The 137,008-nt window shown below is 40.8% G+C and overlaps 3 protein-coding genes across 4 annotated transcripts; all 3 read right to left on the minus strand.

Annotated features, from left to right (window-relative positions):
- Window positions 1-826: 826 nt before the first annotated feature.
- Window positions 827-10,765, minus strand: ccnl1a (cyclin L1a). 2 transcript variants are annotated; one of them, XM_075473708.1, is made up of 10 exons: window positions 10,441-10,765; window positions 10,108-10,182; window positions 9,162-9,271; window positions 7,358-7,478; window positions 7,113-7,177; window positions 4,628-4,727; window positions 4,387-4,491; window positions 2,856-3,109; window positions 2,648-2,746; window positions 827-2,503 (listed from the first exon to the last, which is right to left on the minus strand). In XM_075473708.1, exons 1-10 carry the CDS (start codon window positions 10,678-10,680, stop codon window positions 2,026-2,028), a joined length of 1,647 nt encoding a protein of 548 aa, XP_075329823.1. In that variant the 5' UTR covers window positions 10,681-10,765; the 3' UTR covers window positions 827-2,025. The 2 variants fall into 2 exon arrangements, with proteins under 2 accessions (XP_075329823.1, XP_075329824.1); XM_075473709.1 differs by lacking the exons at window positions 10,108-10,182; window positions 10,441-10,765 and adding an exon at window positions 8,603-8,781 and having other exon boundaries at window positions 9,162-9,252.
- Window positions 10,766-17,469: 6,704 nt separating this feature from the next.
- LOC142388701 (uncharacterized) lies at window positions 17,470-61,582 on the minus strand. Its single transcript, XM_075474247.1, has 9 exons — window positions 61,548-61,582; window positions 61,180-61,343; window positions 49,807-49,888; window positions 40,415-40,492; window positions 37,380-37,583; window positions 30,434-30,509; window positions 27,976-28,140; window positions 25,465-25,665; window positions 17,470-18,926 (listed from the first exon to the last, which is right to left on the minus strand). Exons 1-9 carry the CDS (start codon window positions 61,580-61,582, stop codon window positions 18,501-18,503), a joined length of 1,431 nt encoding a protein of 476 aa, XP_075330362.1. The 3' UTR covers window positions 17,470-18,500.
- Window positions 61,583-63,129: 1,547 nt separating this feature from the next.
- LOC142388702 (uncharacterized) lies at window positions 63,130-77,268 on the minus strand. The gene is made up of 3 exons (XM_075474248.1): window positions 76,703-77,268; window positions 64,411-64,488; window positions 63,130-63,133 (listed from the first exon to the last, which is right to left on the minus strand). Exons 1-3 carry the CDS (start codon window positions 77,266-77,268, stop codon window positions 63,130-63,132), a joined length of 648 nt encoding a protein of 215 aa, XP_075330363.1.
- Between the last annotated feature and the right edge of the window lie 59,740 nt (window positions 77,269-137,008).

The raw sequence follows: 137,008 nt of genomic DNA on the forward strand, positions 1-137,008 counted from the left end.
GGTGACGCTGCACTACTGAGGAAGTCGCATCCTTCCACCGGAACACAACAGCAGTTATACCCAGCAAATGTAAATTGGTGTCTGATTTAAGCAGATCTTGTTCTTCTGTGAGGTGTAACTGGTGTAACTGAAGTTCATTATACTCTGCTCTGCTCTTTTGTTCTCTTTCTGACAGATTGCTGTGATGGGATCACCGCATCACCCGTCTGCAGGACCAAACAGCTGACCGAAAGCGATGAAAGACCAAACCGCTTCAGAGGGAAACTTATATCTGACATCATTAAACAGTTGGATGCTGTCCTCAGTTGACATCAGAAACTGTCAGGATTTTACCATTTCTTTTGATTTGCTTTGACGTCATTTGTGCCAAACGCACAGTAAATGAGCCATCTTTAAACATCTGCAAACTACAAATGTCTTTAAATAGGCCTACTGGAATAGTGATGATTTGGTTGTTTTTTTCCCCCACTGAACTTTAGTTTTCCTACGCTGTGGTTTTTATTACAGTACAGAACGGTTTTCATGTGAGAGGTCTACTGCAAATGCAGTCACTTCTAATGACAATAGCGCCCCCTGGCTGAAAAAAAGATGTGTATCATTGAAACACTCCCAAAAACTTCATAGAAGGCGGTTCAAGCCTTGGAGTGAAAAAGGGTGAACATTTTTAAATTGGACAGTGAACAACAGTAAATTTGCCGTTTTACCTGCAGGAAACAAGGTTGACTCAAATTCCGTACAAACTCCTCCTTGCTGTTCTTCAGCTGATGCCGAGTACAACTTTAAATCATTTCCTTCAATGTCAGCAATTTAATGAAGAGCACACAGGTCAGTGGCATAACTCATTTATTAATGAATAAAAATTGGACAAGAAGACGTGCAGACTAAAAACCAGTGTAACAAACCGACAACCCTAAAACATCGTTTGAAACGAGTCTGCTTATCCTGCTGAGCAGGGATGAAAAATAATAAAATGAAGAAATGAAAAAGTAATACCAGTTTACCTATATAAGCAACAAATCTGTCCAATAAACGAAAGGAAACAAAACCCATTCGACCGGTCAGCCCCTAATGTGCAAACATTGATCTTTCCTGAATGATGTCTTATTTTACATTTATTCATTCAAACCTTCCACTGAACTGTTCGCTTTTATAAATCAAAGCGTTCACATTTCGTCAGCGGATATTAATCCTTTACACTGTAAATAAGTTTGATTTTCCAAAAGTTCGTAACTTTACATGTTAAACCAAGAACACACGTGTAGGCTAGATGATTCTCAGGTGTGTTGGAGGTGGAGGGGATTCACGGGAAAACAAATACAGGCCTGGGGCTGATGTTACACTGCCATCTCAATCTCTCTCTGTCTGTCTGATGTGGAGCCACCTTTCTGATCAACCAACAAATGGGTCGATTCACTGCTGAAATCGTGGTTTCTCAGATGCAAGGCCTCCTCTGCCAAACATCGGCACTGTTGTGCTGCTGGGCAGAGGAGACTCCAAACAATGAGTCAAAATATTCATGCAAGGAGAACTGAAGCAATTTGAATTTTTTTTTTGTTTTATTATTCGGGAGGGGAGATAAGAGTAAAAAAAAAAATAAAAGGAATATTCAAGCCAACTAGATTTTAAAGTTTCAATAGTCAGATTCAGGACGCATGAGAAACCCAGAAACCTAAATATCTAAGACCGATGCCTGAAATATACCAAAACAAGCCCGTCATGTTCTCTGTCACGGCAGACATGACATGCAGCATTTGGCTGCAGTCGAGTGTAATTACAACACGACTTTCCTTTTTAGGAAAGTGTTGCCTGCTAAATATATGTCACCTTTTTTTTCCTGACAAATGTTACTGACGATTTATTTTTGCAAGTTTCCATCCAGCTGACTTTAAAATCAACAGACCAGCCGTCTCATACTGCTGTAGAACACAGGTCCATGATTCAGAGAACATGTCCAACTTAAACCTGATTTACACTAACTGAAAATCCTTTAGTGGCCATCAGCCCCAGAGCCTGTCTGTTGAAGTCTCAGCGCCGGTGACGGCTATGTCCTGAGTGCCCACTACTGCTGTGGTGTTTGCTCTTGTGGCTACGCTCCCTCTCTCTCTCCCTGTCGTAGGACCGAGACCTCTCCCTCTCCCTCCGGTCTCCTCGATGTCCGACTCCTCGTTCGTGTTTGTGTTTCTTTGAGGAGAGATCAAAGGAGCTGCGGTCTCTGTCTCTCTCCCGTTCCCTCTCTCTGTCCCTGTCTCTGTCCACTTTGACAGGGGTGCGGGACCGGGACCGAGAGCGTGAGCGCTTCCTCTTGTGACCAGACCCCCCGCCTCCGCTGTTGCTGTGACGTCCACTAAGCTTGGAGTCGCTATTGCCATGATGGCTAGACTTGGATTTGAGGTGGGGGAGGAGGGGAGATGGCGGATGTCGGCGAGGCGATGGGCTGCGGCTGTGAGAACGAGAACGTGAACGAGAGCTGTAGGTCCCTGAGCGACTGCGTCTGCTGTTATAACTGTGGAAGCACGGCAGAAAAGAGGAAGGTAAGGAGAGGCTACAACAGTTACATACAACAAATAGTAAATACATCCAACACCATCACACAGTTTTACAGAACAAGTGCTTCCACAATGTTGGAAAACATTCAAAGTGAGCTTACTGTCTGCGAGGGGAGCGGGATCTAGACCGCGATCGTGTTCTCGAACGAGAACGACTTCCACTCCGACTGTTCCTTCCAATCTTTACGTCCTTCTTTAACCTAAGTTAAAGACGGTTAGACCAGTTAATGATACACATAAGACCATTTCTTACTGAAACAATGATTAGATTTAAACGTCTCAACTGTAAACATGTGTGTAGTTGCTCACCCATTATATGGACTCTTGTTGGCCTGAGTCCGGCTGTCCAGCTCTTTCTTAATTGTTTTGATGGTCTGGGGATTCGGGGACTTCTCCTCCACCTTGACCACATTTGGGGAGGAGGGTTTGGAGGCTGGAGAGAAGCCGCCAAGTGTCGACAGTGCAGGAGTGCCATCAGGGTTGAGGCCCTTGGCCTTCAGCTTTGCCTCGGCCAAGAACACCTTCCGTCGCTCCACCTCTTTCTCCAGTTGATCATAGTTAGGCTGGGGAGAGAAGTCAAGTTTACACAACTACTAAAACAAAAAGTAATGAGATCACCCTCTTTGTAAAAGGCAGTTCTCCCTTCCAGCAGTCAACTAGAGACGGACTAATACAGGTTTTTGGAGTGATCGTGTTAACAAGGTTTCCTAAAATGCAGATGTTTCAGGACTAAGTTTTGTGAACCATTTTGTGCTGCGATGAGCAGTGAATGCAGATTTCCCAATGACGGTTCACAATTAATTTTCGTCAGTATACAACTATAGCAGTGGCGGCTGCTGACTTTTAAAACGGGGGAAGCCCATATTACGCGTTCAGGGTTGTAGTGGCTCGTGCCATCCCAAAGCAGAAGATAGCAAAGTTAAAAAGAATTAGTTATAACATAGCTGTGTCTAGTATGACAAGTATGCCCAGCAAATACACAGAAAGAAGGTATAGACTTTGAAAATTCACACAGTAAGGCCAAAATCAAGTATGATGGAATCTAAGGCCTGTAAATGGCTGGATCAGAATCTGTGGAGCATTTTCCCCTGTCATAATGAATACTTAGAGTTTGATGGTGGTGGTAAGTATTCTTAAAAAAGGTAACATTTGTGAATGGGCAGCATGAATTCTGGAAAGAAACAACTAAAAGTATTACAGCACTTTCACAGACAACCAGTCTCTTTCGCATCCGCTTTGGGACTGAAGTTCCAGCGTGCTTCTCCCCGCTTAAAAGTTTGGCTGCCACAACATCTCTCATGATGGACAAACACTAACTCCAATCATCACGACACAGCCCCTCATATTGACACGCCCACGTCTAATCTACCCCCAGAGACGCTGAGCAGCCTCGGAAGTGATGAGTTTTTGTCGATTTAGCCAATGATGACCTAGAATTGTAAAAAAAAAAAAAAAAAAAAAACTTGACTCTCCCGCCCCCTCCTGAAGCCGGGCAGCCCTCGGCTCGGAAGCCTGGCTGTTAGTGGCGGCTTCATAACATGATTTCCTCAGTGAACGGCGGCGATTTCAGAACAAATCACTTCATTAAGCTAAAGAACAACATGTTGTAGTTATGAAAGTAAATGCAGTATTGGGCATATCTTGTGTTTTATCGTCAATTTAACATTGAAGATGTAGCAATTTTGCCAGAGAATGGGAGAGGCTGTCCGGCTTCCCGTGTTGTCTCTGAATAGCCGCGGCTGAACTATAGTCAACCTCAGTTTAGTTTTTAATTTGGTAAACTCGGATTTAATGAAACACAGTTCTAATTCAATAAATACCTGTTAGTTAAACGAATTACCTTCTTCCTGGTGTAGAGTTTAAGAGTGGTGATGCAGATGTCTTTAATCTCATCTTCACTAACTCCAAACAGCAGGTACCAATGAGGTCTCGATGGCAGAGGTATCTGGGAAAAACATGCAGGTTTTAACCTTTGAAGGTATGACATTTGATTTGAAAACATGACTAAAGTACAGACAGGTTCAAAAAGAGCTTTTATGACAAAGTAAAGAAAAGAAAAAAAGTCTTTATTATCCTGATACCTGGAGAGCTCGGGCAGCAAGGAATATGCAGGCACAGGCGATTGTCTCAGCTTGGAACCTCACAAACACATTTGTCCTCAAGCTATCATTCATGTAGTTCCTACAGGGGCAGACAGAGCACAAACAAAAACATAGCATCTTCTCCAGACAAGTCCAACTCTCATTCATAGTTATAAATCATGTTGCATAATGCCACAACATCACAATGGAGATCCAAAAAATTGGCAACATTTATCCTTTTAGTGTGAACTCTTAATCAGGACTTTTTCTTTTTATAAAACATAACCATCTTTAACCTCCACTCAGGAATTAGCAATTGGTCACTTTCCTTGGTTAATGATTATCCGGAGTGTATCAGTAAAATACTTGACCATTATCAACACAGAGTATTTCAGTGTAATCATAGGCCCTGATACATATGTACAAAAGCCATATAGTTGTAAGATGTTTAACTTTGTCCATTTCTCTCTGGGCATCCATTAACGGCTTTAAGTCACAAAAGAAAGGCAGGAAGACACAAATAATACGTTTAGAAAAATAAAAGAATCTCCCCCAATGAACCGCCACAACTATGTCGACATACCACAACTTGATAGCACCTAGATTATGCCTAATGACAGACAATGACGCATGCCTTGTAAGTTTTTGAACATGCAGGCACACAGATGTGAAACATTCTTCTAGAAAGCAGCTGACACTTTGAGAGGAATCAGGAAGCACGGCATGTATGGGGGCATGCAAGGACCTTTTTTTTTTTTTTTTTTAGGAATCAGGAGCATCATGATGTACCAAACCGACTCAAAAACAGTCCAATACATTGCGGATTAGGCACTGCGACCACCATGTAGGTTCAAACTGCACAACATCTACCATACTCCCCCTCAGGTAAAAGCTTTCATGCCCTGTGCTGAAACCAAACCCTTAAGACTACTGACAGCATCTGTCTGCATGGCACTGACTCTTCAAAAGGACTTTAGGTGGCAACCGACACCTCCTTATTTTGGCTGAGCGAAATCCCTGCACTACATGACGGATTATGTGTCTGGGAAAATCAATGCATGAGATTAACACCTAAGAGAGTATGAGGAGACAAAACTGCCAAGATGAGATCAGGCAAATATAGGGTGGTGTGACCATCTATGTTCTGGAGAAACATAGAAGTCAATGATGAAAGGGTGGAAAAAAAAACAAAAAAACAAGATGGTTAAAATTCCTTAATAAAATAATTCAACTGTGATCCCCACTGAATCGAAAAAACACTGCAGCTTATCTACAGCCAGTCAAAATTTCCTTTGTACAAGTTGTGACACTCTGCCGTGCGTGTCCATTCACGTATCTGTACTGCTCCAGTGTGAGTTGTACACAAAGGTTAAAATCTTGCCATACAAACTTTCAGTCTAACCTGCCTCCCAAAAACAAACAAACAAAACAAAAAAAAAAAAGACCAACGAGCAAGTTAGTGTGAAATTGCTACACCAACAATACTAGAGAAACATGGCCGTTGGATTCTGACTGCAGCATTGGTGAGACAGGTCCTTGGAGCCAAAATCTGAGAACTGGATCAGCCTGCAAGACAGACACATGTCTGGACACCATGTCAATTGGCGATGATACAGCACTCTACTGTAAATGTATAATGAATAGGCAGGTAAACTGGGCAAAAAAATTAAAAAAATTAAAAAAGGAAAAAAATCTGATCTGGCTAAGTTTACTTCATTGATTAATGCAAGTAAACTACAACAAGATAGAATATGAATCTATCTGGAGCTACTAGGCAAAAAATAAATTACATTTGAGAACCTTTGTAGCAAGACCAAAAAATACAAATCCTTTTTGACACCCAAGAGAAAACAAGACGATGCTGGCTGTTGGGCAAGGCCCGCCCGCCCCCTTCAGTGAATGTCCGCTTTGGGATTGGCTGTCAGGAGAGGGGCAGCCAGCCAAAGGGGGGAGCTTCCTGAGGTCATGTGGTTGGAGGAGGCAGAGTTCAGAGGTTCTTTATGTGACTTACCAGCATGGACTACCCTTTAATCAAAGAGTAGAGAGAAAGGACAAAGTTAAACCAAGTTCTCTGGGCACCGCACATTAAACAGACTTTATAGCAAGCCATGTAAGGGCAAACAAGAGAGTGAGACAAGTAGCAGGTTTGCAAAAGAACAAATTGCTCCATCCAAAAATAAAATAAAAGTAAAAAAGGTGGAAGGGCTCAAATGGAGTGAGGGAATGTCGCTGTCAGACCTGGGCGAAATGGTTGTTGAATATGTTTCAAATTAGTATTTTCCAACGTGAGCACTTGAAAAATCACCAGGCTGACAGATCCTACTTCCACAAGCGGGGCTATCCCAAGTTTCTAGCAGACATATCAAGTGCTCTGGAGAAATTCAGCCATTTGAAACTTTTACAACTTCATCTTAAGCCCAGGTCTGGTGGCACTTGCAGACATGACACAGGTTGCTGCTGTGGGGATGGTCATTAAAGAACTCACCAGGCCGTCTGGACCAGTGTCTGGTTCTTCTCACATTCCAGGACTTGAAGGTACAAGACGATAATCTGGAATCATAGATTTAACTTAATGTTAACAGAAAAACAACGTCAGTGCCCAATCTCAAAACTGAGAGGTTGGAGCAGTCCGCTAAACTTGTTTCATATGAAGGTGTTCGGGAATAACTTTAAGGATTACTGTTCTAACTACACAGCACAATATAAAAAGGAATAGTGGGTTAAACTCACCTTGTGTGGATGCTTGACATGCACGCAGAAGCCCAGCTCCTTCAAGATCCGCCGTTCCGCTTTGATGACTTGGTTTTTGGTATTTATGTAGTTCTGATCAAGTATCAATGGACTTGGAGTCCTATTTTATAAAAGGAATCAAAATAAAACATTGTTTCCCCTTTCCGTAATAAACGTAAAGAGAAGACAGTGCCCTTTTGTTTTCTTGCACTCTTTTCATTTTTCCCGTTTCAACCAACTAAAAGCAACAAGTTACACTTTGCATGCCTGACAGTATGCTGGGGTTTGTGGACTCCTGTGGTTACAGTTAAAAGTTTTGGTGATCTGCCCCCTCAAACACCCCTTCCCACAGCTTCAACAGAAATATCAACGTGGAATATCACCTACAACTTAAAAGCACAGAAACACTTCTGTTCTCAAACTTGCACCTCAACCTCAAAAAAATGAATGTACCAAAGATTCCTCACTAATGCGTGTGTGTGGAACTTGATGAAATGAAGTCATCAAACCCACGTCTAAATGGAGAAAATATCTGAAAAGTTCACAATACTGCACTAAACCTGTGATTCATAAGCCGACTAAAGACGTTTGTTTAAAGACCATCAAAAACCGGGAGAGATTTACTTTGAACCATCGACTTACTCAATTACGCACACAAGACTAGATGACTTAAATCTGAAACAGAGATTTTCATCACTTCTATGTAGTAAGACAGATTTTACCCATCGAGTAGCCAAGCTAATTTAATTTCAAAATCAAATGTCTTGTGGTCTCAAAGACAATAAGATGTGAAAAAGTCATGCTACAAAGCTCATGCATTGAAATTAACTACTTAAACGAACAAAATAACATCTACAATTTAACCTAAAACCGCAGAATAAACACACACATGTAAAAATATACCTCAAGTATTTTACAATTAATGCAATACTGATTCAAATTTGCTGTATGTAGTAAAAAACCCGAACCTACACGGTGCATGCACTAACCCTAAACAAAACATAACTCACGTCAACTTCAAACGACCAATTCATTTCTCCCACTTTAACAAACAAGGTGATATTTCTGTAAAAGCCATGGGTTACGGCAGGTGAATGGACTTTTGCGTATGCAAAATGCATGGTGAGGAGCAGTCAGAAGGAAATTACATTACCCAACGGTCCGCAGATTGACGGATACCCAAAGCTTAAGACTGAACCACAGGAGTCCTCAAGGTGCCCCGTGGGCCAAGGACCTTCGGCCAACCTGTCATCCCCGATCCCAGTGCCCCGCGGTGGCTCAGACCACGGGCGTCTCCCACAGGAGGGGGTGGGGTGGGCCTGGGGGAAGGACAGAGACCCCCCTCGCATCATGGTTGTCATGCCGACTGCTTCATCTTACGTACCATTCCACATCACCCAGGCTTTGGTAAATGTAGCTGGTCGCTGTTAGTTGGTTGCAAGGGAAAAAAGAATCCAAGTTAATGCCAAGGACTACAATGCTGACATAAAGACATGAGGCACACAAAAAGTAGAAATGCCTCATCTTTTACTAAAACATGAGTTGTGTTTTTAAAAATGAGCTCATTGACATCACTTTCAGTGATGTCAAAATGATGTTAAATGTAGACAATTATGCTTCTGAAACTACCAGTGAAGCTGGAACTGAAAAGTTTTCAAATGGTTTAGAGTGCATGAATAAACAGAAGAGCACTTTTACAGATCAGCAGAGAACAACATTTCACAACAAACAAATACAAAACATGTTCCATATAACATGTACATACAAATCCAAAACAACACTGGATTCAGCCTTTTTTACTTACTTTTTGCCTCTGATCTGTCTCAGATGATGGAAAACGTTGATGACGTCTCGTATTCGCCGTGGTGCTTCTTCAATCTTAGAGGCTAAGTTGATGCAAGCCATGGCCACAATCTGAAAAAGACAACATGGACCAAGTTTGAAGGAAAACTACAAGAAGTCTATGAATGCAACCTGAGGAAGAGTTCCCACATGCGACCAATGTTGCTGCTTATCAAGAAGTAAACCTTGACAGTTTAAGTTAAACCATGTGTTACTACTGACTGGAAATTAATCTGACATCTGGTGCTAACATTTCATCTGACCAGCTCAACCATAAAAAGCAGCACTATCCTCAAGTGTTTTGAATTAAGTTCGATGTTGATTCAGTTTAGTCACATGAAATCAGATATGCTATAACTGCGTCTCTTTTTAAAAGCAGACACAAGATATGTCTTTTTCTCTAAATATTTCAGGTGTTGGTAATATTTCAATGTCTTTATAACAATTTAAAATTTAATGTGTGGTTTTATAAGTTTGAGACACCACTTTTAATTCTTTATCAATGCATTTACAAGCAGTAGAATATTGTTTTGAGTTTGAATTTGGCAAATGAAACAGGTTACAAATAAACTTTACACGACTACCTCTCCCTTCCGACAGTTGGTGTACTAAAGTCCCACAATGCCTTGCGGTGTTAACGTCACAATCCCTTTTTCCTTTATCTGTTAGAAAATCTAACTGACCTACAACAACTAACGTTTCTGGTTAGAGGTGTGATAAAGTATTAAAGAGTGTTATCCTAAAAGACACGTTTATGCACCATATTGTGTTGTCAATTTCTCTTCAGTCATATCTTTAAAAACTATATCAAACCTCTAAGACAATATGGCTGCCAACGAACGTAATTACAACGTTGTGCCGTCGGTTGAGAACCAGAAACTGAACCATCCAGGAACTTGAAAGCTTACCTCGAAGCTGTGCTTGACGAAGGACTTGGAGTAGAAAAACCGATGAAAAAGAACCTGTCCTGTTGCCATAGCCACCTGTAGAGGAAAATAAATAACATGTTTTTTTTCGTATCGGCCCTTATGTAACATGGCCTAACCTTGCACAATGGACCGCCGCCATTTTAACTCCACCACGCCAACGTCAAGAAGCTAACAATAGCAACATGCTAATATCGAGGCCGTAATATGTTAAAGACAACACACACTCATAAAAAACAACGTTCGACTTATTATGGATAATTTAATCACCAACCAAGAAACGTTTATGTTTAAAAGCTATTCAAGAGACTGTACCTGGGGCAAGCGGAGAAGAATACCCGCCGACTGTATCAGTTCACATCCAAGGATGCGGAGGTCGGTCTCGGTGTTCAGGTCGAGGCCGTCAAGCATCGACGGTGTAGGAGAGAGCCTTTCCTCCGGGATAAGCGAGTTATCTATCGTGAGGTACACTTCCGAGTAAACTTTGTCACCGATGAGTATGCCATCGTTGTTGTTGGATGCAGTGGAAGATACAGAGAGAGGACCTGCGGCCATCTTCACCAGATACAGAACTGTTAGCAGCTATAGCTCAGCCAGCCTCGACAAACCGATGGCGGAGCAGAGAGACCGTGACAAAGCACCTGACGTCACCGCCCTGTTGAGACACAAAGCTGTGCACATCCGCGGTGTTAAGTAGCTTCGCAATATTGAATCATTCAGGTGTCTTTCTTGTAGAATTTTACAAACAAACCTATGTATATGTATATATGTATATATATATATATATATATATATATATATATATATATATATATATATATATATATGTATATATGTATGTGTTTGGTTGTAAATATATGTTTGTTTGTAAAATACAAGAAAGACATATATATATATATGTGTGTTTATTCTACAAATTTACCTAACTTGGCTTTCTTCCCTTTAGTTTGCAAACTGCATATTTAGCACAGCGTAAAGTCCATTACCCGGTTTTAAACGTAATTGATAAATATCCGTTAAATAACTTTAAACCAGATATGAACATTTCAGTACTTCTTTTTTCTATAAATAAGCACAAAAGTCTCTCTTATAAGTAAAATCTCCCACCTACAAATACATTTAAGATGACAGAACATTCATAATTTTCTCTAAAACAAAAAAAAGTTATTAATTACAACAGTGTTATGTCAAATAGTGTGCGATTTATCCATCGATAAGAAGACATCAGGAAATTATTTCAAGTAGGCACAACTAACATCTTTGATTAATTAATTATAGCAACGTTTGTATTGTTTTTTTTCTCAAATGTCATAAATTGGCAAATACGATATTTCAAAATAAATGTTACTTTACATTTGAATATCAGTTTAACATTTTCGACGTTACCCAAAAGGCAGCAAGAGGAAACGACTTCACATGGTTTATGTGACGTATTTTACGGGAAAGTCCTGACTTTTCACTCCTACGTTTGGAACATATCCATCCGCCAATGCAAAAAAAAAAAAATTCAAAAAAGAAGGATTCAAAAACACAGAGATCATACTAGAGCAGCAATTTAGGAGAGCTTATTAAAAAAAATCAACTTATGTACGCACCACTCACTTTTTAATATACAAGGTGTACAATGAATTTGTCAAATCTACTTTCTATTAGCTGTTTAAATATTCACGTAGGGAGAGCGGATCAAATTGGTGTGAGATATAGGCTACATTGTGATCTTAATTATAAGGATCTTGACTGTAACAAAGAAGGTAAGACTTTACGAGAACAGTTTGTACCGGGGACACGGTGTTCACTCACAACTAAACTCTCACGGCTTTACAGCCCAAAGCCCTGCAGTTACTTAAAATGGACAGCAGATGAGAGTAGAGGCACACCAGTCTGAAAAGTGGCGATCCAAGTGAAGCAACGGGAACTGTGAAGTAATGACTTCGTTCTGTCAGGACTCATAAGGTGACCTTTAATCGAATCAACCTTCTGCTGCAGGGTCATTAACTTCACTGATTTACTCAATTTTTTGTCATTAACAAGAGAAAGATGCGTCCTCTGTCACAAACAATGTCTTTGCTGGTTTACCTGTGGGTAACTATCTTGTTCAGGGGCACCAAAACCCAAGTCAAACCACCAGTTGTCTGGCATTGGTTGATTTCATTACATTTATTTTCAGGGCATTATTAATGATACATTAGTATCATAGTGGTGGACAGGAGAAGGAGTACAGGGACCTTGTGGAGTCCTTGGCTGTCTGGACCAAAAATAACTGTTTGCTCCTGAACTCTACCAAGACCGAAGAGCTGGGGGTGGACTTCAGGAGATCTAAAACTGTATACCAGTCAGTCTGCATTGATGGATTGGAGATAGAGACTGTTCAGACCTGCAAATACCTGGGGTTGGTGCTGGATAATAAACTGCAGTGGTCTGCCAACATAGACGCAGTGTACAGGAGGGGCCGGAGCCGTCTCTTCTTCCTGAGAGGGCTCAGGTCCTTCAATGTCTGCAGTGATATGATATCTATGTTTTATCACATTATCATTGAGTGTGCACTGTTCAATGCTGCTCTCTACTGGGGGAGTTGCACTACAGACAAAAACTGTAGGCGCCTGGACAAACTGGTAAAAATGACTGGTTCTGTTATAGGCAGAAGGCTACAGTGCTGTCAGTGGAGCAACGGATGAGGAGGAAATTATATTCTGTTTTGGAGAACAGTAAACATCCTCTCCACAGCATCCTGGCAGGACTCATCTCGCTGCGCTGCAGGACTGAGAGGTTCAGGAGGTCCTTTGTCCCCACAGCCAAGGCAAGGCAAGGCCATTTTATTTGTAGAAATTTGTTAATTTGTTAAAATTTACATGATGAATAATTTTATGGTCGTCTTTCTTATTTTCAGTTGTATTGGGGGGGAAAGTGTTTGATCCCCTCAAATGTGAAAAAATCTGGGTGTTATATGTATTCACAGCAATATGAGATGTGACACCGCCGCACAAATATAATGAAGTCACAAATGTAGAGGTCAGTCAGAGCCCAAGAGCATATTATTTCCTCTGGACCCACCAATACTAACACTTTGATCTCTCCATGCTTGGTTGATTGCTTCTGTAGCTATTGTAAGTAATAGTTGTACAGTCTACTCTCATAACGTGTCGGAGGTCCCATATGACAAAGAGGTCCCCCCCACACAGACAGACAGACATTTACCTGCCCCGCTTTCACTGAGAGACCACATGAAGTGGCAAACTGAAGTCTCATTGTCCTTGTCATTAACCAACACCTCCAACCAGCACCTCCGGTCCTGCACTTACGCGGTTACCAAGACAACAAGAATACTGAGCATTCTTTCTCCGGTTGCCCGGGTGACACTAATTATAGGGTGTGGGAGGGCTCGTGGGACGGCAGAATTCCAAAATGACCATAACGACACATGAGAGAGGCGTTCAGGGACGCCCAGTGACGAACAAGGGCTTAGTTACACACACACGCCACTCCCCAGAGCGTGTGTGTTTACAAGCAACGAGCACAGATTCCCGCGGGACACGTGTGCATGCCTGCCCTACTATGATAATTAGTGTGGGGATATCACAATCCCTTTGTGTGTGCGAAGCATGCGTGTTTGTACATATGAATGTTGGCGTGCGTTGGTGCGTTGGCATTTGTTGAGGGTGATTATATTTGAATGTTTCAGAGCGATCAAATCATTTTTCGTGTCAAATTAATGGGGTTGTTATATGCCCTGTGCCTATTATGCGTGTATCAAGATGCAGAAGGAGTTTCAAGGAGTTGTATCTATTTAAAGCAGATCTAACACACACATGCTCCCTCACTGTTCTTCTCACACACACACACAGACACACACACACACACACACAGAAGTACACGGAGTTAAGGGCTACGAGGCAAGGGCACGAGCAAAGGAAAAAGTCCCAGTAAAAGAGCAGAGAGGGGCATGTAAAGGAGGGAGCTGGCAGGATGAAAAATAAAGTGAAAGCACACACGAGGAGGAGAGGCTAAAAAGGGAATTGCTTTTTAGCAACAGGGTCAAAGAGGTTGAATACCAAAAGAAGGGCGAATTGATTAAAAGAATATTGACGCAGAGGCAGATTAATGTGTGTGCCGGAGGTGCAGAGGGAGAGACAGCGAACAGTCGGCGTTTGTGGTTTGAGGAAGAGCGGAGCGAGTGTTGTGGCACAAGGACACCTGACTGGCATAAAACAAAACTGTCTCTTCTTTCTGTCGGCCTCCACATAAGATTAGGAGGCCTGGGTTTGAGGAAGAAGAACGAGGATGAAAGGTCAAAGGTCAGAGTGTGAGCAGCTGCCAAAGGTCAGCCTCTGTTTAAAGAAGACTCCGTATCATGCCAGGTGTTTTTGACTTCTTGAAACACAGATGTGAATAACAATCCTAATGATAACTCCGTTGAGTGTTGAGAAAACTACCGTCAGCGAGCCAGCTTGTATTTGGACTGTGTTAGGAGAAGAGGGCAGAGCTGCCAAAAATACACGTTTTAAAAATTTTTTTTAAAAAACATCCATTTGATCATCGGAGTATTTCAAAAAGGAGAAGCAGCAGACTGGTCAGACAGAGTGGATCCAGTTAATGACATCAAAATGGTTTGTGGGAAAATCTATTGTTCTAGTAATTCAAGATAATAAGTGGCCAGAGGTGTACTGAAGCCAGGGTCTGGCTGACATTGGTGGTAAAGCTCTTCAGAGGAATTCCATTTGGTTTCACTTTCGACAGCAAGCAGCAGCATCCATCCTTTATAGCCAGTTTGTGCTCTGCCAACGAGATTATCCCAATACTTTGAAAACAAGTGGAGGTGTTGAGCATGCAAAAGGAAGAACCCATTTCATTTTGGGGTGAATCCAGATCCCCTTTTTATAGTAGATAGCAAATTGGCTTCGCTGGTCTGACTTTACTTTAGTCAAACTGACCACAATCAGAGCACTTTATCTCTCCAGAAAACCGCACAAGCTCCTCTAAGAGCTTCTAATAGTCCAATAGCATCATGACAACATTTTGTTTTAAATTAGGAACTTTCTGATTGGAAATCACTTTTATCTGCTAGCAAAAAAAAAAAGCCTAAAGCCTGCTGTGTGGTGGGATAGACTACCAACAGGGTACAGAGCCCAGCATTATTCTTCTTTAAACTACTTCCCAAACTTAGCTTTTAAGGGTGAAGTGGGTAAACACAGAAAACCACTGGGAGTCACACACACAACAGCAGCTGAATTCAAAGCCAGAACAAGCTGAGTCAAGACTGAAAAAGAAACCTGACTTGGAACCATTAAAAACTTTATCTGGGGTAAACAAACTTTAATGGAGTGAGACAGCAGACAAAATTAAGGTACAACTCTTTCTACAACAAAATGATTGCTTATATGAGGGGTTTCTAAACATGTGTACGGCCACCAAATCCAGTCTTTATCAGCCTGCCATAAGCAGTGTGGTTATCTTGAGTGCACTGGTACTCTAAACTGAGCCGTGCAGACTTCTACAATAGGAGGGACAGCATACAACTAACCTACAGGTTGTGGTAGTTTCTGGTAAGAGACTAATCTCCAAGAGAGTCTGGATTCTTCTTTCTTTTGTTTTTTTTCGTCTGGACAGCAGAAGTGATCTTTAAACAACGTGAGTGCAAGTGAGCCACAAGAAGCTGTGAAGATTTGTAAAATGGATCACTCGCATCTCTCTTTATCCGAGGACGGGCGCCGCTGGAACTGCTGCTCAGAGCTGAGATTATCATGGTCGCTCGTACAGCTCCGAGCTCAGCCTGTTCACCCAAGTGCCTTGTTTCCATCTCTGCTGGGCTCAAGAACTGATAAATAACAGCAGATTTTACCTGGGACTGAGAGATGATTCTACCATTTCCACTTAAAGACAAAAGCCAGATGCACGTGGGTGGCAGAAAGGTTTATTTAATCAAAATCTTTTAGACATTGTGCAATTTATGTGGATAAATCAGACTTTTATTTTTAGCAATGGCATTAATATGTTTGCAAGTTACAAAAAGAAAATAGCTTTCCTGCACTTAGCTAACACTAGCTTTATAGCAGCTAACTGTCCACTGTACAGGTTATGCATTGATCCACTGTAGATAAAGACGAGGTTGCAGCTCTGATTCTCTCTTTTGTTGTAACTGATGAACCTTTTGGTGTCCAGTTTGAAGTCAAGCCGTTTAAATATAATTATTTATCTTTTTTATATATATATATATACATCTGCAGCGTTCTTTGTACTGAACTCACAAAGATGATCTCCTCTGCCACTTTTTTTTTTCCATTTGGCAGTTTTTGTTCCATTCCGGGTCCGTGAACTAGGACCGCCAAGTAAAACAGAGTTGATTTTCATTAATAAATACCTCAGTTTTACATCAAATAAGATTGCTCTGTTCTAATTAGATATGATGATGAAACAGTACTTTTATCATCATATCTATTTAATTGTGGTGACATCAATGTTTTTGAATGTAAATGATTAATTAGAGAAATGTTTGCACCTGTTCATGGCTGGAATTCGGAGTGAAACTCAGGTCTGAGCATGTGTGAAAACAACTAAAGGAATGCACATTTTGGCCTTTGTGAAGACACAGTATTTCTAATGAAATGACATAGTTTTATGCATCTGACCCCAACTTCTCTGAGGGAGTTACAGCCGTTTTGTTAGCATTTTGGCCCTTTGTTGCATATTGTTGAGTCTTAACAGTTTTAAGGAACTGCCCACCTCCCACCAGTAAAAAAAACAGCAACACATCAGACGGAGACCTGCGCTGAGTGTGAGGATGAGGCTTTGCAACACTGAACCAGTGCAGTATTCTGAGATTTGGCCCTTGACAAAAAAAACGGCGCAGGGCTGCAAGTTATTTTCAAACTGAGCGAGAATGTGAGTCCAAACCATAAGTGCTCACTAGAAACGTATGGGGAGATGCAATTTAATACTCGATGTGAAGTGACGCATTTACCCAAGAGCTGATCACCTGAGATTCGATCATCCAGACACACGTCAGTGCCAGGTATGTGCAGGACTATGTCAAGAATACTCAACTGTCAAGCTAAACCTTGAATCCAACTTGGATTAAAAGTTCTCAGGATAATGGAAACTAAAACACCCACAGTTCCATGACATCTGAGCAAACATTCATCTGCTGATGAAGACCATGTGACATAATCAAAAACAAGTGAGTAAGCAGACCTAGAAGATTGCTTTATCAGCTGTTGACTGTTGATTTCAAGGGCAGGAATGAGCAGTCAAGCTTCTATTACTCATTTTTCTTCATTTATCACATTAAAAAACACATTAAAAAAGCGAGTTATTGTGGTGTTAGGATAGAAATAACCCCTCCCTGTAAACACACAGTACTTTTGCCAACAAGTCATGAATATGAATCTGTGTTATTTTTCATTAAAACAAAGTCTATATACTCAAAATTCATTGGAACATCTACAGACCGTTGCACGTGGAATACTTCATTTGACATTTGCCTCAATTTCAGAGGAAATTAAATCATTCACTGTTTTTTTCACGTTTCATAGGAAATATTTTTATCTAATCCAATAGGAAAACATAAAGGTAAAAAATAAACCAAAGTAGGCTACCTTTAATGGCGCATACAGTAATGTCTGTTGCTCTCTACGTGAGAACATCCTCTGCCCACAGACCAAAGGCTTCAGCAGATAAACCATGTGCGTGTGTGTTTTGGCAAACAGGAAATGTTGCCAGGATAAAATAATGTTTTCTCACCTTTCATGTGTGAGTGCAGTGCATGTGTGTATTGTCTCACAGCTGGACTGGAAGAGAGGGAAGCGGGGAAGTCGAATCATGTGTGCCTGTATGCGTGTGTGCCAGTAAGCAGGGAAATGAGTTCCATGCCTCACACACTTTAGGCTTTACTCCTATCGTGCCAATTCATCCCAAATGTGGACGGAGAGGAAGAGAGGAGGAGGAGGAGGGGGATGGAAAGACCTTCCACACAGTGGATGATGTCAGTAACACACAAAGCCTGTGGGGAGATGGCTGGGTAACGGTACCTGCTGTCATGCTCCTTCAGTCCTGACAGGCTGCGTGTCTGCATGTTTCTTTGTGTAGCAGTGAGTGTCTGTTAGTGCCGCAGAGACTGAGTTTGAAAGTCGACCGTGCATGTCTGAGTTTGCCGCAGTTCAAAAAGGACTCAGAAGTTGTGTCTTGTGTTGTGTTTAATTGTGCACGTAAGTGTAGGTAACCTTATGATGAGGGGATTAAAGGGCCATTCGACTTTAAGGGAGCAAAAAATACAATCAGAGTAACTTTTTTTTGTGAACAGGTGCAGTAAATGTTTAATCCACAAGAAGTACTTCATTCGGATTGCTTTTTATAGTGTCTCTTTTCACCCCATCACTTCACTCTTATTTCAAAATCTTGGGTTTGACTTCACTCACTGTGCTGCTTGCTTTAAGTCTGGGCAGTGTCCCCTCCCTTCTTTTCCCTCCATCTATAGCTCCAACACTACTCCAGGACTCCAAACTCCCCCCTGCTCCTCCTCCTTCTGTGTCCTGGCTTCTGACTTTGTCTGTGGAGGCATGAGAGGGGCGGAGTGTGTTTGGGGAGGTTGAAGAGCGACTCAGAGGTACTCTAACCTGACTATGGAGATGAAAAGTCTTGTTCCCTGGGGGTATTTGTCTCTCCATGGGGTCTGGAGGAGGTCTGGAGGAGCCCCAGTGAGATGCTACAGATAATCGTCCAAAGAGCTCCTGTTGAGCTCGAGACAAAGCAGCAGTCAGCTCCTCCCTCTCCTCACACTCCCTCCTCACCGTCTCCTGGAGTGATGTCACCTGGAAAGTCGCGAGGCAGAGAGAGCTTAAACAAAAGTATAATCTAAACTGTTTGAACGGGCAACAATGAACATAATTCAGTCCCGATTCAGAGTGCACAAGAGTAAGGATGTAATACAAAAAGTATGCTGCAGAAATCATATTTAGTTTACACCACACACGTCTTTTTGTTGTTACCTTGTGCAATCTAATCTTTATCAGTGATTAAAAAAATAACAACAAAAAGATAACTATTTCAGATGTACCAGTTTAACGAAAATTGTTAATCATTCTCAAAATCTGCTTATTTGCTTTTGTTTCCTTCTCAACCCAAATCCGTTTGTTAATTACAGAGCTAATTCTAACTGCCAACACCACTACAGATGATTTATTTATTCAGCATATCTGACTTATTTATCTATCCATCCATTTTCTGGAGCTTCTCCCACCTGCCATCGGGTGAGAGGCAGGGTACACCCTGGAAGGGTCGTCAGTCCATCACAGGGACACACAGAGACAAATGAGACAAACAACCACACACATTTTTAGATTATTTATCATATCCCCACAGGAAGAAGAATGCAAAACTACTATTTTTAATGATTTTAGGGGAAGTTGTGACTGTATCTGGCAAATGTGGGAAAAAACAAGTTACATGAAGCCGGTGCAGTTTTCATGGAAACAAAGTTTCTGGCAAACACGGCCCTCATAAACATCCCAAAGCCAGTTTTCTGGACAACTGGATCATGCATTGTTTACATCTGTGTTTATTACGTTCAGCCAGCTTCCTTTTTGAAACCTTACTGCCATCTGAAAGTTTGTGATGTTTGTATGAAACGCTGAAACGCAACAATCCTGTTTTAAAGCTGAATAAATTAATAAAAAAACACATAGTACTCATAGACTCATAAACTCATAGTCACAATTCAACATATTGTAGTGCCAAAAATGATTTAAAAAAAATGCATGATCACAGTCGCAGGTTGTTATGCTGCTGCAATCTGTTTTGCAGGTGGACAGAGGATCCTGACTCGTGGTAGTGACATGTGGCTGACCTGGCTGAGAGCCATTCTGCAATGGTCCCATTTGAGAGAGGCCCTGTCATGGAATCCACTTTTTTCTTTTTAACTCTGTGAGTATACACAGATGAGGTGAGTAAACAGGAGACAGATTAAATGGGAGCTAACTCATGAAAATGTTGCTTTAAAGACTCGGCCAAAAAAACCTCCCGTAGCTCGTCTTTCAAGTCTTGCAGTAGAGGTCAAAGTGAGGGGGAAGTTGCTGTGCTTAGAGAGATAATGGAGACTTAAGAAGTAAAAGAGGAGTGGAGTGAAAGAAACTGCAGTAACTTGCCACTTCAATCTGAAAATCAATTTTGCTGCAGTGTAAAAAAAAAAAGAAAAAAGGTGACCTTTCTGAACAACTCGATGACACAAAGAGAGTGGCACAGAGACTCGGTCAACTAGACCCGACGGGCAAGCTACCCTAACATAGTCACAGAGATGCAGTATTATTAGTACATAGCACACACTGTTCTGTATCATGTAAGGATTAAAAGAGAAAAACTGCACTAATCCACTCTGATACACACACAAACATAAACATTTTCAATTAATTGTGTGCTGGTAGAATCTATCATACGCCTGAAAGCAACATGGGATAAAACACACTGTTTACATCCTCAAGCCTACTGACAAATAAAGCTGGTTTGATTAAGTCAGGTCTGATTAGAACAAACTGTGGTCAGCCACACACACAAAAAAAAGGATGCAACAGGAAAGCTGCTCACTTTACAACCCTGGACAGAATTAAAAACAACAAAAAAAGCTCGCCTTTCACGGCCCTTCATGGTTTCATCATGATTTCATCGTTATTTCCCATCAATATGGCACATGGTTATAAATACTGTTCACTGGCTCATTTAATTACAAACATGTGCCAATTGTAGGTTTACATCATCATAACCATCTGCCATTTGATAACAGACACGTGTTGTTTGCATGCCACAATACTAGTGAAAAACCTAAATACTGAAGTTTAACAGATATGGAAGATTCAAGCAGATGTCTGTTGGCAGTCTGTGTGGGCTCTTAATGCAATTCACACCACACTAATTGTAAATCTCGACTCTCACATATGGTACGAGCGCTTTTAAAACAACAAAGAGTGTGGCAATGGGAGGGATTAGCAGGCGGTATGGCTTCCATTTTAGGCCACAAGTGATAATTACAGAATTTTGCTGAATATAATTACAGTAGCTTAAGAGAAAGGTTCCTAAAATCAGTGAATGTTATACAGTGATATAAGTCTAATCTTTACTAAGTTTAGCCACCAGAAGCTGATGGTCCTAAATTATATTTGAATGTCAGAGTGACACACAGCTAACGGCACGACCGTCTACGGTAACAGACATCAAAGCTTCCTAGTCGCTGCCTCGTTGCCAGAAATACACCTCCCCAGAAGTGTAACTACGAGTTGCAATCAAGGAACATGAATGAGTTCCCTAAGCAACAGTTTTTAAGGGGGAAAACATGAACAATATCATTTAACATCCATGAATAGAAAGACTGAAAAACTCCGTCTGCCCTGTGGACTACAAATGTGTGCATACTCTTTTCTCAATCATGTTTTTTATACTACTTTTCTCTGGACGCGTCCATAACTTTCTGCATATATGGAAATGTTAGTGGGTGCGTTTGTGCTGCAATATCCATGTTCCATATGCAGTGTATCCACACCTCGTGCCCTCGTGGTTTGTGACAGTTTGCATACATTTTAGGCCGCCTCCTTTAATTGTGTGTATGAAAGGCTTGGCATTTTCCTTCCTGCGAGTTAATATGCAGGCATGTGTTAGATCGCGTAAGTGTGCATGTATGTCAGCGTGTGTGTGTGATGTCGTGCATGTCAGCCATCATAAGGGGCCCATAGAGCGAGCAGGATTAGAAGGCAAGTCACACGCAACCTCACAGAGCCACTGCTTTTAATCTAACACTATAAACTCCATTCCACTGGCAGCACACACACACACACACACACACACACACCCACACACACACACATAAAATACAGTCTAAAAGTTTGCAATGACAGGGCCATGCACACACCCACATATAGATCTTTACCCTTGAGTGTGTTGAGTAATTTCAGTTTTTCTGTGGGAAGGAAAAAAAAAAAAGCCACACAAAGAGGGAGTAACGGGGAATGAAAGCACTGGGAGGGGGCAGAGATTGACGGAGACAGACAACATTAAGACAAACAGATAGCGTTTGGGTGGGGGCAGAGAGGACACAAAAAAAGAACAAAGCCAAGAAATGAGAAAGGACAGACATTTAGACTGAGTGTGGCACCATTTGGACGTACGGCCCTTTGCAACACACTTATTCCCAATAATAAAGTCCAGGATATTATTCCAGGATATGTGAACACAGTCACATACATAATGAAACGTTTTACCAACATTAAAAATGATTCACCAAACAGGGATTTGTTTCTTCTTCTTGACACAAATCATGGCTACTCTGGTGAATGAAGAAGAGTGTATTTGACCTAATTTTTATTGATTAGTCTTCAAAAGAATATTACATTGCAAAAGGCTGATCATCCCTTTGTTGTCTGGAGAAACTGGTGGGTGAAAGGTCACTGATATGCGCTCTAAAACTACTCAGACGTCCGAGTGATATCACAAGGTCATGATCAAAGCCCAGTTATCTCAAACCAGCACACACAAACATGAATCGATCAATAGAACTTTTCGAAAAGAAAAATGACGATAAAAGCCTGGGTTTAAATTCGATATAAATCAGGGAGAGGTCATTGGAGACACAGCTGAAGAACAGAAAAGTAGGAAAGAAAGAAAGAAAGACAGAAAGATGGATTGTCCTAAGTGATATATTTAAACTACTGCCACAGCATGGGGAAAAAAGGCCTGTTCAAAAGAGCTGAGAAAGAACAGAAAGGTGGGGGGAAGGAGATGCTGTGCTTTAGGTCCACGGCTGACATAAAAGAGCATGTCAGCTGTGAAATTGGCATCAGGGCACCTTGAACTGGTTGAACCTATCTGGACAGGCACTGAAAGGGAAGTAGTTAAAGAGGCGGATGGAGGACAGAGAGAGAGAGGGCTGTCAGAGGGCTGTCAGAACACAGCGCTCCAGAGCTCAGCTGGATGAATGAGAGAGATGAGAGAGGAGGGGGTGGGGGGGTGAAGTGGTGGGGATGACAAGAGCTGATGAACAAACGATGACAAGAAGATAGGATGCAATAATTTGGCTTCACGACCTTTGCCGACAAGGATCGGATGATGACGCTTCTGTGATTCTGACTTAAAATGAAACTAAAAATGTAAAGGAGCAGTGAAAAGAAATCAATGAGAGTAATAGTGTAATTACACTGGTGCTTTTGGGAACCATCCACAAAACAAATAAGAAGTGCAAGATAAATTATTCTGAGGCATCCTTTATCCCTCATGTATAATTCCACTTAGTTTTGGGTTTTGAATTTCTGGGAGCAGTTTTGCAAATGAACATGGTGTTGGGCTGACAGATTTACATAACTTACATGTCATGCACCGTCCTGCTCAGCCAGACTTTGTTTCTAATAAAGACTTTCTTTTTTTTTCTTTTTGTAGCATAACGAAAAAATGAATAAGATAGAATTTTCCACAGATGTAGAGTCAAAAATAGCAAATAGGCTCAATTAACCAGTGGTGCTTTAAAAACGAACAAACAAAAACAAAAAAGCGAGGAAAACAACCAAATACATGCCATTGTTGCTTCAGATCTGCTATATATTAACACATTATCTGTTCAGTAAACTGGATTAATAATAGGTGCATTTGTTTTCAACTTCAGCCGTCTGTTTCTGACTTTTTTGTGAACCTGGACGGCCGATTATTACTTCGAGCTTTGGGTATAAAACCAATGCAATCAAGTGAAAAGACAGACAAGGTAGACCTCCCAGAAAAGCTGAATAAGCAACACTCTCAGAGAGATAGCTTTTTTTTAGATTATTACTGGAAGATGATCAGACAAAAAAAGGGTGAAAATATGACCTACGAGGGTGTTACTTCTCACAGTTATAAATTCTTGACCTAAACACTGTTTACCCCTTTCCTGCTGGGTGTGAAAAGTTTAGTGTCTGGTTCCCGTATGGATAAGAAATGAGCTGCCAAAGGGGAGAATCGAATGGATTATATCCCCTTTGACAGAGATAAACAAAGGATATGGCAGATTGAAAGTTCTAAAAAACAAAAGCGTTTCGTGTGTCATGCGAGCCAGTGAAGCTTAAAGCTATTACGGCAAATTGTGTCATCACAGAGGTGGTTCCCAGCTGGTGGAGCTGGAGGCGAGTGACAGCAGCGACAGGCCTGGTCTAATTGAATTGAGAAATACTTTATTAATCCCATCCATCCATCCATCCATCCATCCATTTTCTATACCCGCTGAATCCGTCGGTAAGGTCGCGGGGGGCCTGGAGCCTATCCCAGTGGTCTTTATTAATCCAAAGGGGAAATTAAATTGTGTATAATTTAGCAAAAGATGTGAGTTGTATTGCTCTTTTAACTCATTAAAAAGTGAGTCACCCCAGACATGGGCATTTCTTGTCTATCTTTGTAATTTATGTATTTTTGAAAAGTGCAATAAAAATGATTTATTACATATCTGTGCTGTGTTCACGGTATGTTAACTAATTCTGAAAAAAAAGCGGACTCTTTCGTTCAATTTTAATTTCATTTTTAAATTTATTATTATTATTTATTATTTATTATGCAATAGATGAAAGCAAAGGAAGGTCACAAACCTAAAGAGAACCGAGAGCTTTGCTGAAAAAGAAATATGCGCTTTGTTTGTTTGTGTGGGATTGTGTGTGTGTGTGTGCATGAGTGGTCGGACAGCTGAGGTGTGCCGTGACTGCTGCCTCGGACAGAAGTCCGTGTGTCAACACACATAAGGGATAAAAACGCAGTAAACACATCCAGAGTAAATGTCTAGCAAAGTTGCTGTGGCTCACCCGTTTAGGAAGCTGTCCTTCCTGTCCTGTCTTTGTTATCCCTCATTAAATTTGATCCCTCTCTCTTTCTCACTCACTCCATCACACTCAACCATGCATGCATGGAGGCTCTCCCTCATTCCTCCCTCCCCTCAAACTCTTCATACGTACGCTCCATTTTGCTTCCTCTGCGCACTGCTTCCACCGTTTTTTTTCGCGTTTTACTTGACAATTTATTGCAGCTGCATTCGGATGGTGCTGGCCCAGAGATCCATCACCGCACACTCTGCTGCCAAAGCAAATACAAACCCTGTCTATCTCTAGCTCTCGCTTTCTGTCTATTTCAAACTGTTACAATTTGTTCGCCCGCGATCCCACTCACAAAAATACACACACACTAAATATAATCCAGCCTTTTGTGAACGGTGCTGGCACAGAAACACACCAGTGGAATATAATAAGCAGATGCAAATCCCTTTGTTCTCACATGCACTCTCTCTGTCTCTTGGAACTGAACGCCCCACTTTAGAGAAACATCAGCAACATACATGTACAGACGACGACAGACACACACCTCTTCTATTAGTTCAGCATTCTTCTCAGTCACGAGCTCAAGCTCAGCTTTAGCTTGGCTCAGTTCTTGTGCCTTCGATTGGCTTATCTCCTCCTCTCTCCTCCTCTCCTCGTCTCGTGTCCTCCTCTCTTCCTCCCTCTTCCTCATCTCCTGTCGCAGCTCCCCTCGCAGGCCTTGTGCCTCCATCTCTCTCTGCTCCAACTGCAGAGGGAGATATCAGTTTGTAGGTAGGACCAGTTATTTATTGGAAACACAGATCAGGAGAGCCGTACGGCGCTCATCTTTTATTCATGACAGTTTTTCAATGCTTTGTTTTTTTTACACTAACGAATTCAAACTTCTTAGATGGTTTACAGCGAAATTAAGATGGGATTAAGTTTTTGAAAAGTTTTTAAGAGTTTCAGTGTTTTCTGTGACACTGACTAGACTGCACAGGAAGTGGGTAAGAGGGGAATTTTCCAGAGACGTACACAGTAGAAGCTGAATGTGTTAAGGGGAATTTTGCATTTAACGACACTGGAAACTCATTGTCTGTCAAATTAAAGAACTTAAGCTTACTGAAACTTCCTTTTTCTTTACTGTTGGTCATACAGTGAGCAAAATACTGTGGGTGGACATTTATGTCAACAAGTGGGAACACTGTTTGCATGCGTGTGTTGCATGCTGCTCACCTCCACCGTCTGGATTTAAAATTCGACAACGTGATCTGTCACAGCTATCTCGCAAACCACAATATTAATCATTCTGTCTGCATGCGAGTGTGTGCTCCAAGAAGGCTAAAGGCGTGCAAGGTAAATAACCGCACGTACACAAGCGGAACAGAAGACAGCAATGTAGACTGATGAGGCAAGCTCTTGGAGGCAGTTGCAGCAGCTGTTTCTAACTTCAGACTTACTGTAAACAGAAGTTTTTCAGATCTGATGCCTTACACCAAACTGACGTAAAGTAAGCTGTACCACAAAAACAGGCTTTCAGGCTTTTCTAGCATTCAAACCAGGTGACTTCTAGATGAAACAGCTGCTGAATAATTTTTGCTGCTACGTAAAAGAAAAAGAAATTAAAACATCACAGAGAACTGAGGAAGGGTTAGTCGGCTAATGCAGACTCACTCTGGTCATAAGTTTCTGTCCAGCGTAAAGTCGTATGGAGAAGTAATCTCAAAGATGGATGTTTGGGGAAGTGAGAAGGCCAGGAGGAAAAAAATCAGACAGATGGCAAATTACAAGAACCCCAGAATAATAGATACACATGCATACTGTGTCCTATTATCTTAAACTGCAAATGAATATCCCTCCAGTTGTTCTTCCCTACAAAATACAACCTCATTTTCCAAAAGGTTGAGATAGTGTTCAAGTTTGACAAATTTATGAAAAATATTGGCTCAACTTGAATTTGATTAACGGCAACAAAAGGACAGAAAAATAGGTGGCACCAGAAAGACAACTAGAGAAACATGTTGCGACTACTTAGGTTAATTGGCAACAGGTTCGTAACATGATTGATATAAAAAGGAGCCCCCTTGAAGCAAACTCAAGAGAAGTTTGTGAACCTTAAAATGATGTGCTTCTGAGTCGCTATGAAGTACACCAACCTTTGTTCAGCACATTCCCAGGCCTGAAACCACCCTCAAAGAGGACAGAGACTTGTTATCGGGGCTCAGTTAAAAAGCTTGCATGTCTGATGGTATGGGGGCACATTAGCGCCTGTGGAACTGGAAACCTGTACACCTGGAAAGGTACCATCAGTGCTAATAGGGATTTACTGATAGAGCAACATATACAAGACATTTATTGAGTGGAACACATGCACACATCCAGGTGACACCTTTTTCAAGGAACACCATGCATATTTCAGCAAGACAATGGTCAACCACATACTGCATCTGTTCCAAAAGCATGGCTGCCTAGTAGAAGAGTCCGGGTGCTGGATTGGTCTGCTTACATTCCAGACCTTTCTCCAACTGAAAACATCTGCTGCATCATGAAATGAAAAATACAACTAAGAAGGCCGAGGAGTGTTGAGCAGCTGGATTCCAATATCAGAGAAGAATGGGACAATATTCCTTTCTCAAAGCTCCAGCAGCTGGTCTCCTGAGTTCCCAGATGTTTCTGGACTGTTGTTAAAAGAAGACGGGATGCTACACATGGCCCTGCCCCTACTTTTTTGAGACATGTCGAAGGTAATCACATGAGATGAGCTCAAATTTGACGTGAAATGGTAACATGTTTCACTCTCAGCAGATTTTATTTGCTCCATTGTAAATTAAATGTAGGTTCATCAGATTTGAAAATGATTTCATTCTGTTTTCACTCCTGTTTTACACACCATTAAAAAAAAATGATAGGTGACGATGAATGAAAGATGAAAGGAGGATGAGCTACGAAAGCAGGAAAGCACATAAAAGAACATTCAAAGAAGCTTGATATGGTAAATAAAAAGTAGACATAAACTGAATGAAGCGGTCTGAGCTGCGATATGAAGAAATGCGGCACGATAAATTCAAATATGTACCTTTTGCTGAAGCTCTGAGCTTTGTTTTTGGCACTGCAGAAGCAGCATCTGGTTCTTCTCCCTCTCTATCTGTAGGTCCCGGCCTGCCTCCCTGAGAACCTCTTCCCTCTGCTGCCTCAGGTGCCTTACACTTTGGGTTGTGTGTTCTTCAAGGACAGCAGCCAGCTACAAAAGTCAACATTGAAGAGAGCAGTGCAACATAAATCTAACCAGTTTACGTGAGCATGTTTATTTGCGCCCGTAATAATGGCAACGATACTGCAGATGTACAATAGTGCTGCTGCTTAAACAGACAAAGAGGCCCGTCTCCACTCGAGGGTTTAAAAAGGCCGTGAAGTGTTATTTTTTTCATTATGTGAACAGTAAAGACACACAAAACTTTGACTGTGTCACAAAACGCACAAAGGCAACGAAAACTTTTGAAAACTTTAAAACTTTAGCTTTCAGAAATATTAGTTTCTTGCTCTCACAACATATTCTGCCAGCATTACGTGTCACTGATGTTGTTAGGTTAGAAATACTCAGAGCACGCCTTTGTTAGAGAATGTGACCATCCTTGTAAACACACTCTCGTAGTGAAGAAAAAAAGAAAAGAATTGTGGGGTACTTGAATCACCAGTTTTGATCTTCTTTAGGTAGAAAGCTACATGCAATAGTCTTTTGTCAGGCCCCGCCAAGGCCACCGTGTTTTCTTTCTACCAGCACGACAGATCAGATGAATTGGGTGCAAACCATTCAGACTGTGTGTTTATCTGCGTGCGTGCCTGTGCGCACTGGAGCCTCCAAGTGTGAAAAAAAAAAAGAAAAAAGTAGTGGATGTGGGTGTCAAGGGAAGAAAAATTTTGAAAACTGGCGTGTGAAAAAGAGTGTTTATCTGTCCCTGTGCGTGCGTGTGTGTTATGGTTTTGGTCTGAGTGGCTGTATGAGAGACTAAGATTGCGTGTGTTGGATGAAATGAGAAAACACCACTTCCTCTTTGCCGGGTGAATGTACGTGTGAGGAGCATGAATGGCTTTGTGTGTGTGCATCCTTTTGTGCATGAGCGTGTGTATGTACACAGCTGCAGTTTGGATTTGAAAAGTGGAAGAGAGTGACCACTTCCTTTATGTGGGCATAAACTCATGTGAGTTCAGGCAGCTACGATGAGCAATAACCCGCACATCGTGAAGGAGCCATTTGAAAGTAGATCTGTGTCAGTGTCTCCATGAGCTGGTGTTTGTGTGGCATTTTCATATCCAGTTTGGGTCATTTTTAGTGAGCAGAGTAGGCCTTGATGTATTAAATTTTCGACAGAACAGAAAGACGTGCATTAGTCCTGTCTTTTCCCCACTGTCCCCACGTCTTCTTATGCTTTCAGTCTATTTTCCCCTCCGACCTGCTCAGTAAAGTCTTTTACACCCGCAGCTGCTTTAATCTCACAAATCTCCAGTTGTCACTGTGTTGTGACCTTATTAATGGTGTCTGTAATGACTGACTATAGTTGCACAGGTCAGTCTCCATGTCTCCGAGTCTAAATCAGTGTATTTTCAAGTATTTTGTCCAACTACAATCAGCTCTGTTGCCAAACGTTTTGCTGAGTGGATCCTGTTTGATGCCAGCAGAGACACGCTCATTTGGAAGCAAAAGCACAGACCTCCATCGCAAAATGTGTTTTCTATATAAGGGTTGATGTGTGGAAAAAAAAAAAAGTTTCACAACAGAAAGAAACTTACTTCATTCTGTTTTTCTTCTCTGGTGAAACGTCCCCTTTGTTGTGATGTACAGCTAAACCTCAGCATCTCTTCCCACCAGACAGACAGACAGCCAGACAGCCAGACAGTGAAAGACACACTGCAACACTGTTTGCTTAATAAAACACAGACTCTGTGAGTATGTGAGTGCGTAATTGTGTCTGTTCAGTTTATCCAACGTTAAACAGACTGGTGATCTTGGAGCCTCATAATCTCATCCACATTGTGCGTCAGGATTCTCCTCATTAAACTCCTCTGAACTGTGACAATGGCTTGGAAGCCGTCCTAAAGGCCTGTTTACTTCAATGTCTGCCAGTCGTAAACTGATACACCCGCAGTCACAAAGCTAAGCTTCGAATTGCTCATTGTTGAGGATTTAAAAAATTGCATCGTAAACATTACATCTACACCATAAGATTACAGTAGGAGACCCTTTTCTTTTTTCTTTTTTGTCAGTTACAAAGTTGGCAAGAAATTTTTATGACAATTTGCTGACACCGCATCTGACCCAGTTTTCATAAGCGGGCCGTCGAAATGTGCTGGTTGAAAACTTGCTCATTGTGCTGTGCTGCTTTCAAACAAGCACAATGGGTTTGCAATTGAGCAATCGCCCATATTCCGGTCCCGCAAACGGGCTCTTCACATGCCTACCGAGTTCATTATTTTTCTTTTGTTGTCACTCATAACTGGGTTAATGTTATCACCAGTAATGTTTAGGTTAAAATCACCTCTGTGGCCTGCTGTTGTCTGAAGTCCTTCTTCATTTTGGCGACGACTTTGCTGTGAGACTCAGCTGAGGCATCCCTGTCAACACACATAGAACATACACACACCAAAGTGTTAGATCACTACAAACATATATATCCCTGTTGGTATCGTATACTGCACATAGAGCCTAAATATCCTCCATTTATTTAGATAACATGTCCACATTGTGGGAATGTAAATGCAGCCTTGGGTCAACATCTGAATGTATGTTCAAATAGTAGCCGCCCCAGGGCGAAATAACTCGCAGCTGTACTTGATACAGCAGAAGCAAACAGCCATCTGCCTCGAAAACTCTGGAGTTTCACAGACAGTGGAAATGACCAGAACCTGTGCAGATAGAAATGCAAAAAAACAACAAGTCAGCGAATTAATGAATGTGTATAATGCTCACACTCACACATGCACACCCGAATTCAAGCATGAGACTACATTAGCCGTTTTAACTGCGCAGCACATTCTGCATCTGAACAGTTAAGCACAGTAAGCACCCCGAAATCCCATCTGTTTGTGTCACAATCCAAAAAGCTCTGAAAATATTTATTCATGCTTCGTTTTTTTTTCACGGGACTTTCAGAACGCCAAGAAGGAAAGGAAGACAGAAAAAAGAAAGAGAGAGAGAGATTAAAGTGTGACTGTGGGAGATGAGCTTCAGATAGCTAGAAAGGGCGAACGTCATTGATTTGTTGATCTTCTGGACAAATATGTCATTTCAGCAGCTGGTTTGGCTGATAAGATGTGAGGGAGCACAAATCTCGGACCAACCAAAGACAAGAAGAGGAACTGGGGCTTTCAGCGAATGTTTACACAATTTGACTTAGTGGGAAAGATTGTTCAAACAAACTTTCAGAGAATATCGGAGCATTATTAAGCATTCTGCTGAGAGAACTATTCATCCCAAGGCAGTGATGCCTTCGTATATACAAATTTTGGATCTTAGCAAAGCTGATATGTGCAAAAGTGTTACCGTTGGTGTATATCACTGGCATGAGAACATTAGAGAAAAAAATGTTCTAAGTGGAGCCATCTGTACGAGAACAGCGTCCGTGGGAGGTGATATCTTGTGTGTACAGGTGTGCACACTTGATTCAGTGTATATTTGATAAAGAAGCAGACAATCTATGGTATAATACAGTGCAGCAGCCACATTCCATCGTTTCCTATTCCGGGCAGACACAATATTATTCACTCCACTGGTTCTGGCTAATCACATCAGCCTACGCACCACACATGCACACATAGAGAGAAGCACGAAAATAGATGCAGCCAGACACCCATGCGTGAGCGCTCCCAGAGTTGCAAGTTCGATGACAAGTTCTGAATCCCATTTAAATGTGTTCCGGCCTCATTGAAGGGTGAGACTGTGAGAAAGAGATGTGAGCAAAAGAGGAGCCGTGGAAGCGTCCTCCAGAGTGACAACTGTTCTTTTAGGCATGCTTGGCATTGTTGCCATGCAGCATGCACAGATCTACATGACTGAGATAATGCATTGTCTGTGTGTGAGTGTGTGTCCAAAGCACGGAGCCATCTGGGATATTTTTCAGTTAAGTCTTTGCTAGTGAGAAAACCCTGGAAGTGAGGATTTGACAGATTTATGAAGCTCAAGGCTTTTTAATATGTAACAAACCGCTGATGCATACAATATCTGGATGTGGGTGTGTTTGAGTGCTTGTGAGTGTGTGTGTGTGTCCTGTCAGATATAATTCCCCTCTGATTATCAAATAAAAACCCAAATCTCTGGAAAGATAGTGTACCAGCAGTTTTAAAATCAACGTTGAGGCTGCGTGTGTGTTTGTGTGCGTGCGTGTTTGGGTTGCGTGTCTGAGTGTGTGTGACCCCCCACACCCACCTCAGGGAGTGTGAGCGTGCAAATTCAGCCCTCAGAAGGAGGTCTGGGGGGATTACAGGGAGGAATGATGGGAAAATCTGGGAACACTCTTTCATTTGCTCACACGCCAGGCTGCTTTTAAGGACAGGGGAGAGAGAGTGTGTGTGTGTGTGTGTGTGTGTGTGTGTGTGTGTGTGTGTGTGTGTGTGTGCGTATGTGTGTGTGTGTGTGCGTATGTGTGTGTGTGCAGTGAGCGTGTATGTGTAGTATTAGCGACTGCTACCTCATGAAAAGGCACCCCTTCATTCCCTTCTTCTATTCTGTGCTGCTGCCCTCTTTGTGTGCAAATGCACAAAAATGATGGCCCAGCTCAAGGACAATTTTAAATAGTTTTTATTGTGTGTGACTCAACAATGTAGATAAAGAGATAGCAGGAATCTCTGCTGACTTCACACATCCTCTAGGCCATTTTTAGGAGCAGAATTCTCCACCTGGAAAGATTATTATTATTTGAAAGTCAAAAATCTTCTCACACTCTCCCAGAATTACAAAGCAGCAATGGACTGCCTTGTAAAAAGAAAATTGACCCAGATTTACAGCAATGGCAATTTATGAACTGTGAAAATAAAAGGACTGAGAGCCATAATAAAAGTTTATACCCAGACAAAGATGATATAATACTTGCCACTCAACAAAATAGGGAGACATATTGGGAAAACACAAAAACAGCAGAAAAACGAGGCAAGTAAACACAGATGAAGGAGTTAGCTTATGCCCATATCACTGAACCACTTCTCTGTGCAGGGGCAGATTGGCTGGGGAACATTTTAGAGCATTATTTTTGTCACGAAAACCCAGCAGCTTGAAACCACTTGAAACAAGTCCTCTCACATTTAACAGTTGGATGAAGGAGGAAAGATACTCCTGACCTCACTTGACTTTTAAATCTTTTACTCTCTCTCTACTTTGTGCCAGTTTCCCTCTTTTTTTCTTGTATCCTCATTTTTCCTGCCCACTCTGTCTCTCTGTTTTTAACTCGGTGCCATTTTGGTGAAAAAAAAAGAGCTGACTGTCCTGTCTGGCCTTGCTGTGTGTGTATGTGAGATCGTGTGCGGCCTTTCTGACCCCTGGGTGCATGCGAGAGCCAGACAGTGTGTGAAGTGACCACTAAAGCCACAGAAATCGCCTCTTCTCCTCCTTTTTTTCCTTCCCTTCCCCTGTCCACCATCTCCGACTGATTTTACTCAATCCTTCAACCCCTCAGTCTCACTCTGGCCTGGAGGAACTATGGCCTGCTGGTGTTTCAGATTGTCTCTTCACAGTCACTTGATATTCATCAACAACTGAAATCTTCCTCATAAAGATTAATAACTATTTAGATTAGGTTGTTAAGATTAAGGGGGGAAGGAGCTGTTTATGTCAGCAACAATTCATTCTAGTTATTTTATGTGATATCAAGTTTTTATATGCAATTTTACATTAGCAATGTTACTTGAGTGATCGGAGCGCCAGCTAGCAATGTGTCAAGCAGAGACTCAACATATATGTAGAAGTTACCGTGCAGTGACATCAGACATCGCACTAACGTGTGCTCCTCCGAGGCATATATTACCAGCTCTGTAATACAACTCACAACTTCCCTAACAGGACAACATCACATGTGTTACAACAGCAACTGTGACAAGGAGCATGGCAGCATAGGTTTAAGGAACATAACACTAACAACTGTGCACCACATCACATCTGTGGTGATTTAAAACACAATTCACCGAAGACACAGTGTCCCAGAAGAGCAGAAAGAAAAACATGCTGGGAGATCGTCAGTCGGTAATTGAGTACAGAAAAAAAGCATCGTCATCAAAAACGTCCCCATCTGTGAAAAAAAGCAGTACGTAGTGTTTTCAACGATTAAAACCTGGAGTGTTTGACATTAACCTAAAAAGTAGAAAAGCACTATTCTGCACTATTCTGTGCTGTTTTTGTCAATAACTGTATCGAATTTGAAAAACAGTTGTAGTCCTAAACTAGAACTTCTTACTTTCTTCTAGTTTCTGAATGATGAGAAGTAAACTGTTTAACTAGGCTGTGAAGGGGCCTTGCATTCGTGGGCTGAAGATTCGGATACATTTAGTAAAAACATTTCAGAAACAATTTTGCTTTTGGAAAACACGCAATTGCACTATTTAAGTCCCGTTGTCTCTTTAAGTCATATTACTGGTAATGCTGGTGACAGTGCGGAAGAAAGACTGGAGTGTGTGTTTGGGGGGGTGCGTCAGCACGGGCTCAGAAGGGGACAACGATGTACCAGATAACTCTGAAAGAGGAAGCACAGGAGGAGGGCCGATGGGGCAGATACTGGAAAAGTGCAGTTGAAAGCTGTGACGATAACTGAAATATGTGAGGATGAAAAACCAGCGTATACAGATGGGAACAATGTGTTCTTTGATGGATCACTAGATATCGGTGTAAGTGGGAACATCTCTTGACTTTATAATGACAAAATAAATAAATAAATAACATCTTGGAATGTTTGTGTTGAACACTTGTGGTCGGGACATTAAGTGAGTACAGTCCGGGCGCTGATTCAGCCTTTTTCTCTCATCCGCCTATGAGAGCATCTGGAGAAATCACCTTCAGACACGTGCTGAGTGACCATTAGGCCTCCAGCAAGAAAACCAAGTTCAGCTGACGACACTACAGAGCAACACGCATGGGTGTGTCTGGGAGTCCAACCAAGACATTTATTTAAGTAATAGATTATTGTTGTAAGATTGGAAACAGGCAGTGAAAATGGCACCGAATGTGCATTAGTTTATACAAGACAATAATACACAGCAGAAGAAAATATGCTGTATTATAAACTTGATCCTGGAGAATGAAAACAAAACCCTCTCATGCGACAAGTCCTATTTTTCCCGCTATATATACAAGGTCAATGCCGACTTCTGTGTATACTTAAATGTAATGGATATGAATGAATATTTGAAAGTGTGCCACAGTGCAACATGGTAAATTTTACATCGACAGCTGCTGAGTAAACACAGGCTCAAGGAAATGAGATTTTGCCTTCAAAGTGTTTGTGCTATCGATGATTAATCTTTCATTTTCATATCCCAGTGTTACAGTCAAGCACCATCCCTGCTGAGAGAAGTGGAGGAGTTAATTATAGACACAAGGCCCACAATCTATGTATGTATAAAACATGACCATCCTCATGCCGCATGTTATTAAGAATGTTCCTAGTAGCCATATGTTCCTTTGCAGATTCACAGCTCTTCTCCGTGTTTGGGGCACAATAAATATAAGTATTTTCTGGAGGGACAACACTGATTCTATCATTACTTCATCTCCACAGTCAAACATACTGATGCCCTGGAAGGAAGGTGGCAAAAAAGTAATTTTACCGGTTCACTCACAGCTTCTGTCACCAGCGGGGAGCCTTATCCGAGAGTCCGAAGCCGACATGCAACTCTGTAGAGAAGAGCTGTGCTGTGGGCGGCCGAACGATCAGTGATCTTCTTACTTTTTTTTTTTTTTCGTTTTTGCACAATTGTCTGTTAAAAATGGCTTAACCAATTGTTTTAGAGGTTGAAAGAAAGCATGCTTTTCTGCAATTTAGTCCCCGGTAGTAGTTTTGTATGTTGCTTATACTGTGGCAAATAATTATAACAAGGCCGGAATACTCCATCCAATGCAACAGAAGCGCAGGAGTTCTGTATTTATTCACCCTACGGTGATTATTCTGAAGGTATTAACATATTCCTATTCAAAGGATAAAAGAAAAGTCAATCTTTTAAAGTTAGTCAACACTCGTACAATTGAGTTGGACAAATTTGTGTTGTCTTTTACTTGGTGGACATTAGTCTCAGTGTAGCAGCGCAGTGATGTCAGCGCTGTCCAGCTTTGAACCTACTGGTCAGCTTGGGCTATTCTGTGAAGTTTCCATGTTCTGCCTGTGCTTGAATGGTTTGCTCGTCTGAAGACATGTGCATTAGATTAACTGGTGGCTTTAAATTGCCAATAAATGTGAGCCGGCACGATCTCTCTGTTAGCCCTGAGATGGATGGACAAGCTGTCTGGGGTGTAGCTGGCCTCTCCCCCAGTGGCAGATGGAGAGGCTTCTTCTGTGACCGTGGGCAAGATAAAGTGGTTATGGATGGAAGAAGAGTCCCTGTGCCTGTGGTAAGTCTCAGAAACATCTATTAGCTGCTTTCATCAGGTCTTAAAAATGTGTAAGACGATAAGACTTTCTGTCACCAACATGATGCAATCTTAATAAAAAACTATTTAATCTGAAACAGGTCATTTCTAACAGAATTTATGTCTATAAAACTAGGGTCTGAGTTTAATTTGACGTTATCTACAAACAATGATATCAGGAACAGTTGGTCAATGTGATGACATAAAACCACATAAAGAACTGACACAAACACCCCTGCATGCAAGGTAATTGAGCAGCATGCGCCGCTCTGTGTGAGTCGGCCACACAGCGAGCGGTAACACCTCACATCGGAATCTGAGCACAGCTCTGAACACCAAGATTTACACAAACTCTGCACCCAGAGAAAGGATGTAGGCCTTTCGTTAGCACTGATTTCTGCTACTCCCCACCCTGTGTCCTCTCAGGCACAAAAGATTTGTAAATATTTAACATTATAACATTACAGCCTATTTCCCAACTCGCAGTTTAACTGCTGAGAGAAGCCCAGCCGAGAAGCTGGTTCTCTGTAAGGTTTAAATGGTAAGCGATTGTCCCGTTCGTGGATAGGAAAGGGTCTTGTGTGTGGGAAAACAAAATCAGCTGCGGTGATGTTTGTGGCTGACTCATCTTTTGTTGTGCTTTTCCACTGGGAACAGTTTCACAAGTCTTTGTTAGCATAAGGAGGTCACGTTCGTTCCAACAGGGTGAACTACTCTTTAAGAAAGACCATTTAGTGTAGCAGCCTAACGATTTCAAATCAAAACTTAAGCTCACACAAAGTTTGAGGTTCAAGATGAAGAACAGAGTACAAGAGAATATAGTGGTTTGGAGCATCAATGAGAGGAAAGCGTAGAGCAGAGGAGTAATTAACTATCAGGACCTTTCTCTTGCCAATTCTCTCTTTTCCTGCTGGAGCTTCTCCAGAGCTTTCCTCATTTGTGTCACTTCCTCCACAGCTGCACAGTACTTCTGGTTCAGTTGTTCCTCTTTGTGTTCCCATGACGACAGCTGCCCCTGTATGGCATCACACCTTTGTTGACATAACAACCACCTCTCGTTTTTCTCCTCCAATTCCACTTGTAACCTGTTGAAAGACACAGAAGTTGAGTGGGTGCACAGACAAGTCTATAATTTGATATTCTGGCAGGACATGTGCTTTTCATCTGCTTTTAAAAAAGGGCATGTTTATACATGTTTGGAACAACCACCCAAGCACACACACCTGCAGGTGCACAGTAATTCTATACTGACAGGTCAACAGGTGAGTGATCAAAGCAAGTTACATAAGGAAGAAGCTGTAGAAACTGACACTGATGGTTTTTTCACCTATTTTCCTCAGTGTTTGAAATACATAAAGTCATTACATCATTCAATGTTCCAGCTGCTGGTATGGTTTCTGTCTTAGGTCAACACTAAGCGGTGCAACAACGCATCGATGGCATTGAATAGGTCAATAACGTAATTTCCGTCCATTTGCATAGCTTCCCCAACAAACTATCCTCTGTGTGGGAATTGTTTTAAACAGGTTCCTAATATGATTGTGCAGAGCACAATGGAATTGACCGACCCCACTGCACGAACATTTAAAAGGCAAAACATCCTGGGGTGGGGGGTGTGTCTTTGATCTCAAAACAACAAGAAAACAAGTTATCCATTAAAGTGAGTCGTGTCTTATTATTGGTTGGTTTGTATCAGTGCCTGTTAAAAATAATTCTATATATGTAATGTTGTGACTATCTACTGTGTAGTATATGAGGCTTCTTAGGCTAGCAAATGGCTAGAATAGCAAAGCTACCACTTTTGCAAGTTGTTTACACATAAAGTTCAGTGATTAGTTGACGTCACGTGTCAGTTTGCTTGGACAGCATATCATATTATGCTTGTTCTCAGACTTTCTAACTTGAGGATATTGTTTCTACACTCAAGCTGGAGGATCAGCCTCTGAAATCATATTTCCATCAAATTCTTACTCTCATAACTAAATGTAAACATATGTGTGTAAAAAAAAAAGAAACAACAAAAAAACTTTATTATCAATGTAGTGACTCACAAAATACAATAAACGTGACTCCTTAAAGATAGCAGAATGTATTTGGAAGTATTACTTTTATCACTATTACTCAGTGACTTCCTGTGAGGTCCATATCATTATTCTATTATTAGAATATTCTATTATTTTCTATTCTATCTCGCTCTCTTTCCCTTTTCACAGTTAATAGCTAAACAAAACAAGATCGAACCAGGGAAAATGGGAGAGCATTCCTCACAAGATGCGCTCCGGAATATAACACGACATGAAGTCATTTCACGCTCTCTTTTGTGTATTAAGTTGAAATGATAGTCTTCAACGATACTGAAACGTAAATAATGGGCATAAAATTATCCATCGCCACAATGCTCCCATTTTATCTCACATGATAAACACAGCGCACCCCTTTTACAGTCGCCCGCTGAACACTTTGCATACCTTGAGGCCCAAATCAACTCTGCGCGATTGTGTAGATGTTTAGCTCAGCTTCAGCCAGCATGACAGAGTTTGTCAACAAGCTGTTTAGAAGAAATAATGGTCAGAACAGAAACTTTCACATAAGTCTACCTTTGGTCCCCAGATTGCTTACAGCTGACTTCAGTGCAAGTCACAAACAATTCGTAGCGCTGTCTATGTAACTTCTGACCAACAACTGTCTGTTTTCCACCACCTTCACGGACCCACCTTTACTATGACTCTCTTTTTGTTGGTGTTTTACTCTATTCCATTTAAAGTTGCAGAAGACCTAATGTTGAAAAGACAAATTTAATTTAACAAAAAAAAAAGCTCCATAGATTACTGTTGTTTTGAAAATCAACAAGTTCGTCGTGTGAAATATCACATAATATTGACCAAAATAATAATCATGACCAAGATTTTAGCTACAATCGAACAGATCCCATACAAGTTGAAAAAATAAACGGAACTTATGGTTATCATTTATCAGTCAATCAACCAAAATCTTACACAACTATGGAGGAAATAATTGTTGGAACAAACTAAGAAATGAACCGTTAGATTAACCGATTAATTAGAAGAAAAAAAAAAGAAGATCGATCGATGAAAATATAATTGTTAGAAGGACAAGAAGGACGTAAACATTCGGTTTTGACCAGATAAGCACTGTCTTTTGGCACCTACTGTATGGTCTCCATTCTTCTACAATTTGGTGAACTGTTGTCTTTCCTATGCCCGACCTATTATCCCTTCTGAAATAGCATCCACCCGCACTGCTATTATAAGTTGAGCTGTATCGGAGCCGGAGGGTTAGATCAGAGACTGCTGTGTGGGAAGGGAAATAAATTAACAGTGTAATTGAACACACCAGGCAGCCAGTGGCTTAGAAAGGGAATACCAGCAGATAACATGTGAAAAAATACACACCCTCTATACGTCTGACGCCTGCATGGAAAGATGAGAGGCCCTGCACGTACGCGTCTGTCTGTGGGTGTACACATGTGGACTGGGTGTGCGTGACACACATGTGTCTCCCTGCATATCAGTGTGATGCACTCAAATCAAAGTGCCACTCTATATCTTCAGTATGTGCGTGCCTCTGAGCTCTAATGATTGTGTGTGTGTGAGAAAAATGACTCCATGCCAACTAAGAAGTGCTTCCATCTGTTGCGCCCGCCTCACATAAGACTCTGCAGTGTCAGTGGCACTTTACAGAGCCTAAGATCTCCTCAACTGATCCAAGAGCCGCTAACATACCCACCTCTCTGTGGGAGAAAGAGATCTGGGGGAGCAACAGTGCAGAGGAGGAGGAGGATTATGAGAGGATGAGTCAAGGGACCGTGCTGGAAAGGTTGTGGGGATCTTTTTTTTTTTGTCACACGAGACGAAACTTATATGCTGCGAAAAATAAAAAGGAGAGGTCAACAAACCTGAACAGTTTTCCATTGTGATCCTTCTCGGAGTCTTCCTGTTGAGACAGCTGCTCGTCCCTCTCTCTCTTCCGCTCCCTGGAGGCACACAGTGCAGGGCATGGTTGCTCAACTTTCACCTTTTGTTGACTCAATGAATTCATCACCAAGATCGTCAAACATGGCTCAAAATAGAGACGTGTTTTTCACCCTCCACAAATTGTAATTTATATCTGCTTGAGACTACCTATATTTCACATTCAGGCAGATGGTAATATATATATGTATTCTCAGTATGTTTTTACAATCTCAACTGTCAAAGAGAAGGACACCAAATCCATACAACTGCTATCCGGCGTACTCCTACGCTTGAATCTCCATTGTCCTCCCACTGGGATCGGCAGAAGTTCAAGAAAGCTTCCATATATCGCAAATCCTTTCACTAAGTTTTTGTCAAACAGTCTGACGCTTTCTATAAATCGCCTAATTTGTCATTTTTGGGTAAAATGGGAGGAAATAAGCTGTAAACTTTTAGAGATCACCTCTTTTTCCATAAACTGGAAGTTTTAAATCTAATTCTGCATGCTTAAGCAGTATGTGGTCACACATCCAACCCCACATACTTTACCCTAACCCTACTAACCCGGTCGGCTTCTCAACATAATCCCCTCTCTGGCAGAATGATCAGTTAATGTGTTTGTGTGTGAGTATGCTGCTGGCTGTCTAGCCCGATGACCTTGCAACTGCACGCAATGAGGATACATAGTGAGGGGGTCTGCATGTCTGAGCTCACACGCAGACAGCCTGCTTTCACTTCCAATCTCACAGATTTTTCTGACAAGTGCGTTGAATTATTTGTTCATTCTACCAAATGTGGATTATGGCAAGTGCAGCTCATCACAATAAATAATCTAATTCAACTTCTTATCTCAGGAGTTTGTATTGATTTTCATTTCATGTCCACCTTATTTCTCCTCTCTGTCTCCCGCTCTTTGTCTCTCACCTACTAATGATTTGGAGCAGGCTACCTATTGAGCGCCGTCATGTTGTTTGCACTTTACAGTCAGCTGTCCCTGTTCCTTCTCTCTTGTGCTCTTCCCACAGAACCCTTATGGTCCAGGAATAAAGGATCAAACATCAAGCTGTTTGCACTGTTTTTTTTTTTTTTTTTTAAATCTTCCATTCGTCTCAGAGCAAGAGTGTGAGACAGAAGTTGGTGGTATTTTTATGAAATGCTCTGAGTTCAAAGCGGACTCAAGTGCACAGGGCGCTGAAAGGAGTGGCAAAACACTTGGGTATTTTTGTGGCTGCAGGCATGCGATGCGCCTGGCGTGCACATGGAACCAACGCTAGACTGGGAAGAATCTATTATCATACATTATCAGCAGGGGTGTAAGGAGCAGGCTCCAGTCACAACAAGGTGGTTTCTGACAGGTTTCAGTGAGAAAATTTGAAATGTATTATAATCACAATGACGTTTAGGGATGGTGCGAGATTTAATCAAGGTAACCACAGTAGATTTGGCACGCTAATCACAGCGTGACAACAAGTGTCACTCAAATTACATACTGCTGATAAGACACATACCTGAGGCCTTCAGCTGGCTGTAAAGACACTCCATCAACTGTTATGGATGACAAATATTGATAAAAAGCAAACATCAACTATCACTCATCACTTTGTCATCTTGGCAACAAATTTGTTTTCAGTCTAATTAGATGTGTCAGCCAGTCAAAGAACACATAATTAAGGTGAAACAGACATGTGGGATTGCCTCCACAAATAATAGTTGAGAAAATTCTGCATAGTTCACCGCTGATCCAGTCTGAGCAGACAGGTGGCAGATCAAGGTGCAAATCATAGTGAATCTCAACACCAAAACTGCAACGTGTGGGTGAAGCCCAGCTGAGCCTCTCCTCCCACTTCAGTGTATGTTCACGAAAATTACATACAGCCAGATGGTTGGGAAAAACCTCTCTGCATTTCAGGACGATGTCATTTGTTGAGAGACATGCGCTCCAATGATAACAGACAGAGAAACAAGAATAAATCGACTTCCTTTTAAATCGGAGAAAGAAAGAGTACTAAAAAGAGATTTGCTCTTTCACAAAGGGGTGTAAGAGATTTTCTTTACCAAGAGTTAAAGAGCAGACCGGGGTAAGGAAGGAAAAAGGCCTTTTTCTGTGCGCGTGGGTCAAGCAAGATACGATGGAGAGCGGGTCCACGTTTACACCTTGAGATCAGTAGGTATATTACTGCCAATAGTCACACCCACTCACACTTTAAGACCGACATGAACACAGACACACACAGCAGTCAGCGTGCATCAGCCTTACGAAAACAAGCTGTATCACATCAATCCTTTGCTCTCTCTCTCCCTCTAGATCTTCACTCATTCCACCATCCAATCTTTCATCCGTCCTCCCTTGCTCAGCGTATCCATTCTCCCTTTCATCTATTGCTCCCTCCCCTCTTTTACCAACTTTCAAGCAGACCTGCGTCCGCCAGGTGTTCATCCTCTGATGAAAGAATGAGCTCAGTGTCGGCTGCCAATCAAAAGGCAGCAGGAAGCTTCCCAACAACATTTACATGCATGTCATCCAGACGTTTCAGGGGGAGGTGTGAAGAACCCTGTGATTGACAGAGTTAAGATGCTGTTAAGATGCCCTCGGGGAAGGTTTCGTAGCTGTCCATGTCCTCTGCAAACATGTGAAATGTACTTCAGGTCTCAAAAGATGATCGTCACAACAGCACGTTTCACATCTCACAAAATCTATAAAGAATATTACACATACAGCAGATGTGTTCAAAGGGACAATGAAGACTAATGAAAACCTACAAAAAAATAAAACCATAGCTAAACATGCTGCCCTTGAACGTCCCTCAGACAGCTTGCTAGGATCAGAAAAATTCCAGAGCTGTGTCCACAGAGCGCCTTTTAAATATGTGTGCGTGTGTGTGTGTGTGTGTGTGTGTGTGTGTTTCCAAAGCAACGAGCCGGCGCCACAGAAAGACAACAGGTGCGGATCACTGACGCTTGATGGAGGTGGGGGGGTCAAAGGTTCGGAAGTTGTCATGGCTACGCTTTTTGCATTCAAACAAACTTTTTGTTCTTGAATCTCCAGAGAAAATCAAAGGTTTAGGAAGCGGAGCAGCTGATATGACAGACGATGAGACAGGAAAGATACAGAGCACACAGCCTCAAACAGACACACACTCACAATCAGCTAAACAGTGAAAAATAAGTTAGCCAATCAAGTCAGACTTCCCATCTGGAACTCAGTCTAGACGTTGTCTGACTGTTTGCAACATGGGACAGAAGGAAAATCACCAGCTTGTTTTTATTGTTTTTTGTAACTTGGCACATTTACTGTGTTCTTATGTACAACTCTGCACATGTGTTTTACACTTGAACATTAAACAGTATCATGTTATATATATTTTTACTACGAGTCAAAGTTGGAAATTAGCATCAGCATTTAACTAGCTTCCTGTGGAATCTAGCTATGTAGCTATCCAGAGACTGTACGTAGAAAGCTGTCATTTCCTGTATCTGTCTCTGGGGTATGACATGATTCAAGGACAATGCATTTTTTTTTTGCAGGAAAATTTGGTGCAATTCTTAGCAAAATAGAGTTATTTTATGTTCTAATTTTAAATAAACTATTTCTGTATATGTGGCATTGGTTAGCGACCTTAAAATGGACATATTTAACAGAAAAGTGGGCTGATCAGTGATAATAACATTGGAGTATGCTGCAAATGACGCTAAGGCATCGGTTACTGTTGTCTCTTGCTCTGCATTTGATAGTTCTTGTTTGACTTTGTACTTTACTTTGATTTTAAATTCTAGCGAAAATCTCTTGGAAAGATACTGTGCACTTGGTATCTATGTGTAACATCATCAAAGCCAACGCTCTCAATCTCTCTGCAGTCGTGAATCAAAAACTTTTGACCTCATAATTTGTGGCTGTGGTTTGCAAGAACCTTTAGTAACTGTGTCTGTATCTTGTGTGTTGTCCTTGCTTGTACTCGCTGTATTAGCAGCACGGCTCTGCACAGGTTTCCTCAATGCTGTGTCCTCCCCTGCCTTCACGCAGCATCATGATTAAAACAAACTCTGCTTTGTTTGCTCACTTACTATTATTATTATTATCATTATTAAGCTGAGACAAATAATTTAAGATGCTAAAAAAAACTGGCATGACTTAAAACTGAATATCTACAGAATGGCCTCACAAAACAAGAGGAGGCAGAGACTGTGTACCTCCACCAGAGTTGAATCAAATCATCCTGGAAAAAGATCTGAACCAACATGAGAAGCCAATTACTTCTAAGTTTGGCTGTGTTCCACCTCTTTTAATGCTAATCTGTCCTTTTCCTTCTTTGAGCAATCCTGCTAACTGACTGTCAAAGGAACAGGCGGCTAAGCAAAAATGTTGTATCTTGGCAAAATTGTGGATTGAAAATAAAATCGTTTGTGTTGTGATGGAGCAAAACAACTTTCTATATGGCACAGCAAAACAATAAAAATATAGGGCAAGAAAAAGTTAAAACCACTCTGACACATGGGAGCCCTCTCTCTACAATCATCAGCATAAAGGCACTCATGCTTGTTAACATGCAATACAGTTTCAAACTCTCTTGCCTGCCTCTCGACACACAACTTATCATGCAAAATGGCCTTAAGGCTGACTCTCCCCACAGCACACATGTGTCCATATGTCTGTGGGTTGCGTGAGAGTACAAACATCCCCTCCATCCTCCCTGTCTCAGCACTGAACCCTGAGTTAGATGGATGTTCCCGTTCCACACAAAGTCACATTTGGGTATGGGATATACAGTACAGTTTGTATGTGAAGGAAAAAAGGCGAGAGGTCAATTTGTGTTCATAATAATAATCTACTTTGCACCAAAACCAGATGATCAATTAGTTTAAAAGTAAACCCAATCAAGAAAGCAAGTAAAAAGGGAGGAAAGGGAGAGAGAATGAAAAAAACTGTCAACATGTGGTTAAAAAGGTAAACGAATTAGAACAGAAAAGAAGGAGACACAGTAAACACATGAAGGAAGCGGAAATTTGGGGGGTTGAATATTCGTGCATTTTTTTCTTTCATACACCCAACTTTTTGAGTCTGTCCGCATAGCTCTCAGCTGAGGCAGAGTGAAGGATTGGGGGAATTCAACCGAACAGAGAGGCTGCACAGACAGGCTTTCATACTGTTCTCCACTAAACAAATAGCAAATCCCACCTGGATGGTGATGCTATGCATACAGGCAAAGCTGGCTCTGACTGCATAATGAACCACGACAGCAGAAATCTCCACCATCATGACGCCTACCCTCGATGGGTATTTTCTATAGCAAAGATAAAGGACCAACAACAGCACAAGCGTGAACAAAAGTAGCCTAAATCTAGTTGTACCACAATTCGGTGGCTGCACAGCCCCAACAGGTATATCTTCTGCAAAACTCTGCATACCACCACTGCGTGTAAACCTGTATGTGCACGCAGAAGTTCAGCTCCACCACACATCCAGCATGAAATAATCTTTCCTAAAACTGAAGAATGCAGCACTAGTGATAGAGAAAACTGGAGTGAAACCAGTTATTTCTGAACGAAAGAAATAAATAAATTGGAAGGGAGAATGACAGTGATTGGTTGTTGACAGAGAAGGAGGAAACATTTTGGGGGAAAAAACGAAGGCTTCATCTGTAGTCTGTCAGGTCAAGTAGATCTTTAATGTCTTGATTATCAGATAGAGGCAACATTTAACGTCTACTCCCTTCGTGAGTAGGGGAATGTTTGTGTATCTTTGAATGCTTGCATGCACACTTTTGAAGTGGTTGACTTCAAATGTGAGGAATGATGTCACCGAGATTAAGAAGGCTATCTGTTGCTTTAAAAAAAACACTGTAACTCAGAAGAGGAAAACACATGAAAACACTTGAAAGTGTTACCAGTGTTCAGCACAAGCCAGTGCCAGGGCAGAACCAAAAATGGAGTCATTTATCTCTATGGAATTCTTAGAGAGTTAAAAGAAAATCTGGCCTACAGTCATTATCTTAAGCTTTCTTGTGCTTGTGAAAATGGTTGACAATACAATGGATTGCATTAACTGCATACGTCTGTAAAAAAAAAACATAGACTGACTTTGATTCTGTGTTTCTAAAGTGAAATATTTTGATTTTCCTGTGCTGTGGGATCATATCATTTAAACCTTCACAACAAAACTGCCTGTACATTGAAATGTATTTTACTTGATGTATTCAGTCTTTCTTTTTCACAATGACCAGAGGTTCCTAAAACGCTTCAAATGTAAGACATAGGGGACAAGATCTACGGCCCCTGTTGATGTTGATTGATATGAAGCTTCTGCGATTTGATCAAACTAAATCAAAATTTGCCTCTAACAAATTCAGAGTCAATTGCACAGTAAAAGGAACGTTTTTCTGTGGAGGATGTTCGCTTCATTAGTTTCATTAGAATATTGAAGCCTTACACAAATCTCAGATAAACTTAATGAAAGCAAGTCAAAAATGTGTCAATCCAAATCAAAAGGCTACCTGTGAGTCCTGAAAGGAATTGTGAGAGCACCAAAAACTGCAGTCGCTCAAATGGCCACTTGTAGCTGTCTCCAATAATTAGTCAATCCTCAACGGCCCCCATACTAAAACCATCTTATTTATAGCTGAAAATCAAACAATCCAGTCTCTCAATCCAGTTTTCCCATCATTGTTAGATATACCTGAGAGGAATTGTTCTGTAGCACTCCTGTTTGAATTCCATCAATTTGGACAACTGATGAGTGCCATGGCTGCAACCAAACAGATGTGTGTTCTTATTGTTATTTTAGACAGAATGCTGAGAAATATACATGCACAGTGTAAGGCAAGCAAGCTTGTGATGCATCTTGATGAAAAGTTGATATTGTGTGTGTGTGTGTGTGTGTGTGTGTGTGTGAATTCATGAAAATGCATGACATAACTTCCCACTCTCTGAGAGTGAAACACACAGTGCTGTGCTTTGCGATGCACATAAGCACAAAGAATATAAAGAATACCATCTTCCTCCTTTCTCTGCCACTACTTTCTCTGGTAGTGCTAGAGCTACAGACCAGATGCATTTTCCATGCAGGAAATATGCACACTACAAACAAACCTGCTTACCATTGAGCAAATGACACTCAAAGTATTGAAAATAACAATATTGTGTTCTGTATTCAGCTATTTCAACCACCAGTGTGTTGGACTCAGTAGCAAACCACAGGACATGCTGTGTTCTGTCCAAAGGGCTGTTAGTTATATCTGTCTTTTGCATCACCTTTCGCTCCAGAAACCCAACACGGTGATGGCTTACCATTTGAAAAAAAGAATACACAAGATTTACAGGGATGTCATATTTGTGTGTCTCCAAGTATGCTAGGCTCGAAGGGAGAGTCTGATTCAAATTTCTCCAAGGTGTGCATGAGGCTCTGTAGTCAATAATTTAATGTGATCCCGCATAAATATGTATGTACACACATATGTATAGTATGTACATCTTTAAGTGCGATTTTTTGAAGGACTTATAAGTAGTCAGTATGTCACCTGCATTGGAGTGCTCTCAGATTGGAGAATAAGAGACCTTTCCGACAGGCAAACTAAGCTAAAATCTACTCAGAACAGATTCAGTAGAAAAGCTCATTTTTGGCGATTTCACAAAAACTAAAACGCTAAAAAAAGGTCCAAGTAACATTTCCATATTACCACACAGTGTTGCAACCCAGACAGTGTAGCCACACAGATGTTTTATGCTGGAGAAAGTGTAAACAACTGATTGATGAAGAAGTGGCACTGTATAAATATCCATAATATAACTCTTCCTCTTTAAGTTTGAGTTATTTTAGTGAAAAACATTCTCCTCTGATCGCCATGTTCTGAGCAACCTTTAGCTTTAGCTCGGTCATCAGAGTGCTGCAACTGCAGTCTACTGTATGTAAGAAACTGACAAATCAGAAGTACCTCTCACATCTCCACTTAAAAGAAAATATCTCATTAAGCTCATAGGGAAAAAAATGGTTATTCAGCTGCAACGATTTGATGTAACAGTTGAATAATCCCTGGGGCCAGTGTCAAAAAAATATGTGACGTAATTACGCAAGTGTACTACTTCTGGTTGTGTTAGTGCTGTTGTTGGTCCTTTAGCTTTGCTTTACTGTGGAAAAGACAGAAGTCGTCATCGACAAAATTTTAATTTTTTAATCCTTCTGGCATTTCCTCTTCTTTGTGATGACATCAGTGGTTGTAAACAAGCCATGAGTGCTGACATGAACATGCTAACATGCTCACAGTTTTAGTAGCTACATTAAAAACTTACCATGTCGGCAAATATTTGTGCTCCTCAGCGAGCCAACAGTCATCATAAAGTACACTGTTGCTGACAGTGAAGTTTAAATGCAACTGATATTTGGCTATATATCAAAATAAAGAGGCAGTGGAGATGCTAAAATTTGACCTCACTGGGACCTTGGTCGCTGAATGTTTTGGTTTTACGTTTTGTGTGGCATGGACCCTGTGGATCAGTCATATTCTGCTGCTTTTGGATTATCCTTGATTAAAATTGGGTTTGTGGGAATTGGGTGGCTGGGTCTTGATCATGTTCCTCAAGCAGTTTTGAAGTGTACAAAGGAAAAATGTTTTTAGCAATGGCCACTGCCACCAGGGAGTGCCATTGCCTCAGAGGGGTCAATGTTAGGCAGCAGTCGGTAAAGTAACATCAGCGTGAATGCATGGCTTATTTCTAGCCAAATATTACATGACAAGAAAACTATCAATGTTGCTCACTTCAACTATCAGTGATTTGAATGTTGTGGCTGTTGGGTAAAGAGATTTACAACAGCTTAGACGCATAAGAATTTAGGCGGTTGAAAAACTGCTGATTTATGTGATTTAAGTCATTTTATGCCGCATGTTTATTAATATGTTTCATGGATGTTGATCTTTACTTTTCAATATATGTGTATTTTTGTCTACAGATCTAGGTATTTAGCAAAAAAAAAACTCAAAGCAGTTCATTCGCAGCTTATTTTCAAAAGCCACAGGGGCATATTTATTCTGAATTCTTAAACCCCTGACTAGACCTTTGTGTGAGAGTATACAATGTGTGAGAGTCAAATCCTCTGTTGTTGCAGCTTAGCAGGGCCCGGTTTGTGGACCCTGAGCATTTCCTGGTTTGGGTGTTGTCAGCAAGGCTGCACAGATGGCTTTGATTGGTTGAGGTGAATTACTATGAGGCCAAGCCTTGCAGTGACCTGTTCTTCACCCAACATATTCCAAATACCACCATCCACCTGTGTCTCCCTCTGTGCTTCTGTTTTTACAAGGGTGTGTGTATGCACATGCATGTTTTACCACACAATATAGACACTTACATCAGCTGCTGAGTTAGCCATTCTTTCTCTCCTCTCATTTTCTGAAGCTCAACAGTGGAATGCTGCAGTTCCTCACTTAGTGCTGTGAACACACACAGATACACACAGATCTGAGTTTAGTTGACACAACAAAGATGTAGTAAAAGCTTACTAAAGCTTGCCTGCGCTCGGGAGCAAATTAATGCTGACTCGAAGCCTGGGTTTTCACCAGGTGCTGAAAGAGAGACAGGTGAGAGAGGACAGTTTTTTTGTTGTTGTATCACACTGGTTTCCTCACACTTGAGCAAAGGAGGACACTATACATTGAATGAAAAAAAACTGGTTAAACATAAACAAAACAAGGGTCAGAAGACAGAAGTTAGCGGTGAACCATATGCAAAAAGAAGAAAAAGCAACAATAACACAATATGGAAAATTGGTACTAATGAAACCAAAAAAGACGGAGGAAGTAGAAGAATGACACTGGAATGAGTGAACTCTGGAGGAAATCTACTGTAGGAAACAGCAGTGGCGTGTATACATTGACATCAGGTGGTGCTGAAGCACCACTACCTCTGCCCTTTATCAACGAAAGTGCCCTTTTGAAACTTCGTTTTTTTTGTTTTGTTTTGTTTTTTTTAAATTATTATCATTATTAACATTTTACTGAGGCTGGTTTTGAAATGATCTTTTGAAAACCTGAGCGATTAATAACGACTGTAAACAATGCCCCGAAATGAGCCACCTCCTCGCGCACACCCGAACTCTATCTCTCTACCTTTGTCACGTGAACTCGCGCGGTCACGCAGGGCACACCAGATGCGCTGCAGCAGCATAGCAGCTTAGCAGGCAGGTCGCAGGCAGGCATCTTCTCCCGTGCCCCACCAGCCAGGTAACATACAGATCAAGTAAAGTCGTACCGTTTGCCCTCTAAGCCCAACGTGTAATCACTTTGTTGTGCAGTAAAATGTCTCATGCAGCACCAAACAACTAAGCATTTTTAGCCGACTGGTCACCTGATATAAACTAGTTTAACGCTCTAGCCCAAATAAAAAAATGCCCATCTGCCTTCATGTAATGACAACAGTCAGTAGCCTATAACTCCTTCTCGTACTTTTTGGTCTCTTTATTGTCTTTGTCTTTGTCTGTATATTGATTTACTAATTGCAGCACAATGCCAAGAAAGGAGAGGCTGAAGAGAGAAAAGGTAAAGGAGCTACAGCAGGCAGCCCAGGGAAGCAGCTCTCTGCTTTCCTGGATGAAAGCAAAGCCAAATGATGAAAGGTCAGAGTCATGGTCAGAATCACGTTAACTGTTTAGCGCCTTATATGCTATTGATCTGCTCCTTTGGGTTAATGTTATTGAAAAATCTTAAAAACTGTTCACATTTTATTTTTAAGTGGTTTGTACTAAATCAGCAGGTATTAAGATAGCTATTATTTTATACCATAAGTCTTTTCCATGTTACAAGACTTTCAGTCATGTTGCCCTAATAGCCCATTATTTAAACTAATGTGGCACATTTGTTAAAGCTACTACTACTATTATTATTATTGTTATTATTATTATTATCATTATGATGATGGGTATTATTATTATTATATTGTAGCCAGTCACAGCAGAGAAGAAGCTCTATACCATCAACAAGAGCAGTACACTTTAATTTCATTCAACATGTGCGTGTAATTTTTTTTATAATATAGTGTTCCACGTGCGCTAAAAAGTGCCCTTTTTCCCCCCCTGAGCACTTGCCCCCCAAAATGTCTGTGCACGCCACTGGGAAACAGTATAGTACAGTCTGGCAAACTGCTGTGAGGTACAATAACGTATGCCTGATCAAATAGGAGCTGCTGCATTGCTCTTCTTCTCTTCCTTCACTGTCACCATACCTGTGACAAATTAATGCGTAGACAGAAATCAAATCATAAGAAGGAAACACACAACAATGATTAAACAAAACTCCTCTGAAGACCACTAAATAAACATAATAGTTAGCTATAAAAAGAGCAGAGCAACATGATTCCCAGCAACATGCAGAATGAGCATGCTGTCTGTTGTAAATGGCTTATATCCCCTCTGCGCTTAAACTGCAATCTGCTGTGTTGTTAGAAATGGTAGGATCATGTTTTTCCATAGTTTTATCAACGCAGCAGCTTTTCGGGCCAGTAAATGCATTTATGAAAATAGAGTCCTGTTAGAAAATGCTCAGCTGCAATATTTAGACCTTAAGTAAGCCCAACAGCTTGTCATATAGCAGCACTGTATTATCTATAACTCCAGGCAGGAATGGATATCCCCCCAGAGGAATGTACTTAAGTTCCAAGTCTGAAGAGAGAATAATTTGAGAATCACCAACGTCCTAAGAAAAAAACACACTTTTTTGTAACTGTACTAACGGCATTGTCCAGGTGTTGTACTCCAGCTTTGAGAGCCTAACTTTTGAGCAATTTTGGTCGGGCACGTTTACATGTATTTGAGTGACACAATAATTGCCTTTTTTTCTAGTGTCATATAAATGTGCCGAGTGGTCCTAGAGTTGCTTTCACAAAATCACTGGAGCCCACCTGTGCCTACTTGAATTCACTGGAAGTGTCACGCCCATGTGATTTCTCCCCATGTTTTTAGTTTGGTGTTTTATTATGTGTTAATCATGTCTTAGTTTTTAAGTCCATGTTTAGTTTTAAGTTTTGCCATGTTTTAGTTTTCCCTCATGCCTTAGTTTTCTAGTCCAGTTCCGGTATTTAGTTTAGCCATGTTTTCCCCATAGTTTCTGTTGCTTTGCCATCACCTTCATTCACTTCACCTGTTTTTCCCCTCAGCTGCCCTCACTCACTCAGTATTTAGTTTCCAGGTTTCCTCATTGTTTTTGCGAGATCCTACCCGTCAATATCCCTCATGCCATGCCACGACCCCACGTCAAAGTTCAGTGTTTTTTTCCATGTTACATCAAGTCTTTTTTGTTTTGTCTAAAGTATTCATTCCACAGTTTAGGTTTTTTGTCATCCGGCTCAGCCGCGCCTTTTGTTTAACTTTTGTTTTTGTGAATAAATCGAGTTTACTTTTGACATCCTCTGAGTCCGCATCCGTGTCCTACCCACCACCCCGACCTGACAGGAAGCATTAGAAGCAAAAATTTGATCTGGTCAAACATATACTGAACCTACTTTTTCCAGTGGTGTGTGTATGGAGAAACTTTACAGTCTCAATGTGTAATTAATGATTTAACAAAACCTTTTCGCTTTCCCTGTCAAAAATACAGTGTAGATTGCTAAGAAAAAACTTGAAAAAGTGAACCAATTATTAAGATGGGAATAAAACATAACAAAAAGTGGAAAATCGCGAGTCTTTTCTTTTGGCCACACAGAGAGATTTGTCTGACATACAAGCCAATACGCTCAAAACTGCTTTATCGCTTCTTCTCAATGATTGGCAGAACTATTTGGTTTATTTCTGTGGTATTATTGATTAATTTTAATCAAAATTGGAGTTAGAAGCAATGATAAAATTAAAAATGTTGACATTAGTGGGAGGGTTGCGTGTTTTTTTTTTTTTTTTTTTTTTTTTTAGAAATAATAGCCAAAAAGCAGCCAAAGAAATGTTACATGTTTGTATTTCTGCATCTGAGTGCATGTATGTTGAGTGAGCTATCTGCTAGGGTTCTTGTAAGGGGTGCAGCAGGGCACAGAAGCTGTGGCCCTGGAGAGCTTGCAAATGATTCAGCAATGTCAGCCTGACATTCTCTTCCTCCAAGTCATTGTATTCCTCGCTCTCCCTCATTGGCTTTCCCTCTTTCATTCCTCTCTCGGTTTTTCTGTCTTCATCTCTCTCTCTTTCCGCAGCTCTGTTTTTCCTCTCTTACCCTCTCACTCGACTCTCTCATCTTGCCTTTCTCTCACTCTCTGTCTCTCGGCAGGAAGAGGGGAGTTTAGGAGGTCTTTCTAAAACTGACAATACACAGATAATTGCTTTCTGGTCACTGTGACATGACGAGGTCCGTCGGGGTAAAGCAGCGCTCTCAGTCACTCACTCACTCACTCACTCAAACTCAGACACACATACAGAAAACACAAGAATGCACAAACAAAGAAACAGTTCCACAATGACTCACAAGTACCCCAAAACCACCATTCACCGATACACTCAGAAATACACACAGTACACACAGTACACTCGTGTCCAAACGACAACTGTTGTATAAATACTGGATGACGCAGAAAGGATTTGCAATTAAAGCAAATGAAAGGTCCTGTGTGACCTTCTCTTACCACACTTCTAATGTGCTTTTAAAAGCTAACAAGCACAAACACACAGGGTAACAGGGTGGCTGTAAATATTATTATTTTAGGCTACAGTTTTACAATATTGTTAGTGGGTTACCTTTATGAAAGTACTGTAGTCACTTTATGTTTTTACATACAAGCTCAAACTACCTTACTGTGCTAAATAAAAACAATTTTTTATTCTTCTTTCTGGCACATTGACCAAATATGTCACGCAAAAAAAAGCCACAACTACTACTCCTTTGGACTTTGGAGTTTCTCTTTAAACAATTAATCCTTATATTTCTCCAGACGTTCACTTCTAATGTTTCTTGTTTGTTTGAGGAGTTACACCAGGAAGACTTTCAAATGAAGTTTAGCAATTGTCACAATAAGAAGTATATCTGCCCTGTTAGAACAATGTACTATTCAATTTACTATATTCTGTAACTGAGAATAATTAAAAAATTATTAATTATTATTTATTTATTTTTTTTCAAATCTCACGGCCGGTTTGGAATGTCTCGGTCCGCGACCCAGTGGTTGGGGACCCCTGGTTTAGACAATGTCATACAGTAAGGGGAGCTCTGGCCCGTTGGCAGGGGGGGTTCGGGTTTCTAATCTCAGCCCCCCCCCAGTCCCGAGAAGTCCGGTCGCGGCAGGTGATGAGTTAACTATTACTGATGTCTGGGTAATATTGTTGCCAAAGATTCTAAAGCCCACCCACACACATGTTGCGATTGTCCCATTCTGTTGTGTTGTGTTCCATTGTGTAGCCCAGGTGGGAAAACACACATTAGATTATATTAGAGACCAATAAAAGAAGCGGGAGAGTATTTATTTTATGTTTACATCGGCAAAGTTTAATGTTCCTGTTGCATTTGAATGCACCGCACAGTTCGTATGAATTACTCTATAGCTCTGGTATGACCCCACATGGGGAGTGCCTCAACAGCCAATCAGGGGCTACGCAGGCCACGTTCAGCCTCTCAGCTCGGAGCTGAACTGCAGGTGCGCGATTTTTCCGTTATTTTCTGACCTTAAAGGGATAGTTCGGGATATTTGACATGAATCTGTATGGCATCACCATAACCAGTGTCGTGCATTCAAACTGACTTACCCCCGACAGTGTCCTGTGAGCCGAGTTCTTGTCCAGTGTTGGTCAAGGCGAAAGTAGTCCGGCTTGTTTGCTGGGGTCAAGAAATTAGCGTGTTTTTCTTCCCAAAACAGTACGTGTGCTAAAGAGTGATTTATTTCATCACAAAAACCGAAGCCGGCAAAAGTCACTCCTCGTTATCACTTGGGCCCTATACTGTCTCTCATTGTGTATCAGTGCGCACGTCATTCTGACCGCGAGCTGTGCGCACGAGTCTTTCTGTTCTTTGGCAGTGCTCAACACTGTCTTACTCTGCAGACAACTGGCCATCGGGTCCAGCTGGTCTGGGACGCCTCTTCCAGTTGATCTTGGGAACATGGAAAAAAGTTCTCAAGACGCCTGCATTCAGGAGTGCAGGGAAGTCACCGTTATTTGTGATGCAGGCAGCAGCTGTCCCGCGGCCGCCGACATCCTCATCTATGGAAAGGTTTTGTATCTGGGGCATAACTAAATCCCACTCGTGGCAGCAGTAACATTCCACCTCTGTCTGCATTACTTCGCACTTCAAACAAGTGCACCAGGATTTGTCGGCCACCCTGGGTATCGCAGCTCCAGCAGTGGCTCCAGCTTCTGTTTCCATCACTTCTCTGTCCACCCTCTCTCTTTCTGCCCGATCTAAGTCCATTTGGCGAACTTCCTCCTCAGTATAAACGGGTTCATAAAGATACCCCCTTGGCTCTGAACGGAAGTCAATATGTTCCTCGTCGCTCTCGTAGTCAGACATCTTCCCGAGCAGTACACAAAGTGAATCGACTCTGCGCACAGCTCGCGGTCAGAATGACGTGCGCACTGATACACAATGAGAGACAGTAGGGCCCAAGTGATAACGAGGAGTGACTTTTGCCGGCTTCGGTTTTTGTGATGAAATAAATCACTCTTTAGCACACGTACTGTTTTGGGAAGAAAAACGCGCTAATTTCTTGACCCCAGCAAACAAGCCGGACTACTTTCGCCTTGACCAACACTGGACAAGAACTCGGCTCACAGGACACTGTCGGGGGTAAGTCAGTTTGAATGCACGACACTGGTTATGGTGATGCCATACAGATTCATGTCAAATATCCCGAACTATCCCTTTAACCAGAGAAGTAAAGCGCAGCTACTTGTGAAAAGGACAGAAAAAGGAGAAAAATCTAAGAAAGTCAGAGCACATACCGATTGGAAGTCCGGAGCCGAGTTGCTACACAAAGGAGACAAGTACGTCGGTAAGACGAGTCAGTTATCAAAATAAAGGCTTGTTAACGCTTACCGTCGTCCATGCTAATGCTAGCTCTGTGGGTAACAGGCTAACCACTTACCTGTCACCTGTAGAGCCGCTGCTAGCTCCGATATCGGCGTACTTTGAAATACAGAGAGCAACGGTGAGAAACTTGTCTTTTTAGCTGCTCTGAGGCTATTTTTCTGTTGTTTCTCGGTGTGCTAAAGAAAGTTGTGGTGATATAAAAGTCTATGAGAGTGAACTGAGGTTGTTGAGTCTTTTATTTTATGCCGATATATATAGACATATATTTAAGGGGAAGTTGTTTTGTTTTCCTAATGTCAATATAAAGGGAAAAAGAAAGCAATTTGATATGTCATGATGAATGTAAAAGAATATTTTATTCTGTAGTATTTCAACTAATTGAAGGAATTTATTTAATTTCAACTGTAAGTTTAAAGCTCAGAGGGTAATTTTTGGTGCAGTTTCTCTCGCATTAGTAGGCCGCTATTGTAGGAGTAATTAAGCACACTTCTTTGATACCTCTGAACAAACTCAATGTGTACTGTTATTGTATTTGCACATGGTTTATGATTTATATTTTGAATGATAATGGTTACCTTCCACAAGTGTTATTGAAACACTGTTCACATGAACAGTTAAACGTGAGTTCTTGAATGTTTAGTCCTCATATTTGATATACTTGAACATTGAATGTTGTACAACTAAAACTGAAGATTTGATAAGATTTATGTGAGGTTTGATGCAATATTCTGCATTTTAGACATTTAAACCTTAAACGATGCATCAGAGAGTAGAGTGTAATAAATATGACCTTGTTTGTAGGTCAGGTTTTTCTAGAGGACGGTGCAAATCCGGATCAGGACGAGATTCTGGTCGAGACCGGTGGCGAGCCAAGACTTGCGATGGAGATACACACGTACACACTCACATACATTCCCATGAACCTTTTAAAAAAAAACAGGTGCACCTGCAACGAATTCTTATTTTTTAAGGGCCCTTTAAGAGTTAAAGATGAAAATAGCTTAGTGGGTAGGCCTGTGAGAGCCCAAAGACGGTGCAGGCCCGTAGGCACAGGGTGTTCTACAAAGTCTAAAAAGATGCATGTGGCGGCATTACAAAAATGTATATATTGAATTTGTATTTTTCATCGAAAATGTATAGATTCTTTGAATACAATACTGCCTGAAACAGTTATCTACAATCTCCGTTTCTTACTTTGAAATCCTCTCAAAAACGCAGGAAATGCCTTTTCAGATGGTTGAATTTTCAAAATTTTTCAGGGGGGCATGCCCCTGGACCCCCCTACAACAAAGTCCCAAATATATACAAAAAGAACCCCCCCAAGCAAAATCCTGGCTACGGGCCTGGAGCTCATGAAAAATAACAGTAATCGACACAGCAGACTGCCTGACAGCATGCAGCTACCTTTACATTTACCTATAAACATATGCACGCTACACTCTGGAATTTTTATGAGCGTCTACATTGCTATATCACATTCTCAAGTTTGTGGGCACCACAACTATTTTTGGGTGTGTGCCAAGTTTATTATATAAAACTACACCAACTCGTGAACCACAGCAGCTTCTACGTCATGGAAGATTAACGTGGCAGAGACCTGAAGACCTGAAAAGCCTGTCTCAGTCTCAAGATTATTTTATCTTTAACTACCATACATACAGGAAATTACTGTTGATTGTGCCTGAAAATCAAACTTTTACTGTACATAGTTGTCTTTAATGCAAGGCTTTTTGATACCATGGCTCAACAATAATGACTTACATTTTAGTTTTGATACCAACACTATTCTAGTTTTTTCCCCAAAGCCCTGAATTAAACTTCCATTTATTCACACATTCGTAAATGCAATTTTATTTACAGACAAGACAAAACTGTCTCCCAGGGAAATAAATACCATATACAGCAGTCTTAACGCGGCTCAGAGTGCTGGCAGATGGCTGTGGTTCATGGATCGGTCAAACACACCCCAAACACACACACACACACACACACACACGCGCGCGCACACACACAGAGACACTTAGTCACTACATTACCCCTGATTTTGCTGACAACTTTCCACCCATTTTCTAGAATTTCATTGAAAAATCCCCACACTCTCAAACTTCTATTTCAGTTGCCTTTGCTGTCTGCTGATTTCTGCGGAGAATCCACTCAGATTATGTCATCATCTTCCTCTAATCTCATCGCCCAACTTTGCCTCGTTCTCAGTAAAATTCCACACCCATCGAGGTTGAAATCTCATCTCCTCCCTCCTCCACCAAACCATAAACTGCATGCATCCGCTCGTATTGGCCAACCTTTTTTGTTTCTCTCTGTCCTTTTTCCCTTCCCCTTCTCGCTCTTGCTGTTTGACGGACTGATCAGAGAACACCAACAGACAGGTAGCAGAGTTTAACAGTAGACTAACATCCATACCATGTCTGTTTGGAGACATATATGGGTGACATCGATCTTATTAGCATATTAGAACAACAGATTTCATTAATTTAATTGATAAAGTGTCACATTTCAACATTTGATGTCTTTTATTATTATTCATTAAAATATTGTTTTATGAGATTTACAAATCATTCCGTTTTCATTTACATGTCATACAACATCTCAACCTGTTTGGAATTGGGGCTGTAAGTTGATGTGAGTGTGTGTGTGTGTGTGTGTGTCCATTCCTCTGTGTGAGTTTCATTGCATCTGTCGGTTTCTGAGGCAGCTTTTTGTGGTCAAAAATACTTGCATGGCATCAATACAAACAGTATAGACTATTTCCTTTATCTTCTTTATCAAGCGCTCCCTTTTCCCCTCTTTCTCTCTCTCTCTCTCTCTCTCTTTCTTTCTTTCTCTCTGTGCCTCACACATGTATACACATGTGCGCGCAAAGAGACACACACACATTAACACTTGGCAGCTGTTCGGAGAGTACAGCAGAAAGAAAAAGACCCACCCATGAGGTGAGCTGAAGGTTAAATCTCCTTCAGGCATTTACTGTCAATGCTGAACACACACACACACACACACACACACACACACACACACACACACACACACACACACACAGCCTGCAGTCTTGTTCCTCTGGCTGACATCTATTAAAAAATTATAGCTGGAATTTCATTTGTTTACAGCCTTTACACACAAATGAACACACACACACACGCGTATGTGTTCCTTCCTGCCAACATTTTCTGTACATGAGTATGTGTATTAATTTCACATACACAAAGACACGCTTTGGTCCATCAGGGGTCCGTTTCACGTAGCAGGTTCAACATACTCTGAGTCTATTCCTGATCTCTGAGTTGATCTACTCTGAGACAGAAAACCCTGAGTTTTCGGTTCCAGAAACGCTGATTTGAGTGAGGTTAATCAACTCTGAGTAAGTTCACCTTGAGTTTTGCGTGTGCACCACAACTTTAAAAAGCCAGCATCAATGGAGCCCCGATTCGACGAGTCACCATGGCAACGGGGAAGAGGAGGGGCTACATTTTTCACCAACCTCGAATTGGAAATCTTAATGCGCTCATACGGCGAGTTTCAATACGTTTTCAGAAATAAGTACACCGCTGCGGCAGCAAAAGTGTAAGTTTAAATGTAGTCCTTTGCAATCACAATAATATTACAGGGGGAAACTGCTTGAATGGTAGCCCATTCATTTATTTCATTTAGGTGCAATCCCGCGGGGGAGAAGCGCACTTGGCAGCAGTTTAAGATGAAATATAAAAACATTGTTCAAACAGGTGAGACCTCGGCATGGAGGTACCTCATTTTGATCATGTTTTACACTGTAAAATAAATATTAAGTGGCTATTTGACTGTGCAGTTATTTTATCCCCAACATAATGCTGTTTTCACACACATAAACTATGTCTTCTCATCTATATCATGTTCTGTTAAATAATTAAGCCTATTTAAACTAACACAGTCTTCTACTCAGCCAACAGAAAGAAGGCAGATGCCCGTAAATCGGGTGGTGGCCCAGCACCGCCACCCCAAAGACACAAGTGTCTTTATAAAATATAATAGGCCTATATATATCTTTTTTAAGTCTATTCATACAAATATTTATTTGTCTTTTATGTCTTTTTTTCTGATGGTGCCGCTCAAAAAGATAATTGTCTGTAAATGCAAAAACATCTGTGTGCGGTCTGATAACCATCTCCCGACGAATATTTATTTCTCTGTGCAATAATGCTGCACATTCGTCCACGGGATCGTTGTCAAAAGGACATGTTCGTGAAAAAAGGATTCTCCTACTAATGGACTTCTAGAAGTAGAAGAACTCGCTCTGCTGACTGAATGAATGAGGAAATCAAGTGGCGTGTGTGGCTGAAAGAGGGCGGAGACAGAAAGAAACTCGAGGTTTCTTGAATAAAACCTGCTCCCGACCAGGTTAGGTTCAGAGAGTCTGTTACTATGGTAACTGACCGAGAGCTTAAGTTACCTCTCTTTGTGAAACGGAAAACTCAGAGTTTCCCTCATTTCAGGGTTAATCAACTCAGAATTTTCACTAAACCTTTGTGAAATGGACCTCAGTTGTGTAAGAGAATAAATAATATTTATTCCTGCTGAGAGCTTATTTTTCCCACTCTCTCTCTGCCTCTTTCATGTAATCGACAGCTCTGCAAAAAAACTACTCGCTGCTCTGCCATATGAATAATCCTTCTGGATCGACACCTATGTGCTGCTTTAATATGTGCAGCTTGAATTAGCACTTGTGTGTTACTATGTTAGTGTCTTACCTGAGAACACCTGTGCGCTGTGCTGCAGCATCTGAGATCTGAGGGTCTGCCAGGCCTCTGTGAGCCGGCGAAGGAGACCCCGTACGTCTGCAAGACTGCTGCTGGACAAACGGAGGAAGCTGCGAGTTGCTCGTAAGGCCTGCTGCTGCCGGACACACACACCTCTGAAACACACAAACAAAACAACTGCTTGAAAATAGTTTTTATACAAAAAAAAAAACAGGTCAGTCTTTGGTTTTTACTTTTCTTTTACAGGTACTTTGCCCCCACGTCTTCCAGTAGAGTTTATCAGTAAACTGGTCTGCATGTGTGTTGCAAAGATCTGTTTGTTGTGGGTCAACGGTTCTTGGTTAGATCAAGATTTTTACTTTTTCATCACACAGACCGGGTTCTTGATGACCATTGTCTGATTTGTGTGGTATTTTACCAACACAAGAATGGATATTACAATTCATTTAGTGGCATTTCACTACAAGTCAGCATGTGAGACTAAGCAGACATATTTCCTACCACGGTGCTTGTTTCTGTGTTTGCTCTCCATTTCTCATGCCTTGTTTTGGCAGATTAGGAGTGCCTGAAGCTGCAAACCATTTTCAACAGCCTCTATCCAAGCCACTATAATGCTTGATCCAATTGTCATTTTTCGAGCAAATGTCAACATAGTGGCCTAACTTGGTTATACTCGAGCTTGAAGTGAGCTTAACTCCTCAAAAACAACAAGTGTAGCTGAAAAAGTAACTAACAATGGGCCATAGAGAAGAAAGATAGTTTCATTGAATGTTGACTACCTGGCTGAGCCTGTTGATTTGCTGCTCATTTGAAGCGGCACTCTCCTCCCCCTCTGCTATCTGACTTGAACTATTAAAAAAATCTTGTTCGCTGTGAAAAATATTAACATCTGAGCTGCAACCTCGATGTATATCAAAATATATCAAGGCATATAAGATACTGTTGTATTTTAGAGTTGCCCGTAAAGACAGACCTGCTCACAGAACTCCAGTTAGCCTCGCCATGAAAGGTTAGATTAGAAAAGACTAGTGAGCTGTTCTCAGCAGTCTTCTTAAATACAGCTCTGTTTTTACTTTAGACAGATGATAAAGCAGGGTATGCTTTAGGTCAAGACAACCTTGTGATTGACATGTTGCCAGAAACTGATTTAGTTTGTCAATGGTAAAAAATAAATAAATACACAGAATGAGAAAGATTGACGTAAAAACTAACATTGAAAGAAATAGAAGGCAGTAATGGGCTGATGGTGTCCTTAAAAAATGATGTGTTCAATAGCACTCTCCTTTCCCCCACTCACCTTAATCTTTCTCCCTGTAAAATAAATATGTTCAGATGAAAAGCACTTAGAGTAACACGAAAGACCACTAACTCACACACGCATATGTGCACACACACAAACAGACGCTCAATCAAGTCACAATCCAATGGAAACCAAGGAAAACTAGAGCACTGGAAAAGAACATTCTGTTGTTTCAAGAATAATTTTGGGGGGAACGTGTGGGTGAGAGCAAACGCTGAACAGTTTCCTGTTTTTTTTTTTTCAAACACACATAGAGGAGGGTACACACACACACAACGAATGTGGAGGCCTGCACAGATTCACTAAAATATAAAAGTCTGTATACTTGTGCACCAACATCATGGCTGGGTTTTGAATTGAAAAAATGATTTGGCTGTGACCAGGATTGCCAAACCCTATTTTCCTATTCTGGGTTTGTGGCTCAAGGTGATCATAAATGAACGGAGTCTCAGACGAGAGGAGACGGGAGAAGAGGGCAAACTACAAGATGGTATGCAGGGCATCAGACCGTGTATGTGTGCGTGCAGAGTAGATGGGGAGCATGGGAACTGCTTGTCATGGGAGTCAGTTTTATAATGTCAGATGACATAAATCATAAGGATGACGGCACCAAATGGAGGCACACATATGAGCCAGATCTGTCATCTGCAATAAAGATAAGACTGTGAAAAATGGAGACACGGACAAAGAGACTGCGTTTGCTCTCCTGATGGTTTACTCTTTTTGAATCTTTTCAATGTCAGGAGCCTGATTAAAAAGCACTTTCCCCCTGACATCTCATCTCCTCTCTCCCATTCTCCTCACCTCTACCTCTCCTCTGCTCACCCCCTGTCATGAACTGCTCATGTCTTTTTCTCTCTATTTCCAAGAATTAACCCACGGGTCGGATGAATTAACTTCCTCTCCTCAGTTTTTCCATTCTACCTTTTATTGTCTTTCCTCTATCACCTCTCACAGTTGTTTACCGTCTGACCTCGCTTTCCTGTTCTGCATCTAGTCAAGAAGCGGACAGCCAAGCCGGGCGACACAGGACAAAACTATTTGTTTTACGTCTTCTGTGTGCTGATCAGAGAGGAAACACACAATTCAAACCATTTGTAGTTTATCTACAAAGGTTTTATGCAGAACGCATAAACGCAATCTGAGATAAACACAAAAATGTACTAAGACCGAGTACATAAATCAATATGACAATAAAGGCAGCTAGAAAATGTAAAACATTTAAATGTGCAATAATGAATGTAAAGAATCTGAGATAAATTTATATTTCTGCTTTAATATCCATCTGTATTAATTTAACTCTGTATAAATACTCATGTTTATTTACTTTTCTGTCAGGCAGCTAGGATAGCTCGTTCATTCAACAGATTGTGTCAGTTTGTTTACTCTCAGTGACTAATCGATCTGCCGAAAGTATACTTTACAGAGTTTGAGCAAAAATCTATACAGCATGACGGGTTTCTTTCAGGCCATTGTTCCCACTGAAAGTGAAAGTCGCCATTGGCGCTGTTAGTCTTCCCCACTTCCACCTACACTCACCGCCTCTTTGGCGGCGGCGTGAAAACAGGCCTTCCACGACATACTCTGAAAGACGGCCGCCTCATTTGCATAATGAAGTGGAAATGCATTTGGGCATGTGAAAACGGAGATAGAGAAATATAAAAAGAAATCGTGGACATAAATGGGTTTAGAGAAATAAATAGGGGGAGGAAGACATTTGTCTATAAATAAAAGATGATGTACAACATGGAGGACTGAAACTACTTCATCTATTTCTGCAGAATTTATTGGTACAATAATTAATTCAATAATTCGTATATATTGTTTTCATTTCAGATCATGGCAGTTTCAGTCCTCCCTAAAACATGCAATTTGAATTTTTATTTATTTTATTTCTCTCTCGTTTGCTGTTGTTTTCTTACCGGAGAATTTCAACATGCTGCTTTTCTTTAGCAAGTCCCTGCTGTGCATCCTCTTTCATGGCAGCTGCTATCACCAGCCTGTGGGGGAATAAGGAGAGAGAGGTAAACAAGAGCAAAGAGTTGGGAGCAATGTCTTCAATGTCTTCAAGCAATGAAAATGTTTACTCAAGGTAACACCACTGAACTTTCACAAAGATAAAATAGCTTATAGACTATTCGAATGTAATGATATGGAGGAAAAGATGACGGCCACAAAATAGATTGAGATTGTGATTGATATAAAGAGATGGGCTTCACTTCCTCGCTCACTGCAACTTGTTTCTTTTGCAATACATTGAACGTGACATGAAGAGGGTCAGAAAAGCTTGGGGCAAAGATCTAATTTGATGAATCAATTATTTTATAATTAATGTATATCAACGATAAAATAAAATTAATTTAATTTGAGGTGCAAACAGAGATGAGCGGAATTGAAAAGGAAGAAAACAAACAAATGTTACTATACCCACCGTCACAGTGTTAAGCGTCTGCATCATCACAGATTACAAAATAAGCAGTGGGCAAGTGTGGCAGAACATCAAGTCTCCTGCACCCAACTAGTCCAGCTGTTAGCGGTAATGCATCTATTATCTGCTTTTATGGCAGGCAATAATCTCCAGACACAGAGAAGTTAAAGGTTATGCTTCTGCCTACTCACAGACACGTCTAGTATGGGGATGAACCCTTTCTCTGCACTGCTTTTCAATATACACCTTCCAGACAGGAGCTATCAAATCTGAGATTGCTACACAGAAGTCAGACAAGACACAGTGTGAGACTGCATGACCTGGACACTTGGAAACCTGAAACAGCACATCCTGTTCTTTCATGCAACACCACAAATAAGCACTGGCAGCGAGACAGACAGAGGAAACCTAAACATAATAAGCAACGAGAGTTACGCAGAGATGATGACACAGATAGAGACTAACACCAGACAGATAATAATCATGATGTCTAATCAGGAAGGTGTAATTTGAATGACAGGTAATGATCTTGGTGGGGGATTTTCAGCTTATTAACAACACTTTAGAAAGACTTGACGTAAAGTCATTTAGGAGCGCTACGCCAGGAAAATCAAATCAAACAGCAAGACAAAGATCGTCTTCAGTTCCACACAAACACCACCTCTGTTTTATGGGAGGTATATTTTGCAATCTTATGAGATAAAATGAACCAGTCTTGGTGTAGAAACTGATGTGTTAATGACATGAAAAGGTTTGGCTTTTGGCAGAAAGCCAGCCAGCAAGCAAATGTTGTAACTTTCCTTTGGATAGAGTATACAAATAGGCCTGGAAACATCACACTCACCATCATCATCATCATCATCGTCATCATCGTCCCCACAAAATCAATATCATAAATTCACTGTTAACCTACAAGGGAAATATTTTTACAAAAAGTTGTAAAAGTTTTACAAAAAGATAAGTTGTGAATTCATATCAAAAAGCATTATTTGGTTATTTTGGTTCCCATGCTAAGTGTCTTTTAAGTCAGATAACACAGTTTCTTTTGTTTAGTTGTGCTCAATTCCTGCCTAAGCGAGAGTGAGTGGGTTTGTCTGAGGGGAAGCATTACATACACAGATTCAAGGAAATTTGAGAAAATGTTATAAAAGTAATGTTGGTCAAAAAGGCGTGGTTAAACCGCGCTGATGTGCCTATACAAACTACAACTGTGGTCAGCACACTCAGCAATGTTCCAGATATGCACCAGAAAAGCTACATGGCGACCCTCAGATACAAACAAACAAGCTCTTGTTTATTATGTTATGTTTATCTGAATAACAGGAAAATATCAAACAAAAAAAAAAAACGTGTGAAACAGGACAACCACATACTGTATATACAGAGCAGGCATGTAGGCCAACTCAAAAATGCCATTATTTCAGTCTTGCCGTATTTATGTTTAAACTCTCTGCTGCCAAATGCCAGATAGAGAACAGGCGATCCATATAGCAAAACAGATGGTCTCGTCCTGCTCGATAGGTTAAGTTAACAACATCAGTTCCACAGTCGGCTACATCAAGGACAAACAGAAAGTGAACAGAGAGACCTGTGCACATGGCAGTTAAGTATTTAGCTGTTCTCTTTACCACCCCGCTGATGGTAAAGAGGACAGTGACATCATAAATATTGAGACAATTGAAGCTTAAAGGGCCATTTGCTAATGATCCAGAGCTTACAGTTGCTATTTATGACCACTGGGTTCATGTCAGGCCATGTTGTCACCTAACTGAAGGTTTATTCTTAGGTTATGTAACGACATTTAAACCAGCTTTATAGAGAGGCTGAAAGCCTTCCAGCTTGTGATACACTATGTTGGTCAATGAGGATCCTTACACAGATAAATGTATCTCTCAGTTTATGTTGTAAGCTGGTAATGCTGTTGCTTTAATCCCGGCTGTTAACGTATGTATCAGAGATTCAACAAGTTTCATTTCTGTGTGAAAAAGTGAAAAACTTCAGTTTACAATTTAAGATTGTGTTCTTCTACTCCTCGAGCTTTTTACTGATCTATTCTGCAATGATATATGTGTTAATTCATGAAACATATTTACTTTCTATGTTTAATGTACTCTCTTGCTGCATGTACAGAAGGCAGTTGTGAGCACTGTGGGGTGAGTAAAGCTTGAGTAAGTATGCGTGCTTCTAGTAATCCTGAGTGTGTATGTGTGAATGATAGGCCATGCTAGAGAGTGATTGCGTGTTAAAAAGAAAATAAGTATGCGTGTCATTTCAGCTTCCCTGTGTGTGAGACCGTGCGAGTGAGCTTTTTCCATGATTATTTTAGCCCGTCTGTTTGTGGGCTTGCCACTTTCTGACCAATCCTGTGATCCCGTGTGTGTGAAATGTGTGTCTCCGTGCGTGCGTGCCTTTGCTTTTCGGGTGATGCCAGACCAGGCTCCCACTGTTCACCCATCTGTCCCCACCAGTCCCAAAGCGAGATCAGAAAGAACACTGCCTCAAGAGGGGTTTTTGTGCGTTTGCGGGAAAAATGCACACATCGTTCTCGCGTGAAGGGAGAGTTTTGTGTGTGTGTTTTGTAAGACAAATTTTGTGTGTGCCTTGCGTGTGTGAACTCAGGCTCCAGTTCCCAGGGCAGTGGCTGTCAGTGGAATAACTAGGTAGTGCCAGTGCCTGTGAGTGCATGTCAGATTAGAGTACTCCCTACCAGCAGCCCAAATCAACTGCCTCATCGGGACACGTCATAAACACTCTTACACACACATGCGCACACGAAGGACACGCTACACAAGAACAGTGAGGCACTCACATCAACAACACTAATCTCTGCCTGAGTGTTATCGTGACCTACCAAGTCAAATGGTTTTTGTTTTTCAAGTGTGTGTGTGTGTGTGTCAGAGGGTTTAGAAGTTTTACGCTTGAACAGATATTCAGAGGTTTGGGCTGAAGGTTGAAATAACAAAGCCAAATTTGAAAATCCTCCAGTAAGCTTATTTTTAGCCACTGACTGCACAAAATGTTCTGTGTCATTATGTCGGTTTATTCTAATTTTAGAGGCTAATGCTGCGTTAAATATATCCAAGTCCTCTCTTTGCTTCACTATGCTATTGTGAGGTAATGTGTGATTTCTCTCATTTATTTTTTTATATGTTATGTTGATATTTCAATAACCAATAAATCAATAACAGTAGTTGCCATACTCTGTTTAGCCACAAGAGACAAACAGATAAAAGCTCTTAGGTTCAAATGGAGCTGCTGCTGGCCTTTTTAACTGTGGTCGTACTGAATGTGACACACAGGCAGGGCCGCCGATAGGGGGGACAAACGGGTATTTTGTCCCGGGCCCAGGAATGGTGGGGGGCCCAAAAAAAAAAAAAAAAAGGAATATGTGCATTAGTCCGCAAATATGTCCAAATGTTTCAGGCACGCACGCCAATCAGGCTGAATTGATTTGAGATCATTCAGAGAATTTTGTCCCGGGCCCAGCCAAACCTGTCAGCGGCCCTGCAGACAGGAACAGAGTGTGGACTTATGGGTGCATGTCAGCGTAAATGAGGCTGCATATCTACGTGCGCGCTTACGCTGGTATTTTCTGTCATCGCCAGAAGTGACATTAAAGCTTTCCCAGATCAAAGTGTCATCTGTTCACCCACTGGGTCTGCGCATGTGTGTGGGTTAAAAGACCGTTTTGATCAACAGCATGGAAGGAAATTTCACTTTGACCAAATAGGAGCGCAAACACAATGAAATTCATCCACACGTACAGAGAGAGACAGGCGTGAGAGAGAGCGTACAGACGCACACACAAGTGCGGGTGCACCGTTCAAATCTTTCTGAATGCACATTTTGAGCTCTTCAATCGCTGCTTAAATGCCCCAATGAAAACTTGAATCACTTCAATTAGATCTGCCAGTTCTGAACGAGTTAAACTTAATCCTTTGCTTGAAATGTTGTGCGTATGCGTGTGCATGGTGGGTGTCAGGGTCAGGGCGCACGTAGTGTGACACCTGTCTATAAATATTTTGTTTTCAGGTTATCTGGTAACCCTGTCAGAGATGCCATAGCAATGATTGTGATCAACAAAACAACAAAAAACACCCACGCACACACACACACAGAAGTACAAATTACACACAGACAGTAACATTATATTAAAGCTAGCTGAATTATCTCAGAGGATCAGAAAATGCATTTGTCTTGCAGCCTGTTGCTTGAAACACACTTCTCTGTGTTTCATTTGTATGTATGGGTTGCTATGGTACTGCTTCATGTCCTTATTGCCAATTACCAAATAGATTTTTTTCATATTGCGCGCGCGCGTGTGTGCGTTTGTGTTTCAGAGTGTTCACAGCGATAGTCTTGTTTTTGTTTGTCTTGTTGTCATGTGCCTCACCATACATTTGAGCCATTAGAGCTGAACAGAGATTCTCTACCACCTTCAGAACTACCCCTTCAGTGCAACTAAAATACAACACACACACTCATCAGACTTTGTGTGAGCGTGTGTTCCTGTGTGAGAGTGTTTCTATTTGATGTGGTAATATGAACTGAAAGTTGAAGCCATCCTAATACCTCACAAGCTGACTGTGAAGGCTCTTCACAGGCAAACATGAGATATTACCTAACACACACACACACACACAAACAGAAAGGGAGTAAGAGTTTAGTGATTTGTGTGCTGTTTGTGTGGTTGCCAGTGGAAACCAGAAATTGAAACATAACCACATGAGTACATCATTTCCCTCAAAGTACTTCCTAGTTACAAATGAATGCCTCTCTGTTTGTCATCCATCATGTTTCTCTCCTCCACTCCAGCTATCCCACCAGTGAGTTGTCTTATCACTGTTACAATCCAGCCCCAGGTGAGTTGGTGTGCGTGCGTGCGTGTGATCTCACACACATTTATGATTGGTTCTTAAAAACCGCCAGCTCTGATTTTTGTTACTGTGCACTAGGGTGATTATCCTGTTCACCACTGCAGGTGTATTAAACAAGTGTTTGCATGAGTGTGCACAGAGAGACAGGCTTACACAAAAGCAAATACCCAACACATACACACATGGAGTCAGGTACAGGCATAAACAGACTCACATCAAGACGCATTGTTCCAGTTCAAGAACGAGACCAGCCAGCGGGGTTGAGCAAGCGGAGCGTATTAAATTCCCAGACGCTTCTCTCAACGCCATAAGCATGCGCACAAGTTATATGATATGTTTCAACCTGTTGTCAGTTAGAGGAGCTGTGTCTGCCCATATCGTCAGTTTTTCATTCAAAGGGGGAAGCTTTTACCCCCTTGATCTTTCCCAGACCCCTCACGCCTGTTTTCTTTAGCTTTTAGGTGCTGCTAAACCTTTAACTCCTGCTTCTTGTTCTGTTACTGTCTTCAAGCTGACCTTATGACAAGAGTTCCTGTTTTTTCTAGTTTAAACTGTAGATATATATGTATATATATGTATATACTGTATGTATATAAATGTGCATACCTACCACATGTAGGGATAGTGCTGTATAAATACGTTTGCTTTTGCTGACCCACTTGCTGCAAATGGCCAGTGAGCTCAAATGCTGAACTATTAAGTTGATGAGCTTTAAATATTGATATGACACCCATTAAAAGTTTCTCCTTAATTCTAATTCATGCGATCAGCTCAATCACTTCCCACTCCACTCATGGACTCAGATTCTCGTGAGAACCAAAGTTTTCAAAGAGTGCTAAAATCAGCTTGTTTGAGAATCTCGTAAATCACTGGCAGTCAAACACAATTGAGGGTGTTCTTTGGGTATTTGGAAGCTTTTTTGCCATCATAAAACTCAACACTAAATATGTGTGTCTTACACCCTGAACAAATAGTTTTCATGATCTGTGTCGCTTTGGTATTTTCGTTTGTTTTTCCATGTTGGGTATTTCTATTCTTTTTCTTGTTAGGGTTTTGTTCACTTCCTCACTTGTTTCCTCGGTCTCTCTTCAGTCCGCTCATCAGCTCCACTCCCTTCGCCTGTGTTATTTCCCTCAGCTGTCTTCACCCACCAATCACCCATGTCCATATTTAAACTCCTGGTTTCATTCACTCTCTGAGAGATCCTCACCGTTACATCTCTTGTGCTGTTCCTAGTGCCTTGTTGGTATTCTAGTCAGTCTAATCCGATCAAGTTTACTCAGCGTTTTGATTTTCTTTTCCGTCTTTTAGTTTAGTTTGATGTGATTTAAAATACATAGTTTCTTTTAATTTTGCCTCCTGGCTCTTGGCCCGTGTCTGCACCTGGGGGCAGCCGTGGCTCAGTGGTTAGAGTCGGTCATCCAATAACTGGAAAGTTGGCGGATTGATTCCAACTCTCGCCAATCAAGAAAGATTGGTGAAACTGACAGCTGGAGGGGTGTCAGTCCACCTCCTTGTCACCCCTATGCTGCTCACCACTCCAGGTTGGCATCTGTTTCTATGAGTGACCCTATGCATATGTGTGTCAACAGGTGCCAACCTGGATGGGTTAAAAGCAGAGGACACATTTCGTGTGTATGCATGACAATAAATCTGATCTTAATCTTAATCTGGGTCCTCCTTCCTCGTCAACTCACATTTGCTAGTTCCGTTCCATTATTTTGCCAGTTATTGTTACGTTATGCTATGTCATGTTGTGCTATTGTGTCATGTTTACATCGTGTCTATCTTAGTTTAATTTATGTTGTGTTACATTAAGTCATCATATGTTATATGACATTATGTTATGTCACAGTCTGTGTTCGTATTTGCAAACTACAGGTGCATTTCCAATGTCTACTGGACTGTTCAAGTTCTATAAAAATCCCAGAGTACCTCGCAGCACCTCCTACCATAGCCACTGATGTCAGCAGTTCAAACTTTTAGGGATTAGAAAAGTTGTGCCGCTGTGCCAGCGTCGGCACTGGTATCATTATTTTTTTTTTTCATTCAAATGAATGGAACCAATTATAGATAAAGCATTGGAACAGGAAAAGCGTCAGTGGAACATTTGTCCTTGTGAGACATCTTGGCACCCAGTTAATAATTGTGAGCATTTCGGAAAAAGATATTCAGCTTCAGGTCATACAATCCGAGCATTTTTCCTGCCCCTCTCTTTCCATCCCCCTTCCTTTCCCTTTGGCAGATTGAAATATCTCCAGCTCGTCTGTGTTTGAATTTGTCTGGTAGGTGACATTTCAAAATCAGGTTTAAATGCACTCTGAACATTACTGTCTTTCTTGCCTTGCTGTCATCTGTCATACACTTGTTACAGAGATACACACTCAAACACTCATGTCATGCACACAGACGCTGTCTGACAGGTGACATTTTTAGTTAGGTCTAGTTTGTTGGGAGGGTGTGCCTTTTATAGAGCTGCCAGTCGGGTTCTTCTGGTGCGCACACACACACACACACGCACACGGTTCGGTCACCTTTCTACGAGAATAACAATAACGTTAGTGGCCCTCAACCACCAAATATTTCACATCACAACAACAACAGGAGTCACACTTTTACTGTGTAGCCAAACCATTACCAAAACTCCCACATACATGCCATCTTTTTTCCTTTTCCTTTTCCATCTCCCTCTTTTGTCTTTTAAACTGTTAAATAGCACCAGTGTGAGGGACGGTGTACAATCACAGCAAAGTACTGGCAATCTGCTGATGTAACTGCATAGAGGTCAAAGCAAATGAAAGAAAGAATCCATTGTTATGAGTCCACGCTGGCCTCTCACGCATCACTGTGTCACGCCTCATTATCTCCGCCAGAACTTTGACCTTCTGAATCACGCTTGGCCTTAAGGCTCCAAAGCTCGACTATATGCAATGTTGGTTTGTGCTTTTCCTTGCGTGTGCTTTTGACACACAAAGCATTTCAGAGAAAGATAATCTGCTTGAATATGGCCAGATACAGTCACCCTATTGGTTCACCAGTTAACTGTATACATAACAACATACTGACAGCATTAAAACCAGTTCAGCATATGAGCACACAAACTGTGGCTTATACGCTACAAATGTCAAAGCGAAATATCTATAATCAACGAAAGCAAACTGGATGTTTAAGTCTCATTGGCGTTTCTTATTGGCCTTCTTGTTGCTAATAATATAGAAATAATCAAACAAATAAATAGATTAAAAAGTTTCTACATGGTTTCTACCAGCTTTTAATCCTCGTATTCATCAACCATCCCACAGCCTTTACAAAAGTAACTTTTTGCTTCCTAGCCAGGAAGTCAGCCGACTATTAGGTGAGCTGTGAATCCAAAGAGAAGTTGATTTGTATGGATAACTATGTAAAAAAATGACCCTGCTTACGAAATTGATCTGTAACTTCGGTAAATAATACACTCATGAGTTTATGATTTCAATCAGCATGGTGTTTCTTTTGTAAAGTGTGGCCCCATTTAGATAAATACAGACAACTAAACAAGGTGAGCTTTAAACTGGGACCATGTTGTGACTGACGAGTTACTTCCCAATGGGAGTGTGAATAGTAGGGAGTACAGCAGATCCGCACAGTTAAAAGATTACAGCTAAAAAACAGACACAGCAACAAGCTAAAAGGTAAACTGGATTCCAGAAAGCAATGTGTAATGTCACAGCGGTTGTCTTATTCAGTCTATGGCTGCACAACAGTAATTCTTAGTTATCCACAGAATGCATTTTAGGATCATTAATGTTTAAGAGGTACATGGAATACATTTTAGTACAAGTTTTTCTTGTCTTGACCATCCAAGGCAGTTTATACCTCAAACCAAAGTCATTCAAAACATTCATTCTCATCCAAACTTTTTAATGTGTTTAATTGGTTTATCCACAGAAACACAATACAGGAAGCTAACGGCGCTGCTGTTCAGCCATAACAAGCAGCCGCCGTGATCATAATCATCCCAAATGAGTACGGCCTGTGTCTGTCTGCCGATGTAATGTCGTCATTTGAAAGCTAAATGTAATTTTTTTTGGTTCAGGAACACCTAAACTGTTCCCCCTGTTGTCTAACAACAATGGAAATATTATCTGCTGTTATCTGTTGTCGGTGTACACTGGGAACTATTGTGTCAGCTGCAGGTGTGAGCCCGGTGTGTCGTTCACAAGGCCTTTAAAACCGTGTCACTGTTTTGTGTTTCAACAGGAGAGTCTTTTGATGTCACGGCCATTCATAGCATTCTCATGAATCATGGCGTGCAAACACTTCCCACATTTTCCCCAGTAACTAAACTTAGCCTTTGATGGCTGTTTACCAACCCTTTAAGACTTGAGTAAGGGACACAAAAGGAGTCTTTGACGCCCGTTCGCAGCTACACACATTGCACACAAACACAGACTTTCCCTACGTAGATCAAACGTAATCAAATTCATTCGTAAAGCATCATTAAAACAACCAAAGTTGAGCAAAGGTTTAAAAAATAGTGTTAATTGCAGTACGAGGCCAAGAGGAACAAATGTCTTCAGGTGTGTTTTAAAACTCCCAAAGGTGTAAACTTCTTTTAAGAATCAGGGGATACTTTGGTTAAAAAAAAAATTCAAATGCAACAGTATGCATGCCATTATCTTCCTAATTCAGCTGTACATAGACAGACACACACACACACACACACACACACACACACACACACACAGGCAATTAAGACTGATCCTGTATTATATTGGCCCACCTCTACCTTTGATCACAGCATGCATTAGTGTCATTTTTCAACATGATCTCGAATCGGTAAAAGGAAAGTTAGGACCTTTGCATAAAGTCCAATCCGGCACATCCTAAAGATTCTCAATGGGGTTAAGGCCTGGACTGTGTGGTAGCCAGTTCATGTGTGAAAATGATGTCTCATGCTCCCATGACCACTCTTTCACAATTTGAGCCTGATGAATCCCGGCATTGTCATCTTAGAGTATGCCCGTGCCATCAGGGAGGAAAAAAAATGTTTTGATGGATAAACCTGTTCATTCAGTATATTCAGGTAGTCAGATTACCAAATTCTTTGGGCGCTTAGCTTAGACCTGACCAGCTGAAGCAACTCCAGACCATAACACTGACCTAACGGGTTTGTATGGTAGGTGCAGCGCTTCATCCACGCCTCTTCTCACCATCTCTCTGAAACAGGGTAGATCTGGAATCATTAGAGCACACAACATTTTTCATGACCGGTCTTGATGTTCCCTCACAAATTGAAGCTTTTTTTTGTAGCATCAATGATAAGTGGTTCTCCTAAGGCTAAACAGCTGTCTGGTCCCATTACCCTGAATTCTCCTCGCACTGTGCATGTGGAAACGCTTGAACTTTCACTCATCAAACACGGCCGCGATCACAGACATTCGATTTGATTTCTCAAATATTTAAATTACTATCATTATCGTGAGTGGTCATTCAGTATTTTCTTCCAGCCACGTTTCTTCCCTCGAAGATGATGGTTCTACTATCATTCCAGATTTTAAGAACGCCTCGGGAAGTTCTTAACCCAAAATTAGCAGTTTCAGCAATCTCCTTAGTTGTTTTGTTTGCTTGATGCAGACCAATAATTGGATCCTTCTGAGAAAGAGCACCATCTTTTCCACCACCACAGGAAGTGTCTTGTGACATGCCTGTTTATGGAGTGAGAAGCTGCTCACTGCATCAGTTAGGGTTAGGGTTAGGGTAAACAACTTGTTGCCAGCTGAAACATTGCAGTCATGCAGTCATTTTCTAGTATTTTTGGAGACTCTGACCTGTTAGGTGTGTGTGTACATGAATGCGGCCAGCTGTGATGTTAAAAAAGAAGAAAAAGTCATTCTTCAGTTTAGTAAACAAATCCACTTGTTTAGCGCCAATCCACGCTATTAAATATCAAATGAGCAGTCCACCAGTTATTTGCTCACAAAAACCAGTTCTGCTAACTCTAAGTATGCCTGTCTCAGCTATGAGCACAGCACATCAAATGCAATTATGAGCCCATTATTGGACAACAAAAGATTATTTTTCATTTTTCAGTGTTGCCACGACAATAGGAAAATCTGTTTCTGCAGACCGTTAGCGTTTGGAACAGAACTAAAACCAGAGGCATTACAAAAATGGTAGAACGAACAGTCAGTGTTGTATTTTGAGATGAAACTTGAAAGACACATCGCAGGAAACATAGAGGCTTAATTGAATAATAGCAAATCCCCTCAGTAAAAACTAGGCCATTGATAAGGTGAATTTTTCAGTTCCCTTGTGCTTACTAGCTGCAGTTACTGCCTCTTCTTTAGGTACAAATCTAACAACCCAGCATGTTCATTCTTGCAAAGTTATGAAACAAATTTTTTTTTGGTCCATCAAACACCTCCACACATCCTGATTCTAAAACAGATTCAGCCCCCACATTACTCATCTATGGAAACTGATCCAATGTAAAAATGCAGCAATTTGCAATAGTGTTATAATGACTGAGGTAAACAAAGTAAAAATGTACAATTTACTGATAAAATGAGAGGGAGGTTTGCTGCACAATGTGTTCACCAGTACACTATTTAATCCCACACAAAGCCAGGCAGTGTAATAAGCCTCAATATGTTTGGCTTTTTTTTCTGCACAAATTTAGCCGATAAGTAACTCTAAAACTATTGTCAGAGAGAAACAAGGTATCAAACAAGACTACATTAGAGAGTAGAATGATGGCAAAGTACTTCAAAGATCCACTTAAATGTGCCAGTATGTTGTTTTTTTCTGAGTTTGTTTTCGTGTTTTGGTGTTAACAGCATGACTCACAGGATAATTGCCCACATGAAACCTGGCATTAACGACCATTTGACAGCACGGAGAGGAAGTAGAAACGCCTACAAACCTCACCTCTCTTCCAGTTGTTGAAGATTTTTTCTCAGTTCCTCTAAATTTTTATTGGCCTTTTGAAGTGAGTCACTCAGAACTTTCTCTCTCTCCTCTGCATCCCTTTCCAGCTCTTCTCTTTGCTTTCTCAGTTTCTCCACAGCCATGTCTCCCAGCTCTCCTCTAAGTTGTCTCTCTTTCTCTTCAGAGATTTTCCGATATTCCTCCTCCACCTCTCTCCGCTGACTTTCATATTTTGATTCAAATTCCACTCTCAGAGCTCTCACAGTGTCACGGTTCCCTTCTTCCAGTTGCTCTCTGGTGTGTTTTTCCCTGGTTTCTGCTTCGCTGTGCACCCGCAGGTGAAGTGCCCTCTCCCACTCTAGCCTTTCCAGCTCCAGTGCCTCGCGGTGGGCCTTCTCTCTCCGGGTGGTCTCCCTCAGTTCCTGGAGCTCGGCGTCTAACTGAGCAAGCTGAGTTTGGAGCTGATGGAACTCATGGAAGATGAGGTAGCTTACGCCACAGTAACGACACACAGTCTCACTGCGCTCCATCTGAGAGGAAAAGACACAAAGTTTGTTGGATATCATGATTAGATTCATTATAATCCATGATAATAACATAAGAAGAGCTATTTACAAAAGTTTTCCAAGAGCCTTTAAATACTGTATGTGGATTGATCATTTTGGGAAGGGATTTGTTATAATTATAATTTGTAATTTTATAATCTAAATAGTAAAGAACCTGCCCAATCAGTCCATTTGTATAAATATTGAAAGAACTGTGCTTCTCCAAATGTATGACAGGCTGCTATTAGAGCCTGAGGATTCAAACCTTTATCACAGACTGTTGGATCATGCAATACAAGACAATTTTAATAACACTTAAAAGTAGTGTTGACTTAAAGTAGCAACAAAAGCATACATGTAGCAAATCTGATGATTCTGTAAAACAACGACTCAGTGCCACCGAACATTCCCTTATGCCATGGCAGTTAGTTTCTGTTCTCAATACCAGGAGCCTGAGACAAGTACACTTATAGGTACCTCAGTTTCCTAAGCATGTTTAATAATATCATTCCATATTCTTTTATCTGAGAATGGAAATGAGGGAAAGCTTTTAGTACTGTGTTGTTTATCTATTGAAAAATTCAGAATGACAACTACAGATCCTGTTATCCATCAAAATCTATTTCTGCGGTCGTCAAAAACATCTTCCTACTGTATCTGTCAGCAGTTCAAAGAAGAGGAACACAAGTCTTCCAATCACTCCCTCACATATTGTCTCTTCTCCCCTGTCCCTTCTCTCCCACATGACTTTTCTTTCTCTGTGCATGTCACTGTAGTCTCCACGTGGCCGTCATTTCTTTTAGGCCTGTGAAGAAAAAAGATCCCGTCCCTGGAGCTTTCATCTTCATTTTGATGTGCAGCACAGAGGCAGTTGATATTTGGGTGACACGCCGACAGCGGGCATGTTAGGTTCTAAGCAGACTGCAACATGATGTAAACATGGTGAAATAAACCTACAAAACTGAAACGCTTGAGAAGACAACAATGAAAAGATCATATTTGTTTTAATGCGAACTAAAGGCCATAAAAATTGAGTGTGTGCATTTTTCGTAAGAGCGTGACATTTCTGACAGAACAGAGGAGCAGCTGCAGTGAGAGGCTCATCTCTCTGCGCTGCAGGACTGAGAGGTTCAGAAGGTCCTTTGTTCCCACAGCCATAAGGCTTTTTAACAGTGACTGCTGAGTTCTTCTCAAATTTATTGATTGATTTTTATTTATTTGTTTATTTTGCCATTTAGTCATTTATTATTATTTAGTTAGTAGTAGTAGTATTATTATTGTTGTTTTATTGTTGTTAATTCAATCATTGTAAATATTTAAAAAAAATGTTGAGCTACTTGATGAATTTGAATTTCCCCCATTGGGGGATAAATAAAGTATTTTTCTATTCTATTTCTATTCTATTCTATTGACAGTACTTTGGACGTTCTATGACTGCAGTGGCAAATCTAAACAATATTTTCTATTTTCTAAATACCGCATCATTTCAAGCTATTCATGCAAACATAAATTGCCTCAGAAATTTCATTTTGAGTGAGTGAATGACCTTTAGCCCTTTGCCACAGGCCCACAGAACTGTAGACCGACATATTTTGTGGTGTATCTTTGAAGAGGACATTACAAAAATGCAAATAGCTAACATTCAAAGGGTCAAATCCTGATGCATTTTTGGTTTAAAAATATTTTGAATATGTACATAGATACATATGTATACATATGTTCAATTTATATGAAAATGGATTGGCAGTAAAGCTAAAAAATAACCTAAAGGCACCGTGTTGCATCCGCTGGAAGCAAGAGAACAAATGAACCTCATGAACAGAAAAAAATGCTAACAAAAATGTAAACATAAGACTACTTGCCTCCTTCACTGTCTCCCAAGTTTTTTTTCTTTCTCCTCACGCAAAAAAGGGATGTCAAAAAGAATTACAGGGTGGAAGTCCAGATGAACAGACAAAACACGCAGCATCGGCTTGGAAGGGCCTTTCACATGACAAATGACTGACAGGTGACACTAGATCAGGCCTCCTCACAGGCCACGTTCAACCTCCCCCCTCTGTCCCCACCTATCACAGCGCCTTCTCGCTCCATGTTAGCAACTTGTCTATCCATGTCAGGTGATGGTACAGATTACGTATGCCTCATGTCTTCAAAACAGCTGAAGTCTGTCTTCTAGCAGAGATGGAGGCGGAGAGAAAAACAAAAAGAACTGCACTAGTTCAGAATACTTTGTAAAGTCAAGGAAATAAATCTGCTTGGGCTTCTGTGATGTTGGGCTAAATCTAAGGCTCCTTCCACAAAAAAAAATCTACGTTTTCACATTGTTAACATGTCCATATGGTGTCTTTATGTATCGCATGACAGATTACAAGTAAAATCAGCCATCATCACCCTGCAGCTGAGGATTTCTGCATCAAGGTTGAAGGCAGCTACCCTCAGCCTCAGAAAGGCAGTCAGACATGTATGCTCTACGTTGACAATTTGGGGTGAGCCTCTAGCAAGTAACTGTTCTGTTTATGACTGTGATGGCATGAAATCGGATTCTGTAAGCCTGCATGTCTTATTGAAAGATGTCAAACTACAGAAAAAGTGTCCAACTAAAAATACCAGGAAGGACGCAGGTCAGAAGACTCGATTTTTCAGAGAGCCATCTCAGCATTTTGATCCATAAACAGCTTGGTTTTCCACTAAACTAATTATGAAGTACGGCACCGTTCCAACCATTTATGTTCTGGGAGTGTGAGCAGGGATGTTGATAAGTTTATTTCTGTTCATAGACACCAGGGCAGACAGCAGAGGTTCCTTGACCTTTACTAATAGTATCAAAGGGCATGGTGATAAGTTTTTCTGGTTCTAATGTGTTTTCTTTCAGTTCCATTCATGTTAGCAATTCACAGTGCAAGAGAAACAGCCACAAGCTGCGCTGCCAAAAGCCCCGCCACAAATCGTCTGTTTTTCTAGGCTACGTCTGCCTTTTACTTGGTAAAACCCAGTGTCTGTGGCACACAATTCAAAAATCTTATGAGGAAGCAGGCTTTTTCTGTTGAATCGACCACACACCGTGTCAGACTTCTTACTCAGCGGCCTATCGAGTGATGAGTGCTGGGCAGACTGTCTCTCCTCTCTGGGCAGACCATTATGGAGACCTATGCAGCTGCACCATTGTATCACTCTACCAACTTTGTCGTGTCAATCCTAGTATTTTTATGTTTACCATATTTCCCATCTTGTTTTATCAAGTTGGTAAACACTGAATAACATATAAACATCTTTAGATTTTGTATGCAATTTCAAACAGAACTGTAGACAAAGGCAATCGATTTAATCAAATGAAATGAAAATATTATATATATATATATATATATATATATATATATATATATATATATGTATATATGCAGCAATAACTGCAACCACATGTTTGCAACTGTTTATCAGTACTGAAATTCAACCCATTGAATATTATTATTCAATAATTCATCCAAGCATCAGCTCAGAGGAATTTGATCCCATTCCTCCTCACAGAATTACTTTCCAATATGTATTCTGAGTTCTAGAATGCGCTGCTGAGGGTGGCAGCACGTTGGAGTAGCTCTGTACCTCACATTGAGATTAATTCTTTTTTCTAAATTTCATTCCTGTTTTTTCTTGGAAGAAATTGCATTTTTTTGGACAACTGTTCCTTCCTGCCTTGGATGCTGTGCAGCTGGATTGATTTTTCCCAATACTTTTGTATATTTTGCTCTTTTGTTATGATGCATAACCATAGCAACAAGGTGGTTTACAACAGGGAGCAGCTGATTAACATTGGAAAAGCAGAAATAATTCGACAACTGAAGCCAGAAATCCCACTGGAATTGAAAAGGAGGCGTCGTGGATGCAGAGCAGGAGCAAAGAGGAGAGAAAGAAAGAAGAAGTTCAAACCATCTCTGCCATCCGTCATCATGGGCAATGCAAGATCGTTAGCTAACAAGTTGGATGAACTTCTAGCCTTGACAAGGACTCAGCAAGAATATCGGGAATGTAGCATTATGTGTTTTACTGAGACATGGCTGCAGGATCATATCCCCGACTCCAGCGTCTCTCTGCCGGGCTTCCTGACTGTACGAGCAGATCGAGATTTAAAGAGTAGCAGGAAAAGGAAAGGGGGTGGATTGGCAGTGCTTGTCAACAACAGATGGTGTCACCCAGGACATGTTACTGTGAAGAGTCGTCTCTGCAGTCCTGACATTGAACTATTGGCAGTAAGTTTTCGTCCATATTATTTGCCAAGAGAGTTCACCAGTGTTGTTTTGGTGGCTGTTTACATTCCACCCTCAGCTGTTGCCGACACTGCATGTGATTTCATCAGTTCCGTTGTTGCTAAGATACAGACACAACACCCCAATTCTTTTGTGGCAATATCTGGTGATTTTAATCATGCCTCACTCTCTGCTACACTGTCAACTTTTCAACAGTTTGTCAGCTGCTCTACCAGAGAAAACAAGACATTGGATTTGTTTTACACAAATGTCAAGGATTCATACATTTCCAAATCAAGACCACCCCTGGGTAAATCAGATCAAAACCTTGTTTTTCTCTGTTTAGCATATAAACCCCTTGTCCAGAGACTACCTGTCACAAAAAGGACTGTTAGAAAGTGGTCACAGGAAGCTGAAGAAGCCTTACAGGGTTGTTTTGATGCAACCGATTGGATTTCTCTTTGTAAGCCACATGGAGAGGACATTAATGCCATGACTGAGTGTGTGACTGACTATATAAACTTCTGTGTGGACAACACCATCCCCACCAGAACAGTGAGATGCTTCCCTAATAACAAACCCTGGATCACCAGTGAGCTAAAGGAACTATTGAACAAGAAAAAAAGAGCCTTTAGGGAGCGAGACATGGAGTTACTGAGGAGTATACAGAAGCAGCTCAAAGTCAAGATCAGAGAGAGCAAGGAGGTGTATAGAAAGAAGCTTGAGAGTAAACTGCAGAGGAACAATCTCAGAGATGTGTGGTCAGGAATGAAGAATATCACAGGCCTCAAGCAGAGGGAGGATCGGATGGATGGAAGTCTGGACAGAGCAAATGAGCTGAACACAGGTTCTTCAACAGGTTCAGTTCAAGAACAAGCTCACCATCCTCCCCTCCTGTTCCCAGCCAAAGAGACATCCCACCCTCCTCTGACCCACAGCTTTCCTGTAACATCTCCACCTGTGCAGAGCAGCTCTGTGGGATTCTGCAACACATTTTCAACCTTAGCTTGACCCAAGAGAAGGTACCACTGTTGTGGAAGACATCCTGTCTGGTTCCGGTACCAAAGAAAACTCACCCTTCAGACATCAATGACTACAGACCTGTTGCCCTGACATCCCACATCATGAAGGTCCTGGAGAGACTCCTGTTGACCCACCTGTGTAAGCAAACCAGCACATATCAGGACCCCCTGCAGTTTGCTTATCGCCATGGAGTTGGAGTTGAAGACGCTATCATACACCTGCTTCAACAAACCCACTGTTATCTGGACAAAGCAGGCAGCACTGTGAAGATCATGTTCTTTGATTTCTCCAGTGCATTTAACACAATCCAGCCTGATCTGCTTCGTCTGAAACTCCAGAAGACTCAGGTGGAGGCCTCAACAATCACCTGGATTAATGACTACCTGACAAACAGACCACAGTTTGTCAGACTGAAGAATTGTGTGTCTAACCAGGTGATCAGCAGCACAGGAGCACCACAGGGGACTGCACTCTCACCATTCCTTTTCACTCTGTACACTTCAGACTTCCAGTACAAGTCAGACTCCTGTCATCTACAGAAATATTCAGATGACTCTGCAGTTGTCGGGTGTATCAGAGATGGACAAGAAGCTGAGTACAGAGAGCTGGTGGACCGCTTTGTGGCATGGTGTGGGAACAATCATCTCATCTTGAATGTTAACAAAACAAAGGAGATGATTGTAGATTTCAGGAGAAACAGGGTCAGATCAAACCCTGTATCCATCATGGGAGAAGAAGTGGAGGTGGTTGAGGAATATAAATACCTTGGTGTTCACCTGGACAACAGACTGGACTGGAGACACAACAGTGAAGCAATCTACAAGAAAGGACAGAGCAGACTGTACTTCTTGAGGAAGCTAAGGTCCTTCAAGGTTTGCAACAAGATGTTGCAGATATTCTACAAGTCTGTTGTTGAGAGCGTCATTTCCTCTTGCATCATCTGTTGGGGCAGCAGCATCAGAACCAGGGACCTAAAAAGACTCAACAACCTGATAAGGAAGGCTGGTTCTGTTCTGGGGACGACTGTGGAACCTCTGGAGACAATAATGCAAAGAAGGATTTTGCATAAAATCAAGAGAATTATGGACAACCCTGAACATCCTCTCCATGAGACTGTTATCGGAAAACAGAGTCTCTTCAGTCAAAGGCTTCTTCAGTTTGGTTGCAAAACAGACCGCTACAGGAAATCATTCCTGCCCACAGCCATCAGCATCTATAATAACTCCTTGATTTAATTGAGCTACATCAACATTTAATTTCCCTCAGGGATAAATAAAGTATTTTTGAATTGAATTGAATTTTAAAAAAAATGTGACAAAACATAAAGGTGGTGCTGAAATACTAAAAAAAAAAAAAAAAAAAAGGCTCTTCAGGCAGATAACTCCAAATTACAAACCTTTATTTTGGTGCTTCTAATATATGGAGCCCCGGTAAACCCTTTGCAGTCATCAGAACCAATGTGATTTTTTTTATTTCTATAAATTCAGAGCTTATTGGAGGATTTTCTTTTCATTTTTAAGCTACCATAGCAGCCAGCTAATGCTAACCTTCAAACGTTAGTCTGGCACCTAATTTAAAAAAGCAAGCAGAGAATGACAGACTAGATTTTTGACGTCTGTCTCCTTTACTCCATATAGGATCAGGGGTGTCTGAATTAACATAGAAGTTGTTGTTTTTTTGTTTTTTTACCTTTTCCAACAATAAGGTATCAATAAGGTGCATTTGACTCATTTTACCTGCAATACTGATCTGTTTAGAAAATACAAAAATTCTTCAACTTTACCTTTGTGTGAATTAACCATAACTCCACCTAAAACTGGCCTCTGCACTGTAGGAAATAATTAGTGCGCATCTTTGTACCACACCCACAATGCTTACGGAATACTAAGAAAAAGGTAATTTGTCCTAAAACAAGAAATGTCATAAGAAATGTCATGGAAAAATCAACATTTACACACTACATTCAGTAGTTTAGTAACGCCGTTTAGTACAATGTAATTGCATTTCTTCCTGGAAGACATTTGCCCAAATAAATGTTTACCTATAGATGGAAGAAACTAAATGGGCCAGACACGATAGGCAGGAAGAGGAGGAAGTTTATTGGTGTGGGAGGTGAAGAAGCTCCACAACAAGACAACGTATTACCTTGTGTTGCCACAGAATGTACCCTTGAGAATAAGGGCTATTATCTGATTTTGAGTGTGCGAGAGATGGAGAGAGAGGCAGAGAGGGTGAGTGCGTGAAAGATTGAGAAATATTTGGGACTGGAGCTCAGGGGATTTTGTTGTTTACTGTGCAGATGTCCTCATGGTTCCTGCTGGCAAAGATACCGCAAAAACTACTAAGTGGGGTTTGTATTTTGTTAATAAATTCTTATGCATACAAATTTGTTTGTGTACCCATGAGTGTTTGGGAATGAGGGTGTGGTGGTGAGCTCTTTATGCAAGTGATCAAGTGATGTAGTCGTGAAAACAGACGAGGGGGAGGGGTACACAATGTTAAAGTGACCTGAGGGCGGAATCGTGCCAAGGCTGAGGCCTAAAACACACACACACACACACACACACACACACACACACACACAGACTGTGAGACTGACAAACAAACAGACACATTAAAACTCACACTGATACAGGCCCAAACATGTTCATGGGTGCACACAAAAGACGAAGATATAGAGAGGCAAAGAGAAAGGCAAATTTACTTGTGTAAATATCCTCAGAAAGATGCTGCTCACTCTTTAAGCACACACCAGAACACACTTCAATACACCGCCTAAGGGCAGAATGTCTGCACTTCCAGTGAATTGTGCGCTCTCGTGACTGGGTAAGGCCCCGCTGGGTGACCCCCAACATGTTCACTTAGCCCTCAAACCACAAACTAACCCGTCCTCACGCTAACGCCCAAACTCACACACACCGCTTCTCACACACAGAGAGGAGGCGAGTACAGAGAGAGACAGGGGGCTAGAGTAAAAGTTATAAGTGATGGAAAAAGAAAACAAGAGAGAAAATATCTTGCTGTCCTTTCTGCAACTGAAGCATTTCTTTTAAACATCGTGCATCTTTCTCCCCTGGTGTCTCATCAATCTCGCTCAACCTTATTTAGTAAGATTCAGAATTGATTAGCAAATCTGAGAAACACATTGTTTATAACACATTGTTCAGTTGGCAAAGTTGACTTCCCATGGGGATCTTCTGGCTTCGGTGCAAGATTATTTATTGAAGATGTCCCAGCAGCTGCATGCGATTGAGCCCCTGCTAAAATTAGCTAGGCTGATAGAGTTATATATTATGGAATAGCGAGAAATTCAACAGAAAATATAGCCAGTCCCATCTCTCATGGAGACAAACATTTGCCCGCTTTGGCAACTTTTATAATTTTCAGGATTTGCAGTATGAAAGGTGTATATACAAACTGCATAAAGACTCAAAAGAGATATTAGTCATTGTAAAAAATAAATAATAATAACAAAAAATAATAAAACATTATGTAGAGTGACTGCTATGGGCAGGTACGACCTCCTGTAATGTTCTTTGTTGCACCAGAGCTGAAGAAGCATCTGACTGAACACACTCTCCGTTTGATCAGGAAATGAAGGAGAAGGTGAGCAGAATTGCCCATTAAGTTGAGCACCTTTTACAACATTCTGCTTTGCATATTCACCTCGAGGTGTCCCCAGCAGCAAGCGAGCCTTCTTTAGCCTTCTTTTTGTTCAGTTTCTTTGAGTCACTCGCTCTGATGCTGCTGCTCCAAATGATGGCTGCAAAGCAGATTGCACTCTCCAGCACATACTTATAGAATATTATTAATAATTACCATTATATGCTGTCCCTTTGGGATAAATAAAGATTTTGGAACACGAGTGGGTCGGTTCTCAGTTCTGATTGTATAATGAATGCAATTATTTTCAAGATACTTTAGACAAATACTGACAAATGTACAAATAAATGATTTATTTGAAATGTTTATTATGTCTGAATTGTTCATCCATGTGCTAATGAAGTGGACTGAAAAATTCACCGTCTGGAAGTCTCAGTTTAAACTGAGTGGTGCCCCATGCTTATCAGCTGCTCGGGAAAGGAGGGACTGTGCATCTGTCTGCAGCTGAGCTGTAGAGCAAGTTGTCTGTCAGCAGAGGCAGTTTGAAGATGGTGAAACTGGGCTTGATGCCAGTACTAATGAATATCTATTTATAAACTAAATTTTAGTATCAATTAGTATCTGAGAATTGATTTTTTTTTGAAAGCTCTATTCAAGATGGGCTAAGAATTTTCATGAAGAGGTAAAATGTCTCCCTTTCAACATTTATCACGTCTTCTACGTTCTTCTGTGAATCAAGACATTGCTTTATGAGACTAGTAAACTATTGCAATCTGTTTTATTTCCGTCTCTTTATTTACGCTCCATTCAACAGTGTGGTGTCTTCACTGAAACTTGACGATGTCCACTTCTTAGAGACAGAACACTTTGAATAAGAAACATTAAAAGAACAATCACTCTGTAACCCGGGTCCATGCAGACATTTCATTGGCTCATTAAGAGTTTTTTTAATCACATCTGTCAGCATGCATTTCTTTGCGACAGGCAGATCGCGCTCCGCCACAAACTACTTCCTGCAACAACTCCCTCACAACAGGTTACCCACAGAGCAGCCTTCGTTATGGGGGATGCACAATTACAATCACAATCAAAAACAATAATCACATCATCAAAGTGATGTACCTCATAGTGATTATTAATGAAAATGTAGCTATGTGTGACGATACAGTAATTTGAGGATACGACACACTGAGACACATCAAGACACATCTTGAGGGGCATATAACCGTAACTGAACCAGACTGTGAGAGCAGCAAATATTCAGACCTAGAGACATGTGTGTGTCTGATGACCTGGTTCATCAATTAAACATGCCGTGCTATTACCTCTTACATGGTTTGAAATATTTAGAAGTGGAGTAGCGTAGAGGCGACAGGGTGGAGTTGCTTGGTGTCTTGAGAGAATAGGGTTATTTTACGTGATCTTTTTTTTTTTTTTTTTAACTGCCTCTATGTTGTGTGCAAATATCTGCAATCATTGTCTCATGTGCTGTGGGAGGAGAAGGACATTATAAGAAAGAAAATGTTCACGCTCCGAAAACTCTTCTACTTTACAGTTACTCCCCCTCTATTTCCTTCTTTATTGTTTCCCTAATGCTGCACTTCCTCCTAGCATCCCATTTCCTCCACTGTGTCTTCCTCTCCTTCCCCCTCCTAAACAACTGTCTTTTCCTTCCTCTCTTCCACATCATCCTGCTCTTTTCCCTCGTCCACCTCCGCCTCCTCGGCTCCAGCTGCCGTGACCCATCTGGCTCATCAAAAACACCAGAAGTGGGTCACTGTCACGAACACCGATGCTCCTTCCTTCATGCTCAACACACACAGATGCCGTAAACAGACGCACACCAATACACAATTTACCCCCTACGTCCATATGTCCACCCAAACGCAGATTCTGTGACCGATACTGACCCAGCAAGCGGGCAGTCGCCTACACACGCAAGCGCCCATTGTGCACACTGACGCACACACTAACACGCACACACTGTAGCAGTGTTGTATAGTAACAAAGTAAAAATACTTCACTACTATACTTAAGTATATTTTGGAATACTTTGTACTTTCCTCGAGTTTAAAATTTTTTGACAACTTTTACTTTTACTTCACTATATTTCCGAACTTAATTGCATACTTTTACTCCAATTCATTTTCATTGTTCGGTTTAGTTACTCGTTACAAAAAAAAGAGAGAGAGAGAGAGAGAGAGAAAAAAAAGGCAACAGTGTTTTGACCCCATGCATGCACAGAAACTCCCCTTTTTTAGGTTTTAAGGTAGTTTTACAAAAAATGTCTTCCTCTTCAGATGCCAGATAAGCTTCAGTTTTCTCCTATTTTTTTCATTAAATTTTGTTTATAATGATGGCAATAACAGTAGCAGCCTCTTTTGTTAAATTTTTTCTTAATGGTGTAATGTACGCCTCATTTTCAGCACTGACCTTACTTGAAGAAGAAAAACTTAAAGGTTCACAAAGTTTGTATTTTCTGTCTAAACCTGGTCTAAATTTTGCCTGCACTTGGTTGTGTGTAGATTTTAAGTGTATTTGACCTTCAAAGTTTACCAAAATATAAAAAATGTCATTCAAACTGCATTTGCCTTGTTTACTTTTTACTTATACTTTTCATTACATTACTTAAGTACATCTATTTTTACAGTAATTCTCATACTTAAGTACAAGACGTTTCGGATACTTTAAGACTTTTACCAAAGTCATATTTTGGAGGGGTACCTATACTTTTACTTGAGTGTGAGATTTCAGTACTTTATACAACACTGCACTGTAGTATGTACAGTCTTGTTCGGGCTTACTGGCAACCATGAATATTTAAGCTTGAAATTCAAAATACAGAAATTCCTACAATGAACCCAGTTTTGCATGCTGAAAAGGCCATAAACACATTAAAAAATATTAATCATAATAATTTACAATACAAGGTACACTTACTGGTACTCGTTTCATACATTTAACAACAACATTTCCAGAAAAGTTGGGAAGTTTTCTCAAATTTGGACCCAAAGTCAAATCTGTCACTATTTAGGTTTCTTTAAAACAAGTTCAAATCTATAATTTGATGCGAGCAACACACAAAAAACGTTGAGATAGAGGCATATTTACTCTTATGTTACGACATCTTTCCTTTTAATTCCCGTTTTTGATTGTTTGCGAACTGATGATACAAACTGAGGCAGTTTTGCACGAGGAATCTCTATACGTTGTTCATGAAAACTAGATTTCAGCCGCTCATTATTACACGTTCTTCTCCCTGTGATTTTCCTCTTTATGATGTACTATGCAATTTTAAGAGGAGACAGATCTGGACTGCAGGCCAGTCAAGCACGCACACTCTATGTCTGTGAAGCGTCGCTGTTGTACGTTTGTAGAATGAGGTCTGGCGTTGCCCGTCTAGGATGAAAATGGACTTCCCAGAAAAATATGTTGCATTGACAGTACGATGTGTCTCTCCAAAATTCTAGATGAAATATGGACTCATTTTGCCACAGAACACGCGTCCACTTTCTTTTTTGTACTTCTCTGATGAGCTTGTGCTCAGATAACTTATTACTGTTCACCTTGCAAAATGCAGTCTCTGCTGACATTTCTGGTGCAGCGTCAGGCTGTGTTGGGTGACGATGTTTTTCCAATGTACTCCTGAGCCAGTGCAGCTATATTGATTATGGTGGCATGGTAGTTTCTCTTGCTGTACTGTCTGGGACCTCAAGGGCTTATATTCATCTTACAGTGGCTTCCAATGTTGGCCTTTATGCACAAAGACTTCCCCGGACTCCCTATATCTTTTCACAATACTATGTGCTGTAGACGTTGAAACAGGAAAATTCTTTGCAATTTTGTATTGAGAAAAATAACTGACAGAGTTTAGCACAAAGTGTTGAGTCACTACTTATCTTTGCTTGGAAAGTCTAAACCTCTGCTGGATACTCCTTTTTACACCCAGCCCCGACACCCTGACCTTTCTCCAATTATTCTGCTGATTGTATAACCTTGCAGAACGGTGCTGTGGCCCGGGTCCACATGGCGCTTTTCTCTGGCAGGAAAGGGGTGGCTGGGTGTTCTGAAGCACTCCCTTTTGACATTTCATCAAAAAACGAATCTGCTCTGACCAAGCACTTTTTCATTTTTCTATATCAACAATATTTCAGAAACCCATATCCACTTTGGGGCTGCACAGTGTGGTGTGGTTGTTAGCACTGTCGCCTCACAGCACGACAGTTCCTGGTTCAAATTCCTGGCTGGAGCGTTACTGTGTGGAGTTTGCATGTTTTCCTGGTGTATTCGTGGGTTCTCTCCGGGTACGGCTTCGTCCCACCGTCCAAAAACATGCATGTCAGATTAACTGGTGACTCTAAATTGACCCTAGGAGTGAGTGTGAGCCTGCATGGTTGTGTGTCTCCTTTGTCTCTGTGTGGCCCTGTGATGGACTGGTGACCTGTCCAGGGTGTACTCCGCCTCATGTCTAAGGACCGCTGGGATAGGCTCCAGCCCCCTCCCCGCTACCCTGAGTTGGATTAAGCGGGTATTGACAATGGATGGATGGCTGGATATCCACTTTGACTGCTATTTTCTGATAAACCAGTTGTATAAACCTTTGCTTTGTAGAATTTGTTGGTTTGTTGGTTTACTGTTTGTTGAGCATTGTTTTTCCACCATGAGCTTCAAACAGAGGATGTGCATGCCCTCATGTTGTCAATAGATCAGTTTCTCCCAACTCAATTTGATAGTCGCTGTGCATGAGGTTGGGTTAGGACACAATCCGTCAGAGATAACAGTACAATAAATATCCTAGATGTGTAAGAGTATTACTGAATCATTTTCTACGTTCAAGTTAATTACCAATTCACGGAGTGTGTAACATGATTCTAGCCTGACATGATTGTTAGGCAGTGTAGACGTGCTTTTAGAGAAGCGTAAAGAGTTATAGTGAGTCACATATTCGGCTTCTGCGAAACAGTAACAGCCAGAGGATGAAAACAATATGAGCCAATATGTTGGGGATTTTACTGTCTATTAAATGTAGAGAACATTTCAGAGCACTTTCGACAGCAGGCCACAGAAAATACTTACAAACAGACTACTTTCTCTTATCCTCAGTGCTTGAAGGACCCGAATACCCTTCTGTCATGTTTTGGTGGGTAAGTTAGAAAACCTAGAACCTAGACAAATAGAGGCAAAATACATTGTGCAATGAAATCTGTTTCGGGATGTTATGAAGGGGGACAAGGTACTTAGGAATTTTGGGGGGGTTGCGTGAAGGATTAGAGGCATTAGGATTAGGTCTAACCAAGTGATATGATGAGGGACGGCACATTCAGAGAGAGAAAAAACAAAGGCAGGAGTCCTGACTCACAAAATACCTGCATCTTTATAAACTCCTGCTCTTTCAATTCTCTCTGTGAGTCCAACAAATTGTCATTGTCCTTTCCATCTGCTAATCTGGCACTTCGTGCCGGCTTCAGTCTGTTGTGTCTGTGAAATCACGGACTCGATGGATCACGCAAGCATTTCGGAGCAGATTAAGCAGCTAAGAGACTTATCAATGTTTTTATTCCTAATTTTCGGGAATAAACGTTTTATTTTTTGACAGTGCGTGACAGCTTGTGAAGAAAACAGTCAAGCTGCGCTCCTGTTTTTGCGAATCAAAACAAAGTAGTTTTTTGAGCTGTCACTATGCATGCATGGGAGAGCTTCTGTAATTTTGTGTGCTTTTTCTTTTTTCCTTATTTGTCTATTTCTTGTATGTGTGCATGCTAATGTCTTGTGATTGTGTTTATGAACAAGACAGCACTTCGTGACTGTGCCTTTGTTGCGTTTTGCGACGATAACCCCCCCCCCCCCCCCCGTGGTGCTCAGTGTACCGAGAGCCAACACTGAGATTCCACTCATCTGGACCCTGTGGCGCAACACACATGACTTGACGAGAGTGTGTGTGTGTGTATGTGTGTGTGTGTGTGTGTGTGAGAGAGCCTAAAAAGAGTGAATGAGTGTGTAACTTGCTTGACAACTTAATGGTATGAGTATCTATGGGGATGACTATGCTTTTATGTCTGTATATTGTTAATGTATATGCTTCTGTATAGGGTTGCGAATGGAAGAGGTAAAATGAAGGGGTGGTAAATTTCACAAGGGATAGATGGAAGTGCAAGAGGGGAGGGCAGAGGAGTGTGAGAAGGAGAGATCAGGCAGGCGGATCAGGGGCATACTGGTCCAAAGAGCAGCCGTTTCTGGGTCGTGTTCGTCTGTGTGAAAGAGTAACACAGAGGAATCTGCTGTCAATCAGCCACATACATATATTAGTTTGCACACAACAGAGGCCAAAAATATACTAACGAGTCAGGGCACCATTAGCAGAGCTGACAAAAGGAGGATATAAAGGTTTGAAACATGCACAGGGGGGCAAATGGAGCTCTTTGGGTTGTGAATAAGTAGGAAACACGATGAAGTGAGGTCTTGGAGGGAATTATTACCCACAGTAGCATGTTTAATGTGTGACTGGTTGTCTGTCTGTGTGCATATCTTTTCCCCCCCCTTTCTTTCCCTTCCCTTGTCCTTTCTGCCCACTTCACTTGCTCTTTCGCGTGGAAGCAGGGAAAGGGCAGTGGCAGGGAAAGAATCACCTATGGCCTCCTCAACCAGCACTCGGCCACGCATCACATCACATTCAAACACTGGGCGAGGCACAGCACGGCATGACACGGCGCAGCACACACTGAAACAAACAACTAGCTTGAGGAGCAGGCAGCAGGCAGAGGTCTGGCTGTGTCCATTTTGTTCTGAGTGTGTGGGAAGGGGCTTTGGTTGCGCTCGAGTCATAAAATCCTCTTTACTTGTTTTCTATATGTTTTCCTTAAAGTCAGCCAAGCCTCAAAAAAATGGCACGACATGAAAATGGGACAGATCAAAGTGATTTACAAGTCAGAAGTCTAACACGGAATTACAAATGTTACATACTTACAGATCAGCATGAGAGGGAGCTGCATTTGCATTAAGCTGATATTTTCAATTTGGTCAAATATTACGGGTAACGCTATTTAAAGTAAAGCCCTTTCTGGCATGAGATTTGTAACATTAATGGCTTTATCAATCTGTTAAAGCAGCGACTGTCAGGGATTAAGACATTGGTCACTTTTGCATTCATTCTCCTCACCCTTCATTGAGACATGCCTGTAAATGTGACAGAAAGAGTCCCAGTGATGGGATTTTTGCCTGTCCTGCAATACCGAACGGTACACAAAATGAGTTATAGTATCACCAAATGGGTAGTGGCTGTGTTAAACATAGAAGCATTGGAAAGTAGCAGCTAAAAATACTACTTTTCTACAGGTTTAAGCTTATTGGACATACACTGTTATACCAGTGAAGGTTTAATTGTACTACTGTAACTGTGCAGTTGCTATTAACATGAGAAAAAATTCAATCTCATGCTTCATCTCATCATCTCCACCGTCACTGCTGAGAATCTGCACCACCCCACAAAACTGTGCAAGAGGTACAGTTTTCACATGACGCCAAGTTGTTTTCCCCATGAAAATTCATATCTAGTTATTATGTAATATGTGAAAATATTGATATACTGTCAGACAATGAGCAAAAGTTTTAACTGAAGCTAAAACACTTTCAAACGCATGTTGTACTTTTCTCTCATTATTTTGGCTCAGAGGTGTGAAAAAAACCACAACTTTGCCCCACAACTGATTCTTGAAGGTAAAACCACTTAATGAAAAGAAATATGCCTTTAACTTTTGACTCCAGCAGTTTAGACTTGTGCTGTTTTCAAAAGTGACAAGAATATGTTACGAGGTAGGAATATTTTTCGAAAAAAGCACCAGGGTTGTATTTCACACCTGACACGGACGTGTACAGTTGCTAGTATGGTTTCACAGTTTCCAGCAGAAGAATACCTAAATGTTGGTTCAATTAGAACATTATAATCGTGAACTAAACCTAAATGACAAAATACACTTATTTTATCTGAAGTCATCTGTTGCACTGAAAGCTGTCTCTGTCCTGGGGACAGCTCTAGAGCCCCAAGAGCAGAGACTATCTGAATCTTTAATTTTCCTTTACTCTATATAATAATGCATATATAAAACAATGCTTAGTATGACTAAAGTTGACATAACCTTTTGTTGTAGCTGATGATACTGCAGTGACTTCCAGTCAACGCTGTTATTTTTCTCTAGATTAGATCTTTGCTTAAATTTTTTGTCCAAATCAGTGACTTACTTGCTTGAAACTCGCTATAGTTATGGCGGCTGTACCGCACGCTGCGGGGGGGGGGCAAGGCAAAGAGACAAGGAAAGGGGGAGGGAGGGTATTGTCTGTTACATTAATCAGAGCTAGCAGACAATACATGTGCGTCCGTTAGCCCCACTAGACCATGCATCAGGACACACAGCTCAGCATGGCATGGTAAAGCACAGTAAGTCGAGAGGCATGGGAAGGTAACACTGTCTGAGCTCTGTGTGTGTGTGTGTGTGTGTGTGTGTGTATGTGTGTGTACTTCATATGCAGCAACATGTTTTCTACTTTTTGTTAGTACTGCAGAGTGAATGAACCCATAGCTTCTTATAATCATATTCTGCTTTTCTATTCTTCATTCGCAGTTCAAAACATCCTGTGAGATTAGATGACAGTCAGTGGAAACCTTCTTGATATTTAATGAGGCGGTTGCCTGCAGTGTTTTCCTCTGCTCCATATGATGGGTTAAAACAAGATCTTTAAATCTACAAATATCACCTTTTAGTGTTTCCTAGAATGACGTTTTTTTGGGCAACCACAAAGCAGGCCAGAGCAGGTTGTATTTTGCTCTGAGATTTACACAAAAGTGGTGAAAGCAGTGGGCAAAATGATGTAATATTGAGAGATGACAGCAACAGTGGATGGAGGAGACCAAAAATCCAAACAAAATATTCTTGGTAAAATCCTTAATACTGGTTCACAGAGACAATTTTAAAAAGAGCAAATTCTTCCAACACTGCATTTTGTCGGTAAGACTCGTTGCTTTAAAAAGCTTGTGCTGTTATTATGTAACGTTGAGGCTACTTTTTCTGTTATGAAGCTCATGTAACCTGAGGCATCTTGACATGACCTTTACAAGATTCATCACATAACGACATGGACACTGGCACACAAGAACGCCTTAATGTAAACTGAATTCTTGATGAAGACACTGTGTACCCTTTTTTTTTCCTGACCTCAACATTGGCCGTTGTGTTTGCATCCATGTTTGCTCAAATAAGAATGTCAAGAGTATTTTAGCTAATGTGATACCAAAGTAAACAGCAGGAATTACACCACCTTTTGGAGCAGCTCCAAAAGATTTGTTAACAGAGACGAACCAACAGAAAAGACATGGTGAGTCACATTTTGCTGAATTTTCTTGTTGCTCTTCTTCTGTCATCCGTTTTCTGCGTGGGCGTTTCAGCTGGGGCAGGACTCAGGTAGCTCCCCTACACACATGCACACACCCAAACAATAAGCAACTGTCACCAATGTGAAGCGAAGATTACACGTTACTCTACCCTAATAGGTAATTACTTTTAGTTAATCCAAATATATTCTTTCAGTGTCCGTATAATCGCAGGAATTTCAAACTTAATGCTCTTTGTGGAATGAAAAACTTCTGACAGCTTCCTTAATCAGCTGTGATAGCGATCAGTTGGTAAAATGCATGAAATACAGGGCACCTGTTGATGTGCTAATCAAACCATTTTCAGACAGAGGTACTCAATATGTGTTGCATTTAGCAAAATTGGGCTTATTTACATTAAATATTTGGTGTAAAGCGGGAGTAAATATCTCGTTACCTCAGAACAAATAAGCTTATTTTTTAAATGAAGATTTTAAGCTTTTGAAATAAATCCGAAAGACTAAACGGAAAATGGGCAGTAAAACCATTCAAAAGTATATCCTGGTGTCCCAACAGCAGACCTAAGACACAGTGATAGTATAATACTCATAACCGATACACAACGGAGGGACTTGTTCGCAGCAGTTAACACATCTCTTAAGAATTTGGAAAAATATTTCCCTCGTTGGCTCGCCCTGCGATTGGGGCATGTATTGCTGCTGTCGTAACAACAAACCTCTGTCTGAGCCCTGCACATGCACAGCTACACATGTGAGTTTGTTGTCATGCTCTAGAGGCTTGCCTATTACTAATTAATCTGATGACTGTAGAATCCAGAATGGTGTTACTTGCATATTCTGGCCGTCTTAGCCTGAGGATCTATCGGTATCTGCTACCACCTCTAAAATGGCTCTAGGCCTGTGCTCACATTTGGAAATCTTTTGTTTAGCATTAGCGGGAAATTATCAAGTGCAAATAATTGTTTAAAATTGAATCCCTTAAAGGGTATACTTAAATTATTCAGCCATAAACTCTCTTAACATATAATGATATTGTTAATCACGATTGCTTCTGGAACAATATATCAACCAAAATATATAGTTACCATGACAGCATCACCGTTGCTTAATAAAAGCAACAATGACCTTACAGTGACCCATGGACTATCATGCAATATTGTCACTTTGTATTACCCTGCTCCAGACAACAACTGTGACAATATTGCACAATAATCCCCCACTGCGTCTCAGTCATTACAGCAGATCAGTGTTCGTCTGATGAAACCTCCCTCCTCTGCTCTACTCTCTTTCCTTCCTCACATTTAAAAAAAAGAGACTCAAAATGGAAAAAAAACTTTAAAAAAACAGCCAAGGAAGACAAAAGGAGGAGAAAGATGAGGAGGAGGGAGAGAAAGGAAGGGAGCAAGTCTGAGACACACACGATTACGGTGATGGACAATACGCGTCCTGCCGTTAACCAGTGGACCCCAGGAGTAGTATTGCAGAGGAGGATTAGGGGAAAAGGGAGGAGTGATTCTAGTTTGAAATAATCTATTATTCAAGAAGACACGAACAGAGAGAAAGATGGAGAAACGCAGAGAGAGAAGAAGAAAGGAGAGATGTCTACCATGGTGTAATTTACTGGGACAGGAGCCTTGTTTTCTCCTATCCTGTTTTCATCAAGACGACTCCAATAAAACATTTAAACACTGAAGGAGCAAAAGAGCAAGTGCAGTCGAGAGGTCACGATTGAACAGTTTATAGTCTGAGAAGCATGAGAAGATGTAACAGAGGCTCAATCATGACTAACTGCTGCGATTTCTTTTTGTGGACAATAGATAATATTCTGTGGGCAGAGGGGCTGTCTTGGGCCCTCTCGTCCTGGCATTTCACCGAAGATGTCACAGTTTCACTCCATCGCATGTCCTGTCCCTGTTTTATTCCGGGTCGACTTTGACCCCCGTTCTGCCTCCATGCTTTCACACACAAAAAGCTGACAAGTCCTACACTGATTGATCATTATTAGCTTGTAACAAGTAAAAATTTGTATACAGTATGGTGTGCTTCAGTAGCAAAGTTTCAGTCATCATGCTGTAAATGATTCAAATTACAGAGAAAGCAGTTCGAAATATCAGTCTGTTTGATCCCTGTGGAAACACTCACATATTTACATCTTGTACTTTTGTACAAGTATTGAGGGTAGAAGCAAAACGTATCAGTAACAAGACAAGCAGTACTGCTTTCAACATTGATATTAATAAAAATCCGTAACCGTACCTCGGTAATAAGGAGAGAATAGAAGCAGCAGGGTAAAATGTTCTTTCCTGCTCATTCGCAAAAGCGTCGCACAGGAACCTAACAGTTAAACTGAAGACACTGGATGGAAGCCCTGACGGAAGAAAAAGAAGAAAAGTTTAATGAAAACGTTACCCTTTAGGAGAGACAGGCCTATAAGTCTAAGAGTGGTCCTTCGGTGAGAAAAAAGAGGAGCCGACTGTCAGTGAAAAGGAAAACAGACAGCAGAAGGTGGACCTCCAGAAGGAGAGGACAGAAAAGATCATTTCTCTTTTACCTCTCTGCTCTTGAGAAAAATATGTTAATGTCGCCATTGTTGTCTGGCAGAAGAAGCTTGATACAGAACTGGAAGCAAGGATGAGCTGATAATTTATCTGCAACAATGCCTCCGCTGCACAGGAGCAGGACGGCAGGGACTTCTGTTGATGATAAGCTAATCTAGCAGGTTTAAGCACTTCGAGGAGGTCTGGCAGGTTAAAGTCAGCCAGCTACAAGAGCTCCTCCAAAAATCATGAGCTGATCAGAAGGGTCAGTGAAACAAGCCAAGCTAGAACAAAAGCTCATGTGGGCACCTTTGCCTAACTGAGGGAGGCAAGTGAGATGCGATGCTTTGGAGAAAAGAGTCGAAAATCATGATTTTCTAAAGATTTTCTTGATTATACATCAATCCGTTCACTATAATTGCTTTGTCCTGGGTGGAGGCGTCAAGCCACTCTGAGCCGTCACAGGGCGAGAGGTGTGGTACGCCTTGGACAGGTCATCAGTCCATCACAGGGTCAACACAGAGACAAATATTCTGAGTTCAATTCCGTCCCAGCCTGAAAGAGCAGTGCCGAGAGTCTTGAGTGAAAGTAGGAGCCTCAGATTGAAACACACTTTAATGTGAATGCACACGCAAATAAAAATTGAGCCCCTCCTTAATTATGGGTGAAACTGACAGGTACTCAGTGGATGCATGCGGCATACAGTGTGTCTCTGCGTAAGTGGATTGAACTAAATTTTTTAACTTGTATCTTTAATTTTTTAAAGCACCAATACTTTTTTCTTTTTGTTTTTTACCATCTCCTGATTTGTTGGAAATCTGCTGTCTGGGGGTGTTTGTCTTGTCGCGTGTGTGTCCGTGTGTGGGAACTTGCACGACAGTAAACGCCTCAACTGACTGTTTTCCAAAATGGAAACGGAAACAAAGGAGTCACTTAACTCGCACGCGCGCACACAACCCCCAACTTTTTAGTGTGCGTTTGTTACACTCCACTCACTTTCTAATTATCTCTAAAAGTGAACGTCTTGTCCTGTTACACTGTGTTTCAGAGCTCTTCACGGGCCACATCACTTCAGAAGTTACCACAGAGAATTGTCCCTCCGTCCTCTAATTGCTTTTCTTGCTCCTTCCCTATGTCTCTTTCACACTATGCTCTCCTCTCTGTTTTTTGAGGGGGGTGGGGTGAACGTCTTGTCCTGTTACACTGTGTGTTTGAGGTCCTGTGAGACTGTGACATTTGAGAAGTGAATAGGCAGCATCAGCACCTCATGGAGAACGAGAGGTACTCAGCTGCAGCGCAAAATGAGAATGTGGTGTACTCTGCTGGGTGCTGCCACTGAAAAAAAACAACTCTTCGGACACATTTGGACAAGAGCCCAGTAGCAGGAAATAAGGTACAGATCTTATTAGCTTAAGTGTCACTTTGACAACTTGGAGAACCCCCCCCCCCCCAAAAAAAAAAGAATAAAAGATTATTATAATTAATTTTTTTGAGTGACAGGGGTGACAAAGGATGACGGCATGGTGTATTCAGCAGATTAAGTATCCTGAAGCAGAGACAAAAAAAATTGCGGGGTTCCTAGCAAAAAACATAAAAAAAATGTTTTAAATACCTCATCTCAATGGATGTTTTAATGAAACTGGATTTCCTGTATGCCAATTCATTCTCTCCGGTAACAATAAACAAAATGCAGTCTGACCTCTTTGGGGAAGCAGGTTTGAGTGATTTTCTACTCCAAGACAATCCATGACAGAGACCACTCGTAGCCTCTGGTCCCTCAATAATAATCTCTAACGTGCCCTTGTGAGAGTGACAGAGACAGACCAAGGGGGAAGTATGACTGTGCTCACATGACGCAGACTGAAACTAGAAAGTGGCACGCATTCTCAGCACATTTGAGCTAAATCACAAATATTGCCACTTGTCGAAGCAATTCATTGGAAAGCATCTATGAAACGTCTAAGGATGGAGTGGCTGGTTTGCCAAATTAATATCATCTGCTGTCTTTTAATGTATGAGTGGATGTTTATGCGTGCATTTGAGTATTTGAGTTGCATCCCTGCTGGCATGCAGTCACAATAAACCTCCTGCTGGCATGAACGTTGAGTGGAAGTATATGTGCTCCAGCCCGAGTGTGTGGGTGGAAGGCATGGCGTGTGTGTTTGTTACCGCAGCACTCCCTCACAGCAGCCCACCATTAAACCTCAGTGCCAGCCCCCATCCCAGCACCCCAGGATTAACAGCACTTAAATGGGCCTGTTAGTACACCACCTCCTCTTTGCCTCCCACGCCGACCGGTGCACATGGGGCTGCCAACAGCTTGCGACGCACTCTTCCTCTGCTGTTTTGGGCTGTCTGCTCGACCCCAGCCAGCCTCCTCCATTAAATGTTGCTGAAATACTCTCAGCAGGGGGCTAAACCCAGAACATCCTTTGTTTTACTGATCTATTGGAATCTGAGTAGATAAAGGAGGAAGGTAAATAAGGAAGGAGGGAGGTCCTGAGACTGAACCAGACGGGCAAAATATTAGTGGCTACTTCACAAGCAGAAGAGAAACAGGCGTTCACAAACACACATTTACACCAGACAGAGATGAATGCATAGAACAGAATTCAATAAATGGATTCCCACACGAGTCCATTTTGCAGCACCAGCAGACTGAGAGATAGATGAGCGTAACGGTGGAGGACACAGTGGACTGGGACTGTACATGCATGGGTGCATCTATGCAAGACAGACGGGGGGATTTTGCATGTACATGGGGACGCACTGGCCCTTGTCAGGGAATGTATTATGCCATGTATTGGCCTTGATGAGAAATTCCATGGATTACTAGAGAGCACCAGACAGAGGAACTTAGTCATCTAACAGGAAGTGAGCACTGAGCAGAGAGAAGCAGAGAACAGACTCATGCTGTACAGTCATCTTATGGGCTTTCTGAACTATTTCAACCTATATCCAAATGCTATTGAAACAAAATCGAGGAAGATCCCATTTGATTTCAAATGGTTCATTTTCACTGTGTGACCAACAATGTATCTGATCAATTATGCTGTAATAACTGTATTTCATCGAAATGCTGTAACACACGTCACTACAACTGAAACTGCCTTCCTGGCTGGTGCTGTGCAAAATTTAACTCCAGAGATGAACTGATTCTATCTTTTTGGGCTGACTCCAATTTTTGAAATATTTGGCCTGCCACTTCCAGATGTTCTATCTTTGTTTTGAACACAGTATGTCTCACAGCTTGTACAAAAGCTTCTTTGACTTTTCTTTAATGAGAAATTCAACTGTTATTCAATAACTACGCAACACCGCACTATCTTGCAAACTAGCTGGATTCCTGAGTGATCGCTATCATAAGATAATCCATACTATGTGTTCTTGAGGAACACACAGTGGAGCAGGCCAACCCGGTAGAGTACATCTGCACTGAAATAAGACCAGGGAATGACAGGGAAATCTTTTGTGCGTCGATCTTTGTGCGTTTTTTACCATTCAGCTGAACTGATTGGTTAAAGTTAACCCTGTGAGAGAGGGTGACAAAGATACGGTTGACCCACTCACGTGTCAATTATCTTTAAAAGGGCCCCCTTAGCAATAGTTTCCATCAAAAGCTTGGAAGATGGCTCCGTAAAAACAAACCATGTGCTTACAGGACCTCTTAATCTCACTTGAAAAAAAATCCTAAAATGCTCCATGTTACTGGAGATATTTTTGCACCGCTGAAACCCACTAACAACTAAATTGCTTCACATCCCAATTTCTCTGACAAGGATGACAGACAGCAGAGGCGGCTTCTTTTTTGGGTCTGGAGCGTCGTGGACGATCACCGCATACTCATCTCACAGCAGGCTGAACACAGAGAGCGGTGTTATTTGTCAAACTTAGAGGACGGCTCGTTTGGATGGAAATTAGGTTGCAGCTAGTTGTGTGGCTGAATTGAGACCCGAAATGCATCTATTGTTAAGTATAGCAAGTAGTCCAATATTTGCCTTAAAGTGCAGCCGAGATAGTAGCTGAATTATCACCAAAAAATACATGTTAATGTCATTATGATATTCTAAGACCATAGGGACGAACTCTAATTACTCTGCTATTAATATCTGCAGTGCTTTTTTTTTCTTTTTCTTTTATAGACGATAATTTAAAAAGGACTGTATTGTGTGATATGACAAAAGCATTAACATCAATTATTTGTTTCTTAGAACCGTGGTCTTTAGAGATAATAATTTCATTTTTCAAGACAAAGAATATGTTGTAGGGTATAAAAGCAAGAGAGATTACCGGAAAATGTATAATCATACCAGATGGCGTATGGAAATATGCAACTGCCATAGAGGATTGGCTCAGGATAAGAAGCAAAACGTCATTGTGCTTTTTTCTTGAAACAGATGGAAGATTTAAAGATGAGATTTTGTTTGTTTCTTATTCAAATCATATGGATCACTGCAGCATATGGAGTGAGCAACCACGTTGAAACTGCATGTAACAAATATGTTTTCAACACGTCTCTAATTCCGAGAGGTAAAAAGAAAAATGAACACATTTGTTGAAAAACACATGTTGCGTCAGTATGGTCCTATATTAACATGCTGCTTTATGGGTCCCAAACTGAATGCATGTGAGGTAAGAGTTGAAAACGATGGCAGTAAAATTTCCCAAGAACATTGTTGTTAAATCAGTACTTGCCTTCTTTATCGCCTCAGGCAGTGGGTAAATTGGGGAAGAGTGTAGAAGCACCTTAATTTCCTCTTCCTCTACATGCCCTGCCTCAGTGAATCCTTCCGTGTCTTCTAAAAGCAGGGAAAAGGAGAATTGTGTTATTGCCTGCACAACACTGACGTTAATGGAAATACTCTCAAGCATATTCAAAAGGGTTTTCATCCGGTGCTGCAACCCACTGTCACAACAAACAAATATTGCAACAAACAGAGGGATCGTTCTTTGTTTTAGTGAACATTATTAGGTCACAGTTTATCAATGCATGGGTGACACAGTTAGATTCCTTTTTTTAGGCAACGGCCCTCATTGAAATGCAATTAAAAGCAGATGGATGGCATATCTTTAATTCCCTAGATGGAGGTGAGACTTTGAATGTTTGGGACTATTATCTGATCAATAATGACATTTCAAATCAACATAACTATCAACTAAATGTAGACACATCTACACAAAAAGAATTGATGCAAATGATAAACAAGTGATAAATGATACGGATGAAAGGTGCTGTGCTCTACTCCATATTACACGTGACCGTGACTTGTCTTTTCAGGATGAAAGTGGGAGGCATTTTTACTCAGATTAATAGCACTTTGCCTATGAGATTAGAGTATGGTTAAATCTGTTAGCATGATATACACTACATTCAACGCACGTACCCTCGATTAGTAAGTTTACAGTAAAGGCTATAGATTATGGTTTGGCTTTTCACAGATTTTTCACGTATTTTGACTTAACTGCCACATGTTAGCCTTTTCTCCGCAGAACGCATAGGTTCAGTGTGAGATGTTTGAAGAAAACAGGGCTTCAATAATCGTTTCTGAGGTTTAATTAAAGAAGAAAACTGTGCGTGCCATTCTCCCAGTTTTTACAGGACAGTCCTCCGAGTTTTGTAGTCGTGCCAACTGATGCATTGTCAGTAATCTGGTTATATGAGAAGGGGAAAATGGTTAATCAAGCCTAACCCAACCTCTATATGTGCGTGCATGCAGTCAGGTTATCCACCTATCAGCTTAACATCAGTAAGGGCCGAAGCAATATGTCAGTTTAACACCAGACCTCAGATTAAATACACTGTCAAACTTAGTGCCTGACTTCTCCGCCCATCTCTGTTACATTGGCGTAGTGCAGACACACAAACTGTAGGCTACCAATCATAAAGCAGACTTTAGCCTGATTGGCCCCCTGCCGCATTTAAGCTCTACATTTAAAACACAACACAGATAAATTAGTAAGGCCTTGTGACAGCAGTAAGCCGGCCTGTCGTTTTAAATGGATACAGATGTAAAAGCCTGATTTTGCATGACAACTATTCCCCCGCGACATTTTGTCTGTTTTAGCCCTGACTGAACTATTAATAAATCTTAAAAGAGAGAAAAGCCATTTATACACCGATCTAATCAGTATGGACACTCGCTGGAATCATTACAGGAAACATGTAAAATCTTGAGGGTCCACAGTTTGGCCTGAGGACTCAAACGGGCACAAAACAATTGGCGCCTACGGAGGAAAGGATCCAAGAAAAGAGTTTGTACGGAACCTCGTCCTGAGGGATCAGAATGGAAAATAAATTGTTTCACAACTAGATCTCCTTCCTGCTCCATCTTTATGTATCTTGAATAACTGATGAACATCAGCAGATAGCCTACTTCACTGGAATAAATGTACATGAGCTTTTGCGTGCTCTTTCAAATACATGGCACAAAATCATCTATGATTCAAACTGAGTGGAATTCTCCACTAATAACCAAAACACTATACAAATGATAGTTTAGTTTACTCTTATGTCCAAACTGCTGTTTTATTTGAGTCGAACATCAGCAACAAACACAACATATTCCCTCAAGAACTTCGCTTGGTCCTTATTCAATTAAGAGGATTAAGTGTATAAAATCATATGCAGAAGAAATTTAGTCAACAAGTGATATGAACTGACACTAAAACTTTCATAAACTTTGCAGTAAATAAATCAGTGCGCCCACACACTAAAGTAACATTTTATCGTGCTGCAGTCATATGAGACACGAGTCTTTTTTATTTGAGTCGACCTCTAAACGACATCTACCTACCCATTATCATTAGTTTCGTTGAGAATGAAGGCGAAAATATCCACAAAATGCAGCAATCTTAACTTGCCCGAGTCACTCTCTACCTGTTGCTATGGCTACGATGTAACATTGTTGAGATACCAAGTAGTGACGACCACGCAGTTAGCAAGCGCGAGCACCGGATGTTGCTTTCCATGGGAAATAAAAATAAAAGCAGACACTTCTGACAGTAAAGTTACACTGTTCGACAGATTTTAAGTTAAAAAAGGTTTCTATGCATAGCCTAATTGGGAAACTGTAGAATTCTAAAGTGACGAAACGTGCTTCACTCGAACATTCATGTCCACACAGATTTCTGCTTTTGATTACAAATGCAGAGAAAGCATTGAAAATCATTTACATGGTTTAACTTACGCATTAGTAATCATTTAAAAAATAGCATTCTAGCCAAAAAGTGACAACAAAACAATACTCATGTCCTACCAACTGCCAAGTTCTGTAAATGGTCGAAATTATTGTCAGGAAAAACAGGAAATGGTTTTAAATGAAAAACAAAGCAACTGATTTTCAGCCAGTCAGCGCCAATATGATGTCGAGTTAACTGTGAAGAAAATGTCTCACGAGCTCCTTTTATCATTAATTTTACAAGTTGAATTTGTTTTAGGGAATTACTCACTGCTGTCGGATAAGTGAGGGTGAGGATAAAACTCAGGACTGTATCAAATGTTTTAAATGCTCTCACCTCTAATCTAACTGTATCCCATTCTCTATGTCTATTAAAAGAAAAAGGAAAGAGTGAAAAGTACTCTCAGTCAAGTCCGCCATTGCTGTGGACGCTTCCCATGTTAACCTCTTGAGCAACAGTTAACCCTTACCACAACAGCTTCATTGTCAGGGGGATGAAAACCTCAGTTTGTTCATTACTTAGATTTTATGCTTTGGCAGCTGGAGGCTTCACATGGTTGGATGCACCCAGACTAGACACTAACAAGGCAATGGTGCTCCTATAGCTATGTGACAGCAAGAAGAAAATCAAAAAAATGAAGTGAGGGTATTTATTTGTGAATGTTTGTGCGCACTGGTCACACTACGTGCTCGCTTTGGTTTGCGCATTAAGTTAATTTCCTCAGAACTACTGTGAAATAGTGGCTAAACTTTCCCACAGGGGCCTTTATTGACAAATCCTCTCATGGTAAGAGATGCTTAAGAAATGTCTTCAGACACACACGCTTGCCTTTGTATGTGTTGTTATTGCTGTAACTTTGCTGTGAGAGTGAGGTCTTTGTATGATTTCATTTGAGATGCATGCCTTGTTATTTATAGACCAATCAGTCGAATCGTGCAGACACATTATCTCTGATGCAAATAGCGCCATCTTTGCGCTTGTTTATCTGCCTTCACAGCAGAAACAATTTGGTGAACGTGACAAGAGGAGAAAAAAAGAAAAAAACTGCACTGAGATAGAGACCCAAAAACCTTTCACCCTACTGTGCAAAAAGGGGGGAGATAACCCCCCCCCCCCACCCCCCCCTCCATTGTCTGTCCCACTCACTCTGCCCCCCTGAAACCGGTCGTATCCTGAAATGTCCTTCTGGCAAAGGCTTGAATAAAAGAAAAGGCTGTTAAAAATGGACAACTGTCATTCAACTAAGTAGCTAATAAAATGAATCAGATTGCAACTTTTTTATTTTATTTTGTCCAAGTCAAACCGAGTGTCAAAATAGTAATATTGGTGTCTAAATATAAAGATTCTATCAATTTAAATCCATTTAACTTCAGATGAACTGATCTGATAATTGAATCCAATTCATTGCTGCGAGCCAAGATTCAAAACAATCATAGTGGAAATGAATCCAGGGAATTCCATGTTATATTTGTGCGTTTGACAATATACTCGACTATATGTTGGGCAATCCATTTCAAAAGCAAATTAACCTAATTTGGGAAGGTGCAGCCAGTGTTTTAGGGGCACTGAGCCTGCAGGGATGGGGAGCCTGGCATATATTGAGTCTGTTTCCGGCACGCAATGCCGTGTGGGCAAGTGTATAATGAAGCATGCTGAGCGTTAGTTTGCGTGCGTGTGTCTACCAGAGAGAGAGGAAGGAGAATGAGGGGGAGGGGCAATAGTGTGTGTGTGTGTGTGTGTGTGTGTGTGTATGCGTCTGTGTTCGCACGCACAGATTTAAGTGGGTAGGAAAGGTAAACATGACCCAGTGGCTGAAAAAGAAGCATCTAAAGCAGGTTGAATTTACCAATATCTCAGCAAAACCACAGCTCCTCAAACAGAATGACCTTCAAATGTGCTTGTGCTCACCTTGTCCAGAATAGAACTTTACATGAGCACTGTCCTCTTGAGCTATGCTTGACCTAACAAGTCGTAAATGCAAAACAATGCAGAGCTAAGGCCTCAGCAGTAATTTTCAAGATGTCAGGTACAAACAATATTTTAACATATTTTTCCTCAACATATAACCAAGGTGCTGGATTAACGTCATGAAACATTGTCTTTTAAACTCAAAAAGCAGATTTTCCAAAGTCTAAGCATGTAGTTTTATTTTGTATCTCTGAATGACTAAAAAGGAAATGGAAAATTAAGAGGTGAAAAATAAACCCAAATTAGCTTCAGACCCAATTAACCACCAAATGGTGATCGTTTGACAGCTCTGTTATTGCACTTAATCAAGAGTCGAGAACTTACAACCCCATCAGATTAAACAACTTTGAAGTCTTCCATTGATCTTTGGTCCAACGTGGCTGGGGACTGAGTACACATATATACCACCACGTGTTCAGTCATAAACCATGCTTGGCACAGAAGTGCACCAACAACTTAAGATCATAAAGGTCATTCCTTCCAATGACTCCACACGAGTCATTGCCAGCATTGGCACAGCGGTCTACCAACAGAGCAACAGAGTCCATCAAGTCCATGAAAGGATTTGTGCTGATTACAGATGGAAAAGAAAGACTTTTAAAGTTTTTTAGAAATGAGGTCACCCTCCTATGCTTCACAGAGGTTTGATACACTGTCTAATGGACTTCTCACAGCTCTCGAGTAGGCAGGTTTTTTTAACAGTAGAGTTTTTCAACAGGTTATTTAAACACAGTTACACCCACTATAGCAATCCGATTAAATCCTTCCCCACTGCCAGTTGCAGTGTGTTTGCCCTAAGTGCTCTAAGGATAGAAACTTATTCATAACCAGTTGAATATACTTCTACCTCCTTGGGGACAAGCTGTTAACTACACAATGAAGAGACGGCTCACACGGTAGCCTACTGCTTTTTTATGAAAACCTTTCTCTGAAAAGCAAGACTTGCTAAGTTAATTTAGCTAAATGATCATTTTTGATTGGTAAGCTGTCAGCTGCACGCGAGATACCAGCTGATGTAGACAGGTAAAAGAAAATTAATCCCATCTCTGACTGAGCTATGATATGAGCTGTTGGCGTCAGAGCCTCCTTGTGAGACACCATAGTTCATAAACGTGTGTTTCTATAAAGAAAAAGTGACCTTGTGTTTGACAACAATCTTGACTAAAATCAATGGCTGATCCTCCTCACAGCAGCAACCTGCATCAGCAACTGAGCAGAACAAAGTTAACTGGGTTTACTGAATTATAATGAAGTCTATCATTTTCTAAAAAAATTGCAGTGTCCTTTACCACCATTTGAGGGCACTAGTGAGTGAAATAGCTCAGTGACGAAATTAACTATTGTTCATTGTAGACAAGAAATCTGTCCAGATTTGTATCAAACACTGTCAAAAGGTTTGACTCTGTGGCTGTCTCGTGTTCTTTCTCTTATTCTCCCCGAAGTTTATTTCATTTTGAAATGTTCTCTTTTTTTCTGCCTTAAAGTCCACCGGTCCCCCTTTCTGCTTGAGTTCCTCTTATGTTTTCTGGCTGCTTGCACGTTTGTCTCTCTGTCTTTTTTGCTTATCTCCAACACCATTAAATGTTTACGCGTGCGTGCGTGTACGTGAGGGTGTGAGCGCGTGTGTGCTGACTGGATTTGCATGAGAGCCAATGGGGTGACCCTGCTCTCTCACGCCAAGGCTTCCGTGGAACAAATAGGAGTAGTCGGATGTCGTGACAGCACTCACATTAGTTTAAATAAGTGTGCTGTGTTGCAGTCGTGTGCGTGCGCGTCTGCGTGAGAGAGAGAGCGCGCGCGCGCGCGTGTGTGTGTTTAAGCAAGCGGCCAGGCACGCATTTGGTCAGGGCAGCTTTGCGAGGCTTTGTATGAGTGAGTGCCTCTGTGTGTCAGTGAGCATGCGATATCTTGTGAGTAGGAAGACCATATTAACAGTTTAATTAGCTCAGTGGGGTTTACATTCACTGACACACAGGCCAGACGCTCTGCAGAGTTCCTTTGAACAGGAACAGGTTTGTCCTGTAAGTCAAACCAACCTTCTGAATAAATTATCACTGTCATGAGGTTAAAAAGAGTTCATCTCAACAACTATCACTGCAATATAAATGAGTTATAACCCCAAGTATGAATTAATACGTGTATTATGGCAGTGATGCCCGATAGCTCATTGTTCGATGTAATTAAGTTCAGCATATTTATACTGTGTGCCTATACATGGCTTCATTTTGTGTGTTCCCTTGCCTGAGATTTTATTTGTATTCCTTTATGCCACAAAGCTGCAGTATTTTTCTCCAAATATCAGACTTTGACATGCTCACTACTTTCTTTTCTAAAGGAAATTAAGAACATAGTCTATGATCGTCCCTAAAATGACCACATGAGACAATAAACTTTAAAAGTAAGGTTTATTTCTGAGATTTATTTCCTGGAGGACACTTTGAGTTTTTTCTGCACGTATTAAGCAGAAGGGCCTGTTATGGGCACACTGAGATTAAAAAAAATATATCTTAGTACAGTTAAATAAAGAAACAACTAAATAAAAAAAACAGAACTAAAGCTTCTTCGCCTGTGGTTATTTAGAAATTTGCATTTTTAAATCTGTTTCACAAGACTGAACTCTGACGCTAAATCTTCCGTGTCATCCTTTGAGGTTGGCACCACTATGTCTTTGCTGCATAGTTTTTGTTGACAGTGCTTTTCCTCTGCGGGAAAAGTGCCACACACAAATGTGTACTAACTAGCTAAATGCTGTGTGATTACAGTTTTTTGGACTAGCGCTGCAGTTGCTCCATTTTCTAGTTTTAGATTTAATGTGCTATGAAAAATGTTTGTTTTGTGACAAAACCAAAAATAAACATTTCATGTGGTCCCCAGTCATGCGGTGACAGAGGGAGTGGCATACGGGTGAATTAGGAGATGGAAAAAACTGCAGAATAAACTAATTTAAGCGGCACTTTCTTCTTATACTACTATATGAGGGGCAGCTACTGATAACTTAAGGTTATCACAACTTTTAGCGATCTGACCAAGTAATTTTACGGACATATTTTGACAGAGTAGGGAACAAGTAAATCATCTAGAGGTAACACCAAAAGGTTGCAGCAAAGCAGCAACCTCTGTAGAAGAAAGGAAAAATAAAGGCTTTACATGGAAGCACCGAAATCTGTCAGTTTCTTAACTAGCCAGACTGGTGCAAAGAAAGCCCATAGCTTTACATATTCCAATGTTCAACTTTACAGCAGACACAAACATGATTGCAGCAGGGCATAGAACAAAATTATGTTAGCAAACCTGGCAAAGTGTGAATTTGCCAAAGCCACCGTGACATACTTAGGCAGAGAGGTGGGGTCAGGTACGCCCCATCAACGCGAAAGTGGCTGCGATTAATGATTATCCCACACCGAAAACAAGACGAGAGCTGCGTCGATTTCTGGGAATGGTTGGTTATTACCGTAACTTTTGCAGAAATTTTTCCTCTGTAGTTGAACCACTGACTAATCTACTCAGCCCAAAGACTGGTTTCGTTTGGTCACAGGAATGTCAGAATTCTTTTGAAAGTGCTAAATCTATTCTTTGCCATGCACCAGTGCTAGCTGCACCTGATCTGACCCGACCTTTCAAATTAGAGGTTGATGCCAGTGCCGTTGGGGCTGGCGCTGTGCTGTTACAGCAAGACTTACAAGGTTTAGATCACCCCGTTTGTTACTACTCCCAAAAGTTTAACAGAAATCTATTAAACTATTCCACCACTGAAAAAGAAACCTTGGCACTGTTGTTGGCTCTTCAGCATTTCCATGTTTATCTCGGGTCCAGTAGTTTGCCGATTGATGTATTCACTGATCATAACCCACTAGTATTTCTTTCCCGCATGTACAACCACAACCAGCGCCTCATGCGGTGGGCGTTACTTTTGCAAGAATATAATCTGAACATTATACATAAAAAAGGAACAGAAAATGTTTTCGCTGATGGCCTTTCCAGGATGTGAGTATTTGTTTGACTTTAAAAATGTACAAAACTTAGTTTTGCAATTTAAGGGGGGGAGTGTTACGGCCCCTGGCCTCTAGAGCAGAGGTCTTCAACAGGGGGTCCGCGACTCCCAGGGGGGTCGCGAAATCTTTGGTTGATTAGACGATTTTTAACATTTAAAAAAAAAAAAAAAAAAATAATAATAATTTTTCAAACAGTTTTTTCTCACAAATTGTGTGCAAACGTGTGCCATCCACAGATGGTTTGAGGATTCATTGTCCCATCTACATGCATGTTTAAAGTTAAAATCTGTGGATTATTTGAATAGCTCAGTGTTGTATGCAAGATGTTTGTTTATAAATGGCAGTGGCACGGCCACCCTGTACCTTGCTTAAAATAAAAACATGAATATATTAACCTGTGTATTATTTGAATAGCTTAGTATTGAATGTACAATAACAGAGTAGCTATATTTATACACGGCACTAGGCCCCGTTAAATATAAAACACAATTGTATGCCACATAAATAGTAGGGGGGTCCCTGCTCCAACTCTCCATCAGTTTGGGGGTCCCTGGCCTGAAAAACGTTGAAGACCCCAGCTCTAGAGGATGTGCATGTCTATTTGTTTATGCAGATTCGAGTGCGGGAGCACTCTACCGTGCTTGGCTGCCTGGGAACTGCAAAGCAAAGCTATTGGACCAGCGGGAGATGACGACCCAATCAGTGAGGGATGAGGTCCACCTGCACATAATAAAAGGCTCCTGAAGTCATTTCCCCACGGGACAGCTTTAGGAACTCATTTTGTGCAGCTGATCCCCCACTTTGCTTGCTTATTTTGTATTCAGGCCTAAAGTTGTAAATACTCATGAGGTTGGCTGTTTAAAGTGACCATTTAGGCGGCTCCATAATCAATGAGTATCCTACTTCTCAGCCAGATTCATTGCTTGTACGTTACCTCTAACTTCAAAAACCGAAGAGGGCTATGGCTGCAGTTAAGGCTTCAGAGTCGTACTTTATAAATCAGTATTATGCCTTTCATTCGTACATGCATATTGAAACCCTCAAAATGTTGTTCATAACACTTCACTGCACAGAAAACTGTGTATGTGCATGTATAATAGGAGTGTCTATAGAATATGGTTGATGATTACAACAGTGATAGTTTTACTTTTGTTTTCCCTTGGAAATTTTGGTATACTTGGTTTATAAATATGATCGTCTTCATAATAACTAACAAAGCCAAACTTGTATTATTAAACACGAGACTGCGGTAATTGCCCTTCGAGTTCAAGTGATCACTCAATCATTGTTCAGCAATGGTTTTTGTTTTGTTTTTAACTGTCAAAAGTAAAAAAAATCCTCTTAAACTCACCTCCCACGAACCAGGTCAGGTAGTCTGGATTAAGAATGCCAATGGAGCTACACACCCTGCAGCGTGAGAGCAGATGACGCATGCACAAGATATGCGTCAAAGCTGTGTGACGGCGGGGGGGAGGCGTGTGTTCATTGCATTGGGAAACCCTTTCACTTTAAGGTGAGTCACGACGGCTTTTTTTTTTTTTTTCCATCCCTTAATCCTCAGGGGGAGTCCTTTGAGCTTAGTCTTGGCAGGGTAAAAGTCCCATTGCATGGGTAACAGGGTGTTGAACATACACAGCCAGATACCTTGAGGCACTTGTGACTCTGGTCCTGGAAGGGGGAAAAAAAAAGGGAAAAATGCATTGAGGAGAGGAGGAGAGAGAGGGGGACTCATAATAGGTGTGTGACTGGGAGTGAGCTGGCTGTGAGACATAATTACAGCAGATTAGTGAAGCCACACTGAGAACCTGAGTGGGAGCCGTCTGGACGAAGAGACAATGACCTCTGGGAAGGAGAGGCACTCACAAATCTCACATACACACACACACACACACGCTCTTAATAGACAGACACACAAGCTTGAAGGGATCATCATGGAAAGGCGGAGTTAAATGGAAAAACTACTGGGTATCCACACGAATCCTCCGCTCGTAAATTCCAATCCGAGCTGCATGTTTTTGTTTGTCAGCACTCGCATCAGTTCATGTATCCCTGAGGTATAGCAAAGTTCCGGCATGGGTAACATCAATGGATCATTGACAAGACATGAGGCCACTGTGATGAATCATTAGATGACGTGTCATCCATAAACACACACTACTAAAAACATGGTGGAGCACTGGTGGTGTTAATGATGGTTTCTGAATTCATCTCCAGTAAATTTTGTTTGACAATGCAAATTCAGATGAACCAGAGGCCGACATATGTCATTTTGTCAACTAAGAACATCTGGAGTCTGTTCGACAAAAGTAAAGCGTATAAACAAACTGCAAATGGAGGCACATTTGTTGGTCATGGATGACCTTTTTTTCCCCTTCTTTTGATTAAACAAAATGAACTGGATGGAAAATAGTGATATATGGTAAATTGCAGCTTAATATCTGGCACATTTCAGATAATGAGATGCACAATAGTATGGTAAAAGCAAGTTGGAGGTTTTATTTTCTGGAGCATGGTTTTGGGAAACACTTATTTGTAATTGAAGCAGAATATAGATGTGTCATCTGCAAAGTGTACAATGTGCCAAAGATAATCAATGTAAAGCTAGTTTTCTACAACAGACGAATATCTGGAAAATTATTGTCATTTTTTGCTCGGAGCTAGCTGCCTATTCACAATTTACTGTGCAACTTAAGATTCACTGCGTCTGGAAATACAAGCGCACCAGAAGCATGACATCCAAAAACTACACAATGGAAATCAGTTTTCATTAATGGTACACAGATGATGGCAGATTGAGCTCCCCACTTCTGGAGACTGTTATTATTACTACATGAAAAATGAGTGAAAACCAATTCATAAGCAAGCAGAAAAAAAGTAGAAAGCAGCAACCAATATTCCCTCATTGTGAATTATCAGGAGAATGACCTGCTCCAATCACACTTGGGCTCATTCGTGCATTTTTCAGACTTTAGGTTCCAAATGACGCTTTTCTAAACTCGATTACAGCACCAAACAACTCACCCTCTGTGTGCCTCGTATTTTCTGTTCAGTTCATACTCACGCGAGTGTGCTTGAACATGCATGCATATCTCTATTTGAGAGAGCAAAGGTTCAGCTTTTCCTCCCCTTAATTATGTGCCTTCTTCAGTTAAAGAGACTGCCACAAAGATGGAGAGATACAACCCAAGTCCAAATTGACTAGTTTTATCTAACATAGAGAGATTTATGGGCTATTTCAAAGGTTGCACCTAGGAGTTCGCTTTCATTTTTTTACTGCTCATTTTGGTGAGTTGCTGTGTCTTACAGGAATCCCATATTACCCATTTATTTTCAGGAGCTAGCTTGGTAGGTTGAACAAAAAGTCTGGCTCTTCTGAATGTATGTACATTTCTGTCTTTTTTTCTACTGAGTGCTAAATGAAATATCTTTATAATAAGGATAAAAATAAAAAAAGTTGAATTTTTGTAAAATAAAAGACACAACCAAGAAGCTGTTTAAGAGAAAGTTCCCAACAGGTCAAGGAAACAGTTTGACAACCCAGCTAAAACATTTAAAATATTTTTCCCCTGCTAGTGGAACAAAAAAGGACAAGAGAGAGAGATAAAAACGTGCAAAAAAAACATCATCTACGACAGAAGGTTTTCCAAGGAGCACTAAAAGATGACGGGAAAGGCTGGGATATGTTGGTCATGGAACTTTGTGATTCATCATTGGCTGTTAGGAAATTAGTCAACGTGAAAAACAGAAAACATGACCAGATACAGCATCATGTTTTTTTTATTGAAGAAAAGCTCCCTTGTTGCGGACTGCAAAAGTAACCAAAATGGTAAATGTCAGCTAGCTGGTGTGCCTTACTCCCGTGTACCCCTGGTAAGCTAAGCATCAAAATCCAAAAGCTAACACAAGGTTAATGACAGCTTCCCGCAATAATCAGATGTTAGAATGGTAAAAAAAACAACAACACATTTTTCAACACAACTGATAGCTAAGCGATGCACTGTGGCACACATGTACTTTGTATTTTGGAGCTTCATGGAAATATTTCAGGGGGTGTTTGTGTTATTTTCAGCTGGTCCGTATATGATTGTGTCCGGATGCTCTACTTGTGAAGTCAAATTGATCTTGATTTACTTGGAGTTTTCTCAAGATTCAGCATGCTGCACTTTCAGGCCAACTGTGCCTTTAGGAGTGAAACAGTTCATAAGCTCTCGCATTTCTGGTTCACTTGACAATTATCTGTTTTTGACATGTTTGTGTCCATGTGTGTGTGTGTGTCCGTCTGTCTGGGCAGCACTCCAGCATGTCATCTCAATCTGATCTCTATCATCCACGGTTGTCTGACTGGGGTTATCTAGCCGGAGGACCACCCCTGCTGAAGGGAAGAGGAGTGCAACACAGGAGCAACACTAATCCAATCCACATTTTGCATGGGAACAGGACGTCCTCCTTTATCTCTTCTTTTTCCTTCGTTTTCCTGTAACACCTGCATAATTCTTCTCACTCCATCAGCGATTTATACACACTTGCCAAAAGCCTCCTGGGAAGATTCATACTCTTCTCATATGTGTGAGATATGATATGAAGATACAGCAAGATGTTATTTTGTTTTATCATAGAAAAAGTACTGCATGCAGTACTCATAATAACACATCAACTTTGCTGAACTCTCCAAAAAAAATAAAAACACTAAGTTATGGCTGTAAAGTGTATTATTTGTTAGGCTGTTTGAGCTCAACGTCATGTTTCTACATAAATGTGAATGTCAGCGATACCGACGATGGCATCTTGAGTTTAGTGTGAAGAAATGCATTTCTTTTTGAAAGGACAAAAACTGAACCAGTAGTAATAGGAAAACTTCTTTTTCTCTTCTAAGGATTCCTGTCCCAGTTTTATGGAAGATAAGCATCAAATTATCATGACAGAACAACACCAATAACAGCAGGTGATGACGGTTGGTTGGTCAATCTGGTGTGTTTTCAGGTTTGTGACAGGTGTTAAAACGCGTATGAACCATAATTTACAACCTCTGCAAGTTACACAGTCTCCCATAATTTTCCACTTTAAAAAGTTGTGATCACTTTGGCTGTAAAGCTAGTATTTTGTTAGTCAGTTTGCTAAATTTTAAATTCAAAACTTAAAACTTGCATTTCTTTAAATTCCAAAGAGGTTCAATTTGGAACGCTGAGCATTGCACATTTGTTGAAAATCACAGGAAGTCTTACATGAATAAAGTGACTTTATGGGCTTTCCTCTGGACGGAATAGGCTCGCTTTCCCATCCCACTTCTGATTTTTCAGCTAAGGTAGGGCAATCGTGTCCTCGGATGTAGCTTTATGTCTTTACACTGGACTATAGCTTATAGAAAATTACCCAAACTAAAACATGGCTGACTCATGTTGCAAGCGGCCCACCCTTGGTGTAAGCGTTGAAGGTTCCTTCCTCACTGCCTCGTTGTGAGATAAAGACTTGGTGTGGCACTTTGAAAGGGTGTGTGTCTTGATCAAGACAAGTCTGTACAGGCACACAAGCTGAGCGAGCAAGTTAGACTTGGCAGGGACCAGGGGAGAATAAATTAGAAGTTGGATCTCGGAGGGTGTAAATGAATATGCCCATTGCATGTAAAAACTATCCATTTTAATTTTGCTACTCATCTTGTTTTGTCTGTTAATGACTTTGGTGTGGCTGTAGTTGGAGTAGATTGCTCAATACAGAAATGATAATTATAAAAAGAAGAGATGCAAATTGCTATCCCAATGAGGCAAGAGATCAAGAGCTGGGTTGTTTCTGTATGTATGCTTTCTCTACCTGACTAATTCTTTTTTCATAGTTAACATCAGCCAAATTAATCTTTAATTTACCTTTGGCTCCGATCTGAAATCATATAAAAACCCTTTGATCATTAATTCAGCCAGAGAGAGCTTAACTACACAGTGTCAGTCTGATCTTTTGCATGGCTGAGCAAGGTGTTTGAGCAAACCCAGATCCATCTCCTCATGGATAATGCTCTCGTCATTTTGTGCCTAATTAACACTTACAGCAAGACATGTATAATAAAGCACTGATACTGCATATACACTTACAAAGATGTTAGTTCTGGCTCGCACATACAAAGACTGCAAAACCAGTCATGAATGCCTTCTCTGTACCACAAAGTGCACATTAACACATCTTTAAAACCTGACATTTATGTCACTCCCTGCAACTCGCAGCTCGACTCCCCCTCTGTGGTGCTGTTGGCTCCATTCGAATCCCAAGCTACTAATTAGGCATTTGTTTTGATTTTTGTGTGTGTGTGTGTGTGTGTGCGTGTGGGAGAATTTGCCTTGTAGTTGTTTTTCCAACATTTGCATGTGAAGCACAGCCACGCCCAGCGATTAAAACTATCACAGAGCTCTTGGGGAGTAGAAAAGATGAATGGCACATGAGATGGAGACACAGTGGGAAAAAGAGAGGACGGATTATCAAAATGCGCTAGTGGTTAAGAAGAGTAGCCACAGATAATAAATGTCTTATCTTTATAGAAAGCACTTTTCAGATGAAGGGCTGATAGAATCAGACATTGTTGAATATTCTGCGGCCTAAAATCAGTCTGCTTCTCGGAAATACGCTATCTATAAATGTATCCACAGGATTCAAACTTAAATCCTACTTGTGAATGTAATGTAGGTCATACTGACACCAATACAGCATTTCAACTGTCTGTGTTAAAATAGGACACCGGCTGTGAGACTAGATACAGGCCTGCATTAATAAAACTCGTGACACAGCCAACTTTAGTTGCCCACTCATCCGTTGAAGTCATGAAAGGTTTCTCAGCTCCAGCCTACAACCGCTCACTCACTCACGCTGCAAGCAGAAGCATGATGACGTATTCGCCACACGTCTGAGCATGTAGCTATTTCAAAAACAACACACTACACACTGTAGCTGTGTGTATGTTTGTTGGGTGGGGTGGGCTTGGGGGGTATGTTGCCTCGACAACCTGCTGCAGTTTCCTTTTTTGTTTGTACCCCGGAGCCAACAGTGGACTCACACCAACACAGGAGCAGAAATCAGAACAGAGGGAGGGCAGTTTTCCCTTCACCTGTGGAGTGAACGACACCCACGGCCCTCCCACCTGCTTTCACCTGTGAAGCAGCAAATGTAGGCTGATTGTGCCGATATGTCTACAAGGAGGGGGGGGGGCACAAATCTAAAGGCAGCTTTTCCATCCAGCTTTAAAAGTAATGGATTGATATGGGATGAAGAAATAGTTGAAGATGACTGAAAATGTGCCTGTTTGCTCTCTAGCAAAGATAAGATGAAAAATTTCACTGTTGTATCTTTTAAATTGTATACGTATAGAATCCAAGAGCAGAACAAAGATAAGAAAATTGCAGTCTTCTTGGATTTAATGTGCTAGAACATTTTTTGGTCAGCAGAAGTATCTTTCTGACCTGCTTGCTAGTTTGCTGGTAAACACTGGATGTTGACTAGACTCCCTCGGACAGAACCAGGCTAAAAATCGCCTTCAAGCTTCAAGCTATTAAAGAACCCATCATTTACATGATCATCATTTACAAACTCAGAATATTATTACTATAATATTATTATTATTAGAGGAGATTTGCGTTGAATAATACTTAAAAAAAAACCACATGATTATCCTCATGCCTTACATTTCTGCAATATCTCATGTCACCATCAAAGACTTTATTTTTGCTTCAATCTCTTTAAGGAACCTCTAATAAAAAGGCCCAGTGGTCAGTTTAATGTGGAGTGGGATCCAGATGCTTCTACCTTTTACTTTTCACTCCTTCAAGACACAAAAAGCTATGCGATACACTCAAAGAAAGAGAAACACAGCAAAATAATAAAAAGTCCTTTTTGAGCAATCGTTACTGTAAAAACTTGAGAGAAATGTTAAACAAGCTTTAGTATACAAGACATCAAGTGTCAGGAACAGCAATGTGACCTTACATTGTATAGTTTTGCTGGTAATTGGAAGCAAATTAACAAAAGTATCGCAAGTGAAAGTGCTAAACAGGAAGTGTAACCCTAACCCAACACCTGACATTGCCTCAACATCAACAGAACATAGGCTAGCTGTGATGTCTTAACAACCACGATACATTTGACTAGCTATATCAAACAAATCAACATGACAAATGCACCTCAGATTAAGTAACTGCGACAATGTCAGCATTTCAATTCAGTTTCACCGTCATGTAACACAAGCGACATGAGGACAGATATGAGGTTGCCCAAACAGGCTCTGCAGGGATGAAAATCTCTGTCGCTCATGCAGCTTTCCCCTGTTACCCATAAACTATCTCACCAAGCAGCTGTGTTTGGCAGTAAACATTAGTTGGCTGGAAAGTACAAACAGCCTCAGAAAAAGTCAGTGAAAAGGATCCAAAACACCCACGTTCCTGCACAATATAAATGTACTCGCAGTTTGGAATGGAAACCACACAGAACAGGTAAAACAGCCCCTCCGTCACCCTCACCCCCCCGACTAAATACGAGGATCTGTTCCTCGAGGTCTGGCATTTCTCTCCTCCATCTCCCTTGTTTACGGTGTGTGTGGGATATTTACCAGAGTACCAGACACTAGCTCTGAGTCCACCAACATCCTCTGGTACCCTGTTTCCTAAAGCCCATTGTCAAACTGTAGTATGTGTCTGCGCACATATGTGCAGTTCAATGAGGCAGTTCAATCAAGACATCGTGACTGCCAAAACAATATCAAATGATTGGGGACCGTGATGCCCCGAAGGCTCGTTTCCCAGGTTACCAGAGAAAAGACAACAAACATTTACTAAAAACACTATAGACAAATGATAGATCCAGCCTGTGCATTAATGGCCTTGTCACACTCTTTGAAAAGCTAAACCCAAAGGATTTGGGCATATTTCTTGATTGACTCTACACATTTAGTATACTGAAAATAGTTGCCCATCAATTACCTAATTAATTGATCATCGAATTGCTGCACCCTATATGTGGCATCAGTGAACAAACTCTGAAGGCAGGTCTTTGAGAAAACAAATCTCCTGTCCTCTTAAGGTGGTCATTTCTCTCAGAAGTGTTTTGATCATTCAATCTGGGAAACCATCAACTATTGTCCAATCACTATGCCTGTGGGGGCAAAGGCCAATATTTCTGTGCTTTCAAGAAATATTCAGATAATGGTTAGCAGATATGCGAACAAAGACTTCCTGTTCTTACTGCGGGACATTGTTTGAATACAGTAACACTAGAACAGTTTTACTATAAATTGAAATCAGATGACTGTCTATGGCTTTAGCAATGTATTTACATTTTTTACTCCTCAAAATAAATTGAACTAATTGAACTGAATTAATACCAAAACGGAATTCAGTTTTGCAGTAGGCCTAGAAATACACAAATGATGGTCATTAGTCAGATTACAATCACTGTGTGGGGCTATTGCTGTGGGCAGGAGGGTCCTCCTGTATTGTTCTTTGTCACAGCAGAGCTGAAGAAGCCTCTGGCTGAACACCCTCTTGTTCAATCACTTAGATGTGTAGAGGGACCCTTCCAACTGTTTATATTCATGAGCCTTCTCAATTTGATTTGTCAACATTTCTATGACAAGAGTACAAATGGAAAACAGAAAGCTGGTGTTTAAATAATCTTGTACCTTGCCTGTTGATTCAGGATATTCACTGACAGACGTGAAGATTAAGCTTACATGATGATCAAAATCAAATCAAATCAAATCAAATTTATTTGTATAGCACATTTCATGTACAAACAGTTCAAAGTGCTTTACATAAAATAAAAGCATTGCAGCAGGGAGTGCAAGAAGCATTAAAAATACATAAAATAATATAAAGAGAAACAAATAAAATCATTTAAATGAATTTAAAATCAGGCAACAGTCTAGATAAGTTAAAAGATATTTCATGCATAGACACATGAGAAAAGAAATGTGTTTAACCTGGATTTAAAAATGCCTACATTTGGTGAAAGTTTAATCTCCACTGGCAGTTTGTTCCACTTGTTTGCAGCATAACAGCTAAATGCTGCTTCTCCATGTTTAGTCTGGACTCTGGACTGGACCAGCTGACCTGAGTCCTTGGATCTAAGAGCTCTGCTGGGTTTATATTCTCTGAACATATCACAGATGTATTTTGGCCCTAAACCGTTCTGGGATTTGTAAACCATCAGCAGGCTTTTAAAATCTATTCTGTGACTGACTGGAAGCCAGTGTAAAGATTTTAAAACTGGTGTGATGTGTTCAGATCTCTTAGTCCGGGTTAAAACTCTAGCAGCAGCGTTCTGGATGAGCTGCAGATGTTTAATGCTCTTTTTGGGAAGTCCAGTTAAAAGAGCATTACAGTAATCGAGTCGACTGGAGATGAATGCATGGATGAGTTTCTCCTGGTCTTTTTGGGAGAGGAAACCTTTAATTCTGTTGATATTTCTGAGGTGGTAAAAAGCTGCCTTGGTGACAGCTTTGATGTGGCTGCTGAAAGTCAGATCTGAGTCTATCAACACTCCGAGGTTACGAACTTGGTCAGTGATTATAAGGTCCCGAGTCTCAAGATATTTACCAACGCTGACCCTCTTCTCTTTGCTACCAAACAGAATGATCTCAGTTTTGTCTTCATTTAATTGTAGAAAATTCTCTCTCATCCAGGTGTTTACTTCCTCCAAACACTGACACAGAACAGATGTGTCAAGCTTAGTTGCTGTCAGTTAGCTTAATAAGCTTGACCTGTCTTGATTAGGCAATCTTAACCTCAATGTAATGTTAGGCATGAATATTGTTTAAATGGACTGATGTTAGCTAGCCAACTTGGAATTCCCAGTTTCCCTTTTATGGCGTTTCTGCAGTCAGGACTTTAGAACAGCTCCTATCACTGAGAGTGGAACCTTAACATTCATAGTTCATGGATCTATTTCCTCTATGCAAAGAGATAATTAGTATTTGGATTTGTCTCGGAACATGTGACAAATTCATCAGAGAACAGACTGTAATACATAATTGGACCTGCATTGGTTGTTGATGTTGTGGCAACCTTTGTTAGAGCTGCTTAATTGTGTCATTTGACAAGGTGGCAAATGTAGGGCTCCAAAAATGACAGAAGCTGCATTTAAATTCCATCGTGACATTTTTTTGTGCAATCAATTCATAAATGTCTCATTGAATCCTTGTCTTTTAATTGACATATTGTCCAGCTGTAAAGAGCAAAAAACACAGTACACACACACAGATACACAGAAAAATGATTGCGTAAGCAAAAGCTAGATGGGTGGCAACTTTTGTGGTAATTCACTTAACTCTAATTATGGATGTGAAGTGAATGCTCATTATCTGGTTCCCTTTCAGGATGGGAAAATTACGGCAGAGCTGATGGTGGAACGGATCACACAGACTGTGTTTGTCTGTTCTTTGATGAACTTTATCATATCCTGGATGAAGTACACTCTGATATCAGTCTGGACCTGGGCGTGTACTGTTGACCGTTATGATACTTTTGTGGCTGTAAGATTGCAAAAGTTAAAGGGTGAGTTTCTTTTGTCATCCTATTGTCAAAGTCAGCTGTTAATCCATATTTTCAAGCTCAGGACCAAGATGATATTATCGCTCAGCTTGAATACAATCTTCTTTTTTTTTTAAATCTTTCAGACCAAAAGCAACTTTTTGATCTCTTTTTTTCCAAATTGCAATACAGTGAGAACGGACGCTGAACTGTTAACTAGCTTGATCAAAGGTCGGACGTGGGTTAGGGTTAATAGATCAAAAAAAGCAACTGCTATCTGGTCAGATGCAGTTCTGTTGTCTTACTTGCTTTTAAAAGGAGTTTTTATTTTTATTTTTAGGGAGCAGTGTTTAAGTAGATAACAGTCAGAGAGCTCTCAGTTTTTGGAGACATGAGAAACTCTGATGACCAGGCCATTCATATGAGACACCTCATTGACAGTCACCAGCAACTGTGTTTTAACAGTCAGAGTAAATCTGTTGTTCGGTCTGTCAGCAGGTTGACTAAAAATTAGCCATCCAGTCCACTTCATCCGTGGATGGCTACGTAGAAGGTGAATTGGTTTTTCAAATTGCTGTATGGCAGAAAGCAGGCTGACGAAGGATGGAATGCAGGCCTGCTGTGGCTAGTTTGCCATTCAGAGCAACAGTAAGCAGCATGCAGTGAATAAAGTGCAGTCTGTGCTGTTCTGTTACATGGTGTTTTCTGTTCTGGTTTCCAGAATAATCAGGCCAAATGGAGAGCAGCTGCTTTTTTGGGAAGGGTGTGGAGGTGGGGGCGAGGAGACACAGAGGGAAGAGGAAGGGGTGTGTGAGGGCAAAATAGAGGAGGCAGCGGTTTTTATAAGAATAGGGATGAAATGGAGAACATGCCCCAGGAAAAATGAAGAAAAGAATAAGAGAGAGTTTAATGCATAGGAACTAACTTATTATGGGGTGAGGTGTAACATCAGCGATACAATTACAAACTGACTTTAGTTTGTACTTTGAAAATTTAAAGAAAATATTTTAAAAAGGGAGAGAGAGGTGAGATGATAGATGACAACACAAAGGGTCAACAAAATGTGTAAATATGACTCATGCAACACCGTTAAGATGTTCAATTATCTGTAGAATCGCCAGCTCTTGGTTGCTGCAGGGGCTTTTAGGATGCAGAGTGATGATGAGTTCACATTCTGTCCTGTTCAGTGCATCTATCTGAGCCTATCCTGATACCAAAAACATGCCCAAGTGTTGTTTGTTCATGCTAGCACATCCTGCCAATGATTCCATTAAAAACCTCTAATGAAAGCAACTGGTGTCCATGACAGTACGTTTGTGTTGTAAAAGGAATGTTTTTTGTCCCTAACCACCGAGGTGTTTTGCTCTCTACCCCTAACCAAGTAATGATATATTCAGAAAAGCCAACCAGAAAGCAATATTTTGTCATAGTGTGTTGCAATTTATAACAAAGGCAAACAGTAAAATTGTGCAAAAAGAATGCATTTCAACCCTTACAATGATTCTTTCCAAACCTTAACCTTGTGATGTTAATGCCTAAACCCAACCTGGAAGTGACAAGTAAAGTGTTGTAATATTGATGGAACACATGTTGGTCTCAATCATTACATAAAGACCAAAGATTGAAAGCCCTGTGCTTGGCTGCTCCATCCAAAACCCTTCCTCTTCATGAGGACTTTGTAGTATCTTAAATGAAGGACTTGAGACAGAAGTCTGCTCTGACATCGAAAAGCTCAAATGAGTCGCATTTCCCTTTTTGCTGCTTGTGGCCTCGGTACATCACAGGACACCGTTCTGAGCTGTATTGAAGAGTATGAACAAATAGGACTGTTTTAGGTGGAAGACTTATTGGCAAGTCTTTTTCTCTGCCTACAGCTATCATTCCTTTGGTAGGTACACTCTGTGAGGTTTTCTAATTTCCCTCATCCCTTTAGCCCTCTCTGTCCCCATCTTCTCTCCTTTAATTTTCCACCCTATCTCAGTGCACACATCTCTCTCTTGGTGCCTGTGTGGCTGATGTCCCGTACAGAGAGGACAGCAGAGAGGAGACTGTATGAAGGCAAGAGCGGGAAAAAGAAAGCAGTGGAGGGAGGGATGAGTTTCACAGACGTGCCACCAAGCTGCACACATTCCTCAAGGGCTGTGCATCCTGTTCTTTTTGTCCCCACCTCCACCGGGGCTTACACACCACACTGCACGTACACACGCCTCATCGCCCCTCCTGCAAATGCTGCCAACTCTTCCTCGAACATACTGCCCAGTACAGGAAATAGTAACTTCTTTCTTTCTTTCTTTCTTTCTTTCTTTCTTTCTTTCTTTCTTTCTTTCTTTCTTTCTTTCTTTCTTTCTTTCTTTCTGTCTTTCTTTCTTGTCAGCTGTTTCCCATTTTACCAGTATACAATACATATGTACAATACTGTATAGAATACTGATGAGGGAACAAAATGGTTTTGATAAAGTGAGAGTACAAAGTAAACTGAATCTTCCCCCCTCCCTTTTTTTCTCCATCCATACTTTTCTTCCCTGTCTGCAGCTTATTAAATGAATTAAATGTTTTATAAATCAAGCTATGAACAAACCTTTATAAAAAAAAAAAAACCTTCACAATACAGGTATGAAAATATTGAAAGGCTTGATGTGAGTGCGTGCGTCGGAAAATTCCAGCGTCTTGCAGCTACAGCAAATCTCCTTTTGACAAAGTGGCCTTCAAGTCAAGTCAAGTCTTTTACGCCATTCAGAGATGGCGTATCGCTAATGTTGAGCACAGTTAAAACCTCCCCACTTTAAAATAAAGATAAACATTCTGAATTCAATGATGAAGGATTCCAATTTTTTGATTTGATGTATTTTCAATTAAAACATGTTCTTATTTGCACAAATAGACAAGACATGTGGAATTTAGAAATTTTCTTTCCTCTAGTCTGAATGAAGACACGCAATGAAAGGAAAATAGCCATTAACATTAAAACTGGCCAGTGGATGACAAAGAAATATTTCCACAGTCAGTTTCTTGTTTTAATTGGATTATTTATAGTTTTCAATTAATTCTATTAACTTCATTAAAAAGTAATTTTACACAGCACAATTTGGACTTTGACAAAGAATCCATCTTTGAATTCTAACATCCATACACCAGGTCATTTAAAGAAATTCCTCTTACTAAGCCTTACAATTTGGTAAATAAAAATTTGGTTGTGTCATTTTTGTAGTAAACTTTACCCAAGATGTTGAAGCAACATGTGGAAGCCAAGTCCACCCTTTCTGCTTCTATAGTCCAACCAGAGTCCCAGCCCATCCTATGAAGAAACATGGCAGTACAAAACATGAAAATATAATGGGTGTGCTGGTTCAGAGTCATCATGTGACAACTGCTAGTATTTAGTCACTGCCTTGTTTAATCTATAAAGGTATACGCAAGTCTGTGTAAATGAGGGGTGGAGATGATAAAATGTTTTAGGTGTGAGAAAAGGAAAAAACAAAAGTCTATTGAATGACACTGGCCATGCATGAGCACCTGGTAGATAATGAATGAAGAGCAGGTCTGAGTCTCCATAAAAAAAATGTGTGCGTGTGTCCGTAGCCACAATCCTTGAGGCCTCAGGAAGGTTCACACATGCACACACACACACTCAGTCTTTTCCTGTTGCTTCCCATTAATTCCACCTGTATACACTGGTTATGAGCCCACGCTGGCTCTCACCCTTCCTGCCTCCTCCCTCATTCCACTCCTCCTAGGTTTTAAATCCCCAGATGGAGGCTTCGTGAACACCCAGAGAGACCAGGCCACTCTCATCTGTTGCATGCCGTTCCTCAGCGCACATCATGTTCTCAGCCGCAGTTCCACACGTCTGTTTTTGAATAGTGGGGATGAGCATTTTTATTCAAACCAACATTTGAATGGAGATTTTGCTGGAACACATGGGACAGCTGCCACATCTCTGCTGAACTATTGATAATGTTGCCATGGGAATGAGCACTGGCACCACACATGAGGCTCACAGAGTTGAAGTGTTGCCAGCTGTGAACATTTGGATTGGGTTTGTCAGTTTGCACTGCACTGCATGCACACGCACACACACCCACCCACACACACACACACACACACACACACACACTAATGCTTTTTAATGATAATCAAAATTAAAACCAGACCTTAGTTTGGTAAAAAAAAAAAAAAAAGTTTTTAAAGCAATAAAAAGAGTTATATCTTCAGAACTGCTGTTAGCAACATAAATTATAATTTATCATAATTATCAAACTAGTTTTTTACAACTTTGTCAGAATTCACGTGTAAAACAAATCACTGTAGGCTATCTATACTGTATGCCACGCGCTACACGTTCAATTTTTTAGCAAAGGTTTTTTTTCCCCAAAAAAAGCTATAAAACATAAATGAATAATGAATAAATAAATAATTAAGCACCTCACAAGCTACATACAATAAAGAAAAACATGACCCATCCTGGTGATCCACTTGTCCTGTCCCGTATTCTACATTTAGAAGTCGAAAGAGCTCTGCTCATGCCCATCAAGCGAATACAATTTTACCTTTAATGCTGCCTTTTTTTCCTCAATAAAACCATTTGGGACAAGATGGGAGGAAGGCTGTGGGCGTTATCGAGATCTCTGAAAACCGCTCATTGGATATGATCCACCGTACAACAATTATTCAGCATGCGCAGAAGATACTCATGCTTAACATGGTCATTTCCTAAAAGAGGGAACAATGTAGAGATTTGAAGGGTCATTACTGACATCACTCATTTTTAATCCCTTTGAATCTCAGACCTGTCGCGCAGGTTTATGACTCACCGTAAATCAGACTGCACAAGAGTGAATGTAACAGTAATCAAGATGGGAATACATGCAGATAAAAAGCTATATACTCATGCTACGCCAGCTCTATCATCGTCTTGGTTTTTCTGTGTGTTTGAAAGAGATATCACACCCAGTCTCTCAAGGGAGATGTGATTAGACTGGTGGTGTGCATGGTGACTCACAAATGAGTGGGCAGGTTTGTTCTTGTGTATCACAACCTTTTTTAGGTTCAGTGCTGTCATACAAAATGAGTTTGCTTTAAGAAATGAATTCACTCAAAGTACGATGGAAAAAAGCGAAATAAAATGAGAATTGGGCGCAGCTACCACATCCCTTTAAAACAGCACCTTTGACAGATACACATCCGCGCTCGTTCTTTCTTTCCGTGTCTCTTTATGACTCAGGCTGTGTGTTTAGGGTGTTGTCGTGCTTTTCAGCTCTCTCTCTCAATGTATTTTGTGATGGGAAACTCCTGAACATAACTGCAGATTAAGAACTAATAAGATACAACTTCCAAGATTCAAAGTAATAATCACAAAAAAATGTGGCCCTAGGTAACCGAGACAAGCCGCTGGGTTCACATAAGGCACATAAACTGGCAAATAATTGAGTTTAGACAAACATTTAGCTGATCTCATGTGTGATCCATGTGTGATCCATGTCTGACTGCGCTGGGGGATCATGATGTTTTCACATATGTGTTTGTTAAGCCTCAGTCTTTGTGGCTGGTTCTGCTCACTGTGGCAAAAATAAACTTTTTAACTCACAGACAAGCTCGGTTTGAATACACGATGGCACAAAAGCATCTACATGCACATACACCTCGTATAACACAATTAACCAGATATTCATAGAGTGATATACCTTCTTAAAAATGGTTTTCCCAAATTTGGGATATTAAATTAAATTAATCCAATTCATACAAACAGAGGTAATTAAAAAACAGTTGTATGACAGACCCAATGGTATGACAAAACATTAAGATCCATAAGCTTAAAATGTACTATAGATAGATCACAATATTTCATGTTTTTCTGGTTTTCCTTTACATTTCGGACACCTAAAACTAGCACGCAGAACTTGTCAACTCTATCTCTGCATTCAAAGAAGCTGCCTTCCCAGTAAAAACAATCAATCCCTGTCATTGTACTGAGCAGTCATATAGTAGCGGATTTCTGTGTACTGACTTGAAAAATGGGTATACTCTCAGTTTAGACCCAGATTCATTTTAGAGCTGCAAGCCCAGCAAAGGAATTCAATTTGGGTGTCTGACTTAAAATCACAAAAAAAAACACAACCCTAGCATTTTTGTTTTGTGCCCCAGTTTCCAGAGAATCGATCATTTAAGGTAAACTTATGTCCTTACACAAGGTTATCCAGTCTCCTCCCCCTACATCTCTGCCTAACTTCAACTTCAGACGATACTTTATTTTCTGTACTTTGGAAATGGGAAGTTGAAATTCTTTTGCTTTGCTATCAACATCAAATCTCACTGTTGATTTTATTGAACTATTAGCTTAAGGAATTATTTAAAGCTAATACTGCTTCACCAGTACTTTGTTAAATGTATTATATCAGAATCTTTGGACATCAGAATTTAGAAATTCAGATTTCCTGTTCATTTTAAAAGGCACCATTTGCAAGGTGAGGGAACGGGCATTTAAAAAACAAAATGGGTAAACTATAGAGCATACACGCAACAATTCTTTATGTTAGCCACTAAAAGCTTAAAGAATAAAAAAATCTGAGTTTAAGGAGCCAATTGGTGATAGAGAAATTATGATGTCTGTTTTCAATGGGTGTTATTAACAGCTGCCACTATGTTCTGTGATGAGTGCTCTAACTTCTTGGCTCAGTTCAACACATGACTTGCTACAAGACTGTGCCTACAGGCTTGGTAGCCTTTCAGCTGTCCATGCCTGAACTGCTATAATAATGTTGTCGATGGGTGATTAATTAAGTACTACTGATCTCAAAGGAGGCAGACACTGAGGAAGAGAGGAATGGAGTGGAGTCAAGTGGGACACTCCACGCCCTAAAAATGATACCTGCAATGTATTTCACTGTTTGATTTTAGAACATAAGCCAGAGAAAACCTGCTGAGTTTTAAATAGTGATCAGCTGAATGTATACGAAAGATCTACATAAAACAAAATAGCATTTCAATGTTGTCATGATTCATGGGTTTTTGTGTTTTGGATGTTCTGATTTTCCTTTTCCTTCATGTCTCGTTATTTCCTGTTTTATTTTGGTAGATCCTGTTCTTTTGCTCACTCCCGTAGGTTTGACGGCTTCTGTGTCACACCTGGTTTTCCATTACTAATTGCCACACCTGATCCTTCTTTGTTATCACCTCCCTCAATATCCTCCAGGTTTTTCCTTTGTGCAGGGCCAGATAATTGTTTGGTCATGTATGCTGTTTGTTGCCAGCATTTTTGTACTCTTACTTACCTCTGGTGATTTCCTTGTTGTTTTGTCACTCAGTTCATCCTTCTTGTTACTTTTAGGCCTTTGCACTGCCTAAAAAGATTATCGGGTTTGGCTGCCAAATATTCATGTATTTTATTTAAAATATTTTCTATTACACATTCTTTATAAGTACATGAAAAGTTTACAGTTAATAGCGAATCAATGCGAGTCAATAGGCCAATAGTTGCTGTCATAAGTCACCTGGAACAGCTTATTTTCAAAAGGCTGGGTTGTTTATCTGCTCTGCTAAAATGCTAAATTACATAAAGTGCTTTATTGGATGCATGAGTATATGTCCCTGAGTGAAGGATGACTTGTAAAGATAATTTTATTGATTGATGAGAAAAACAGGCTCTGTAAAGATTAGATTGTCATTCCAACAACACAACAAGTTATTGGTAGAACCATACACAGGCATATGCACAACTTATAGTGCAAAACATAACTGGAAAACATATCAATATTGAGTGTAAATACACGGGGATTTGAAATGAATCACATCATTTGTCAGTATCTATGAATCTGGGCAGTTTGCAAATATTTCTGCTCGCACACAGGTCTAATACAGTGTTATAAGAAATATTCAGTATGAGGCATGGTTTAACATCCAGAAATTCACAGAAAAGAAAACCAATAAAAGACATAATAACTAAACTGAATTTGATTTCAAAGAAAGGATTGCCCAAGTGGTAGCAGATTACTGAATTACTGAATATGGCTTACCCTGTTGTATAACTCTGTTATAATCTGCTCAGGTATTTATGATCTCAAAGTCAATTTAACCTTATAGGATCTGCATAGTATGGTGAGTTACATACAATCTTTTTTTCATTAAATCATCTTACTTTATCAATCATAATTAACTGATGACAATGCCAAAATTGTTTGATAATAATACATTGATAAGTTTAATTCTACGCTTAATCCTTGAAATGCGTGTATATTGTACGCCTGTGAACCACTGATTCTTAAGCAGGTTTAAAGAGGCTTTTTTTTTTTTCTTCATTATTTTCATTATTATCATTAAAGAAATTACAGCTGAAACAGAGAATTTCAGACTGGAGGTGACAAGAGGTGCTGCAGCAATGTTCAGCATGACAAAATGATTTTCTATTCATTGTTTTCCACCAAAGCTTGCAACTCTCTTCTAGCAGGCTCCCAAAATAAAACTATGAACCTGTAAACAAGCATAACGTGGGCTCTTTTTAATGCTGCAGAATGTTGCAGGATGGATTCCCTCCTGTTTGAGCTCCTACTAGGCCTGTTCCTGAAGCCCCTTTGTCTCGCTCTGTCACCTCGTGCTCATCGCTCTCCTCTGTTCCTCTCCCCGCCGGACTCAAGTCCTCTGAACCCCAATTAGGTAAACAGGAGCTGACAGCAGGACCAGTCGAGCAAAGCGAGCAAGATGGACAATGAAAAAAGATAGAGACAGACACTCGAACAGAGAAAGGACCTCGATTTTCTCTGTACTCGCATCAGACACAGGGATGGTGGCAAAGTGGTGGCTCTTTTTTAGACGTGCATCTGTTTTGTAGCCTACGTCTTAACATCCTATACTAGAAAGATGATATCAGTATTATTCCAAAATCATAGGCCCCATCCTGGCGTAAACGCCAGTGTTACCAATGCTTTTTCCGTTTCACGTGGCAAAAACAAGGTATCGCCTCATTGGTGTCCTTTGGGAAATTTCTAAACTCCATCCTTTGTCCTCACAACAATGAGCTCTCGTTGTGGTGAACTTTCACCACCAAGACTCATGGGAGGCGACAGGTTGAAACTACACAGTGCAGTTCTGTTTCCTAAATCCTTTGCAGCACCAAAAAGGAAGTGCGAGGGAGAGAATGAGCTCATACACAAATATATGGTGGAGATGATTTGAAGGCCATAAATCAGGGATGCAGGAATAGTAAAATGAGCCACTTAATATTCAAATATTCAGCATCAAGTCATGAACTTTCTTTTGGAGCTGCTGCAGCATGCATATGTGTGCACATGGGTTTGCTTTCTCTCCTCATGCAAAACTGTGCCCAAAGCTCAGCCTTGAGCGGGGTCTCAAAGGTCACCATCTCTTTGCAGCTTTAGAAGGTCTCCCAAAGTTCATGACATGAGCCAGACCATATTTGGCCGCCTGCACTCTTTAAGGCTTAGAACTGAAATTTGAAATGATAGAGAGAGAGGGAGGAAAAGAAACAGCAACTGGAATGTTCATTGGATGCAGCTGGGCATCGTTGGAGCAATATGGACCCGGGCTTAATGCAGGAAGTGGCTGTGTGTGTGTATCTTTGCATATGTAGGTTTGCGTGCATACATATGTGCCTACATGTCAGTTAGTTTTATGCATGCGTGTGAAAGAGGAGTTATGAGATATTGGTTTAATGCACACTAAAGCTCAGACATTTCCAGATACACGTGACTGTGTGTGTAAAAAAAAAAAGAAGAAGAAATAAATAAGCATGTGCGAACTCCTGCGTGCATGCCGGCATGTGTGTGAATGATGGAGATATTAGAACAATATAAAAAGGTTTAAGTCGGTGCTTTGAGGCTCCAGAGTGAAACTTCTGTGAGGAGTTTCAGCTGAGGCGACCTGACAGGGAGAGAAAAGGCGAACCAGGTAAATGAGTCAGTCTTCCAAGCAAATGAGTCACAACCAGACACTGAATGGTGATATCTCAGTAAGAAAAACCAAGTTTTCCATTTGAAAAACGTAAGTACATGTGACTGTCTTTGAAACTTCTCGTTAGTCTGCATAATTGTAAATTTTACAGTTTAAAAAAAACAAACACTGATACCTTTCTTTTCTTCATTGGGTTGTTTTCATATATAAATCAAGTGTATAACATGTGTATATGTATAATGCATGTTATGTATAACATGCATTATATCTACATTATGATTATGGCTGCTACCAGAAAGAGGCCAAGCTATTCTGTTTTTGCAAATGTTATGATGTGATTAAATTAAACAGATGGACGTTGCCTGCGATCTATGGAGTCCGCTTTGTCAGATCTGTTTCGGGTGGGATCGTTTATTGGAGCTTCGTTCTTATTAGTTTGTGAGTCTTTGAGAGGCCACGGCCCAGTGTAGCTGACGGTCCGTCAAGGTTTTTTTTTTTTTTTTTTTTGGTAGACTCTGCTTTGAGAGTCACAGGTAGATAGATGCAAAACAGATTAAGAAAATAAACCCAGAAAATGTGTTGTTCAAATGTCCTCCTATTGATTTATCTCAGGAAAGAATTCTAAGGAGCAAATATTTTACTCAACTAAAAGTTCACAAACGGCTCCCTGTGTTCTCCTCCAACAGGTTTACAAGCGTTAATGTTTAACAGTGGGGCCACACAATTTTAGGAACTCGTGCAATATAATTGTGGAATATTGCAATGAGGACACGACTTGCAAGATGTAAAAAAAAAATATTTCATTGGGCTAATCTCAGGTGTACCAACAACGGCCGCATTCCACTTCCGCACCTGTGAATGTTAGTTTGTTGTAGAACACACACAAAGGCAGACCTCCCTCTAAGTGGAATGCAGCCCTCATTAATATGACTCATATAAGTAAAAATGCCGATATAATGGGCATGTTGATACTGCAACAACTAATTTTATTGTACAGCCCCATTTAACAGACAGATTTATTTTCTCAGACTGCCACCAATCTTGTTTTCTTTTCTCTTCAATCACTCCCTTCCTAAAAGATAAAGTCTGATCTGACTGCTTTGCTGATTGGTTGTTGTTTTTTTTTGGGGGGGGGCGGGGGGGTTCTGTTTAAAGTGCACCAAAACTGCTTCAAGGCAGGCGTTATGCAAATGTCTTCTGTGGGGATGGCATAAAGCAACTGAAGAGAAATGCTGGCAAACAAACGATGTGTTTCAGGGAGTTTGGGGGCTTTTTTTTTGTATATATATATATATATATATTCTGTGCGAGACAAAAACTTTCCAGACTTTCACATGCACACAAAAGATATAGAATTTGGTCATGTCAAAGTGGAAACACTCATACCTATACAGATTGAGGAGGTGTTAGAAGAACTGCATTTTAGGTGATAAAGATCTGGTTAGTTCCACAGTGCGCAGCACATTAACAGTGGTGTTCTTCTGGTGTTTTTCTTGGTAAGAGCATCAACCAAAAGAAAAGAAAATAAACCTGCCAGTCAGTGACAAACCCTGAGTGTAAAATCAGCCGAGGCAAATTTGCACACACGTCATTATGGAAAAATACTTGTAACAAATCAGCGTGCGAGTGTTAAATTGTGAAACCCTCTTTTCAAACACTGTGCAATTCAAACAGGAAAATCTGAGTTAAGCTGGGTTCTTTTCAACATGTCTGTGTTTGTTAGTGCAGGTACACATTTGAATCTAATGTACAACGAAGCCCAAATTAATTATAAATCCATCCAAATTGATTTGCATCTGCTTGAGAAGCCTCTCAGCCTTTACTTCAAATGAGCAAGCATAATGTGGACACACACACAGATCAAACAACGCACTCCTCTGAAATAGTCAAGTTATTTTGCTGCACTGATGATGGCCGCACTTTATCTTTCTCTCACAGGCACAGTCCTGTGTGTGTTTTTCTGCAACCTCATCTTTCCTCTTCATCTTTTATCTGCCTCTGAGCTTCCATCATCTCCTCTCCTCTCCTCTCCTCTTCCCCCTCCCCTCCCCCATCTGCATCTTCTAATGTCATCCTTTACTGTCTCTTCTCTGCTGACCTCAGCGACCAGGTCAAGTAGTGCTGTCTGAGTGACAGCGGTAATTCCTGGAGGGCAGTCAGGCAAACAGACTCAGCCAGTGCCTTCTGCATGACTCATCAACATACAAAGACCAAAGAGAGAGCAAGGGAAGGGGTTTAATCATTAAGATGAGAATGCAAAAGTGTTTCAGGCTGTTAAGAACTGATGAGAAGGGGTAAATTGAAAAAGAAGTCTGAATAAAATTTTAAAAAATGGCAAAGAGTAGTAGGAGAGCTTAAGAGGTGGAGAATCTCAGCAAGAGAGACAGGGACATGGGGGGAGAAGGGGGCAAACAGAGGGTAACCTGCGTGATCTTGCATGTGAGACGAGCAGAAAGGCATGCAGCTCAGCAAGGAATCAAAATAACTCCCCATATCCCTCAGTATCTTTTCTTGAGCCCTCCCCTCCCTCTCTCTCTTATACTTTCCTCTCTTCTGCCAAAAGGCGAAACTCAGCACGAGAGTCTCAACCGACAGGCCAAGCAGAGAGCAGGACTGAGGGACGCTGAGACTGAGCAGCACACTCGCAGAGGCACAAAGGAAATAAAAATAAATGGTGGTTTGAAAAAAAAAACTGCTGAGAGACTCTTACAAAAAAGCTGGCAATCATTGCAGACCAAAACTTTTTTTTTTTCTTAAACAAGTGGTTCTCAAGCTGTGAGTTTGTTGCCAAAAAAAAAAGTTTCTAAAACCCACTAAGGATGTCTGAATGGTTCAAAAGGACAACTCTGTATTCTTAACTCTTTATTTATGTTCAGTTCAGTCTTATCTTCAGTGTAACAAGTTCTGCAACTGTCATTCATTTAAGAAGACACAAAGTCCTCATGAGGATAAGGGCTGGAAGGCACGGCCTCGGACTGTGTTTTGAACCACGCGTCATGTGAGGCGGCGAGATTGAGACCGAATCATGGCAAGTCCTGGGTTACACTGAGTCAACAACCGGACAACCGTTTTGCTAATTCCCTTTTTTTCAGGTCCTGGTTGGGTTAAGACAATTATAATAGCTGGGTAAGGTTAGAAAACACCCATTGTTAAGGTTATAACAGATTGCCGATTGTCCTGGTTCCATGTAAACACAGCACGTTAGAATCTTTAGACAATACCATTGCTTGCTTTGGGTAAAATTATCATGGTTCATCTCAAAATCTTTTTTTTTTTTTTTTTACAATGCGATCTTAACCATCATGGACCCCAATTTTAAACTTCACATGCTGTTGCCAGTGTACCACCACAAGAAGGTGCATATCATTAAAATGTGATCACATGTCAGATCTGCCTGAATGAATATACGACCAATGCGGACAATTCGCATTGGAAGACTGTCTCCAAAAAGGATTTAGTCAATTAACAAGCTTCGAGAGGTGCTTGTAGATTTTAAAAAACAGTTTAATCTAGTATTCATCCTCTGATTGGTGGATTCACTTATCTCAGATGCTAACAAATCTCTTTCCTCTCCTTGTTAATTTGCTGGTTAATGTGGTCTTGATGTCAAATACCAAAGACGGCTCATGACACTTCTTGTCGTAAAAACCTGCTCTGTGACTACGTGTGAGCTTTGCAACGGATCCCGCCGCTCTGTCTCACCAGAAAGTGAGTAATAGGAACATTTGTGAACATATTGAAATATGTCACAGTCGCATGGTTTGAAATTGTGAGATGGCAACTTATCCCTAGTGAGTTGTTTTGTCTCCAGCAGCTTCTGGTGACATGATGAGAACACCGGAGCATGACTAGCATGATGTGTAACCTGACCATGCAAAATTTTCTAACCCAAACCATCCATTTTGTTATGTCTAAGCCCAACCATGTATATTCATTTTAACCCTAACCATTCGCAAATGACAGAGAGAAAAAGGACCGGGGCAAAAATTGAAACAGGTCAAGAAGGCCATGAAATGAGTAGACAGTTGTGTATAAAGTTGAGCTCTAGTAAACCAGTGTATTAGTGTCGTTCAAAAGATCAACTTTTGAAGGACATTTTATATGATTTGTCATTGATTACATATTCAGGTTGTGAACATTTTTCCTAGTGTTGACTCATTTTTTTGTGGTTAACTGTAGCAATCCAATGCAACCTACTTCATTAACCCACAAATGTCACCAAATGAAATAGGATCAATCAAAATGGCATCATCCTAAATCCATGGCTCTGGAAACAGGTCAAATTTTTTTTTTTAGCAAGACCAAAGTTCTGAGATAAAAGGAGGATTAGATAAGAAGAATTAGTCAGCAGATGAGGTGAGAGATAAGACAGGTGGGAGATGTTTGTTTGATGAATAGTGCTGAGTCGAGTTCTTTGACTCTTTGCCCTGAGTGGGCAGCCT

This window comes from Odontesthes bonariensis, chromosome 9 (assembly GCF_027942865.1).
Source record: "Odontesthes bonariensis isolate fOdoBon6 chromosome 9, fOdoBon6.hap1, whole genome shotgun sequence".
In the NCBI taxonomy this organism is placed as follows: Eukaryota; Metazoa; Chordata; class Actinopteri; order Atheriniformes; family Atherinopsidae; genus Odontesthes; species Odontesthes bonariensis.

What these genes read in the sequence shown, in the direction of transcription:
- ccnl1a (XM_075473708.1), bottom strand. Translation starts at nt 10,680, where the DNA reads ATGGCCGCAGGTCCTCTCTCTGTATCTTCCACTGCATCCAACAACAAC. An exon ending in ATGTCAAGCATCCACACAAG is followed by an intron (nt 7,178 to 7,357) that starts GTGAGTTTAACC and finishes CTATGATTCCAG; the next exon opens with ATTATCGTCTTGTACCTTCA. An exon ending in TTGCTGCCCGAGCTCTCCAG is followed by an intron (nt 4,492 to 4,627) that starts GTATCAGGATAA and finishes TGTTTTTCCCAG; the next exon opens with ATACCTCTGCCATCGAGACC.
- LOC142388701 (XM_075474247.1), bottom strand. Translation starts at nt 61,582, where the DNA reads ATGGTCATCAAGAACCCGGTCTGTGTGATGAAAAA. An exon ending in CACAATGGAAAACTGTTCAG is followed by an intron (nt 37,584 to 40,414) that starts GTTTGTTGACCT and finishes GTCTTTCAACAG; the next exon opens with GTTACAAGTGGAATTGGAGG. An exon ending in GCTCAGAGCTTCAGCAAAAG is followed by an intron (nt 25,666 to 27,975) that starts GTACATATTTGA and finishes CTCCCTCTGCAG; the next exon opens with TTGGAGCAGAGAGAGATGGA.
- LOC142388702 (XM_075474248.1), bottom strand. Translation starts at nt 77,268, where the DNA reads ATGATATCCAACAAACTTTGTGTCTTTTCCTCTCAGATGGAGCGCAGT. An exon ending in CTTCAACAACTGGAAGAGAG is followed by an intron (nt 64,489 to 76,702) that starts GTGAGGTTTGTA and finishes ATTCCCCCACAG; the next exon opens with GCTGGTGATAGCAGCTGCCA.